This window comes from Coregonus lavaretus (assembly GCF_964263955.1).
Source record: "Coregonus lavaretus genome assembly, chromosome: 30".
Lineage (NCBI taxonomy): Eukaryota > Metazoa > Chordata > Actinopteri > Salmoniformes > Salmonidae > Coregonus > Coregonus lavaretus.
This window is the reverse complement of record NC_140017.1, coordinates 15568176-15712354: the sequence shown is the minus strand read 5'-3', so window position 1 is coordinate 15712354 and position 144179 is coordinate 15568176. Positions and strand designations below refer to the sequence as shown.

The 144179-nt window shown below is 44.0% G+C and overlaps 6 protein-coding genes and 1 pseudogene across 12 annotated transcripts in view; 4 read left to right on the top strand and 3 right to left on the bottom strand.

Annotated features, from left to right (window-relative positions):
- Positions 1-4113, top strand: part of LOC311105821 (huntingtin-interacting protein 1-like) — a 14487-nt gene extending 10374 nt beyond the window's left edge. The window contains exons 5-10 of the mRNA XM_084148025.1: positions 376-452; positions 729-834; positions 1042-1165; positions 1391-1452; positions 1535-1652; positions 1799-4113. Coding sequence (XP_084004151.1) covers positions 376-452; positions 729-834; positions 1042-1165; positions 1391-1452; positions 1535-1652; positions 1799-1809 — 498 coding nt within the window. The 3' untranslated portion in view covers positions 1810-4113. The remainder of the gene's footprint in view (positions 1-375; positions 453-728; positions 835-1041; positions 1166-1390; positions 1453-1534; positions 1653-1798) is intronic.
- A 7988-nt stretch (positions 4114-12101) lies between these two features.
- LOC311105845 (protein yippee-like 2) lies at positions 12102-33396 on the bottom strand. The gene is made up of 5 exons (XM_084148058.1): positions 33227-33396; positions 23298-23535; positions 21810-21853; positions 21450-21558; positions 12102-14034 (listed from the first exon to the last, which is right to left on the bottom strand). Exons 2-5 carry the CDS (start codon positions 23412-23414, stop codon positions 13945-13947), a joined length of 360 nt encoding a protein of 119 aa, XP_084004184.1. The 5' UTR covers positions 23415-23535; positions 33227-33396; the 3' UTR covers positions 12102-13944.
- A 1253-nt stretch (positions 33397-34649) lies between these two features.
- Positions 34650-38149, top strand: LOC311105890 (uncharacterized protein). The gene is made up of 5 exons (XM_084148115.1): positions 34650-34896; positions 35368-35515; positions 35760-35830; positions 35920-35995; positions 36126-38149. The coding sequence occupies exons 1-5, from the start codon at positions 34732-34734 to the stop codon at positions 37655-37657; spliced, it is 1992 nt and encodes a 663-aa protein (XP_084004241.1). The 5' UTR covers positions 34650-34731; the 3' UTR covers positions 37658-38149.
- A 14838-nt stretch (positions 38150-52987) lies between these two features.
- LOC311105648 (uncharacterized protein) lies at positions 52988-59402 on the top strand. Of its 3 annotated transcripts, none has more exons than XM_084147860.1 (4): positions 52988-53049; positions 56782-57046; positions 57174-57256; positions 57573-59402. In XM_084147860.1, the coding sequence occupies exons 1-4, from the start codon at positions 53029-53031 to the stop codon at positions 58980-58982; spliced, it is 1779 nt and encodes a 592-aa protein (XP_084003986.1). In that variant the 5' UTR covers positions 52988-53028; the 3' UTR covers positions 58983-59402. The 3 variants fall into 3 exon arrangements, with proteins under 3 accessions (XP_084003986.1, XP_084003985.1, XP_084003987.1); XM_084147859.1 differs by having other exon boundaries at positions 53038-53319; XM_084147861.1 differs by lacking the exon at positions 52988-53049 and adding an exon at positions 54868-54947.
- A 10019-nt stretch (positions 59403-69421) lies between these two features.
- Positions 69422-71405, bottom strand: LOC311105758 (annotated as a pseudogene). The gene has a single exon. The product of its transcript is annotated as an uncharacterized misc_RNA (transcript).
- Positions 71406-86391: 14986 nt separating this feature from the next.
- LOC311106036 (MAP/microtubule affinity-regulating kinase 4-like) lies at positions 86392-133914 on the top strand. 4 transcript variants are annotated; one of them, XM_084148312.1, is made up of 17 exons: positions 86392-87341; positions 101256-101453; positions 102057-102110; positions 113621-113669; positions 114236-114301; positions 116900-116970; positions 117193-117249; positions 117462-117698; positions 118050-118169; positions 118303-118402; positions 118612-118721; positions 119258-119450; positions 120076-120302; positions 121166-121272; positions 123728-123997; positions 127750-127794; positions 131015-133914. In XM_084148312.1, exons 1-17 carry the CDS (start codon positions 87294-87296, stop codon positions 131346-131348), a joined length of 2286 nt encoding a protein of 761 aa, XP_084004438.1. In that variant the 5' UTR covers positions 86392-87293; the 3' UTR covers positions 131349-133914. The 4 variants fall into 4 exon arrangements, with proteins under 4 accessions (XP_084004438.1, XP_084004441.1, XP_084004440.1 ...); XM_084148315.1 differs by having other exon boundaries at positions 86393-87341; positions 127758-127794; positions 131015-131031; XM_084148314.1 differs by lacking the exon at positions 131015-133914 and having other exon boundaries at positions 86393-87341; positions 127758-127849.
- A 2412-nt stretch (positions 133915-136326) lies between these two features.
- LOC311105631 (creatine kinase M-type-like) lies at positions 136327-139672 on the bottom strand (the record flags this gene model as incomplete). Its single annotated transcript, XM_084147833.1, has 8 exons — positions 139635-139672; positions 138338-138547; positions 137975-138129; positions 137673-137805; positions 137385-137556; positions 137121-137244; positions 136735-136924; positions 136327-136505 (listed from the first exon to the last, which is right to left on the bottom strand). Exons 2-8 carry the CDS (start codon positions 138525-138527, stop codon positions 136327-136329), a joined length of 1143 nt encoding a protein of 380 aa, XP_084003959.1. The 5' UTR covers positions 138528-138547; positions 139635-139672.
- Between the last annotated feature and the right edge of the window lie 4507 nt (positions 139673-144179).

Below are 144179 nucleotides of genomic sequence, written 5' to 3'. Positions count from 1 at the left end.
TTTGGGTGGTGAACCATTCTTGATACAAACGGGAAACTGTTGAGCGTGAAAAACCCAGCAGCGTTGTAGTTCTTGACAGATTCAAACCAGTGCACCTGGCACCTACTACCATACCCCGTTCAAAGGCACTTAAATATTTTGTCTTGCCCATTCACCCTCTGAATGGCACACATAAACAATCCATGTCTCAAGGCTTGACAATCCTTCTTTAACCTGTCTCTTCCCCTTCATTTACACTGATTGAAGTGGGTTTAACAGGTGACATCAATAAGGGATAATAACTTTCACCTGGTCAGTCTGTCATGGAAAGAGCAGGAGTTCCTAATGTTTTGCGCACTCAGTGTATATTCCAATATAATATATTGTTTCCACCAGGGGGCAGCATCCATGAAGGAGTTCTATGTCAAGAACTCTCGCTGGACTGAAGGCCTGATCTCAGCTTCCAAAGCAGTGTAAGTCATGGTGTAAGTAGTATCACCCTTTCTCTTCTAAAATATTCTCTTCTAACTTAACCTTGTATTACTACACCGGAGCACTGTTACAGCAGTGTTGTTACTACTCCACAACACCATGGTATTCTGGAATACACTCATTTAGGCCAGAAGTTTTTCCTGACTACATGACCTGACCAGGAAAAACTCCAGCCCCTACTGTATAGCCTATAACCATTGTAATAGTAGCATGATGTACTACAGTACCCAGAATACTCTGCGTAATGTATCCCATAGAGATGCAGCAGACCTGGTGGTGCAGGGCAAGGGCAAGTACGAGGAGCTGATGGTGTGTTCGCATGAGATCGCAGCCAGCACTGCACAACTGGTGGCCGCATCCAAGGTGAGACGGTACTTATTTTGTAGTGATATGTGGTAACTGAAACTGTGTGCATGCGTACATGAGACACTCACTCACAACCGGATCTACATACGCCAACCTACGTCTCTCTCATCACTTGGTGTGTCAACCATATCTCTACACGTGTTTAAGACACACCCATGACCCATTCCCGTTGGGAACCCAGCCACTCTCTGGTCTGTTGTGCAGGTGAAGGCAGACAAAGACAACGCCAACCTGGGCCGCCTGAAGCTGGCATCCAAAGGGGTCACACAGGCCACCGCTGGGGTTGTAGCCTCCACCAAGTCCGGGAAGTCCCAGATCCAGGAGAAAGGTGAGTGGATTAACAGTAGTGTGCCCATGGATTTACACAGTGAGAGATCAACATGACATGTATTGTGACTGAATGTATTGTGACTGAATGCTGAATTTCTTTCTTTCTCTCTCCCTCCTTTGTCTTCATCTCTCCCTCCTTTCTCTTCATCTGTCTCTCCCTTTTTTCTCTCCTTTCTCTCTCTCCTTTCACCCGCTCTCTTTCTCCTATGACTGTGTGCTTCAGACACCATGGATTTCTCCAGTATGAGCCTCACTCAGATCAAGAGGCAGGAGATGGACTCACAGGTAAGAGCAATGTGGGGTAGCTGAGTGTGTGTGTGTGTGTGTTACAGGTCTAAGTAAACCGTGTTTTTGTGTGTGTTGTCAGGTTTCGGTTCTAGAGCTGGAGACAAAGCTGCAAAAGGAGCGAGAGCGTCTTGGAGAGCTAAGGAAGAAGCACTACGAGCTGGCCGGGGTGGCCGAGGGCTGGGGGGAGGAGGACGAAGGTGCGTATGTGTGTCTCAACATGATTACTCAGAGGCACTATGGCAGAAATAGCGATTGTGTGTGATTGCTTTATGGCCTTTTTTGTACCATGTGTGTAATTGGGTGTGTTGAAGTCCAGTCTAATATCCCTCTACTCTCCTCACAGGTACAGGTTGAGGTCTGTTCCCCACTACTCCTCCAACCACAAGACTGACTTCTCTCTCGCTCTGCCTCTTGCCCCATTTATACACTCTCTTCAGTCTTTCTTATTTTTTTATTTTTATGAAAGCCAAATAAAAAGGTGCTTTTTTAAAATTCTCCTCTTGCTCCCGGCGGCTTCTAATTGGACCGTGATGAGGAGGGAAAGTGAAGGGGGATGGATTGACTACCTGCCTGGCCCCTCCCCCTCAACTGTTGAGGAATAGCACACCTGCTGATGGATCCTCTGTCTTCTAGCAAGTATTTATTTCAGTTCTCCAACTGTTCCCTTTGTCGCAGTCGGAGCACTGTGGAGCGACCCACCACGAGCACAAGTTCTTCACAAACAGACATCCTAGGATACATTTCACAAGGGCCAATCCCTCATCAGAGGGAGACTTGACTGATTGCCACTTAGACCCCACCCCTTGCCCTCCCCCTGGCTACCCATGTCTCATCAGTGCAACGAAAACAGGCACGTGTGTTTTTCTCCCACTAAACGGTTGTGTTGCGTTGTTATTCTAAATCGTAGGGTTGTTGCCCTCCCCAGTTTTATTTTCTCCTGGATCCTTTTTTTCCTCTCACTGCGAGCTTTTACCTCTCTAACCCAAACCCCATCTGAGCTATACGTCCAACGGGATACGGACTTATGCCTTTTCGCCTCCTGTTTTAAAGACCATGATGACTGTTATTATTATTATTATTATTATTATTAGAGTTGACTGTTTAGACACCCAGCTACCCTGGGGATACACTAGAAAAAGATCCGGCCCTGCAGTGAGCTCTGTCTGTTGAAATGAATGGGGTTTAGGTTTGTTAAAGACACTAGTGTGGTGTGTCTGAGCAGCCAGAGAAGACTGTTGCTGGAGTTGAAGTGGTGTGTGTGTGTGTGATGCTCTGGGGCTGCTTTGAACACCTGGTTGTGTTCATTAGGCACAACACGGAAGAAAACGGAGTGAATCGAAAAGGTACTACCTGAACGTGTCCAATAACAAACGCTTGTTTTCGTTTTCCTTTGCAAAACGGTATGCTACGCCGTGTCCTATTGAACACAACCCTGATCATGCTGGACCGTTGATTGGCTGTGTGGCTCTGAGCTTCCTGGTCTCTGTAACGTAGCAGGAACATGGACTTCCATAAGCTGCCGTCTGATCATTTACCCTTTTTTCCCAGGCGCTCCCCCTCATTGATTTGAAAGGAATTGACTTGTGTAGTGGAGTGAGCAAGTAATAAGCAGAAAGGTAGGGAATTGGAATGCAGCCCTACACACCCACACTGCTGGGATCTTATCAGCTTCCCCAGACGATGGAGCTGTAAAGCCTAGACAGAGGAACCGACAACTTCCATCATCACCATCTGTCTACAGTAGCAATAACACCTGGGCCCTGTTCATTAGGCACAAAACGGACTGAAACAGGGAGGGTATACCTGGACCTGTCCAATAAGTTACATTATCACAAGAGGGCAGTGTTCCACAGCAGAGCTATTACATTACAGAGACTCATGAATTCTCCTCCACCTCTCTCTTGCCAGTGGTCACTAGTGCTCTTCAATCTGGCTAAATGAAAAGAAATGGGAACATAGTATGTTGTAGAGTACACCATGAGTTAGATTAGTAGGGTTTCATCCAGTATTTGTTTTCCTTTCAAATACTTTAGCTGCGCTTGATTGAGCTTGCCTGGCGCAATGGAACCAATGAAATAGTCCCAAATGTGCTTCAAAACACACCCATCTGGCACTCCAGTCAGGCTCAATGAAAGCAATGCAATTCAAAAATGTATTCATCCTATTTGGACCCAGATCTGGTTTAATCACAGTATACTTTCTCCGTGTGTGATGCTCTTTGAGTTTGTCTTCCTGCGTGTCTTAATAATAATAATAATAATAATATGCCATTTAGCAGACGCTTTTATCCAAAGCGACTTACAGTCATGCGTGCATACATTTTTGTTTATGGGGATCGAACCCACTACCCTGGCGGCCCCTTTGAGTTTTATTATTCTGCTCTGCTTTTTGCTGTTTTATATAAAAAGTTGTGACACTGGGTATTTAACAATGATTTAGCGGTGTACTTCTGTCACTACTTCCTGGTTATTAACCTCTCACCTTTTGGTTTGTGTCTGTAGTCCAACCAGCTCAGACAGCCTTTCAAACTGCCGCTCACTGTAGTCAATGAGAAACAAACACTCAAAATAACATTGAATTAATGTATTTGTATGATATACTAAAAACTATGTGGGTTTGTTTTCTTTTTTCAGTTTTTAAAATAAATATTTAAACTCATTAATATGACCAAAGCTTGTTTGTTTAGTTATTTTGCTCACTTCAATGAGGACTGGTCAAGGTAAGCTGCTGCCATTTTCTCAAAGTCCTTGAAATGTCCATGAATATTTAATTATTTAATGTTTAATTCATGAACCCTTAAGTGATTAGGAAAATTTATCATTCAAATGATTAAGTGAGCAACTCGTGGGCTATTTCCAGATAGCCCATCCCATTCTTCTTTTAGGACGTTATCTCATCATGTACTACTCTTTCTAAGGATTCTATGGCGCTGGGGGAGATGGAGATAATTATTATGAAACATTTAATCATGTGAGGGATGTCTGGCTCTGTACTGTTAGGAACTGTCTAGAGTGGATTCATGTCTAACATTTTAATAATTGTTTAATGTAGCAATATTAACTAAGTTCCTTCTGTGTGAGTTGTACAGTAATACTGTTATATAAGCGTGATTAGTTGTGGACGGAATGCTTTTGTTCATTGTGAAGACAATGGGACTAAAGGTAGAAGGGGGGGGGGGGGGAGAGTTGCCATATTAACCCACTATTTACTAGTGATGTGGAGAAATGTCTCCCTCTTATACAATAATAAGGTTTATACTATGTGAGGGAGCCCACAATACCACAAAACAATTACTTTGTCAAACCATATCTTTCATATCACTCAATCTATTCAGCACAGTATTGAATAGTAGGCCCATAGTATTAACACAGTATTAACATCCTTTCATTGCTACCATTGTTATTGCTATACTATAGTATACACTATGAACCATAAGATTACGTTATGCCTGGACTGAAGAAAGAACATATCCTCTTTCAATGTTCAGCTAGAGCTTTTTTGGAGTGTATTGATTTGATTTATTGCATGGAAAAACAAAGTTGTGGTCCTTTTAACTGTCTCCCATTGATCTGAGAGTGGACTAATGCTACAATATCCGCTGTCTTTTCCACTCATTAAAGAAAGACCTGTTAACAAATACCAAGAACTGTACCTAATTCAAGTCAATTCCTTGACGTCTGTATTTAATAGGACATTGCTGTCAACATCAATGCCCAAGAAAGTACACTGTTGGTTAAAGTTATGTACAGCCGTTTAGCATTTGCCTTTTGCATTCTTTGAACACAGCTCCTTATTGTAACACAAGGCTTCTGTGAGGTTGCCTGTCATGTAGAACAGGGAATCGTGTCTGTCTGCTCTATTCATTATATTTCTGTCTGCAACATTCTGAACGTTTCACATCATGAAATAGACCCCAGTATCCAGCGTAATAATCAGTCAATCCTAATCTGATCGCCCTTCATTATATTTGCCAGCTAGACTGCATGGCAAGGAAGTCCTACAGTATCTCAATCTGGGTATAACTGCAATTCCATAGAACCCTCAGTCCTGGAGGGAAGACCTGGTTTTACATGTGTATATGAGTCCCTTTCACACACGCTCACATGCATGTACAATCTAAAAATATACATTTCAAAGTGGAAATTGAGCGTGAATCAATCTGTATTATCTGAGACAAATGTGGAAGTTACAGCAATCTCTAATCTAGAGGGAAAGTATGACCCTGCATTAATTCCTGGATCTGTTTTCAATCTCCCTCACACACTTCTATACTGCATACACAGAGAGCAGTACAGTACCAGTGAATCCCACCATGTATTGCTAATCGAACACAACAGGGTTGTGTTCATTAGGGTACGCAATGGAAAGCGTTTTGCAACAGAATGTGAAGGCAAATGTTTCTTATTGAACGCGTTCATTTAGTCCCTCCCTGTTTCTGTCCATTTTATCCCATTTGGTGCCAGGAAAGCATGCTGGTTTATTTATTTCAGTCTTCATTGTGAACAGGTGTCAGGCCCTACATGTCTCTGTGGGTGTTTCTGAGCAACTAGAGGTAAACATTCCTTCCCCCCCTATGCTGTGCAGTGTACTGTACTGCAGGCCTCAGCTACGGGTGATCTGTGTTGGGATCTCTTCCTACCTGAGACCAGACCCAAGCACTCGGAGAAGATATCTGACCACACACACACACACACCACATGGTCTGTATTCCTTTTTTACATTAACCAGAGTTTACCCAATGTATTAATTTATTTCCAATTGTTCATTATCAATGTCCTATACAACAATGTGGAGGATGCTGTTTGCTTGGCTGTTGTTTGGCTAATTTGTGTTGTAGGCTTATGCAGTGTTGTGTCCTCTCTAATCCATTACAAGCAGGGAGGGGAGGAGGAAGGGGAGGAGTGATTCCATGGCTCCAAGAGAGGCTGAGCTATTTTTAGTTCCCTGCGGTTGGTTGAGAGCTGAGCAGGCGCTAGGCTCCATCAGGTCCCCTGGCACAGAGAGAGAGTGAGAGCAGCCTCTCTCCCCCTATACTCCGATGACTGAGGTTCTCTTAGACGGACCCCACCCCCACATCCCAAACAAACAACACATCCATTCAGACACACTACAGCCCCCTGGTTGCTGTCATCACAGATGTTGATAATGACAGGGTTGTTTTTTTATTCATCTGAAGTAAACAAGGTCTGGGTCCTTTATCATGTCATGTTATTTATCTGATAGTGACTGTGGTTCTGATGAATAGTGCTCTGATAGTGACTGTGGTTCTGGTGCATAGTGCTCTGATAGTGACTGTGGTTCTGATTCATAGTGCTCTGATAGTGACTGTGGTTCTGATGCATAGTGCTCTGATAGTCACTGTGGTTCTGATGCATAGTGCTCGGATAGTGACTGTGGTTCTGATGCATAGCGCTCTGATAGTGACTGTGGTTCTGATGCATAGCGCTCTGGATAGTGACTGTGGTTCTGATGCACTGTGCTCGGATAGTGACTGTGGTTCTGATGCATAGCGCTCTGATAGTGACTGTGGTTCTGATGCATAGCGCTCTGATAATGACTGGTTCTGATACATGGCACTCTGATTGTGACTGGGGTTCTGATGAATAGGGCTCTGATAGTGACTGTGGTTCTGATAAATAGCGGTCTGATAGTGACTGTGGTTCTGATGCATAGCACTCTGATAGTGACTGTGGTTCTTATCCATAGTGCTCGGATCGTAACTGTAGTTCTGATTCATAGTGCTCTGATAGTGACTGTGGTTCTGATGCATAGTGCTCGGATAGTGACTGTGGTTCTGATGCATAGTGCTCGGATAGTGACTGTGGTTCTGATGCATAGGGCTCTGATAGTGACCGTTATTCTGATGCATAGTGCTCGGATAGTGACTGTGGTTCTGATGCATAGTGCTCTGGATACTGACTGTGGTTCTGATGCATAGTGCTCTGATAGTGACCGTGGTTCTAATGTATAGTGCTCTGATAGTGACTGTAGTTCTCATGCATAGTGCTCGGATAGTGACTGTGGTTCTGATGCATAGTGCTCGGTTAGTGACTGTGGTTCTGATGCATAGTGCTCGGATAGTGACTGTGGTTCTGATGCATAGTGCTCTGATAGTGGCTGTGGTTCTGATGCATAGTGCTTGGATAGTGACTGTGGTTCTGATGCATAATGCTCTGATAGAGACTGTGGTTCAGATGCATAATGCTCTGATAGTCACTGTGGTTCTGATGCATAGTTATCTGATAGTGGCTGTGGTACTGATGCATAAGGCTCAGATAGTGACCGTGGTTCTGATGCATAGTGCTCGGATAGTGACTGTGGTTCTAATGCATAGTGCTTCGATAGTGATTGTGGTTCAGATGCATAGTGTTCGGATAGTGACTATGGTTCTGATAAATAGGGCTCGGAAAGTGACTGTGGTTCTGATGCATAGTGCTCGGAAAGTGACTGTGGTTCTGATGCATAGTGCTCTGATAGTGACTGTGGTTCTGATGCATAATGCTCAGATAGTGACTTTGGTTTTGATGCATAGTGCTCTGATAGTGACTTTGGTTCTGATGCATAGTGCTCAGATACTGACTGTGGTTCTGATGCATAGTGCTCGGATAGTGACTGTGGTTCTGATGCATAGTGCTCGGATAGTGACTGTGGTTCTGATGCATAGTGATCTGATTGTGACTGTGGTTCTGATGCATACTGCTCTGGATAGTGACTGTGGATCTGATGCATAGTGCTCTGGATATATGAGGGAAAACGATATATTCCACTTAGGAAAACTGGACAATAACAGTAGATCAATGCCCATAACAGCACATGCAGAATCACAATATAAGAAGGATTCTAACTAACCATCACATGCTAGGTCATTTATAGGATGTGTGTGATCTGTTATCAGTCAGGTCTTTTTTCTTAACCACATGACCTGACCAGGAAAATGTCTAGGTCTACCCACATCACAATACTTTATTGTGGAGTTGACATTTTCATCTACTTGGAGCCAGGAGGAGCTATAGTCTTTGTGTGCCTTTACAGGGTTAAAGCCCTAAAAAGGAGCCCTTATTGCGAAGGACTGTTAATGTGAAGTTAGGCCATGTGAATGTAATCACTGTTCAATGTTTGTGTGAATAAGGGTGTCAGCCATAGGAACAATAAACTATGATCAAACCCAGCCTGCCTCACTGGAGGCCTTTGATTACATTGTTTTCGCTTGCCTTGCACATTGAACACCAGTCATTGTGCTAACGATAGCTAGCATTGGCTTGCGAAACTGCCTCTCTTCCTTCATACTGGACACAGAGACATAGACATAGAAATGGTATCTACAAGTTCATCTGACTCTGGGGATGTAGATAAAGGGCATCATTGCCAAAATCCCGAAGTATCTCTTCAAGAGACTGATACAGACATGAGGTCACTGGACAATAAAATAAAGAGCTTTCCCTCTCTCGGTCTCTCCTCTAAGGGCTGTGGTTCTTGAATGCAAACAAACAAAACGGCAAATGCTTACTCAGGGGTGATGATGTTTCACCAACACAGACTGAGACAGAGTGCCTCCTGTTCATTGGACAGCTTTTAGAGGTTAGCTGAGTCCCCGGTGAGCTCCTTATGGTGAGATATCACACCAATATACCCTTTAACAGCTAGGAAAGCAGTGTTGCTGTTCTTTTTTATAAACTCTCAATAAAAAAACATATCTTTAAGAACAGAGGGAAGGTTCCCAGCTACAGTTATAGTCATAGTTCACAGGCATAGGAACGTTTGAGATGATCTGACGCATGTGGGTTTGTCATGAAACCTTGTACGGCTAAAAGAAGACGCAAACAAGCAAGTGTAAACTACATTCATTGTATTTCCTTCTTTCCCTGCTATAGACAGCCAGTCTGTGTGGGTTGGTCTCTGTACTCAAGCCGGGGCAGGGAAACAGTAGGAGCAGGGAAATGTCAGGAAGCGAGTCCTAACTCGCCCTCTGGGTCGGCTGAGGTCTGTACGGAGAAGACTGACGGGAGGATCGGGGGCGGTGATGATCACACAATGATATGAATGAACAAGTCCAATCATTCATTCAACCTGTTCAGATGTGTGCATCCTCTTTCTGTAATCACGTGGTACAGTATGTTCAGTAGGCAACACAGTACCTTCACGAAGGCTGTGTGAGTGAGACTGTATGACTCACATACTTTCTTAATAGTACTGGGCCAATAGCTGATAGGCGCAATCGCAGCCACAGGTAAACAAAAGCACTTGGGAGAGGCAAATGCCTTGCGCTTTCTTTCTTACTATATTCATAGTACAGAGTAACTCTATTTGTTTGTTTCACAATGCCATAGTTATGGTCAATTGGTCTGAGGCTGGGCGTAAAGACCTGGCATGACACCAGCTCCTACCAACGTGCCACAGCTCCACAAAATAGAGCCTGTGCGGTTGCTAAGAGAACTGGCAAAATGCAAACACAGCAACATCTGCTGCAATGATCTAACAGGGAGGCGGACTGGCCGGGCAGCGGAGCCCCCTCTCAGCCTGGCACCAAGCCTCCACTGGAAACCCCTCCACCAGGGAGATGAGTTGGAAGGGGAAGGAGAGAAAGAGCGAATGATAGGAGAGCGAGGGAGAAGATAGGGAAAGAAGAAGAGGGGCAGCGAGGCAGATGGGAGGAAAAGCATAGGAAAGGGAGATGGAGAGGTAGATAAAGGAGAGGAGGGGATAGGTAAGAAAGATAGAGAAACAGACAAATTGCTGGTGTGACATCAGCCCACACACTCTCCCCTGAAATCTGTTCCCCTCCCAACGAAAACAGCATGGGTTTCGAGCTAAAATAATGATCACATTTGTTTTTGATGAGGCTAGAAGTGGTTATGTATAATCAGTCCTCAAGAGCTGCTATAGATAAGGTGAAGCTGCCATTTTGTTTTTCCACTATTTGGAAAGTATTTAGACCCCTTGACTTTTTCCACATTTTGTTACGTTACAGCCTTATTCTAAAATGGATTCAATTAATTTTTTACTCATCAATCTACACACAATACCCCATAATGACAAAGTGAAAACATGTTTTTAGAAATTTTTGCAAATGTATTTAAAATTAAAAACAGAAATACCTTATTTACAAAAGTATTCAGAACCTTTGCTATGACTCAAAATTGAGCTCAGGTGCATCGTGTTTCCATTGATCATCCTTGAGATGTTTCTACAATTTGACTGAAATCCATCTGTGGTAAATTCAATTGATTGGACATGATTTGGAAAGGCACACACCTGTCTATATAAGGTCCCACAGTTGACAGTGCATGTCAGAGCAAAAACCAAGCCATGAGGTCGAAGGAATTGTCCGTAGAGCTCCGAGACAGGATTGTGTTGAGGCACAGATCTGCGAAAGGTTACCAAAACATTTCTGCAGCATTGAAGGTCCCCAAGAACACAGTGGCCTCCATCATTCTTAAATGGAAGAAGTTTGGAACCACCAAGACTATTCCTAGAGCTGGCCGCCCGGCCAAACTGAGCAATCGGGGGAGAAGGGCCTTGGTCAGGGAGGTGACCAAGAACCCGATGGTCACTCTGACAGAGCTCCAGAGTCCCTCTGGAGATAGGAGAACCTTCCGGAAGGACAACCATCTCTGCAGCATTCCACCAATCAGGCCTTTATGGTAGTGGCCTGACGGAAGCCACTCCTCAGTAAAAGGCACATGACAGCCCGCTTGGAGTTTGCCAAAAGGCACCTAAAGGACTCTCAGACAATGAGAAACAAGATTGAACTCTTTGGCCTGAATGCCAAGTGTCACGTCTGGAGGAAACCTGGCACCATCCCTACGGTGAAGCATGGTGGTGGCAGCATCATTCTGTTGGGATGTTTTTCAGCGGCAGGGACTGGGAGACTAGTCAGGATCGAGGGAAAGATGAACGGAGCAATGTACAGAGAGATCCTTGATGAAAACCTGCTCCAGAGCACTCAGGACCTCAGACTGGGGTGACGGTTCACCTTCCAACAGGACAACGCCCCTAAGCACACAGCCAAGACAATGCAGGAGTGGCTTCGGGACAAGTCTCTGAATGTCCTTGAGTAGTACCAGCCAGAGCCCGGACTTGAACCCGGTCGAACATCTCTGGAGAGACCTGAAAATAGCTGTGCAACCATCCAACCTGACAGAGTTTGAGAGGATCTGCAGAGAAGAATGGGAGAAACTCCCCGAATACAGGTGTGTCAAGCTTGTAGCGTCATACCCAAGAAGACTCGATGCTGTAATCACTGCCAAAGGTGCTCAACAAAGTACTGAGTAAAGTGTCTGAATACTTATGTAAATGTCATATTTCTGTTTTTCATTATTAACAAACCTGTTTTTGAATTTAATCCATTTTAGAATAAGGCTGTAACATAACAAAATGTGGAAAAAGTCAAGGGGTCTGAATACTTTCGAATGCACTGTATATGTACAGTGTATTAGCATATGTATACGAGATGTAGGCTATTGTATATGGCTGTATATATATAGCTCTGGTCTGTCCTTAGCCAATGTCAGTATCGTAATCTATGTCACTATCATATTCTATGTCACTATAATATTCTATTCTATACAAAAGAACATGGACCCTGATACTTGATACATTATGGTGATGTATATCCAAGACCAACATAGCACGCAGAACACATCCAATACAGGTATCAAGGTGATGCTTTAATTGACCAAGTTCCAATGATATTGTCACTCCTATCTCCTCCTTTACAAAAGACACTAAAATTGAAACATTTTCAAAGAGTAAAAAAGTAGTAAATATCCTTCAACCGACGAGGGATATACCAGAGAGAAAGCATGGCAAGAATCCAAATCATAATCATGACGATCACAGATAAAAGAGACATTACATATTACTATTTACATTTAGTAACACAGTCAGAGATTGACATAAATTATAATATGTATATATTAAGATCTGTAATTTACAAAAATCATAATGCATTATATCACAGAGAAAGGTTATCCATAACCTTGGCATTCAACAACAATTCTCAACCCCACGTTTTGCAACACTTTGACCTAAGCAAAAAAAAAATGTATCTTGTGTTTGGTCAATTTATTGTAGATGGGTGTGTTCTTTGGTTGTGCTAGGGACTTCTACAGACTCTGATTGGAAGTCTCGACTGTCAGTCAGTTGTCGTAGATACCAGGAAGATTAGTTTGATTAGTTGTGCTGCTTAGTTGGCTTCTGTTTAGAAAAATCCACAGGTCTACTGTACGGCTTCGCTGTTCAGTGTTTTAAGTGAGGGCCAGGTAGTAAGTTAGTGTGTGTAACAATCTATGAACTGCTATGGTCATCCCAGACTGAAAGAAAGCTTCAGAACGTCAACTTTTCAGAACTTCATATGAGCATCTCCTAAAGGCCTTCACATCCCAACCGCTTTCAGTTACCACACCAGGCCAAAACACTAGAACCAATCTCCAAGCATGTTCAAGTCAGAGCTTCAAAAGTCAAAGATGTTCAATTCCATAGTTCAAATTTAATCCAAAGTGGTGATGGTAGATTTATCATAATTTACATCAGACACAACACATGAAGGATCCAAACATCCCAAGACATGATTTCAGGCATCTACGGATGATGGAGAATGCCAAAGCACTGACTGATCAGATTCTTCTCAGAGTTTAGACATATCCTTGAATCCTTTCACACTCCCTATCATCCTGACTCTCACAACAAAAACTGCTGCCGGTAAGACCTGGAGTGGGTCACACGGCTGTGCAACCAGCTTTTACTACAACCCCACAACCAGGGTGGATTAGAATCCATAATCAGGACCTGCCCTCTCCCTGACCCTCCTCCCCTCAACCCTTTCCCCGCCCAGCCCCCACAGGCCTCAGTGCCAAACCTTAACACCAGGCCTCATCATTGTTTCAGCTGGCACAGCCTTGGGTGGATCAGATCAGCTGGATTTGGGGATAATCATCTTAGGCCATCTCATTCACATACAGACGAGAGCTCCCATCAGCTCTTTAACCCAAGGCTACTGACCATGCCAGGGCCTGGTCCCTCCTCACACTTCAGGCCAGCCAGCCCTAACATAGATAGTAACACAACAACACTGGCCTTGGCCAGGCTCTCTATCTGAAGAGCTACCCATCAGGCTGGGATGTTGGTCTGGGACATGCATGGCTGTTTGTGTTTGTGTGTGTGTATGCACGTGTGTGTGGGTGTGTGTTTGCTTGCCATTGCGTGTGTGTCTGGTGGTGTCCATCCATCCCAAATGACATCCTCCTCCAGTCCAGACACACACAGAGCCCAGAGGGGCAGGTCAGGCTGCTACTACAGCCTCACCCACACTCCCCTACTACCTCCACCCTGGAGGCTGCTGGTGTGTGTCATCAGGAGGGGAGGGTGAACGGAGAGGAGGACAGAGGTCCATGGTAAATCAAAGTCGCACACTCACCCACACACTCACCTCCTTCCCTCCCATCCACCCCCATTCAACCCCCAACCGAGTCATGGACGACGCTTCGTCTTTCAGTCCCAGCCGTTGTCCTTGATCATGTGGGCCAGCTCAATGATGAACTTGCCCTCCTTGTACTTCTGACTGCTCTCAAAGGCATGCTCCTGTGGGGGAGTGTCAGGGTGGGGGAAGAGATGGAGGGAGGAAGGGGTGGAAAAGAGGGAGGGGGAGAGAGAAGGAGGAAGGGGAGAAAGAAGATGAGGCTTTTCCGGGATGAAAGACTTCACACTCATTGCCATTGAAAACACTGTCCTCTGATTTCGCCTCCAACCTTACTGAACCATGTTATATAATGGAGCATTGCAGAGAGTGCTGTGGGCCACTGCAGATTACAAATGTAGTCAAATGTGTTTTTACTGTACATCTCAATCATATGTAGTCTTTCCTTTTCAAGCAGAGAGAGGCGTTATCAGGTTTCATGGTCTGGAAGTCCACTGGGTCAAGCGTCTGTTGAACTCGGATGGCGTTGTAGAAACAACCGTTTCAGGGATATTAATGGCCTCGCCCCACGTTTCGTTATATCTGGGCAGACGTGTGAGGTACGTGTGAGTCATAACACCCCCCCCCCCACCACACACACACACACACACACACACACACACACACACACACACACACACACACACACACAGGGGTCTGAGGGGGGAAGTGGTAGTGACCAGGCTGATAAACTGGACAGCTGGTATGTGGACCGGCTGTGTGTTCCACATTGACCTGCTGCTAGAAATACCACCTTTACTAAGTACTGAACATGGTGGCACAATTATACTTCAGTGCAAATATAAAGCTGTCCACATCTATATCATACACTGCTCAAAAAAATTAAGGGAACACGTAAACAACACAATGTAACTCCAAGTCAATCACACTTCTGTGAAATCAAACTGTCCACTTAGGAAGCAACACTGATTGATAATACATTTCACATGCTGTTGTGCAAATGGAATAGACAACAGGTGGAAATTATAGGCAATTAGCAAGACACCCCCAATAAAGGACTGGTTTTGCAGGTGGTGACCACAGACCACTTCTCAGTTCCTATGCTTCCTGGCTGATGTTTTGGTCACTTTTGAATGCTGGCGGTGCTTTCACTCTAGTGGTAGCATGAGACGGAGTCTACAACCCACACAAGTGGCTCAGGTAGTGCAGCTCATCCAGGATGGCACATCAATGCGAGCTGTGGCAAGAAGGTTTGCTGTGTCTGTCAGCGTAGTGTCCAGAGCATGGAGGCGCTACCAGGAGACAGGCCAGTACATCAGGAGACGTGGAGGAGGCCGTAGGAGGGAAACAACCCAGCAGCAGGACTGCAACCTCCGCCTTTGTGCAAGGAGGAGCAGGAGGAGCACTGCCAGAGCCCTGCAAAATGACCTCCAGCAGGCCACAAATGTGCATGTGTCTGCTCAAACGGTCAGAAACAGACTCCATGAGGGTGGTATGAGGGCCCGATGTCCACAGGTGGGGGTTGTGCTTACAGCCCAACACCGTGCAGGACGTTTGGCATTTGCCAGAGAACACCAAGATTGGCAAATTCGCCACTGGCGCCCTGTGCTCTTCATAGATGAAAGCAGGTTCACACTGAGCACATGTGACAGAAGTGACAGAGTCTGGAGACGCCGTGGAGAACGTTCTGCTGCCTGCAACATCCTCCAGCATGACCGGTTTGGCGGTGGGTCAGTCATGGTGTGGGGTGGCATTTCTTTGGGGGGCCGCACAGCCCTCCATGTGCTCGCCAGAGGTAGCCTGACTGCCATTAGGTACCGAGATGAGATCCTCAGACCCCTTGTGAGACCATATGCTGGTGCGGTTGGCCCTGGGTTCCTCCTAATGCAAGACAATGCTAGACCTCATGTGGCTGGAGTGTGTCAGCAGTTCCTGCAAGAGGAAGGCATTGATGCTATGGACTGGCCCGCCCGTTCCCCAGACCTGAATCCAATTGAGCACATCTGGGACATCATGTCTCGCTCCATCCACCAACGCCACGTTGCACCACAGACTGTCCAGGAGTTGGCGGATGCTTTAGTCCAGGTCTGGGAGGAGATCCCTCAGGAGACCATCCGCCACCTCATCAGGAGCATGCCCAGGCGTTGTAGGGAGGTCATACAGGCACGTGGAGGCCACACACACTACTGAGCCTCATTTTGACTTGTTTTAAGGACATTACATCAAAGTTGGATCAGCCTGTAGTGTGGTTTTCCACTTTAATTTTGAGGGTGACTCCAAATCCAGACCTACATGGGTTGATAAATTTGATTTCCATTGATAATTTTTGTGTGATTTTGTTGTCAGCACATTCAACTATGTATTTAATAAGATTATTTCATTCATTCAGATCTAGGATGTGTTATTTTAGTGATTTTTTTGAGCAGTGTATATACAGTTGAAGTCGGAAGTTTACATACACTTAGGTTGGAGTCATTAAAACAAGTTTTTCAACCACTCAAAAAAATTATTGTTAACAAATTATAGTTTTGGCAAGTTGGTTAGGACATCTACTTTGTGCATGACACAAGTAATTTTTCCAACAATTGTTTACAGACAGATTATTTCACTTATAATTCACTGTATCACAATTCCAGTGGTTCAGAAGTTTACATACACTAAGTTGACTGTAACTTTAAACAGCTTGGAAAATTCCAGAAAATGATGTCATGGCTTTAGACGCTTCTGATAGCCTAATTGACATCATTTGAGTCAATTGGAGGTGTAACTGTGGATGTATTTCAAGGCCTACCTTCAAACTCCATGCCTCTTTGCTTGACATCATGGGAAAATCTAAAGAAATCAGCCCAAAAAAATTGTAGACCTCCACAAGTCTGGTTCATCCTTAGGAGCAATTTCCAAACGCCTGAAGGTACCACGTTCATCTGTACAAACAATAGTAAGCAAGTATAAACACCATGGGACCACGCAGCCGTCATACCACTCAGGAAGGAGACGCGTTATGTCTCCTAGAGATTAACGTACTTTGGTGCGAAAAGTGCAAATCAATCACAGAACAACAGCAAAGGACCTTGTGAAGAAGCTGGAGGAAACAAGTACAAAAGTATCTATATCCACAGTTAAACGAGTCCTATATTGACATAACCTGAAAGACCGCTCAACAAGGAAGAAGCCACTGCTCCAAAACCGGCACAAACTGCACATGGGGACGAAGATCGTACTTTTTGGAGAAATGTCCTCTGGTCTGATGAAACAAAAATAGAACTGTTTGGCCATAATGACCATCGTTATGTTTGGAGGAAAAAGGGGGATGCTTGCAAGACGAAGAACACCATCCCAACTGTGAAGCACGGGGGTGGCAGCATCATGCTGTGGGGGTGCTTTGCTGCAGGAGGGACTGGTGCACTTCACAAAATAGATTGCATCATGAGGAAGGAAAATTATGTGGATATATTGAAGTTGTGGCAAAATGGTTTAAGGACAACAAAGTCAAGGTATCGGAGTGGCCATCACAAAGCCCTGACCTCAATCCTATAGAACATTTGTGGCCAGAACTGAAAAAGCATGTGCGAGCAAGGAGGCCTACAAACCTGACTCAGTTACACCAGCTCTGTCAGGAGGAATGGGCCAAAATTCACCCAACTTATTGTGGGAAGCTTCTGGAAGGCTACCCAAAACGTTTGACCCAAGTTAAACAGTTTAAAGGTAATGCTACCAAATACTAATTGAGTGTATGTAAACTTCTGACCCACTGGGAATGTGATGAAAGAAATAAAAGCTTAAATAAATCCTTCTCTCTACTATTATTCTGACATTTCACATTCTTAAAATAAAGTGGTGATCCTAACTGACATAAGACAGGGAATCTTTACTAGGATTAAATGTCAGGAATTGTGAAAAACTGAGTTTAAATGTATTTGGCTAAGGTGTATGTGAACTTCCGACTTCAACTGTATACAGCAAATTGACAACTAGAATGCCAAAGGTCTGCAAGGCTGTAATAGCTGCAAATGTAGGATTCTTTGATGAAAGAAAAGTTTGAAGGACACAATTATTATTTATATTAAAAATCATTATTTCTAATCTTGTTAATGACTACATTTCCTATGCATGTTGCTATATTTCCTATTCAAACTCATTTCATGTATGTTTTCATGGAAAACAAGGATGTTTCTAAGTGACCCCAAACTTTTGAATGGTAGTGTATATAATGTATACATTTGTGTTCCACAAGGAACAGTAACTGTATGTCTTTTTCAGTACAACTCAGATTGATGTCCACATCTATCTCCTCATATATATAGGCCACATTATATATAGGCTACATTATATATAGGCTACATTATATATACACACTACATTATACAGTGCCTTCGGAAAGTATTCAGACTCCTTGACTTTTTCCACATTTTGTTAGGTTACAGCCTTATTCTAAAATTGATAAAATAGTTTTTTCCCCTCATCAATCTACACACAATACCCCATAATGACAAAGCAAAAACTGATTTTTACAATTCTTTGCAAATGTATAAAAAATAACAAACGGAAATATCACATTTATATAAGTATTCAGACCCTTTACTCAGTACTGGGAGCCTGAGGGGGCCGGCTGAAGCATGGGAGCCTGAGTGGGCCGGCTGAGGCATGCGAGCCTGACGAGCCGGCTGAGGCATGGAAGCCTGACGGGGCCAGCTGAGGCATGGGAGCCTGACTGGGCCAGCTGAGGCATGGGAGCCTGACGAGCCGGCTGAGGCATGGGAGCCTGACGAGCCGGCTGAGGCATGGGAGCCTGACAAACTGGCTGAGAGTCAGCATTCTGTAAAAGCTTCCAGCATCTGGTATTCCCAAGCAGTCTCCCAACCAAGTACTAATCAGGCCCGACCCTGCTTAGCTACGACACCAGAAAAATTCCTGTTGCTTCCAATTGTTGAATCAGCATTCTGTAACACAGACGCTGGGAGACGAGAAGCAAGTACAGGGTGAGGGTTTAATAATAAATAAACATAGAACAAACCAAGAACAGCGTCTGGACATGAGAAACATAACATCAATGCTGACTGGGCAATGAACCTGAGGGAGTGACAGATATAGGGGAGGTAATCAATGACGTGATGGAGTCCAGGTGAGTCCCATAATGAAGCGCAGGTGTGCGTAATGATGAGTGAACTGGTGACCTCGAGCACCGGAGAGGGGGAGCGGGTGTAGACGTGACAGCGGAACTCTAGAGCTCTGTCAGAGTGACCATCGGGTTCTTGGTCACCTCCCTGACCAAGGCCCTTCTCCCCTGATTGCTCAGTTTGGCCGGGTGACCAGCTCTAGGAAGAGGCTTGGTGGTTCCAAACTTCTTCCATTTAAGAATGATGGAGGCCACTGTGTTCTTGGGGACCTTCAATGCTGCAGAACTGTTTTGGTACCCTTCCCCAGATCTGTGCCTCGACACAATCCCAGCTCTACGGATAATTCCTTCAACCTCATGGCTTGGTTTTGCTCTGACATGCACTGTCAACTGTGGGACCTTATATAGACAGGTGTGTGCCCTTCCAAATCATGTCCAATCAATTGAATTTACCACAGGTGGACTCCAATCAAGTTGTAGAAACATCTCAAGGATGATCAATGGAAACAGGATGCACCTGAGCTCAATTTCGAGTCTCATAGCAAAGGGTCTGAATACTTATGTAAATAAGGTATTTCTGTTTTTTTTTGCTAAAATGTCTAAAAACCTGTTTTCACTTTGTCATTATGGGGTATTGTGTGTAGCTTGCCGAGGATTTGTATTTATTTAATCAATTTTAGAATAAGGCTGTAACGTAGCAAAATGTGGAAAATGTCAAGGGGTCTGAATACTTTCCGAAGGCACATTAGATATAGGGTACATTAACCTGTATATAGGCTACATTATATATATATTGGCTACATTATTTGTAGGCTACATTATTTATAGGGCCTTCTTATTTTGTATACATTAAAACAGATATATTTTTTTGAATGGATTCTAACCCTTTGTCTAATTTGTGATTGGATAAGCAGTTGTTCTTGTTGCTGGTCAAACTGGTCTTGAATCACTACAGTTATCTCAGTGTGGACAGCCCAGCATGAATGGCTACTATTCTGAAACCAATTGAATCACTCTACAAACAAACACTTAAGGTTTTTGATAACAAACCAAACAGTTACCACCATTGTCACATCATTCACAAACATAATTTATTCAGTCTGGATAGCTTTAAGCAGTATGTAGATGCAAGCCTTGTCTTTAAGATCCTGCATGGTCTTGCCCCTCCACCTCTATGCCGGCATATCATGCTCAAGGAAAACACCTCCAGGATAACAAGAGCAGTAACTAGAGGGGATTGCGTTGTCCCTTTTCGACACAGCATATTCGGTCAATCGGCCTTCTCTGTTAGAGCTACAATATGTCACGATCGCCGGTAAGAGAGGACCAATGCGCAGCGTCGAATGCAAACATATTTATTAACACTGAAGGAAACACGAACAAAACAACAAACGATACGTGACAGTACACGGTCAAACATAAACAGACTTGAAACAAAATCCCACAAACACGAAAGAAAAGCCGACTGTTTAAATATGGCTCCCAATCAGAGACAACCAGCTGACAGCTGACACTCGTTGCCTCTGATTGGGAGTCACTCAGGCCAACATAGAAATAATCAAACTAGACCCACAACCTACAACACAAAACATAGAAACTAACACCCTGGCTCAACATAAGAGAGTCCCCCGAGCCAGGGCGTGACACAATATACTGGATTGCAATGCTCATGGACTTGAAAAGCTGCACTGATTATTGCACTTTTACATTTAAATTGAAAACATGGCTCAAATCTATCCAAACCTGTGCACATGAGTTATCTGTGGTTCCTCATATGTAAGATTACAGTGTTTTTATTACGAATAAGTTGTTGTTGTTGTTAGAATTATATATTATTGGATGTCAAGTATTTGTATTTTGTATTGTTTTAGTGTGTATTTGTATTGTGGCAGTATAATTGCCTTTACCTGCCCTGGGACTACGGGTGCAAATTAGCTTTTGGCTAACCCTGGCACATTTACATGGATGTTGCATTATTGTAATATTGATGTTGATTAATGTGCATTTTCCCCTATATATTTAAATTTTTTAAAATAATAATAATAAACATATTTGAACTAGGAGAAGGAGGTCAACTTCGGTTGATTGAGTACTTGGAAAATTTATAGGCCTACATCATGAGAAATATGCCCCTTAGATCAAGATTGGGACTGCAAGGAGTCCCTTTACTGAGTCAGCCTTTGTACTGTAATGTTACACTGATATTAGGAATGATGGGCCCAAAATAGTCTCAGGATTCAAAATTAAGACCAGAACTCAGCCATGTAAATACGATAACATGAACAGTGAAGTAGGGCCTGCACACTCAATTGTTCCAAAACCTTTATTAGTTCACAGCATTTCAATTCTACAACGATCTAATAAGGTATTACTAATGAAGGTAATAATGTGCCAGTGCCTATCCTCTCTAACTCTAGATACAGTATCTGCCCCCCCCAGACACGTGCACACTCTTACACTCACATATTTCCAACCCAGAGTTGTCTTGCAGTTCTCACAGTAGATATCTGCCACAGCATGCAGCCCCGTGAGCAACACTCTCTCTTCCGCCGGCCCACACCCCACGTTCACCCTGAGAGAGAGAGAGCGAGAGAGAGCAAGAGAAAGCAAGCTCATAAGCTGTTGCCTGTCTATACTGAGTCATAACGCCCACTCACACACTAGATAATATTGCCCAAAGGCACTTCATACTGAGCTAGATAGGGACCGTGTTCATACAGTAGGAATGAGCATCTTCATTTCATACTCATTGTGATTGTGCTCGTGGGCTGAGAACTGGATCATGGCTGTACTGTATCTACATGCAAACACACTGATACTCACACTGAGTTGAACAGATAAGCTCTGCCTTGGCTCCCCTGGAAAGACTGCATGAGAAGAAGATAAGTAGGTTAAAAAGGATCCACAGCCCCGCCACTTCATTGGCGTGATCATTGAACAGCAGGAAATATCCCAGATTTTGCCTTTAAAGTAAGACTGACTGACTGACTGACAGACACATGTGCCTTCTGTACAGGTGAGGGTTTACTTTACATAGTGTAGCACATGGAAATAGTAATATTCTAACATACAAACACACACACCCACACAAGCTGTGGAAGTATGATGGCGGTGAAATGAGCAGGTGCAGTAGGCTCGTTTCCAGTCTGAAAGTGCAGCATCAGCTGTAATACTAGGTCCAAGTGTGAAGGAGTCTGCCAGCAGAGCTTTAAGACAGCTGCAGCAAGCACTCAATACCTTTCCAGTTATTACAGTGCGATGCATTGAAAGTTCTAATTAATCTGTAAAAACTACAGTATTTATACAGTATATCCTTTATTTAACCAGGGAAGTCACGTTAAGATGGACATCTCTTCCAAGTAAGTCCTGGAGCCAAACAGTAGCATGTTCTCTCATGCTCTCTCTTGGGAATGACTTGCAGGGCAGTGTTTCCCTTAAATACATGATTCAACTTATTACCAAACCCTTGATTAGTAGAATCAGGGTCAAGTTCATTCGGCACAAAACAGAAGAAAACGGACTGAAACACGGAGTGTCTATCTGGACTTGTCAAACAAGAAATACTCTAATTTTCTGTTGCAAAACGTTTGAAAACGTTTTCCGCTGCATGCCCTAATGAACACCACCCAGGTGTGGTAGGGCTGGGCTTTAAAGATTGACTGCCTTTAAAAAGCAATGAATCCCTTTGAAAACGGCCTATGTGGCATCGATATGAGTCAGAAACAGTTATTCTAGTGTAAAGATGTAGTACAGTGTGTAATTAGGATAAGTCTCGTCTAAAATTTTGTTTGGAACATCCGTGCGTCACAACGGGTAAATGACGATGTCCATTTGCCCAATAACATGGGGTGAACAGCTGCGGTGATTGCTCTCAATCCAATAGCATAGACAGTGAGACAGACCTGCCCAGCAGCTCCGACTGTTTACATAAGACAACACGTCAGGCATTTTTTTACTTGAGAAATACTGCACCAAACAACTTAGTTAGATCTAAAATTGCGTGACTAAAACATCCTCTGCAAGTTCTTAGATTCATTCAGGGGACTTTGAGGAAAGTGAAATAGGCTTCCACATCTACAGTGTCTCACGGGGGACAAACATCATTAACCAAATGCGGAATCGGTTAGGAAACACACATCCAAGACTGAAATCTAGTTTTTCTAATGAGCAACAGAAAAACATACGTGCCAATCGGCATGTTCAGCGGCTCTTTAAAGGAAATGTGGAATAGATTGAGGGAAACACAATTAGAGAAAGCAGTGTTATTAGGGAATGGACAGTTGTGGTCGGTATGTTAAAGTCAGTATTCACCTTGGAGATGAGCTCGTCGTGGTTGGCCAGGTGCGCTCTGCAGTGGATGCAGCTGTAGGTTCGGTGGCAGCTGGGCAGGTAGGCCTGGAAGGTCTTGGAGCGCGTCATCCTGACCATCGGGTGTGGCGGGGTGGGGGGACGGTGCAGGAAGGGGCTGCCGGCCCAGCTAGGCTCGCAGGGGAAGCACCGCAACACACAGGTGAGGGCCGTTGTGGGGGGCGGGGCGGGAGGCACACACCTGTTGAAGCGGAGCACAGGAGATACACAATCTGATGAAGGTGGTCTATAGTCGAAACCTCGTTGTTGTTTTTGACCTAATCCCTGTGTAGGTTGTTGGCAACACAGCACAAACAGATCTGAGTCCAGGATAATCCGTGTGTGGATATAAAGAGATTTTAACTGGAGTGCCTTGGAGAAAAAAAAATTATGAGCTCCCACAGGGATACCTTTACATGGCTGCATAATGCATATCATTGTCTATCTTTTGACACTGTAAAATACAAAAATCTGTTAGCCTCCATATGTTCTCTGCATATGAAGTACAGTAGTGAAATTACTTTGCAGTGGAGCATGACAGAGCATGAATGTGTATGTAGCCTATGATAGATGACAAATGCCAACATGGTCGCTGAGGTATTCTATACTGAGTCAAGCATAGACTGTGATCTCATGATCATTGTACTATACTGAGAGACAGTAGCCTTAAAATAATTTCACTTTAGACTGTTAACTCAAAGAGGCTTGTAAGGGAAAGGCTGTGTGCTATAAGCCTTTAAGACATGCCCTTGTTTTCTCTGTAGGCTTCTGCCTCTGAGCCAACAGTGTGGGACCGGGGCATAAAGAGACCACTCAGAGGTCTTGCGCACACAAACGCACGCACGCACGCACGCACGCACACACGCACGCAGACACACGCTAACCTCGAAGCCTTTCTTTCTCTCTGTCATTTTAGGACAAAAATGTGAGGATAAGGCTAAAGCACAGTTTAGTACAGATCCAAGTAATCTCAACAATCTCCATAGACTCCAATTAGGAACAGGTTGTTACTCTAAACCAGGGTTGTGGTCAATTCCATTTAAATTCAGTCAATTCAGGAAGTAAACTTGAAATTCCAATTCCACATTTACCTCATTGAAACGCATTAAGGAATATTGGAATGGGAACTTCCTGAATTGACCCCAACCCTGCAGTAAACCCTGGGTGCAATGAGGTTCATCTAGTCAAACAGCCTTGGTTAGATACATATACAGTGGGGAGAACAAGTATTTGATACACTGCTGATTTTGCAGGTTTTCCTACTTACAAAGCATGTAGAGGTCTGTTTTTATCATAGGTACACTTCAACTGTGAGAGACGGAATCTAAAACAAAAATCCAGAAAATCACATTGTAATTAATTTGCATTTTATTGCATGACATAAGTATTTGATACATCAGAAAAGCAGAACTTAATATTTGGTACAGAAACCTTTGTTTGCAATTACAGAGATCATACGTTTCCTGTAGGTCTTGACCAGGTTTGCACACACTGCAGCAGGGATTTTGGCCCACTCCTCCATACAGACCTTCTCCAGATCCTTCAGGTTTCGGGGCTGTCGCTGGGCAATACGGACTTTCAGCTCCCTCCAAAGATTTTCTATTGGGTTCAGGTCTGGAGACTGGCTAGGCCACTCCAGGACCTTGAGATGCTTCTTACGGAGCCACTCCTTAGTTTCCCTGGCTGTGTGTTTCGGGTCGTTGTCATGCTGGAAGACCCAGCCACGACCCATCTTCAATGCTCTTACTGAGGGAAGGAGGTTGTTGGCCAAGATCTCGCGATACATGGCCCCATCCATCCTCCCCTCAATACGGTGCAGTCGTCCTGTCCCCTTTGCAGAAAAGCATCCCCAAAGAATGATGTTTCCACCTCCATGCTTCACAGTTGGGATGGTGTTCTTGGGGTTGTACTCATCCTTCTTCTTCCTCCAAACACGGCGAGTGGAGTTTAGACCAAAAAGCTCTATTTTTGTCTCATCAGACCACATGACCTTCTCCCATTCCTCCTCTGGATCATCCAGATGGTCATTGGCAAACTTCAGACGGGCCTGGACATGCGCTGGCTTGAGCAGGGGGACCTTGCGTGCGCTGCAGGATTTTAATCCATGACGGCGTAGTGTGTTCCTAATGGTTTTCTTTGAGACTGTGGTCCCAGCTCTCTTCAGGTCATTGACCAGGTCCTGCCGTGTAGTTCTGGGCTGATCCCTCACCTTCCTCATGATCATTGATGCCCCACGAGGTGAGATCTTGCATGGAGCCCCAGACCAAGGGTGATTGACCGTCATCTTGAACTTCTTCCATTTTCTAATAATTGCGCCAACAGTTGTTGCCTTCTCACCAAGCTGCTTGCCTATTGTTCTGTAGCCCATCCCAGCCTTGTGCAGGTCTACAATTTTATCCCTGATGTCCTTACACAGCTCTCTGGTCTTGGCCATTGTGGAGAGGTTGGAGTCTGTTTGATTGAGTGTGTGGACAGGTGTCTTTTATACAGGTAACGAGTTCAAACAGGTGCAGTTAATACAGGTAATGAGTGGAGAACAGGAGGGCTTCTTAAAGAAAAACTAACAGGTCTGTGAGAGCCGGAATTCTTACTGGTTGGTAGGTGATCAAATACTTATGTCATGCAATAAAATGGAAATTAATTAGTTAAAAATCATACAATGTGATTTTCTGGATTTTTGTTTTAGATTCCGTCTCTCACAGTTGAAGTGTACCTATGATAAAAAATTACAGACCTCTACATGCTTTGTAAGTAGGAAAACCTGCAAAATCGGCAGTGTATCAAATACTTGTTCTCCCCACTGTATATCTGTCAACTAGCAGGTTCAAGGCCTGCCCTGTCATTATCTTGAAATATGGAGCTAAATACAGCTTCAATATATTTAGTTACAGTTTACTGTCAAAGCAATGATGTACTCTATGAATCCAATATGTTCCGTCGCTAATGGATGACGAGTCAACCACACTCTGCAATGGGTGGTATGATTACCTAGGTCTATTTCTGGTTTGATTACCTAGGTCTATTTTTGGTTTGATTACCTAGGTCTATTTCTGGTTTGATTACCTAGGTCTATTTCTGGTTTGATTACCTAGGTCTATTTTTGGTTTGATTACCTAGGTCTATTTTTGGTTTGATTACCTAGGTCTATTTTTGGTTTGATTACCTAGGTCTATTTCTGGTTTGATTACCTAGGTCTATTTCTGGTTTGATTACCTAGGTCTATTTTTGGTTTGATTACCTAGGTCTATTTTTGGTTTGATTACCTAGGTCTATTTTTGGTTTGATTACCTAGGTCTATTTCTGGTTTGATTACCTAGGTCTATTTCTGTCTCATGGGGATATCACACAGGCACGCCTCGCACACACACACATATAAACACACACTTACACACCAGTGTTGATATAGTATGGTGAAATCAAGTATTGTGAAAGAGAAACATTATGTCACGGCCTTCCAAAGGATCCATTCCCAAGCTTTTCCCATGTCAGTCAGTGACTTGAGAGATAAAATGAGAGGTGAGTCTCATGTGCATTACAAACGGAGAGACCGGCTTGTCTGCACCAAATCACATTAGCCTTCCAAATCACCTCGATTAGTAATGATGTTCCACCCTCGACTCAGATATAGAAAATCATTTGTCCAGGTCTCTCAGTTATAATATATATTATGTCTCCATGTAACATATGTATAGAATGAGAGTAACAGATGGTGAATACAGTGTATTCGGAAAGTATCCAGACCCCTTGACTTTTTTCACATTATGTTACTGTGATGAGTGTGATGAAAGGAGTCAGGCGCAGGAGGGTAATCACCGAATACAGAGTTTATTCCTTCGTTGACACATAACTGCGCTCAAATAGCGATCAACGAAACAGGCACAGGGGAAACTCTCATCCCTGGCAAATACACGGTAAAGGTAGAATCCAATAATACAATGGCACAGGGGGAAAATCTACCCTGGCAACAAAATGTATGAGTAGCTCCACCGAGCTATACTACTCTCACAAATAACAATCACCCACAAGGACAAGGGGGCAGAGGGAACACTTATACACAGACTAATGAGGGGATTAGAACCAGGTGTGTGTGATTGACAAGACAAATGTGATGATGATTGGGGCGGCAGTGGTTAGTAAGCAGGTGACGACGAACGCCGAAGCCTGCCCGAACAAGGAGGGGAGGCAGCCTCGGCCAAAGTCGTGACAGTTACTTTACAGCCTTATTCTAAAATTGATTAAATTATTTTTTTCTTCAATCTACACACAATACCCCATAATGACAAAGCAAAAAAATACAAAAATACCTTGCTTATATAAGTATTCAGACCCTTTGCTATGAGACTCTAAATTGAGCTCAGGTGCATCCTGTTTCCATTGATCATCCTTGAGATGTTTCTACAACTTGATTGGAGTCCACCTGTGGTAAATTCAATTGATTGGACATGATTTGGAAAGGCACACACCTGTCTATATAAGGTCTGACAGTTGACAGTGCATGTCAGAGCAAAAACCAAGCCATGAGGTCGAAGGAATTGTCCGTAGAGCTCTGAGACAGGATTGTGTTGAGGCACAGATCTTGAGGCACAAAAAATGTCTGCAGCATTTAAGGTCCCCAAGAACACAGTGGCCCCCTTCATTCTTAAATGGAAGAAGTTTGGAACCACCAAGACTATTCCTAGAGCTGGCTGCCCGGCCAAACTGAGCAATCGGGGGAGAAGGGCCTTGATCAGGGAGGTGACCAAGAACCCAATGGTCACTCTGACAGAGCTCCAGAGTTCCGCTGTGGAGATGGGAGAACATTCCAGAAGGACAACCATCTCTGCAGCACTCCACCAATCAGGCCTTTAGGGTAGAGTGGCCAGACGGAAGCCACTCCTCAGTAAAAGGCACATGACAGCCCGCTTGGAGTTTGCCAAAAAGCACCTAAAGGACTCTCAGACCATGAGAAAGAAGATTCTCTGGTCTGATGAAACCAAGATTGAATTATTTGGCCTAAATGCCAAGCGTCACGTCTGGAGGAAACCTGGCACCATCCCTACGGTGAAACATGGTGGTGGCAGCATCATGCTGTAGGGATGTTTTTCAGTGGGAGGGACTGGGAGACTAGTCAGGATCGAGGGGAAAGATGAACGGAGCAAAGTACAGAGAGATCCTTGATGAAAACCTGCTCCAGAGCGCTCAGGACCTCAGACTGGGGTGAAGGTTCACCTTCTAACAGGACAATGACTCTAAGCATACAGCCAAGACAACGCAGGAGTGGCTTCGGGACAAGTCTCTGCACGTCCTTGAGTGACCCAGCCAGAGCCCGGACTTGAACCCAATCTAATATCTCTGGAGAGACCTGAAAATAGCTGTGCAGCGACGCTCCCCATCAAACCTGACAGAGCTTGAGACGATCTGCAGAGAAGAATGGGAGAAACTCCCCAAATACAAGTGTGCCAAGCTTGTAGCGTAATACCCAAGAAGACTTGAGGCTGTAATCACTGCCAAAGGTGCTTCAAAGTACTGAGTAAAGGGTCTGAATACTTATGCAAATGTGATATTTTGTTTTTTCATTTTATATAAATTAGCAAAAAAGTCTAAAAACCTGTTTTTGCTTTGTCGTTATGGTGTATTGTGTGTAGATTGATGATGGGGGAAAAAACCATTGAATCAATTTTAGAATAAGGCTGTAACGTAACAAAATGTGGAAAAAGTCAAGGGGTCTGAATTCTTTCCGAATGCCCTGTATATTCACTTGTTTCGAACATTTTATAACTCAACCTATGTTGCACCTGTTGTTTCTTAGGTGAGAGGCTGACCGACACATTGACGAATCCTCCACTCATTTTCAAACACCAGATCATCTTTTGATGCGCTCATCTAAAAAAGGATCTCTTTCAAGACCCAGCATTTGTTTGTAGACTAAATGCAGCCACTACAACAACACAGCACAGCATGGAGAAGCTCTACCCTGCTTTGCACCAAAGCCTCTTTGTTTCATATCACAGAAGAATATCTAAGAACGCTAAGAATAAGTCCAAAGACTAAAACCAAGACACAAATTCTCTCTCTGTCAAATAATTCTCTAAAAGATAACAGGGATGGGATCCGCCAATGCTCTGAGCTTGCAAAAACTGCCAGCATGTTTTTTTGACACATCATCATCATCATCATCATCTTCTCCTGTTTCTGTCTGCCTTGCCCCTGAAGGCTGATGTGCTGAGCTGTCTGGTATTGGTATAGTCTGGGTGCCACACTACATGCCACATCACTTACTAGCCAAAGGTCCTCTCTGGTATCACAACAACAACCTTGCTTATGTAACCGGAGAGAAGCTGCTGCTGCTGCTGTGGTCGCTCGAACAGTCAGAGGGAAGATGATAGCGATAGCAGCCAGGGGACTGAGAGAGAGACGGACTGGGGAGCGTGCGTCCTTGTGTTTGGGGTCCTAGTTGTCCTTCATAGCACACAGCCCCACAGTTCCAATGGGAGGCTTTATGTAGTTCCTCTCTCTCTTTCTCTCTCTCTCTCTCTCTCATTTTGTTTCAGGGGCAACAGACAGCATAGTGATGCGTTACATCACTGACAGCTACAGACCGAATCTCAAATCCCCTTATCTGATCTTGAGGGTGGACAATGTAATCCTTTATTGGGGTTTTCCCTTATTTGATTTGTATGAGCCTTCGAGGGGAGGACATAAATGTTATGGTGTGTGTGCGTGCGCCTCTGCATATTACTGTAATAATTGACTTGAAGAAACTGTATGTCAGTGAGGCTATGTTTATTTGTGTTTCTGTGATTCAGTCAGAAATCAATGAGTAGCCTACTAGCTATACAGTTAGCCTACCTACCCATTCATACATAGAGAGTGGTGGCGGACTGGTGTGTGTGTGTGTGTGTGTTGTTGGCTGTGTGTCTGGTTGGGTGCTTGTGTATTTGCATACATGAACCGGGTCAGAGACAGTGGCTGCCTGGATCACTGTATGTAGGGCAGACCTTTAGCCACCACAGATGGTGGGGTTGCCTCAGTTTAGCAATGCAAGGACGTTGATTCAACATACACAAACTCACACACACGCGCAGGCACACACGCACATATACACCTACACACACCTTGTTCATGAGTGTGCTCATTGATCCAAAATGTTGTCTTGTGTTGTGTGTACAGTAACATGTCATTATTTGAAAAAACATCTATCTTTACATTATGATGCTGGAAAAGTATTTACTCAGCATTGCCTTTTAGCATCACACTCGGAAAAGTCCTATACAGGAGTTGCAAGTGCTACAGTGCATTCGGAAAGTATTCAGACCCTTGACTTTTTCCACATTTAATTACGTTACAGCCTTATTCTAAAATTGATGAAATAAAACATTTTCCTTCATCAATCTACACATAATGTTTTTGCACATTTACATAATTATTCAGAACCTTTGCTATGAGACTCAAAATTGAGCTCAGGTGTATCCTGTTTCCATTGTTCATCCTTGAGATGTTTCTACAACTTGATTGGAATCCACCTGTGGGAAATTCAATTGATTGGAGATGATTTGGAAAGGCACACACCTGTCTATATAAGGTCCCACAGTTGACAGTGCATGTCAGAGCAAAAACCAAGCCATGAGGTCGAAGGAATTGTCCGTCAAGCTCCGAGACAGGATTGTATCGAGGCACAGATTTGGGGAAGGGTAATAACAAATGTCTGCATTGTTGAAGGTCCCCAAGAACACATTGGCCTCCATCATTCTTAAATGGAAGAAGTTTGGAAAAACACCAAGACTCTTCCTAGAGCTGGCCGCCCGGCCAAACTGAGCAATCGGGGGAAAAGGGCCTTGGTCAGGGAGATGACCAAAAACCTGATGGTCACTCTGACAGAGCTCCAGAGGTCCTCTGTGGAGATGGGAGAACCTTCCAGAAGGACAACCATCTCTGCAGCACTCCACCAATCAGGCCTTTATGGTAGAGTGGCCAGATGGAAGCCACTCCTCAGTAAAAGGCACATGACAGCCCGCTTGGATTTGCCAAAAGGCACCTAAAGACTCTCAGACCATGAGAAACAAGATTCTCTGGTCTGATGAAACCAAGATTCAACTCTTTGGCCTGAATGCCAAGCGTCACGTCTGGAGGAAACCTGGCACCATCCCTACGGTGAAGCATGGTGATGGCAGCATCATGCTGTGGGGAAGTATTTCAGCGGCAGGGACTGGGAGACTAGTCAGGATCGAGGGAAAGATGAATGGAGCAAAGTACAGAGAGATCCTTAAAGAAAACCTGCTCCAGATTGCTCAGGACCTCAGACGGGGGCAAAGGTTGATGATCCTAAGCACACAGCCAAGACAACGCAGGAGTGGCTACGGGCAAGTCTCTGAATGTCCTTGAGTGGCCCAGCCAGAGCCCGGACATGAACCCGATCGAACATCTCTGGAGAGACCTGAAAATAGCTGTGCAGCGACGCTCCCCATCCAACCTGACAGAGCTTGAGAAGATCTGCAGAGAAGAATGGGAGAAACTCCCCAAATGTCAAGCTTGTAGCGTCATACCCAATAATCGAGGCTGTAATCGCTGCCAAAGGTGCTTCAACAAAGTACTGAGTAAAGGATCTGAATACTTATGTAAATGTGATATCTGTTTTCGCTTTGTCATTATGGGGTATTGTGTGTAGATTGATGAGGAAAAAAACGATTTAATCCATTTTAGAATAAGGCTGTAACGTAACAACATGTGGAAGAAGTCAAGGGGTCTGAATACTTTACGAATGTAAAGGCAACAAATCAATCAAATGTATTTATAAAGCCCTTTTACATCAGCAGATGTCACAAAGTGCTATACAGAAACCCAGCCTAAAACCCCAAACATCAAGCAATGCAGATGTAGAAGCATGGTGGCTAGGAAAAACTCCCTAGAAAGGCAGAAACCTAGGAAGAAACCTAGAGAGGAACCAGGCTCTGAGGGGTCCCCTTCTGGCTGTGCCGGGTGGAGATTATAACAGTACATGGCCATTAAGGCCAGATTTTTCTCCAAGATGTTCAAACGTTTATAGATGATCAGCAGGGTCAAATAATAATCACAGTGGTTGTAGAGGTTGCAACAGGTCAGTACCTCAGGAGTAAATGTAATTTGTCTATTAGCGCCAGTTGTCTATAGGATACATGCAAATAAATAATTTGACAATGGTCAACTGGGGGAATAGGCTACACATGATTAAACACCCAACACAGAAGCCATAATAAACATGAAGCAGACAGTGACAATGTACCGATTGGCCACAGCAACCGGCAGCCCAAACTTTAGCAAAAAAAATGCACCCTAGGGCAGACAACCTTAGATTCCTGTTACACCCGACCATTTAACTCCCAGGAACTCTCCCTTATATTGCCTTATGCTCACTGGCATGGCATCAGCCTCATGGCAAAATGTGTAGAATAGCAGGAAATTAGCTCTAAAACAGCACAATTTTCTCAGCCTCATGCCAAAATGTGTAAAGTAGCATGAAAACGGCACATTCTGCTCTCTGGCCCATGGCAAAAACGGGTGGGGGGCTTGCTCGGACCTTGCGCTACTCCACTGCATATCATGATATTGATATTGTAAGCAGTTATGTTCCATTACTGCCTGCGGCTGCTGGTGGTGCAGGATCAGGCCACGCGTAACGTGTAATAATAATAATAACAACCAGCTCCACTGCAGACCTCGCCATCCCATCCCATCCATGCCCGCAACATAAACAACCAGCTTGCAACATTCTGAACTGCATTGGGCAATTCATTTATAATAGCCTATTCAACCATAATGGTCAAACATTTCATTATGCAACTGAAATTGAATTTAAGGATTATTATGACAGCAAAATATTCCCCATTATAACACAAATATATATATATATATAATGGCAAGGATTTACATAGATTTACCTTTGAATAGAAGAAAAATATGTTGATCACTTAAAAAGTCGCACCTCCTCGTTTTCCTCGTAGCAATGCCAAACCTAAATCCTTCTTCGCATTCCTTTCGAGGTAAATTTCCTCTCCAGCACTGGCAAGTCGTGCAGACGCAATGTTTTTAAGCGCGCGGTGCCCAGACTGAGTTTGATGTAATTGCACAGAACCACACTGTACTTCGTCTGAAGACAAATTGACAGCCGTGTCCGCCAACCAATACAGCGATAAGGCATAGCAACACTGCGCTTATTGGTTATGAATAGACAGGAGCAACCAATACTCTTGCTCGTAATGTTAGGCTGGCTACCTGCAGTGCTATTCAGTTTTAGGACAGAGACAGATACAGACCTGTATTAAAGAATTTGCTGAGGAAAGCTATATCATTCAGAGATTGTGTTGACATGATGTAAATAGGCAGAATAGGCACAGCAATGGACTATGGACTTCAACAACTGAACTTTTGATCCAAGATTAACTCTTCGTATGACTTGTTTTGACGTTCGGTGGACTCTCCTTGGACCCTACTTCAGGGTTCCCCAAACTCGGTCCTGGGGTCCCCCATGGATGCACGTTTTGGTTTTTGTCCTAGCACTACACAGCTGATTCATATAATCAAAGCTTGATGATGAGTTGGTAATTTGAATAAACTGTGTAGTGCTAGGGTAAAAACCAAAACGTGCAAAACGGATAGTTTGTTTCAAATCTTTATGTAACTGATTGCTACCTCCTAGTGGTGGTTTTAAACCACACTCAAGATAAGAGGTGAAAGTAAAAGTTGTGTGTGAAAGCAGATCAGCGCCATCTGATGTTTATACTTGGGGACGTGCTGTTTGATAGAAACAATCTAATTTCTTTCCAAATGGCTTCAACATCTATAAACATGACCTGAGTTTAATGGTAATTTAGCCGGAATCCTGAGAGACACGAGACATAGATGCGTTGCTTTTTCTGTTGAATATGCTCGATTGGTGTATATTTTATTCTTTAGATCATGTTTTAAATCTATACTGACTGATGTCTGGCGATTGTTATATTGTTGTTATAACATACCATATCTCCGGATGTTAGTGAGATATCAAGCCTAGCGGTTAAGAGCGTTGGGCCAGTAACCGAAACGTCACTGGTTCGAATCCCCGAGCCGACTAGGTGAAAAATCTGTCTATGTGCCCTTGAGCAAGGCACTTAACCCTAATTGCTCCTGTAAGTCGCTCTGGATCAGAGCGTCTGCTAAATGAAAAAAAATGTACAGTTCCAACTATCTCACGTGTTGGACTTTTATTTTGAAACTCGAAAATGGCTCAAGAAGTCGATATATGACGTACTAGAGACATTCTAGAAGCACTAAGGCTGCCATTTTTGTCTGGTGAGATGTGCAAGAGTGCCATCAAACAACTTTTGATTCAGCTAGCTATCATACTGGAACTAAAGAAGTCGAACAAAATTGTTAATTTTAGTATTAGATTGAGGACACAATTTCAATGGATTACGAGTCATTTCAATCACAAACAACGTCAATTTTGGCTATTGTTGTTGAAGCGGCCATAGCGGAAATGTGCAGAGTTGAGCATGAAGGGTCAATCATGGCATCATGTAGTGAAATATCTTGCACTGGAGATGATGGTGATCAAAATGCCAACACAGGGGTGGGTGTCTTTCTACCTAGCCAGGTAACTGGGTTGGACCCATTTTGAAACGAGGTTTGCGTAACAGTACCTAATGTAGCCTATTACTTCCAAGATAGCTAGCTGTTCATTAGCCTAACATCTTGACGGTCCGATGCTCAGTTAGTAAAATGTACTGACCCAGTCCTAACTTCAGGGGTCAGGAGGACTCTAGTCTCACTGGTATGATGGCCAACAGCCCAAACAGATTTTGGAACCACTGCTTTACTAGATGACCCTAGTTGATGTCATCCCTCAGATAACACACTAAAGATCAAACTGTGGGATATGGGGTGTTGTTTATTAGGATCGAACGGTGGGAGATGGGGTTTAGTTTTTTAGGATCAAACTGGGAGATGGGGTCATAATATGCCATTTAATATGTCATGATGTGGTTGTGATATTAGGTAGCCTAATATTACCTAGCCATGTTTTTCTTTCCATTTCCATCAGGCACAGCTTGTCTCCATCATGCACCTGTTGATGAAGGAAGCCGTTAGAAAGTTATGTAGGTTATTCAGAGAGTGTACTACAATTCTACAAAATGAAAATGAGACCCTGAAGAATAAGCTGGAATTTATGGTGACACCATTGGAAAAAGGTGAGATCCGAGAAAGAGTCATTCTGAGTTGACCAACAGTAATCAGTTCGGTTAGTTGGGAGAGTGGCTGCAATCCACAGGAAATCTCACAGATTGTAAAAATCCCAAATACAACATTAAAATCTAAATAGCAAGAATACCATGCAGAGCATTAGATTAACTGTACTGCGTAAACATTAATCTGATTTCATATGAAAGAGAAACAGGGTTGAAATAGTTCCACTTATTTCCATTTCTCTTTTAGGTTATGTCATGTCTCCTACCAGTGCAATGACAGATGGGGAGACCTCCGCATCATCAGAGGAAGACTGTGAGGTGGGTAGATTGTATTTCATCAAATCATGCCAAATGAGAAATCATTGTAATAGGAAGTCTGTTTTTACTGTGTTTGTGTCTGTCGGCAGGAGGATGGCTCAATCGACTGTTCAATCAAGGAGTGTGATATCTCAGGAATCAATGCAACATCAACCAGTGGAGAGGGTAAAACTTTGATTGCAGTGATTCTGCTCAGTAGACGTCTCAACTGTATTTAGATACGTGTATTGCGATTAACCAGAGGTTCATGTGGCTTTCTTTATGTTTGCACTCTATTTGTCCTGAGGTCCTGCAGATGTTGACAATGCATGCAGAGAGAGTTCAGCCGCAGACAGTGACCCCCCTGCAGGAGACAGAGAGGAAGTAAAAACAGAGCCCACATCAAGAAACACTGAAAGTGACGTTGAACACATCAATGATGCTCTCACTGATGGCACACTGGTCAAAACAGACGGCAATGGAACAAATAAAGAAGTTTCATTTGCTGATGTAACAGAAACTACAGAGCACAGCAGCCTCAGAACAAAGCAGATCTTTCCCAAAAGGAAGAAATCCTTAAACTGTGACCAGTGTGGGAGGCGTTTTCATCTGAGCAGCTTGCTGAAACAGCACAAGCGAGTTCACACGGGAGAGAAGCCTTTCTGTTGTGGCCAGTGTGGAAAGAAGTTTATATACTTAACTTCTCTCAACAAGCATGTCTTGGGTCACTCAGAAGGGAGGACTTTCGGTTGCACCGTTTGCGGAAAGACATTCCGTGAGGAGAGAGCATTAAATTCACACAAGTTTGTTCATTCGGAGGCAAAACCATTCAACTGTCTGACTTGTGGACAGGGTTTCACAACAAGAAACAGTCTTATTGTGCACCAGAGAATTCACACGGGTGAAAAACCATATAGCTGCACTATGTGTGGAAAGAGTTTTGCACAATCCAGTTACCTCACGACACATAAGAGAACACACTCCCAGGACAAGCCATTTAGATGTGCTCAGTGTCAAAAGGGTTTCATGACTGAGCGGGCATTGAAATCTCACCAGGTAGTGCACACAGGGCTGAAGGCATTTAAATGTGAGATATGCGGGAGCAGTTTTGGTCACGAGGTCAACCTTAAAAGACACAGTCTGATTCACACAGGGACTAAACCGTTCAGCTGTAAGGTGTGCGGAAAGCAGTTCAACCAATCCAGCACCCTCAAAGGACACATGCAGGTACACGAAGGATTGAAGCCCTTTATGTGTGACATTTGTGGAAGAACGTTTGTATACAATTACGCTCTGAGAAACCACCAGCAGACACACATGGATGACGAAAAGAAGGACAAACACAGGAAACCACAAAGTTGTGAGATATGTGGGAAGCGCTACAGCTCCATTGGGACACTTAAAATACACCAGCTTCTTCACACAGGTGAGAAGCCATTTGTTTGCTCTACATGTGGGAAAACCTTCACCCAGCGAGCTGCTTGTGTCATACATCAGAAGGTTCACACTGGAGAGAAGTCTCACATGTGCGGCGTGTGTGGGAAGAGCTTCAGTTTGCCAAACAGTCTTAGACTACATGAACGAATTCACACTGGCGAGAAACCTTACACATGTGAAACTTGTGGGATGACCTTTCGTATCAGCGGTAACCTTAAAAGGCATATGCGCGTTCATACGGGAGAGAGGCCCTTTAGCTGTGAAGTATGTGGGAAAATGTTTAGCCAAGCTAATAATGTCAAAGCTCACATGCAGGTCCACAAAGGAGAAAAGCCATACTCATGTGACAATTGTGGAAAAAGCTTTGCCTATGTAAGAAATTTCAAGGAACACAAGTGTGTCAATAGATAACCATTTGCAGCACTGTGAGGATTGTATCACAACATTTCTAGCTAGGGGAACCTACATGGTTGACATGTAATTATCAACTTTTATTAGAGAGTGGGCATTGAAAAGTAAGTATGTTAGTTTTAGGGTTGATGATGCTGTAAATCGATATCTGGGCATTTGTTGAGCAGGAAGATGACTTAGTCTTAGTATTATAATTTATTTGAAGAAAAAACGTTTTTGTTCTTTTGCATTTTTTATCAAATCGCATAAGCTTATTTTTTCTTTAAAGGACAGATTAAAATTTACTGGGGGAGGGGTGGTCCAAAATAGCGGAGGGTTGTCAATTATTTATATATTTTTGCTTTGGGGAGGGTTGTGTATTTTTTTTTATTGGGCAAAGGGGAGAGTAGTGTGTTTTTTTTCCCTGGTTAACATTTTCTCTTCTGCTCGTATTTTCCCTATAAACAGTGGCTTGACTTAGTTTTGATATTACCCTAATAAACTTAAGAAACGTTTGTGAAGGTTTGGTATAATGTGGCTATTATTACACTTTAGGCCTATAATATGAGGGCAGTGCGCCCCGGCACTCCAACTGACTTAGACAGTTCAACTTGAGGTGAGGAGGTATGTTTCAGGCCTACTTTTACCCCTTTTTCCCCCCAATTTCGTGATATCCAATTGGTAGTTACAGTCTTGTCCCATTGCTGCAACTCCCGTACGGACTTGGGAGAGGTGAAGGTCGAGAGCCATACGTCCTCCGAAATATGACCCTGCCAAGTCGCACTGCTTCTTGACAAACTGCTCGCTTTACCCGGAAGCCAGCCGCACCAATGTGTCGGAGGAAACACTGTACAACTGCGGCCAAAGTCAGCTTGCAGGCGCCCGGCCCGCCACAAGGAGTCGCTAGAGCGCGATGGGACAAGGAAATCCCGGCCTTGATGACGGCTTTTGCACACTCTTGGAATTCTCTCAACCAGCTTCACCTGGAATGCTTTTCCAATAGTCTTGAAGGAGTTCCCACATATGCTGAGCACTTGTTGGCTGCTTTTCCTTCACTCTGCGGTCCGACTCATCCCAAACCATCTCAATTGGGTTGAGGTCGGGGGATTGTGGAGGCCAGGTCATCTGATGCTTAGCTTATTTTTTTCTTTAAGCAATGGCTTTTTTCTGGCCACTCTTCCGTAAAGCCCAGCTCTGTGGAGTGTACGGCTTAAAGTGGTCCTATGGACAGATACTTCAATCTCCGCTGTGGAGCTTTGCAGCTCCTTCAGGGTTATCTTTGGTCTCTTTGTTGCCTCTCTGATTAATGACCTCTTTGCCTGGTCCGTGAGTTTTGGTGGGTGGCCCTCTCTTGGCAGGTTTGTTGTGGTGCCATATTCTTTCCATTTTATAATAATGGATTTAATTGTGCTCCGTGGGATGTTCAAAGTTTCAGATATTTTTTTATAACCCAACCCTGATCTGTACTTCTCCACAACTTTGTCTCTGACCTGTTTGGAGAGCTCCTTGGTCTTCATGGTGCGGCTTGCTTGGTGGTGCCCCTTGCTTTGTGGTGTTGCAGACTCTGGGGCCTTTCAGAACAGGTGTGTATATATATACATTTTACATTTTAAGTCATTTAGCAGACGCTCTTATCCAGTAAAAGGATTACTGTTATACTATTCCAGGTATTCCTTAAAGAGGTAGGGTTTCAAGTGTCTCCGGAAGGTGGTCAGTGACTCCGCTGTCCTGGCGTCGTGGGGGAGCTTGTTCCACCATTGTGGTGCCAGAGCAGCGAATAGCTTTGACTGGGCTGAGCGGGAACTGTGCTTCCGTAGAGGTAGGGGGGCTAGCAGGCCAGAGGTGGATGAACGTAGTGCCCTCATTTGGGTGTAGGGTCTGATCAGAGCCTGAAGGTAAGGAGGTGCCGTTCCCCACATAGCTCAGTAGGCAAGCACCATGGTTTTGTAGTAGATGCAAGCTTCAACTGGAAGCCAGTGGAGTGTGCGGAGGAGTGGGGTGACATGAGAGAACTTGGGAAGGTTGAACACCAGACGGGCTGCAGCATTCTGGATAAGTTGTAAGGGTTGAATGGCACAGGCAGGGAGCCCAGCCAACAGCGAGTTGCAGTAATCCAGACGGGAAATGACAAGTGCCTGGATTAGGACCTGTGACGCTTTCTGTGTAAGGTAGGGTCGCACTCTGCAAATGTTGTAGAGCATGAACCTGCAGGATCGGGTCACCGCTTTGATGTTAGCTGAGAACGACAGGGTGTTGTCCAGGGTCACGCCAAGGTTCTTTGCACTCTGGGAAGAAGACACAATGGAGTTGTCAACCGTGATGGCGAGATCATGGAGCGGGCAGTCCTTCCCCGGGAGGAAGAGCAGCTCCGTCTTGCCGAGGTTCAGCTTGAGGTGGTGATCCGACATCCACACTGATATGTCTGCCAGACATGCAGAGATGCGATTCGCCACCTGGTTATCAGAAGGGGGAAAGGAGAAAGTTAATTGTGTGTCATCTGTGTAGCAATGATAGGATAGACCATGTGCGGATATGACAGAGCCAAGTGACTTGGTGTATAGAGAGAATAGGAGAGGGCCTAGAACTGAGCCCTGGGGGACACCAGTGGTGAGAGCACGTGGTGCGGAGACAGATTCTCGCCACGCCACCTGGTAGGAGCGACCTGTCAGGTAGGACGCAATCCAAGAGTGAGCAGTGCCGGAGATGCCCAACTCGGAGAGGGTGGAGAGGAGGACCTGATGGTTCACAGTATCAAAGGCAGCAGATAGGTCTAGAAGGATAAGAGCAGAGGAGAGAGAGTTAGCTTTAGCAGTGCGGAGAGCCTCCGTGACACAGAGAAGAACAGTCTCAGTTCAATGACCAGTCTTGAAACCTGACTGGTCATTCTGAGAGAGATAACAGGAGAGTTGGCTAGAGACGGCATGCTCAAGAGTTTTGGAGAGAAAGAAGGGATACTGGTCTGTAGTTGTTGACATCGGAGGGATCGAGTGTAGGTTTTTTGAGGAGGGGTGCAACTCTCGCTCTCTTGAAGACGGAAGGGACATAGCCAGCGGTCAAGGATGAGTTGATGAACGAGGTGAGGTAAGGGAGAAGGTCTCCGGAAATGGTCTGGAGAAGAGCGGAGGGGATAGGGTCAAGCGGGCAGGTTGTTGGGCGGCCGGCCGTCACAAGTCGCAAGATTTCATCTGGAGAGAAAGGGGAGAAAGAAGTCAAAGCATATGGTAGGACAGTGTAAGCAGGACCAGCGGTGTCATTTGACTTAGTAAATGAGGATTGGATGTCGTCAACCTTCTTTTCAAAATGGTTGACGAAGTCATCCACAGAGAGGGAGGAGGAGGAGGAGGATACAACAGGGAGGAGAAGGTGGCAAAGAGATTCCTAGGGTTAGAGGCAGAGGCTTGAAATTTAGAGTGGTAGAAAGTGGCTTTAGCAGCAGAAACAGATGAAGAAAATGTAGAGAGGAGGGAGTGAAAAGATGACAGGTCCGCAGGGAGTCTAGTTTTCCTCCATTTCCGCTCGGCTGCCCGGAGCCCTGTTCTGTGAGCTCGCAATGAGTCGTCAAGCCACGGAGCAGGAGGGGAGGACCGAGCCGGCCGGGAGGATAGGGGACATAGAGAGTCAAAGGATGCAGAAAGGGAGGAGGAGGGTTGAGGAGGCAGAATCAGGAGATCGGAGGGAGAAGGATTTAGCAGAGGGAAGAGATGATAGGATGGAAGAGGAGAGAGAGTGCAAAGGTTGCGATGGCACATTACCATCTGAGTAATTAATTCCATGAGGGGGGAGGGTGTTCCATTTAATTTACAGTACAAGGGGAGGCTCATGTGAAAATATTTGTAATGTTGGGGAGGAGGGTGCATTATTTTTTGATGACACCTTGAGTTGGACCATCCCATCCCCCCAGTAAATTTCGATCTGTCCCTAACCATATATTAACATTCCCTACACACCTGCAAAGCAATCTCTTGTTTCTTTGGATGTGCAAGTGCATTTCACTTATGTCAAAATTAAAAGTTCCTTTGACGGGAGACTCGGTGATGACTAATTTACTTTTTGATGCATTTGTTTGTAATGATTTCTGCGGTTTTTATAATGTACGCAATATTTTTCTTTAACACAATAATCACAATCTACCAGTACATTTGCCACCAACATCACTCTTTCCCATATAGCTAATGTATAACTGAAAACAACATCGCTTTTAGTTTGAAATACTAAAAACAGTTGTCACTAGTTACCACAGCCACAAAGTAATAAACCCCGCCTATTTCTACAATTTATCTTCTTAAAATATGATCTTAAACGTAACCTTAACCACACTGATAACGTAATGCCTAACCCTAACCTTAAATTAAGACCAAAAAGCAAATGTTTGTTTGAATGAATTTTTACGATATAACCACATTGACTTTGTGGCTACGGTAACTAGTGGAAACCACTAAAAACCCATGCCTCGACCCGGAAGAACATGTGGGTGGGAATCACGACGTGACTTATCCTAGAGCGGAGCTGCTTGTTGACGAACAGACAGGGATTTTTGAAATCGTTGAAAAATAAACAAACTTTACTCAGTGTGGCGGAGGTTCTGCACGGCCGTGCTGTGAATGGGTCAGAGATGGTAGGAGATAGTGATGGAGAGGAAAGTGAAGCAAGTATGTAACATAGTGGTACAAATAAAGGAGGGAGTAAGAAAGAGAAAAAGAAAGTGGGAGAGAAAGGGAGTAGGTGAATGAAGGGGAGCGAGAGGTCTACGGAGGTAGAGAGGAGGCAGAAAATGAAGTTTGAGGAGAGCAACCTAGCTTCCAACGCTAGCGGAAGTTCGGAGGTATAAAGTACAGAGGAAGGGCAAGATAAGACATGAGAGGAACATGGAGGTGAGGAGGAGCATAAAGTGATTATGAAGTTTAGGGAGGAAGGAGGAGTTGGGGCGATGAGTCCGATAAGGTTGACGGCTGTGATAAAAGAGTTGATTGGGGAAGTTGTTAATGCTAAAGTGTTAAGAGATGGGAGATTGTTGGAGTGCTGTAAGGACATGGCGCAGAGGGAAAAAGCTATCGGAGTGAAGCAAATAGGGAAGTGTAAGGTGGAGTCGAGCAGCTGGACTGATCAAGCAGTGGAGTAAAGGGGTGATAACAGGATGGCCTGTGCAGTGTTGCCAACTCCTCAGTAAGGAAATTGGCTGTTCTAAAAGTCGCTAGAAGTCGCTAAATGACGTCATCACCTAATTTGCATAATTGGCCATGTGCATGTAATTGTGATGGACGCTGTAGGAGAGAGGAATAATGTCGTGGGAGAGACAAAAAGTGGGTAAAAAACACCCTAAATATGTTTAGAACTACAAATGAACTTTCTTCTGTCAATTCTTGTTTTAACATTTTTTTGTCAAAGTTGCGCCAATTCAAATCTGGTATTAGGAACAAAAGAGGTCAACACGACTTCTAAGATATACTAGTATTTTAATTAATATAAAACCTTCAATGGTAAATATGATGTTTCGTATATACGGGCTCCTTGAAATACAGTGGGGAAAAAAAGTATTTAGTCAGCCTCCAATTGTGCAAGTTCTCCCACTTAAAAAGATGAGAGAGGCCTGTAATTTTCATCATAGGTACACGTCAACTATGACAGACAAAATGAGGGGAAAAAAAATCCAGAAAATCACATTGTAGGATTTTTAATGAATTTATTTGCTAATTATGGTGGAAAATAAGTATTTGGTCAATAACAAAAGTTTCTCAATACTTTGTTATATACCCTTTGTTGGCAATGACACAGGTCAAACGTTTTCTGTAAGTCTTCACAAGGTTTTCACACACTGTTGCTGGTATTTTGGCCCATTCCTCCATGCAGATCTCCTCTAGAGCAGTGATGTTTTGGGGCTGTCGCTGGGCAACACGGACTTTCAACTCCCTCCAAAGATTTTCTATGGGGTTGAGATCTGGAGACTCCAGGACCTTGAAATGCTTCTTACGAAGCCACTCCTTCGTTGCCCGGGCGGTGTGTTTGGGATCATTGTCATGCTGAAAGACCCAGCCACGTTTCATCTTCAATGCCCTTGCTGATGGAAGGAGGTTTTCACTCAAAATCTCACGATACATGGCCCCATTCATTCTTTCCTTTACACGGATCAGTCGTCCTGGTCCCTTTGCAGAAAAACAGCCCCAAAGTATGATGTTTTCACTCCCATGCTTCACAGTAGGTATGGTGTTCTTTGGATGCAACTCAGCATTCTTTGTCCTCCAAACACGACGAGTTGAGTTTTTACCAAAAAGTTATATTTTGGTTTCATCTGACCATATGACATTCTCCCAATCCTCTTCTGGATGCACTCTAGCAAACTTCAGACGGGCCTGGACATGTACTGGCTTAAGCAGGGGGACACGTCTAGCACTGCAGGATTTGAGTCCCTGGCGGCGTAGTGTGTTACTGATGGTAGGCTTTGTTACTTTGGTCCCAGCTCTCTGCAGGTCATTCACTAGGTCCCCCCGTGTGGTTCTGGGATTTTTGCTCACCGTTCTTGTGATCATTTTGACCCCACGGGGTGAGATCTTGCGTGGAGCCCCAGATCGAGGGAGATTATCAGTGGTATTGTATGTCTTCCATTTCCTAATAATTGCTCCCACAGTTGATTTCTTCAAACCAAGCTGCTTACCTATTGCAGATTCAGTCTTCCCAGCCTGGTGCAGGTCTACAATTTTGTTTCTGGTGTCCTTTGACAGCTCTTTGGTCTTGGCCATAGTGGAGTTTGGAGTGTGACTGTTTGAGGTTGTGGACAGGTGTCTTTTATACTGATAACAAGTTCAAACAGGTGCCATTAATACAGGTAACGAGTGGAGGACAGAGGAGCCTCTTAAAGAAGAAGTTACAGGTCTGTGAGAGCCAGAAATCTTGCTTGTTTGTAGGTGACCAAATACTTATTTTCCACCATAATTTGCAAATAAATTCATTAAAAATCCTACAATGTGATTTTCTGGATTTTCTTTTCTCAATTTGTCTGTCATAGTTGACGTGTACCTATGATGAAAATTACAGGCCTCTCTCATCTTTTTAAGTGGGAGAACTTGCACAATTGGTGGCTGACTAAATACTTTTTTCCCCCACTGTACCTCGCAGGGCACTTCAGAGAACTAAAATCCATTGTTTTAGATTCTTCCTCAAATACTCTTACAGAGAGAGAGTTTCCCACCTCTCTGCTGGCCAATCAGAGTAGACGCTTGAGCGTGGTTTAGACTTACTCAGCCTATCCGTTGACACACCCCTGTTGCCAGGCATAAGTTTATCATAACAACCTGTCATGGTGAGAAGAGCCAGCTCCCCTAGACACCATTCCTACGTCCAAGGAAGGTTCACAGATCACAAAGAACCAGTATAGTCTAGTATTTGGAGACACAAATTATTATCTTATCTTAACCCCTAAAACAGCTCTTCACATCAATCACAGCTTGCCAGGTGACACAACCTACATCAGCCCAGTCTAGAATGCATTCTTTCTAAGTTAGTCATCCCATCAATTAGGAGAATAATAAATCCCCCATAATGTTTTACATTTACATCCCGCCCTGAATGTAAGCCAGGGTGGGATCAGCCAGCGGCGGCTTCCTGCATGCGCGATTCATTTGCAGTCTGGACTCGGAGGGGTGAACATCTCCTGTTCTGACTGCAGCTGGGAGGGACTGTTGCGCGAGGACTGGGCCGCCTGTGAGTGCTTTGGGACAGGGGTAACAAAGCACCCGCTGCTCGTTGAGAAGAGAAAGAACGATACGTGCTTTCACGTCAGAGTCTCCAAAAGTCTCCAATAACACCAGAAAAAGTTGATTTGTCGCTAGTTGCTTTTTTGAAAACATGTCGCTAGAGGGGTCTGAATACTCGCTAAATATAGCGACAAAGTCGCTAAGTTGGCAACATTGGGCCTGTGAGTGTTAGCACTAAAGAGGTATGGGAAAATTTGAGATGAGGCGTTCTAGTGAATGTACACAGATTGCAAGCAACAAGGGGCTGAGATAGGGTAGATAGTACGTCTATTCTGTTACATTTTAAGGACCGGGTACTGCCAAATAAGGTAACAATAGGATATATGAGTTATTATGTGAGGGCTTATGTACCGAAGCCTTTAAGATGTTATAAATGCCAGAGGTTTGGGCATGTGGCAACAGTCTGTAAAGAGAAAAAGAGGTGTGCCAGGTGTGGAGGAGAGCATGAGTATGGGAAGTGTGGAGATGGTGATAATAATAATAATATGCCATTTAGCAGACGCTTTTATCCAAAGCGACTTACAGTCATGCGTGCATACATTTTTTTGTGTATGGGTGGTCCCGGGGATCGAACCCACTACCTTGGCGTTACAAGCGCCGTGCTCTACCAGCTGAGCTACAGAGGACCACTTTGTACAACCAAAGTGCTGCAACTGTGGGGGTGCTCATAGTGTGGCATATAGTTGGTGTGAGGCTATGAAGAAGGCAGTGGAGGTGCAACAAGTGAGAGCGGAGAGAAGGGTGTCATATGCTGAGGCAGTGAGGGTGGTCCAGGAGAGAAGGGTGTCATATGCAGAGGCAGCGAGGGTGGTCCAGGTCCAGGGAGATACAGGTTCAAGGGAGAGATAGGTAGAAGCATCTCGACCTGGGATTACGGGGCAGGTGGGCAGCGATATGGTATACATAGTGTTAGAAATTGCGTATTGTTAGAAATTGCGTAATTCAAATCTGGTATTGGAATAAGAGAAAATCAAGAGATATTCAATCCAAGCTAAATGTATTATATGCAAAATGTATGTATGATAAGTATGATGGTTCGTATACGGGCTCACTGAAATACCACGCAGGGCAGACAGAGTTCTTCTTAAAATACTCTGACAGAGATAGTTCCCGCTCCCTGCTGGCCAATCAGAGTAGAGTCTGAGCGTGGCTTAGACTTACTCAGCCAATCCATTGGCGCACAGGCTGGTCCCAGCCCCTTGGCGCTCCACTGTTGCACACTGTTGCCAGGCATCTAGTTGTTTTGCAACTTATCCAGAAAGTCAGCACTTTTGCAGTACACGTCCTTGGACGGTTCACAGATCACAAAGAGGCAGTGTAGTCTAGTATTTTGAGACACAAATTCTTATCTCATCCTACCCCCTAACGTTCCTCACATGAATCACAGCTTGTTATGTGAAACAATTTAGTACAGTACAAACCTTTTATGTTTAATCACCAATGCATTCCTTCTAAGCTATTCATCACATACAGATCAAATTATGAGAAAATAGATCCCCATAATAGAAAAGAGAAAGCTGGTGACGTTCATAGCAGGAGCTATCAATAGCACTGATAAAGTAGAGTCTAAAACGGAGAGGATTAAACTAATAGTGAAAGCTGCTGAGAGACATTTGAGTATTACATTTACATTACATTTAAGTCATTTAGCAGACGCTCTTATCCAGAGCGACTTGCAGTTAGTGAGTGCATACATAATTTTTTTATTTTTCATACTGGCCCCCCGTGGGAATCGAACCCACAACCCTGGTGTTGCAAACGCCATGCTCTACCAACTGAGCTACATCCCTGCCGGCCATTCCCTCCCCTACCCTGGACGACGCTGGACCAATTGTGCGCCGCCCCATGGGTCTCCCGGTCGCGGCCGGCTACGACAGAGCCTGGCAGGGTTGACATGGGAAGAGGTTTGAGATGACCTCAAGCAGCCGATGGTGGAGTCATGTATTACTGGATCTTAGTTATGGTGGTAGTACTACAATGGAATGCTCGAAGCCTGTTGGCTAATGGGCAGGAATTCAAGCAGTTCATTGTTGATATGATAGCTAAGCCTGATGTGATTTGTGTGCAGGAAACATGGCTCAAACCGAATGTGGAGTTTATCATACAGGGATATGTGGTGGTTCGTAGGGACCGAGATATAGGGGGAAGGGGGGGGGGGGGGGGGGGGGGGGGGTGTGCCACCTTCATAAAGCAAGGAATTCCCTACAAGATGATAGGCAAAGGTATTGAACAGGAGTATGTGGTGGTGGAGGTGTGGATGAGAGGAAGGTGCTAGTGGTAGTGAATTATTATAATATGTGTCAGATATTGGAAATGGAAGTGCTGGAGAGGGTGGAGGGCCAGGAAAGAAGTAAGGTAATGTGGTGTGGGGATTTTAACACCCACAATACGCTTTGGGGGGGGGGGGGGGGTGGATGGAAATGGCCAAGTGATGGAACATTTGATAGAAAAGAAAGATCTGGTGTGCCTGAATGATGGCCGAGGGACCAGGTTTGATGTAGCCATAGGGAAAGAGTCTGCCTTGGACCTCACTCTGGTATGTAGTGCGATGGCAGGAATATGTGAGTGGGAGGTATGGGAGGAGTCGACAGTAGGGAGTGATCATTACCCCATTGTATGTACAGTAGGCTGGAGGGAGGAGGAGGTGCTAGTGGATGGAGTAGGCAGGTGGGTGTTTGGAAGGGCAAAGTGGGATCAGTTTCAGGAGCTGAGTGAGCAGGTGATGGCTCGGGTGGATATGAGAGTGGATGTAGATAGTATGAATAACTGGGTGAGAACAGCGTTAGTGGGGGCAGCTACTGAGGCTATACCTAAGAGTTCAGGGAGGAGGAGGAGGAGAGCAGTCCCATGGTGGACGGAGGAGTGTGGGGTAATGGTGAGGATTAAGAACAGGGCAATTAGAATACTGAAAAGGACGCATAACTTCCAACATCTGATTCAGTATAAGCAGGCCCAGGCCATGGTGAGGAGAACTATCCGTCAGGCAAAGAGGTCATGTTGGCATCGGTTCTGTGACACCATTGGAAGGGCGACACCTGTGGGAGAAGTGTGGGGGATGATTAAGAGGATGAGTGGGGTCAGAAGGGAGTGGGATTATCCAGTGTTGACGAGTGGGGAGGATGTGGCAGTAACGGATGAGGAGAGAGCAGAGATGATGACCAAAGCATTTGTCCAAGTGCATAGCTCCGCAAATCTGTCAGAGGAGAGGCAGAGGGGGGAGAGAGGAGCATCCTGGAGTGCTGGAAAGGAGGGAGAATGTACAGTGAGGGGAAAAAAGTATTTGATACCCTGCTGATTTTGTACGTTTGCCCACTGACAAAGAAATTATCAGTCTATAATTTTAATGGTAGGTTTATTTGAACAGTGAGAGACAGAATAACAACAAAAAAATGCAGAAAAACACATGTCAAAAATGTTATAAATTGATTTGCATTTTAATGAGGGAAATAAGTATTTGACCCCCTCTCAATCAGAAAGATTTCTGGCTCCCAGGTGTCTTTTATACAGGTAACGAGTTGAGATTAGGAGCACATTCTTAAAGGGAGTGCTCCTAATCTCAGTTTGTTACCTGTATAAAAGACACCTGTCCACAGAAGCAGTCAATCAATCAGATTCCAAACTCTCCACCATGGCCAAGACCAAAGAGCTCTCCAAGGATGTCAAGGACAAGATTGTAGACCTACACAAGGCTGGAATGGGCTACAAGACCATCGCCAAGCAGCTTGGTGAGAAGGTGAGAACAGTTGGTGTGATTATTCGCAAATGGAAGAAACACAAAAGAACTGTCAATCTCCCTCAGCCTGGGGCTCCATGCAAGATCTCACCTCGTGGAGTTGCAATGATCATGAGAACGGTGAGGAATCAGCCCAGAACTACACGGGAGGATCTTGTCAATGATCTCAAGGCAGCTGGGACCATAGTCACCAAGAAAACAATTGGTAACACACTACGCCGTGAAGGACTGAAATCCTGCAGCGCACGCAAGGTACCCCTGCTCAAGAAAGCACATATACAGGGCCGTCTGAAGTTTGCCAATGAAAATCTGAATGATTCAGAGGAGAACTGGGTGAAAGTGTTGTGGTCAGATGAGACCAAAATCGAGGTCTTTGGCATCAACTCAACTCGCCGTGTTTGGAGGTGGAGGAATGCTGCCTATGAACCCAAGAACACCATCCCCACCGTCAAACATGGAGGTGGAAACATTATGCTTTGGGGGGGTTTTTCTGCTAAGGGGACAGGACAACTTCACCGCATCAAAGGGACGATGGACGGGGCCATGTACCGTCAAATCTTGGGTGAGAACCTCCTTCCCTCAGCCAGGGCATTGAAAATGGGTCGTGGATGGATATTCCAACATGACAATGACCCAAAACACACGGCCAAGGCAACAAAGGAGTGGCTCAAGAAGAAGCACATTAAGATCCTGGAGTGGCCTAGCCAGTGTCCAGACCTTAATCCCATAGAAAATCTGTGGAGGGAGCTGAAGGTTCGAGTTGCCAAACGTCAGCCTCGAAACCTTAATGACTTGGAGAAGATCTGCAAAGAGGAGTGGGACAAAATCCCTCCTGAGATGTGTGCAAACCTGGTGGCCAACTACAAGAAACGTCTGACCTCTGTGATTGCCAACAAGGGTTTTGCCACCAAGTACTAAGTCATGTTTTGCAGAGGGGTCAAATACTTATTTCCCTCATTAAAATGCAAATCAATTTATAACATTTTTGACATGCGTTTTTCTGGATTTTTTTGTTGTTATTCTGTCTCTCACTGTTCAAATAAACCTACCATTAAAATTATAGACTGATTATGTCTTTGTCAGTGGGCAAACGTACAAAATCAGCAGGGGATCAAATACTTTTTTCCCTCACTGTAAATGATGCGTTGAGTGCACCATTTACCAGGGCAGAGGTGAAAAGGGCAATAGGTAAGGCTGGGTTAACTTCACCTGGGAAAGATGAGGTGTGCTATGTTATGTTGGCCCATTTTAGTGATGTGGCACTGGGTAAGGTATTGGTGTTGTACAACAGTGTGTGAGGAGAGGAAACTACCAGGCAGTTGGAAGGAGGCAGTAGTGGTACCAATCTGGAAGCCCGGGAAGGATCCAACAAAGCCAACAAGCTATCGGCCAATAGCTTTAACATCACATGTATGTAAGATTATGGAACATATGATTACGGAGAGGCTAACTTACTTCCTGGAGAGCAGAGGGCTAGTAATGCCATATCAGAGTGGGTTCAGGAAGGGTAGGAGAACTATGGATCCAGTGCTCTGCTTAGAAGCAGAGGTCAGGAAGGCTCAGGTGAACAAGGAAACTGCTGTAGCTGTCTTTTCTGATGTGGAGAAGGTGTATGGGGGATATGCCGTTGCAGATTAGGAGACAGCAGCTGGCAATGAATTATTGGGTCAACCTACAAGGACATGGGGTGTCTCACCCTGCGAAAGGGATTTTACAGGCATGCTGGGAACATGAGCGAAGACTGAACACAAGCTTTGGGTGGGTGGGTAATACCCAGGCGAAGGTGATGGGACTGTATGGAAGGGAGTTTAGTCCAACGGTAGTTATTCCTGTAAATCCACCATGGCTACTCCCGCCTCCAGTAGTTGATCTAGAAGTGTTGGAAAGACTACAGAAAGATAGGGAGGGGGTTGATCCAGCTGATTTCTTTGAGACGTCTGGAAACTGTGTATCAGGATTTTGTGGACATTTACACAGATGGTTCAAAAGATCCAAGGACAGGACGTACTGGGTCAGCATTTGTAGTGCAGGAGTGTGGGGTGGAAGTCAGGAAACGTATTACAGATCATCTGGCTGTATATACGGCGGAGCTGATGGCCATACTGTTGGCCTTGCAGTGGGTGGAGGAAGTTAAGCATGACAGAATAGTTATTTGCTCGGACTCAAGTGCAGTGTTAATGAGTCTCCAGTCCTTTAGCTCACGTAGCAGACAAGACCTGCTTTATGAGGTGCTACAAACCCATGGCAGGATTAAACAGATGGGTATTCAGATAAGATTTACTTGGGTTCCAGCCCATGTGGGGGTGGAGGGGAACGAGGCAGTAGATGAACAGGCTAAACAAGCACTTAGTAGTGGGGATGTTGATGTTGAAGTGTCAATGAGCAAGGCAGCGGCAAAAAGACTGATATATACAGTGATGGTGCAGAGATGGCAGGAGCACTGGAATATAACTATTAAGGGAAGGCATTTATTTCAGATACAGAGGAAGGGGAGTATGGCAGGAAGGGACAGAAGAGAGCAGGCTATTTTTACAAGATTAAGGGTGGGACACAGCCAGTTGAATAAGACATTAAACATGGTAGGAAAGCATCCATGAGGAAAGTGTGATTGTCAGGAAATAGAGACTGGAGCATGTATTGCTAAAGTGTGGGCAGTATCAGAGGGAAAGCGAGAGGATGAGATTTAGTATGAGGGAGAAGGGGATACAGGTAATTAGTTTAAAGAGTATATTGAGCAGAACGTCATTACATATAGTCTCATATATTTGTTATCTTTTTTAAGAGAAACGGGGTTGGCAGGTAGGACTCTCCTTCCAGACTCACATTAAGAATCTCCAATCCAAAGTTAAATCTAGAATCGGTTTCCTATTTCGCAACAAAGCCTCCTTCACTCATGCTGCCAAACATGCCCTCGTAAAACTGACTATCCTACCGATCCTTGACTTCGGCGATGTCATTTACAAAATAGCCTCCAACACTCTACTCAGCAAATTGGATGTAGTCTATCACAGTGCCATCCGTTTTGTCTCCAAAGCCCCATATAATACCCACCACTGTGACCTGTACGCTCTTGTTGGCTGGTCCTCACTACATATTCGTCGCCAAACCCACTGGCTCCAGGCCATCTATAAATCACTGCTAGGCAAATCCCCGCCTTATCTTAGCTCATTGGTCACCATAGCAACACCCACCCGTAGTCTGCGCTCCAGCGGGTATATCTCACTGGTCATCCCCAAAGCCAACACCTCCTTTGGCCGCAATTCCTTCCAGTTCTCTGCTGCCAATGACTGGAACAAATTGCAAAAATCTCTGAAGCTGGAGACACTTACCTCCCTCACTAACTTTAAGCATCAGTTGTCAGAGCACCTTACCGATCACTGCACCTGTACACAGCCCATCTGAAATTAGCCCGCCCAACTACCTCATCCCTATATTGTTATTTATTTTGCTCATTTGTACCCCAGTATCTCTATTTGCACATCATCTCTTGCACATCTATCATTCCAGTGTTAATACTAATTGTAATTATTTTGCACTATAGCCTATTTTATTGCCTTACCTCCATAACTTGCTAAATTTGCACACACTGTATATATATGTATTTCTGTTGTATTTTTTTTGACTTTGTTTTGTTTTACCCCATATGTAACTCTGTGTTGTTGTTTTTATCGCACTGCTTTGCTTTATCTTGGCCAGGTCGCAGTTGTAAATGAGAACTTGTTCTCAACTGGTTTACCTGGTTAAATAAAGGTGAGAAAAAAAAAAAAATAATAATAATAATTTAGTTTCTCCCTGTCTCTGGCCCACATTCCAGTACGGTAGGTGGCGGTAATGCACCATAATGTTGGATGCCAACCGCTCATAAACCCCACTGAAGAAGAGGAAGAAGAATAAGGAAGAACATGTGACGTATGCCGTTCGAGATGTTTCAGGTCAGTCGGACAACAACGCCGCTAACAGCACAAGCGACACTTATTTTGTAGCTAACGCTAGGTCAATTTGGCCAATAGCGCATATTTAGGAAGATTTGTAACTGCGTTATGATTTCGACAAAAATGTCAGTTTTTCAAGGACAGATTGGCTCCATTTTGGAGATAATGGTCAGCGCGACTGTTACAGAAATTAGCAAAGTTATCGAGGGTTCTGTATCGTCTGAAGTGCCATCAACGGGAGAGAACGCGAGTGAAACCCCAAACGAACAGGTATATCTGCTGATTGTGTAAAGTAAGGCATTTTGTTAACTAGCCCGCTAGTTAATTGCACCGACGTTGCAGCCTCCACTCCACCCAGGGGCGTAATCATTACGTCGAAGACGTTTACTCCAAACGGAAAACGCAAACGAGAGTTTGTATTTGACAAATTCAAGAAGAGTCATCCTCATTTCGTTATGTTTGGTTCTTAAAGATGCACTATGCAGAAATCTCTCCGCCATTTCCTGGTTGTTAAAATTCTGATAGTTCGCCTAATTTATAGTTTGTGACTAGACAAGCAAGTATAGTGTAGAGAATCATTGTTCCATCTAAACCGCTGTGAAATATTTTCCATAACCAAAAATATTGTATTTGCAGCGGTTTGTTGCTGGTGTATAAAAGTAAAAGAGTCAAAAACGAAACTTAAGCACGGGAAACATAGAAATAGCTCACATAAAACATCTACGGCTTCTTAGGCTTGCTTTCAATGAGAATGACCGATCAATGAGAATGGTAGATCAGTAGCCCATGCCTTTACAGCTGAATGAAGACTGTTTTAGGTATGACCCGGTCCACGGGGAGACCAGTGTATTGCCGGCTGCATACAATGCTTTTGGATGGTAAGACGAAACCATCAGTATCGCCATCTGACGGCCTTTGGGCTACATTCTAAACTGAAGACCATGATTAGTTGATTATTGGAGTCAGGTTTGTTAGTAGGGGCTGGGATCAAGTTTCGTAATGATTAGGTTGATATAAGTAGGACACGTGACATCCCGGCAACTTTGAGCTGTGCCTGGTGATCACTAGTTGCCACAGTCATAATCCCTGCCTATTTCTACAATTTATCTTCTTGTGATTTTAAAAGTCCTAACCTTAACTACACGGTGAACCTTATGCCTAACCTTAAATTAAAAGCACCATTTTGTTTTCATACATTTTTATGATTTTGCCAATTTAGACTTTGTGGCTGGGGTAACTAGTGGAAACCGTTATGCCTGTGAACAAGAGGCACGTCTTCCCTTTCATTGGCTAGAATGGTCCCACCTGATTTTGCCTCCTCCAGAATGCCTTCCATTTTTTATGATATTTATTTTCGTTGTTACAGCGGCCACTAGAGTATCTGGTCAATATAATAGATAATCTGTGCCATCCCTTAGCCCAGGCCCAGCATTATGTGCAGGCCTTAGGGGGCCTGGCCCACCCTACCGTACCTCCTTGCCCATCCAAATAAAATATTTAAATATTGATAATTTATTTGACCAAGACGTGCCTAGAGAAAGACTCATCAACCTCAGATAAATCATCTGAGCGTGTGAAACGGCGCCCCTCTGTCTCAGTATGTGTAGCCCATGTATCTGATGCTGTCTGGACAAGAAGTATGGCATGTCATACTCTTTTTGACCAGACAACATCAGATACATGGGCTACATAGTAAGACGGTGCTTTTTCAATCGCTCTGATGCTTTCTCGGGTGAAATGGTAGTTTCAGCCACTTGCGAATTGAAGGGAAGTTGACGGGTGCACTGTTCGGATGCTGGAATTATTTTTGGACGAACGTGCAAAGGTAACCTACTTGAAGTGTATTGTTTGACAATCAGATGAAAGCAAGACTGGATGTGTTCATGCTACATTAAAAGGTAATACATTTTTACAGTTTAAATTACTTGTCTTTACTATAAAATCCACACTAGAACCGCTAAAGCAGTCATTTGGACTGCTCATGAATTTAAAAAATGTATTACTCTGCCATTTTTAAAGTCATGCCGCTCTCCGTCATTGACTATTCTTTGTTGTTAGAATCATATCACAAACAGAACTGGTATTATAACCAATTTTAGGAGGGCATGTCATTTAAAATGGTTTTCCCCTGTTGCCCCTCCTCCTGACAGTAGGGCCTGCGCCCCTCCCAATAGTTGAAGGTGCCGTGCCCAGTTGATAATCACCCTGATAATTGCCTCAACTGAACCTAAACCATACCAAAATCGAATTTTTCACTTATCACAACAGATGAAATAAATGAAGTAAAGTATGATGGGGGAGAATGGGGGAGTTGAGGAACGAGGGGAAGTGGACGATGCATAATTATGTAATCACCAATTGTGAATGAAGAACAGGTCGGGCCATTCTATTGTATTGATCTATTCTAATTATAATCAGTCCACCGAATCCAAGCAGTCCTATCAGTCTACTCTGGCCTACTTGGAGTACACAGTCAGCGAGGGCGTGCATCATTTACAATGGCATGAAGGCCAAGACAAATGGATGGACATGTTGCGTTAGCTTTGCTACCAAATCTGAATGAAAACATCTGATGGTGGGCGATAAATTAATCCTGATGACATCTGATGATTATTCTTCTGAGCCTCAGTCTGAATTTACACCTCCGAGGCCTAAGTGTCAAAAAGCCAGAACGGTGCGCACTGAGAGAGGAAGGGACGGCACCGTTTGCATAGAACAAGCCGGTGACAATGCTGTGGGCAGATTATCAGCACAAAATGTTATCTCTGAGAGAGCAGTCCCTAAAAAACATTAGCAAAGAACTCATCAGCTTTCATTGTTTATGTGGCATTCTTTAATTGATGCCATTGCGTGAAGACGTACACCATGTAAGCACGAGCTGACAATAATTGACTATTTTTGACTGCTGACATATCGACACTTTTATATTCATTAAAAAGCCATTATTGCTTTTGTGCTGATCACAATTTATCAAGCACACCTGACGCTTATAATGATGTTTAGGCTACTGATGTTTTCATCATTTGACCGCGCATGTTGCTGACTGTGCGTCTTGGTTGTTGGGGTATTTTTTTATTTTGTTATAAAAAATTATGTTACTGTGTTCCAACACATGCTTTCTTTTTCATAGTTATAACAAAGAGCCTCCACGAATACAATTGATTGAACACTTGAATTTGTGCATTTTGTGTTTTTTTTTTTTGTGTTTAAAAAAACATGCCCCCCTATGGAAATCAAATGCCCGTCCAACCGATTTGTTCTGGTGCTGCGGCCCTGCCTTAGCCTGGAGACATGACATTGAATTTCATTGGATTCCGCATCGGGCATAAATGAGCGTATGGATCAGGAAAGTTTCCTCTCACGACCTCTACAAGCCAGAATGTTAAATAAAATTATATTTTAACTTACTTTACCGGTTCTCTGTCCGGTAAAGTTAAAATGTTATTCAAAATTCTGGCTTGTAGAGGTCGTGAGAGGAAACCTTCCTGATTTCTAGGCTACCCATCCCTTATCTAGTGCTAAGTCTGGTTGATTTAGCTAATACATTACACTAGTACTTGCCACAGGGTTGGCTCAACTGGAAACATGTTTGTATAATTTAGAGCTACAAGCATTTATCATAATCACCAGAAAGACTTGTCAGCAACGTTTATAATGGTAGCTAGCTAGTTAAGTTTGTTCTGTGAATAATGAAATCTGTATGCCCTCAACTTGCTTTTGCTCTTTACTCAGTTGACCCAGTTGACCTCTTTCATGGAGATACTGGCAAAGGAGGCTGTGGACAAAATCTGCAAGCTATTCAACGAGTGCTCCTCCGTTCTGCATCTGGAAGTGTCTCAGAGTCAAACTGAGAATGAGGACTTGAAGAAGAGGCTGGACGCAGTTGAGACCGAACTGAGGACTGTCTTAGAAGGGAGTGGAGGACAAGAGAACACATCAGCCAATGGCTGCTGCAGTGAAGTCAAGATCACCCACCAGTTAAAAGGCACACAACCAGGTGAGCGTTGGCATTATTTCAGATAAGCCATCCATGGGATTTTAGAGTGCTTTGGTAGACTGTTACTAAAACCAGTGCTTTTGAATTAAATGCAAACCTTTTTGATTTTGACTGCAATCTTTTTCAGGCTTCTGCTCTGGTGATGCAGAAGTGAAACGATCCCCCATCCTCCACCTGTGGAAAGGGAGAATTCCCTCAACTGTAAACGAGGTAGGCTTATTTGCCTAACTGACAATATTCTGTGAGAGGTTTAGTTCTTGGAAAGCTGTCTGGAATTACTAGGGGGTACAGAAAGTAATAACCTATTTACTTGTCTGTATCTGTATCACTCAAGTATCATTATACACCATTTGGTACCAGGTAGTTACCAATTGTATTTAATTATTTGAAGTGAGTACAAGAAGAAGCATTTTATCCCTTTGTCATTATTTCTGTTGTTGTATGATATCATTATATTTAGATAAATAGATAGATAGATCAGACAATAAACCTGCGTTCCATTAAATCACTTTCCCTCTCATCTCAGCACTCGAACATGGAGGACACGATCCAGTCAGTTATTATCAAAGAAGAAAGGTTCGAAGATTACCTGTACAACAGCACCTCAGACCCAAGTCCTTTTATAGAGAGCCAATCCCAGGAGTTGAGTGACCCAGAGAACCCCTCAGAGGAGCCAAAGGACAAAGACTGCGCCGCGGGGCCAAAGCATTTGAGAAAGCCAAAGATCATTGGGGCTCGTCAGGCAAGGCCCAAAAAGGAGAACCACCTTAGCTGCAAACACTGCAGGAAGACATTCAGCAAACTGATCCAGCTGAAAGCTCACCAGGCGATCCATGCAGCAGCGGAGAAACCTTTTATCTGCAAGCAGTGTGGTAGAGGTTTTTCCTTTAAACGCAGTTTGGATGCACACCAGCTGCTTCACACAGGAGAGCGACCACACACCTGTGGCGATTGTGGTAAAGCTTTCACCCTAAAGCAGCTGCTCAAGAATCACCAGAGACTCCATGCAGGGTTGAGACCGTTCCGCTGTGACGAATGTGGCAAGAGCTTTAACCGGGCCCACGGTCTCAAGATGCACCAGATTGTCCACACGGGAGAGAGGAAATACAACTGTGAGATCTGCAAGAAGAGTTTCAGTATACCAGGAAATCTCCAGAGGCACCAGCGTATACACACTGGTGAGAAACCGTTCCGTTGCGATACGTGCGGCAAAAGCTTCAACCAAGCAGACACTCTGAAAGGACACCAGCGGATCCACACAGGAGAGAGGCCATTTACCTGTGAGACGTGCGGGAAGTGTTTCATTCAAAGAAGTGCACTGAAAATGCACCAAAGGACACATGCAGGAGAGAGCGCCTTCCTCTGTGTGGTGTGTGGGACAGTCCTGGCTTGCGTCAACTCTCTCAAGACACACCTTCAGACTCACACAGCAGAGATGCCTTGTAGGTGCTCAGTGTGCGGTAGTAGTCTCAGTTCACTCACTCATCTCAAATCGCACCAGCAACTCCACACTATTGAGAAGCCGCACAGCTGTGGCCTATGCAACAAGAGCTTCAAGACGGTCAGCTACCTGAACATACACATGAAAACTCACACTGGGGAGAGACCGTTCACCTGTGACGTGTGTGGAAGGATGTTCACTCAACACAGCAGCCTGAAAACCCACCAGGTGGTCCATACTGGGGAGAAACCTTTCAGCTGTGAAACGTGTGGGAAATGTTTCAGCAACACTGGGAACCTCAACAGGCACCAGCGGATACACACTGGAGAGAAGCCTTTTAGCTGTGACCTCTGTGGGAGGAGCTTCAACCAGGGCAACAGCCTCAAAGCCCACAAACAAATCCACACAGGGGAGAAATTGTACATTTGTGACAAATGCGGGAAGAGTTTTTCCTACCTGAGGAATCTGAAAGATCACAAGTGTTACTATATGTAAAACCGATAGGCATAGCCTCTTATTGCGATGGACCACACTTGGTTTGAACAATTGTCTCGGCATTAAAAATGCATTTATAGGTCATTGAGTGGCATACTAACATATGAAGTGTACTCATTCGATTGATTGCCAAGGAAACCTTTTTTGAAGTATTTAATTTTAAACTTGACTTGTTTTTTTGAAATCAACTATGATTTTGGAAAATGAATAAACAGTTGCCTTTGTGGGGTAGAAAGACTTTGAGTGCATTGGCTGGTGGTCCAGTAACTGTTCAATGGAGCAGAATCGAATTTATTTGAGAAGGGTATACAGTGAGGGAAAAAAGTTTGATCCCCTGCTGATTTTGTACGTTTGCCCACTGACAAAGAAATGATCAGTCTATAATTTTAAAGGTAGGTTTATTTGAACAGTGAGAGACAGAAATAATAACAAAAAAAAATCCAGAAAAACGCATGTCAAAAATGTTATAAATTGATTTGCATTTTAATGAGGGAAATAAGTATTTGACCCCCTCTCAATCAGAAAGATTTCTGGCTCCCAGGTGTCTTTTATACAGGTAATGAGCTGAGATTAGGAGCACACTCTCAGTTTGTTACCTGTATAAAAGACACCTGTCCACAGAAGCAATCAATCAAACTCTCCACCATGGCCAAGCATATGAGCTCTCCAAGGATGTCAGGGACAAGATTGTAGACCTACACAAGGCTGCAATGGGCTACAAGACCATCGCCAAGCAGCTTGGTGAGAAGGTGACAACAGTTGGTGCGATTATTCGCAAATGGAAGAAACACAAAATAACTGTCAATCTCCCTCTGCCTGGGGCTCCATGCAAGATCTCACCTCGTGGAGTTGCAATGATCATGAGAACGGTGAGGAATCAGCCTAGAACTACACGGGAGGATCTTGTCAATGATCTCAAGGCAGCTGGGACCATAGTCACCAAGAAAACAATTGGTAACACACTACGCCGTGAAGGACTGACATCCTGCAGCGCTCACAAGGTCCCCCTGCTCAAGAAAGCACATATACAGGGCCATCTGAAGTTTGCCAATGAACATCTGAATGATTCAGAGGAGAACTGGGTGAAAGTGTTGTGGTCAGATGAGACCAAAATCTCTTTGGCATCAACTCAACTCGCCGTGTTTGGAGGAGGAGGAATGCTGCCTATGACCCCAAGAACACCATCCCCACCGTCAAACATGGAGGTGAAAACATTATGCTTTGGGGGTGTTTTTCTGCTAAGGGGACAGGACAACTTCACCGCATCAAAGGGAGGATGGACGGTGCCATGTACCGTCAAATCTTGGGTGAGAACCTCCTTCCCTCAGCCAGGGCATTGAAAATGGGTCGTGGATGGGTATTCCAGCATGACATTGACCCAAAACACACGGCCAAGGCAACAAAGGAGTGGCTCAAAAAGAAGCACATTAAGATCCTGGAGTGGCCTAGCCAGTCTCCAGACCTTAATCCCATAGAAAATCTGTGGAGGGAGCTGAAGGTTCGAGTTGCCAAACGTCAGGCTCGAAACCTTAATGACTTGGAGAAGATCTGCAAAGAGGAGTGGGACAAAATCCCACCTGAGATGTGTGTAAACCTGGTGGCCAACTACAAGAAACCTCTGTGATTGCCAACAAGGGTTTTGCAGAGGGGTCAAATACTATTTTATTTTATTTATTTATTTTTTAAAATTTTCGGGGGGAATGGATCAGCTTAATATTGCAGATAGATTGATAGAAGATACAATGTAATTGTCTGCATCACTTCCAATCCCCCATTTTTTATATTTTATATATATACTCCCCTTTATTACTTTTCAACCCCACTATCCTTTCCCTACTTGGAGTAAATTAGTGAACAACAATGCCCAGGCCTCTACTTCCGGTCTATAATTACCATCTACACCTTATGGACAGAGTTAATTTTACAATAATTGTATTATATATATATTTTTTTGCTCCTGAACTTCTTCTACTCAACCTCTCCGATCATTTTCATGATGTCCATCCGGTTTGCTTCTATATGCCATATCTTTCTAACTGTGCTCTTTCCCAAAAGCTCCCAACATACAACCTATATACTTATTATGGACACAGTATGCTTACATGATTAGATATCTTTGTTATTATTTGTTGTTATTAGTCCCATCCTTCAACTCTATTCAATACCTCCCATCTATCTCTTAACACCATCCATATAGGATTTCTATTTGCCATATATATTTCAACTGTACTGTGATGTTTTACAAAAGTTCTGAACCTTTCTATTCTCATTGCTTCTACAGATTGTGAATTAAAAATAAACATTTTTGCTAAAAGTATTATTATATTATTGATTGATTGACTATGACTTTTCAGATCACCCAGTAATGCTATCTGCAAGGTTAGTTCCAGGTAAATATTGTAATCCTTTAGCCATTCCTGGACCTGTGTCCAAAAACAAGCTACAAATGGACAGAACCAAAACAAATGATCTAATGATTCTGTCTCTTCACAGCAAAATCTGCAGAGCTGGGAAGATTGTATCTCCCATATAAATAACATTCTATTGGTAGCAAGAATTTTATATAATAATTTAAATTGAAAGATTCTAATTTTTGAATCCGGTGTCGTTTTGCGTGTCAGTTCATAAACACTATGCCATGGGATCGGTACGTCAAAGATCTCTTCCCAACTATTTTGCAATCTATATGGGACGGCTGTCAATCCTTTGGTCCTTAAGTGAAACTGATATACTTTTTTATTTATCACAGTTTTTCTTAACCAATTATGTTCTTTAATGCAAGGCCGACAGACAAGTTCCTTACTTTCTCCCCTTCCACTTTCCTCTTCCACTTTTGCGGTAAGGCTGCAATTATTTGGTTGTAATTTTGGGTAGAGCAGACATTTCCATATGTTTTTGTTAGCTGCATGTGCGACATAACTCCACCAGTCCTACCGATGATATCATTTACGAAGATTATACCTTTTTTAAACATTCTGTCAAAAAATAAAGGTTTTTTGTCAATTAGTATATTTGAATTTAACCACAATATTTGTTGCATTATTTGTTCTGTCGTTTCTGGAGGATTAAATTGAAATTGCAACCAACTTTCTATGGCTTTGTTTTAGAAATAGTGACATTTGGGAGATTATTTCCTTTTCAAATAACTGAAAGTGAGAGGTTGTAATCTGAATAAAGGGAAAAAGGCCTTTCTTGAACATTGGGTGAAACAATCTTACTAATTTGCTTGAGAACCAGTTCGGATTTAAGTATAACTTTTGTATGACTGAAGCTTTTAGTGATAGGTCTAATGCTTTAATAATTTCTGTCCTCCAAATTCATATTCATTATATAAATATGCTCTTTTAATTTTGTCTGGTTTGCCGTTCCAAATAAAATTGAATATTTTTTTCTCATATAATTTAAAAAACTGTTCGCTAGGCGTCGGCAAGACCATAAGCAAATAGGTAAACTGGGATAATACTAAAGAGTTAATCAGGGTGATTTTTCTATTAAAATTTATTGAAGTGAGATCATTTATTTCCTTTGGGATATGTATTCCGAGTATATCCACATCACCATCAGACCATTTTATTGGTAAACTACATGGTAATGTAAAAATTGTATTTTTTAGTGATCCAATACGTAATATAGTACATTTGTCATAATTTGGTTGTAATCCAGAGAGGTTAGAAAATGTATCTAGATCCTCTATGAGGCTGTGGAGAGATTCAAGTTGTGGATTTAAAAGAAAACATGAATCATCAGCGTACAATGACACCTTTGTTTTTAAGCCCTGTATTTCTAAACCTCTGATATTATTATTGGATCTGATTTTAATAGCTAACATCTCGATGGCCACAATAAATAGATATGCCGATAGTGGACAACCTTGTTTCACTCCTCTTGACAGTTTAAAACTTTCTGAGAAATAGCCATTATTTACTATTTTACACCTAGGGTGACTATACATGATTTTGACCCATTTTATAAGAGATTCTCCAAAATTGAAATGCTCCAGGCATTTATATATAAACCCCAGTCTAACTTTATCAAATGCCTTTTTGAAGTCTGCTATGAATAGCAAGCCTGGTTTCCGTATTTTCCATAGTGTTCTATTGTTTCCAGTACTTGCCTTATATTATCTCCAATGTATCTTCCATGTAAAAAACCTGTCTGATTAGAATTAATAATATCCGACAATACCTTTTTAATTCTATGCGCTATACATTTTGCTAGGATTTTTGTATCACAACACTGAAGTGTAAGGGGCCTCCAATTTTGTAAATGGACTGGATCTTTATATTTTCCACTTGTATCCTGTTTCAGTAATAATGAGATCAGACCTTCTTGAGTGTCAGATAATCTACCATTTACATAGGAGTGGTTAAAACATGCTAATAACGGTCCTCTTAGTATATCAAAAAAGGTTTGGTATACCTCGACTGGTATGCCATCCAACCCTGGAGTTTTCCCGGACTTAAAGTCTTTAATTGCATCCAGAAGTTCCTCCTCTGTAATTTCACCTTCACATGAGTCTTTCTGTGTGGCTGTTAATTTGACATTATCAATAGAAAAAAATCTCTACAATTAGCTTCAGTTAGAGGAGATGGAGGCGACTGAAAAGAAAACATATGCTTAAAGTACTTTGTTTCTTCCTTCAAAATATCATTTGGTGAATTATGGGTGACTCCGTCAATTGTAACCAGTTTCATTAAGTTCTTTTTGGTAGCATTCCTATGTTGAAGATTAAAAAAGAATTTTGTGCATTTTTCCCCATATTCCATCCAGTTTGCTTTATTTTTATAATATATTACACTTGATCTTTCTTGAATAAGTTTCTCCATTTCTTTTTGTTTTTCCTCTAATTTATTCTGAGCCTCTATGTTACAGTTTTTATTGCCATCTATCTGTTCTGTTAGACTTTCTATTTCCTTTCTTAGTATAAACTCTTTTGACCTAAATTGCTTTTGTTTTCGAGATGAGTACTGAAATGCATGGCCTCTAAAGGCACATTTAAAGGTGTCCCATACAATAAGGGGATTCGCTGTACCTATGTTATGTTGGAAAAAGTCAGTTATAAATTCCTTTGTTCTAATTATAAATAAATTATCATCCAATAGGCTTTGATTAAATTTCCAATATCCTCGCCCACGTGGAAATTCAGTAAGAGTAATGTATATGCCTATTATATGATGGTCCGACCGCATTCTGTCCCCTATCAACACTTTTTTTACTTTTGGTGCCAACGAGAATGAGGTAAGAAAGAAGTCAAGACGACTAGCTTGATTCAGTCTCCGCCATGTATATCTCACTAGATCAGTATATTTAAGCCTCCATATATCTACTAGTTCTAATGTATCCATGACATTCACAATTTCCTTAAGAGCATGTGGGTGATTGTTTGTGGTGTGATTTCCTTTACGGTCCATTGAGCTATTTAAAACAGTATTATAATCCCCCACCATAATAATATTGTCTTGAGTTGCTTGCAGGCTTGATCATTTATTATATATATTGTCAAAGAATTGTGGATCATCATTATTTGGTCCGTAAAGGTTAATGAGCCATATCTGTTTATGGTCCAATAACATATTTAAAATAATCCATCTACCTTGCGTATCTATTTGGACAATTTGCACATTCGGATCGAAATAACTATTAATTAATATCATCACCCCTTTTGAATTTCTTTGCCCATGGGAGAAGTATATTTCCCCCCCCCCATTCTTTTTTCCACGCTACTTCATCTCGAATTGTTGAATGAGTTTCCTGTATACAATAGATATTATATTCCTTCTCTTTGAGCCATGTAAATATTGTTCTTCTTTTGTTATTATCAGCTAAGCCATTACAATTATAACTGGCTATACTTATTTCACCATACACCATAATGAGATACAAGTTTCAAGTCTATTTATCATTATATATGTTTGTAAATTTACCAATAAAAAATTGCGTAATGATTGAGTGTCCATATAGCTGTACCGTGATATTTGCATTGCTACGGAGTAACCCTTCAATTGTTCTCCACTAATTCCCCCGCTAAAGCCCCTCCCCATCCCAAGTTGAGCCGTCATCCCAGTGATCAGCATCCCACCCACTTCCCTCTGTATCCCTAAGGCCCCGAGAGGCCAGGACCCATCCATCGAAAACAGCACACAGTGCCACCCACAAAACAGAAGCAGATTAACTGCCAAAAGCATTTCCAATGCTTTCACCTCTCTCTCTCTATATATATATATATATATAACTATTTTTTTTAAATTATGCATATCCTATTTTCCATCATTATCAATTAATATGCGTAATAATGTCGGCAGTTCACGCGTAGGATTCTAACATATAACCCGGATTGCCATTGTATTACATTTAATTCATTGACAAGCAATTATTATCCTAGCAAATAATTCCCGTGGTCCATCCCATACCCTCCCCCCCAACATCCCCACCCCCCCACAACAGATGCCAGACAAGCACACACTCACATACTCCAACACACTCAACCCTCCTCCTCCACAATCCACCATAAAATCAGATACTCAACGGCTGTTATATCCCAGAGCCCAACTCGAGAAATAACTTGATTTACGAGTGCACATACAGTTAAAGCTGATTGAGAAAGCATGCAGATTGAGCAGAAATTGATAACAATGTGAGATTTGATTAATCTACTTAATCTATGTCAAGTCCTAGGTGATGGAGATCAGATCCACCCTCTTCACCTGAGACACAAACACTCTGATCCCCTGTTGTAACCATTTTCCCAAGCATCTCCATGCGGTCAGACCTTTGATTATTTTGTGCCACCTGGGCCACAATGATAGACCCCCTCCGAGTGTGACCCCCTCCCCATGGGGTTTTGCAGAGGGGTCAAATACTTATTTCCCTCATTAAAATGCAAATCAATTTATAACATTTTTGACATGCGTTTTTCAGGATTTTTTTGTTATTCTGTCTCTCACTGTTCAAAGAAACCTACCATTAAAATTATAGACTGATCATGTCTTTGTCAGTGGGCAAACGTACAAAATCAGCAGGGGGATCAAATAATTTTTCCCTCACTGTACATCTGTAACCCTTCTTGGCTTGTGTACCTTTTTATTAGTGTTGTTATCTCATATTTGTGAGTCAGTGGTAAATAAAACTCCTGAAATTAGTCATTTTGTGTGTATATATTTTGAAGCATTACTTGTTGATCTCCGTGCATATATAGTCCCTCTAACAGCTGCAACATAACATTGAGCAAATTAAAGGGTTATTGAGGGAGAAAGAAAATTGTATATAAGGGAGTGCAACATGCCTGAAACCCTGATCAAGACAGCTTGTAGTCGAAACGTTGGTTATTAAATTATCGGAGCTGCTAGTGTGCTGCTTTTCTTTTAATGCAAATTATTTGGGTGCCTGCAGGTTAGTGTCCCTCTATGGTGCCTTGTATGAAGTGCCTCAGATGTGACTGATATTTTTACACAACTCCACAATAACAAAGACTAATATGGATATTACGTAACAAGGAGAAACAACAGGAAAATAAACCTATATTTCAGTCCATTTTTGGCACTGATATAGAGATCATCCAGTTCACATGAAATTAATTAGAATTGTGTCAATGCATGAATTCCTCCACAAACAGATTATTGACTGTGGACTTGTGGTGTGCCTCCCATCTAGAGGTCTGCATTACCAGCAACTTTTCCCAAGCCAGTTTCCTGAATCGAGCCAAAGTATTAAAAAAAGTTAAATGAATAAGCCAAGGCAACGCTGTGGGTGATGTGAAAGGAAGTGTACATGTGACCAGAAGATTATTATCTTCAGCACTAATAGAAGTTGACGTGCTGTGGAAGAGCGAAATGGTTGAGCAATATGTATGATGCCTGCATACTCATAATTCATGTTAGGTTACCTTGGACACTTCAAATATGCAAATCCTCAAAGGGTAATCAATTAAAGATGTTCCTAATATTGTTGCACACTTTGTTGATTAATTCATTTAATATGTGGTTATGGTGGTCTGCCTCACACCCATCTATGATCATCCTTCCCGCCAATCCTCATTCCTGAAAATCACAAGTCTACAGATGCTGTCTGTCAGTCACATTGATGGGCATGGCAGAACTTCTATGTTTAGAACAAACGCACCAAGACTAAAGACCTTTGGTTATTTTCCCCAAGGTTCTCTGATGTACTCCATGCACATAATAGCAGAGAACTTGTCATAGATTAAGGGCGCCTGACTTGAACCCGTGTTCCACAATTTCCTTAATATCTTTCCATTTAGGGTTAATCACGTTCAACCTCATAAAAGGTTGACTCAAGGCTCACTCATGAATGCTCAGCAGTAATGTAAAGGCTAATGTATCATTGACTCTGTACAGTGGGTACGCAGTGATGTCTAGTGGCATTTAGAAGAACGAGCAGTTGTATCTGTTTGAGTGTGCGACAGCATGTCTTGAGTTGGAGAGAGTATGTATGTTTTATATCCATGGATGGGCAATTAGTCATACATTAGAGTAAATGCCTAAAGTTTATTAACTCTGAACAACACTCATTTTAGTCTAATTCACATCAAGATCACACATTATGGCAGATATTGAAACATATCAAGAAATTAAATGGAATAATTCGTTTTATTGAAAAGAAAAGCATGAATTTTCAATAAAATATTGAACCTCATTCCATGGTATTTTATTTTTGTATTTTTATTGTTTTTTTTTTATTGTATTTTTTTTTTTTTTGGGGGGGGGAATGGATCAGCTTAATATTGCAGATAGATTGTATCTTCTATCAATGTAATTGTCTGCATCACTTCCAATCCCCCATGTTTTTATATATATATATATATATATATATATATATATATATTTTCCCCTTTATTACTTTTCAACCCCACCATCCTTTCCCTACTTGGAGTAAATTAGTGAACAACAATGCCCAGGCCTCTACTTCCGGTCTATACTTACTATCTACACCTTATGGACAGAGTTAATTTTACAATAATTATATTATATATATATATATATATATATATATATATATGTATATTTTATTTATTTTTTGCTCCTGAACTTCTTCTACTCTCAACCTCTCTGATCATTTTCATGATGTCCATCCGGTTTGCTTCTATATGCCATATCTTTCTAACTGTGCTCTTTCCCAAAAGCTCCCAACATACAACCTATATACTTATTATGGACACAGTATGCTTACATTATTAGATATCTTTGTTATTATTTGTTGTTATTTGTTAATAGTCCCATCCTTCAACTTTCAATACCTCCCATCTATCTCTTAACACCATCCATATAGGATTTCTATTTGCCATATATATTTCAACCGTACTGTGATGTTTTACAAAAGTTCTGAACCTTTCTATTCTCATTGCTTCTACAGATTGTGAATTAAAAATAAACATTTTTGCTAAAAGTATTATTATATTATTGATTGATTGACTATGACTTTTCAGATCACCCAGTAATGCTATCTGCAAGGTTAGTTCCAGGTAAATATTGCAATCCTTTAGCCATTCCTGGACCTGTGTCCAAAAACAAGCTACAAATGGACAGAACCAAAACAAATGATCTAATGATTCTGTCTCTTCACAGCAAAATCTGCAGAGCTGGGAAGATTGTATCCCCCATATAAATAACATTCTATTGGTAGCAATAATTTTATATAATAATTTAAATTGAAAGATTCTAATTTTTGAATCCGGTGTCGTTTTGCATGTCAGTTCATAAACACTATGCCATGGGATTGGTACGTCAAAGACCTCTTCCCAACTATTTTGCAATCTATATGGGACGGCTGTCAATCCTTTGGTCCTTAAGTGAAACTGATATACTTTTTTATTTATCACAGTTTTCCTTAACCAATTATGTTCTTTAATGCAAGGCCAACAGACAAGTTCCTTACTTTCTCCCCCTTCCACTTTCCTCTTCCACTTTTGCGGTAAGGCTGCAATTATTTGGTTGTAATTTTGGGTAGAGCAGACATTTCCATATGTTTTTGTTAGCTGCATGTGCGACATAACTCCACCAGTCCTACCGATGATATCATTTACGAAGATTATACCTTTTTTAAACATTCTGTCAAAAAATAAAGGTTTTTTGTCAATTAGTATATTTGAATTTAACCACAATATTTGTTGCATTATTTGTTCTGTCGTTTCTGGAGGATTAAATTGAAATTGCAACCAACTTTCTATGGCTTATTTTAGAAATAGTGACATTTGGGAGATTATTTCCTTTTCAAATAACTGAAAGTGAGAGGTTGTAATCTGAATAAAGGGAAAAAGGCCTTTCTTGAACATTGGGTGAAACAATCTTACTAATTTGCTTGAGAACCAGTTCGGATTTAAGTATAACTTTTGTATGACTGAAGCTTTTAGTGATAGGTCTAATGCTTTAGTATTTAATCATTTCTGTCCTCCGAATTCATATTCATTATATAAATATGCTCTTTTAATTTTGTCTGGCTTGCCGTTCCAAATAAAATTGAATATTTTTTCCAAATGGAAAGCTCACACAGGGCTTTAAAAAGTGTGCAGGCTGTGAAATGGATCGGTTGAGTGTGGAACACATGGGTTTGTCCTGTAGCTTCTGGGTATTGTTGATGACCCAGTTATTGATGTATAGGATGGGTGATCTGCATGTCCCAGGGGTTCCCCTCCAGGTGGAGGACCTTCAGGCTCTCCAGAGGCTCCAGTGTCCCATTCAAAAGAGTACTGAAGTGGTTTGATTTCAGGTGCAGTTTCTGGAGGTGGTGAGGGCCTTGAAACATGTCAGGGTGTAGCGGTTCAATCTGGTTGTTGTCCAAGTCAATCTCCTGTAAGTCAGCCAGGGGGGCGAAGACTTGAGGGTGCAAGGCCACCAAGTGGTTGTTCTGGAGGAGGTGGTGGCATATGGGAGATCACAGAGCTGATTGAAGCTGAGATTAAGCTCCCTTAGGGCACCTAACCCATCGAAGCCTGCAGGAGTCAGTGCTGTGAGGTGGTTGTTGTCCAAAACCAGCATCTTGAAGCTGCGAAGTTCAGAAAATAAGCCTGTGGGAAGATCTTCGATCAAGTTTTCATTCAGCAGGAGGTCTCTCAGGTCTCCAAGGGTAGAAAACTGCTCAGGGTGAAGAGCTGTGAAACGGTTGTTGAAAAGCTTCAGGGAGTGGAGTTTAGCCAGACCATGGAAGATGGACTTAGGGAGAGACCTGAGGTGGTTATTGTTCAACTGTAGCTCCCTGAGGCTCTTGGTCTTGTGGAATAGGCCTCTGGGAATCCTCCTTATTGCGTTGTTGTCCAGGTAGAGTGTCCGTAACCTCCTCAAGCTGGAGAACAAGGCATTGTGGAGATCAGCTATCTGATTGTTGTCCAGCTGGAGTTCCCTTAGCTTAGACACCATGTGAAAGAGCCCTGGTGGAATGTATGAGATCTTGTTGCTGTCAAGCTGCAGCTCTCTCAGCGTAGTTAGGTTGTGAAAGAGATCCTCTGGAAGGTATGTCAGGCTGTTGTGGTAGAGATCCAGGAGCTCCAGTCTGCCTAGATATTGAAACACTTCAGATGGGATGGATTGGAGGTTATTGTAGCTCATATCCAATTGACCGAGATGGGATAGACCGCTCAATGAGTCCTCAGCCATTATGCTTAGGTGGTTATTATTCAAAACCAGAATCCTTAGATGGCTGAGCTCAGAGAAAGCATCTTCTGGTAAAAAGGTGATGCTGTTCTTCTGGAGGTACAAGCTGTGCAGCTGTGACACATCCTTCAGGGCAGCAACGGGCACCGAATCTAACCTGTTTCCACTTAGTTCCAGATGACTCAGGTTAACTGCTCCCCTGAATGTGCCATTCCCAATGCTAACCAAGTTGTTCCTAGACAAAATCAGCTTTACCAATTCGGAGGAGTTCTCAAACACCCCTTCCTCAAACTCCACAATACTGTTGCTGCTCAGGTGAAGGTCAGTGAGTGCAGGGGCTCCACCCAGTGCCCCATACTGCAGGCTGTTGATCTGGTTCAGTGTTAGAATGAGTGTCTTCAATTGACCAAGGCCTTGGAGGGATCCTGGGTGCAGGGCCTCCATGTGGTTCTCACTGAGGTCCAGGAAGGTAAGCGCTGAGAGTCCTTGGAGCTGCCCAGGGCCCAGTGAACCCAGGTTCACCCCTGAGAAACAGCTTGACCAGGCTGCTCATGTTGGGCCAGATTAAGTTGGAAGTCAAGGAGACATTGAGGCAGTTCTTGGTGAGATCCAGGAACTGCAGCTGCTCCAGTCCACTGGTTGGGAATGCCTGGATCAGGTTGTGGGCCACATAAAGCGCCTCAGTACCATCTGGGAGGTTAGGGAACTTTTTCAGCCTCTTGTCCGGGCAGCTGACTGTGACGACGTCCAGACGTTCACAGGGTGAGGCAGGGCAGGTAGCAGCTACTGAGATGACGGCCGTGCTTAAAATTCCCAACATCCCCAGGAACTAATGTTGATATGACAGGAAAGGAAATTAGGTCAGTGTGAGATCTGAAACAAATACAGTGGGGGAAAAAAGTATTTAGTCAGCCACCAATTGTGCAAGTTCTCCCACTTAAAAAGATGAGAGAGGCCTGTAATTTTCATCATAGGTACACTGCAACTATGACAGACAAAATGAGAAAAAAATATCCCGAAAATCACATTGTAGGATTTTTAATGAATTTATTTGCAAATTATGGTGGAAAATAAGTATTTGGTCAATAACAAAAGTTTCTCAATACTTTGTTATATACCCTTTGTTGGCAATGACACAGGTCAAACGTTTTTCTGTAAGTCTTCACAAGGTTTTCACACACTGTTGCTGGTATTTTGGCCCATTCCTCCATGCAGATCTCCTCTAGAGCAGTGATGTTTTGGGGCTGTCGCTGGGCAACACGGACTTTCAACTCCCTCCAAAGATTTTCTATGGGGTTGAGATCTGGAGACTGGCTAGGCCACTCCAGGACCTTGAAATGCTTCTTACGTAGCCACTCCTTCATTGCCCGGGCGGTGTGTTTGGGATCATTGTCATGCTGAAAGACCCAGCCACGTTTCATCTTCAATGCCCTTGCTGATGGAAGGAGGTTTTCACTCAAAATCTCACGATACATGGCCCCATTCATTCTTTCCTTTACACGGATCAGTCGTCCTGGTCCCTTTGCAGAAAAACAGCCCCAAAGCATGATGTTTCCACCCCCATGCTTCACAGTAGGTATCGTGTTCTTTGGATGCAACTCAGCATTCTTTGTCCTCCAAACACGACAAGTTGAGTTTTTACCAAAAAGTTCTATTTTGGTTTCATCTGACCGTATGACATTCTCCCAATCCTCTTCTGGATCATCCAAATGCACTCTAGCAAACTTCAGACGGGCCTGGACATGTACTGGCTTAAGCAGGGGGACACGTCTGGCACTGCAGGATTTGAGTCCCTGGCGGCATAGTGTGTTACTGATGGTAGGCTTTGTTACTTTGGTCCCAGCTCTCTGCAGGTCATTCACTAGGTCCCCCCGTGTGGTTCTGTTTTTTTTTCTCACCGTTCTTGTGATCATTTTGACCCCACGGGGTGAGATCTTGCGTGGAGCCCCAGATCGAGGGAGATTATCAGTGGTCTTGTATGTCTTCCATTTCCTAATAATTGCTCCCACAGTTGATTTCTTCAAACCAAGCTGCTTACCTATTGCAGATTCAGTCTTCCCAGCAGGTCTACAATTTTGTTTCTGGTGTCCTTTGACAGCTCTTTGGTCTTGGCCATAGTGGAGTTTGGAGTGTGACTGTTTGAGGTTGTGGACAGGTGTCTTTTATACTGATAACAAGTTCAAACAGGTGCCATTAATACAGGTAACGAGTGGAGGACAGAGGAGCCTCTTAAAGAAGAAGTTACAGGTCTGTGAGAGCCAGAAATCTTGCTTGTTTGTAAGTGACCAAATACTTATTTTCCACCATAATTTGCAAATAAATTCATTAAAAATCCTACAATGTGATTTTCTGGATTTTTTTCTCTCTCAATTTGTCTGTCATAGATTAAGTGTACCTATGATGAAAATTACAGGCCTCTCTCATCTTTTTAAGTGGGAGAACTTGCACAATTGGTGGCTGACTAAATACTTTTTTTCCCCACTGTATATGAAACTTCTGTTGAGCCATAATTCCTACATTCCAGTACACATCCTGCTCAGCAGTTTCAATGTAATCTATGCCATTTCATTGTTCCTTTCTTTGGATATCCAGTACCCTTTCTTTGGAAATCCAGTACCCTATCTTTGGATATCCAGTACAATGTCTTGTTATGTGAAAATCCTGCGACACTACAAACTTGTTGGATGCATTTGCAGTTTGTTTTGGTTGTGTTTCGGATTATGTTGTGCCCAATAGAAATGAATGGTAAATAATGTGTTGTGTCATTTTGGAGTCACTTTTATTGTACAGTGGCTTGTGAAAGTATTCACCCCCGTTGCCATTTTTCCTATTTTGTTGCCTTACAACCTGGAATTAAAATTGATTTTTGGTTTTGTATCATTTGATTTACACAACATGCCTACCACTTTGAAGATGCTAAAAAAACATTTGGTGAAACCAACAAGAAATAAGACAAAAAAACTGAACTTGAGCATGCATAACTATTCACCCACCCAAAGTCAATACTTTGTAGAGCCACCTTTTGCAGCAATTACAGCTGCAAGTCTCTTGGGGTATGTCTCTATAAGCTTGGCACATCTAGTCACTGGGATTATTTCCCATTCTTCAAGGCAAAACTGCTCCAGCTCCTTCAAGTTGGATGGGTTCTGCTGGTGTACAGCAATCTTTAAGTCATACCACAGATTCTCAATTGGATTGAGGTCTGGGCTTTGACTAGGCCATTCCAAGACATTTAAATGGTTCCCCTTAAACCACTCGAGTGTTGCTTTAGCAGTATGCTTAGGCTCATTGTCCTGCTGGAAGGTGAACCTCCGTCCCAGTCTCAAATCTCTGGAAGACTGAAAAAACTATACAAAACAAATAACGGAAAAGTGGTGCGTGCATATGTATTCACCCCCTTTGCTATGAAGCCCCTAAATAAGATCTGGTGCAACCAATTACCTTCAGAAGTCACATAATTAGTTAAATAAAGTCCACCTGTGCACAATCTAAGTGTCACATGATCTCAGTATATATACACCTGTTCTGAAAGGCCCCAGAGTCTGCAACACCACTAAGCAAGGGGCACAACCAAGCAAGCGGCACCATGAAGACCAAGGAGCTCTCCAAACAGGTTAGGGACAAAGTTGTGGAGAAGTACAGATCAGGGTTGGGTTATAAAAAAATATCAGAAACTTTGAACATCCCACGGAGCACCATTAAATTCCTTACTAAAAAATGGAAAGAATATGGCACCACAACAAACCTGCCAAGAGAGGGCCGTCCACCAAAACTCACGGACCAGGCAAGGAGGGCATTAATCAGAGAGGCAACAAAGAGACCAAAGATAACCCTGAAGGAGCTGCAACGCTCCACAGCGGAGATTGGAGTATCTGTCCATAGGACCACTTTAAGCAGTACACTCCACAGAGCTGGGCTTTACGGAAGAGTGGCCAGAAAAAAGCCATTGCTTAAAGAAAAAAATAAGCAAACACGTTTGGTGTTCTCCACAACTTTGTCCCTGACCTGTTTGGAGAGCTCCTTGGTCTTCATGGTGCCGCTTGCTTGGTGGTGCCCCTTGCTTAGTGGTGTTGCATACTCTGGGGCCTTTCAGAACAGGTGTATATATATATATACTGAGATCATGTGACAGATCATGTGGCACTTAGATTGCACACAGGTGGACTTTATTTAACTAATTATGTGACTTCTGAGGGTAATTGGTTGCACCAGATCTTATTTAGGGGCTTCATAGCAAAGGGGGTGAATACATATGCACGCACCACTTTTCCGTTATTTATTTCTTATAATTTTTTGAAACAAGTTATTTTTTGCATTTCACTTCACTAATTTGGACTATTTTGTGTATGTCCAATACATGAAATCCAAATAAAAATCCATTTAAATTACAGGTTGTAATACAACAAAATAGGATAAACGCCAAGGGGGATGAATACTTTTGCAAGGCACTGTAAAGAAGAATACAATATGTTTCAGAATTATCATGAATGAATCATGAATCATGATGAATGAGAAAGTTACAGATGCAAAAATATCATGCCCCCAAAACATGCTAACCTCTCACCATTACTAATAACAGGGGAGGTTAGCATTTTGGGGGGGAGTATGATATTTATGGTAGAAACATTAATGTTCAGAAACGTATTTTATTCTCATTTACAATAAAAGTGAGTCCAAGATACATAAAGTGCTTTAATTTCTAAACGGTAAAACAGATGAAAATAACCTCAAATAAAATGTGACATTCTGTACGGTATATAAATACCGTACGGTATATAAATACTGTACAGAATGAAAACATTTGATCACAAATCCGAAATGCTGGAGTGTAGAGCCAAATTAAAAGTTTTAGCTTCACTGTCCAAACAAATACGTAGTGGAGTTTGTCTATAAACATGTCAGCACTGTGTAGCAATGAGTACATTATAATTACACTGTGCTTGCCAACTTAATAAATATATAGTTTCCCTGTCACTTACTATAAAATGGGACCCAACAGATTGCTTGGGAGTGACACAATCTGTCTTTCCAGTAGATTCCCTTATGTAAAATTCCATAATTAAAAAGTTTATTGAGATTTAAGGGTCAACCTGCAGTTCAAATAATAACAAAGCAACACCCCGCCACTGTTTTGCTAAAAAGCTGAGGGATGGGGCTGCAGAAATGTAACACTCAAATTCATGGACAGAGCTATTGTCACGCCCTGGCTCTGGGGACTCTTAAATGTTGAGCCAGGGTGTGGATTTGCTATGTTTAGTTTTTCTATGTTTTTGTTCTAGATCGTTTGATCTATCTTGGCCAGGGTGGTTCCCAATCAGAGGCAGCTGTAGCTCGTTGTCTCTGATTGGGGCCCATACTTAGGCAGCCTGTTTTGCACTAGTCTTTGTGGGATCTTGATCCGTAAAGGTTTGTTGTGTTATAACCTCAGGACTTCACGTATCGTTTGTTTGTTGTTTTTGTTGTTAAGTACGTTAAATAAAAGTATGTACGCTTATCACGCTGCGCCTTGGTCCGTGTCTTCAGTCAACGATCGTGACAGCTATGGATACAAGGAAAATTATAGTGTAAACCATGTTTTGAGGCTATACATTGTTTGTTTACAATTACAATGTTTACTAACAAAGGAGTAAAACAAGCTTATATTTTTGGTTCTGATGGGGTACGACAGTTGAACTAAGCTAATGAGGCATCAGTTACATTCTTCAAGAATCAAGGGGTATAATATCATTAATTTTAAAGTCTAAAAATTGATGTAGCAAGGCAGATTGCCCCTTTTAAGGACTTGCATGTTTATCATGTTTTAGCAATGACAAAAGTGTCAAATGTGTGCATGTCACACCCTGGCTCTGGGACTTATTATGTTGAGCCAGGGTGTGTTCATTCTATGTGTGTATTTCTATGTTGGTAATTCTGTTGTGTTGATTACTATGTTTTGCCTGAGTGACTCCCAATCAGAGGCAACGAGTGTCAGCTGTTGGCTGGTTGTCTCTGATTGGGAGCCATATTTAAACTGTATGTTTTCCCTTTGTGGTTGTGGGTTTTTGTTCCGTGTTCGGTCATTGATACCGTGGACGTCACGAGTCGTTTCTTGTTTTGTATTCATGTTTAAACTTTAACTAATTAAAGTATGTTTGTTCATCACGCTGCGCCTTGGTCTACTCCTTACCTCGATCGTGACAGAAAAACCCACCATGCAACGACCAAGCAGAGTGTCCAGGGGCAGCTCTTGGGCTGGACATGGGAGGAAGCGCCGGGAGAAGAGACGGTGGAGGCGCGCCGTAGAGAGGAGCAACGGCGTGATCAGGGTCGTCGTCGGGCGGTCGAGAGGCAACCCCAGAAAAATTTTAGGGGGGGGCACACGGCATGGACGACGGGGCTGAAGGAGGCAAAAGAGGGGCGGATTCTGGAGGCCACCAGGTTACGGATACACCACCCTGTACGTCCTGTGCGGATGCCTCACATAGAGTGTGTGAGAGTAGGCATTCAGCCAGGACGGGTTGTGGCCGCTCTTCACTCCAGGGCTCCTATCCGTCTCCACAGCCCGGTTCGGCCTGTCCCTGCTCCACGCACCAAGCCTACGGTGTGCGTCGACAGCCCAGCCCGGCCTGTCCCTGCTCCACGCACCAAGCCTACGGTGTGCGTCGCCAGCCCGGTCCGGCCTGTCCCTGCTCCACGCACCAAGCCTACGGTGTGCGTCGACAGCCCAGCCCGGCCTGTCCCTGCTCCACGCACCAAGCCTACGGTGTCCGTCGACAGCCCAGCCCGGCCTGTCCCTGCTCCACGCACCAAGCCTACGGTGTGCGTCGCCAGCCCGGCCCGGCCTGTTCCTGCCACTCGCACCAAGTCTACGGTGCGCGTCGCCAGCCCGGCCCGGCCTGTTCCTGCCACTCGCACCAAGTATACGGTGCGCGTCGCCAGCCCGGCCCGGCCTGTTCCTGCCACTCGCACCAAGTCTACGGTGCGCGTCGCCAGCCCGGCCCGGCCTGTTCCTGCCACTCGCACCAAGTCTACGGTGCGCGTCGCCAGCCCGGCCCGGCCTGTTCCTGCCACTCGCACCAAGTATACGGTGCGCGTCGCCAGCCCGGCCCGGCCTGTTCCTGCCACTCGCACCAAGTATACGGTGCGCGTCGCCAGCCCGGCCCGGCCTGTTCCTGCCACTCGCACCAAGTCTACGGTGCGCGTCGCCAGCCCGGCCCGGCCTGTTCCTGCCACTCGCACCAAGTATACGGTGCGCGTCGCCAGCCCGGCCCGGCCTGTTCCTGCCACTCGCACCAAGCCAGGGGTGCGAGTCGTCAGCCTGGTAAGGCCCGTCCCTCCTCCACGCACCAAGCCAGGGGTGCGCGTCGTCAGCCTGGTAAGGCCCGTTCCTCCTCCACGCACCAAGCCAGGGGTGCGCGTCGTCAGCCTGGTAAGGCCCGTTCCTCCTCCACGCACCAAGCCAGGAGTGCGCGTCGTCAGTCCAGCACAACCCGTGCCTGGGTCACCGGTGCCTGGTAAGGTACCGGTCAACTGCTCCACTATGGAGCTGAAGCTAACCGCTCCTGCTAAGTCCAGTTCGGCTCCTGCCGGCGGGGCCAGACTGGACCAGGGGCGCTATGGGGGGTGTATTGGAGGGTGGTGGTCAAGGCCGGAGCCAGAACCGCCGCCGAGGAGGTATGCCCGCCCAGCCCTCCCCTGTTTTGTTTAGTTGAGGCGCGGTCGTAGTCCGCGCCTTTAGGGGGGGGTACTGTCACACCCTGGCTCTGGGACTCATTATGTTGAGCCAGGGTGTGTTCATTCTATGTGTGTATTTCTATGTTGGTAATTCTGTTGTGTTGATTACTATGTTTTGCCTGAGTGACTCCCAATCAGAGGCAACGAGTGTCAGCTGTTGGCTGGTTGTCTCTGATTGGGAGCCATATTTAAACTGTATGTTTTCCCTTTGTGGTTGTGGGTTTTTGTTCCGTGTTCGGTCATTGATACCGTGGACGTCACGAGTCGTTTCTTGTTTTGTATTCATGTTTAAACTTTAACTAATTAAAGTATGTTTGTTCATCACGCTGCGCCTTGGTCTACTCCTTACCTCGATCGTGACAGTGCATGCATTTAATTCTCACTTTGAAAGTAAGAGTAAACGCACAGTTGCATACAAATATTTAACGAAAAATGCTATTCACTAATCATAAATCAACTTACCTTTGAGGAGGAGAGATTTGTGCTGCATGTGATAGTAGTGAGTCAAAAGTTGTGAAAGTGTCACGATCGTCGTCTACAGAGGAGGACCAAGGCGCAGCGTTGCAGGCAAACATACTCTTTATTTAGAGACACAATCAAAACGATAACGTGACAGTTCACGGTCTAACACAAACAGACTAGAAACAAGAACTCACAAACACAAAGGGAAAACAGACAGTATAAATATGGCTCCCAATCAGAGACAACCAGCCACAGCTGACACTCGTTGCCTCTGATTGGGAGTCACTCAGGCCAACATAGAAATAAACAAACTAGAACTCCCAACATAGAAATACAACACCTAGAATGAACACACCCTGGCTCAACATATATAGTCCCCGAGCCAGGGTGTGACAGAAAGGTACTGAGATTGATTCTTGCTTTTAAAGGTGAGGGTTTTAGGAAGTGTCAAACTCTTTTTCAGAATATTACAATAACAACAGAAAATCATTCCTAATATATCAGCACAAATGTTGTGGTTTAGAGCCCCTATCTGTGACATCAGATCAGTCTCATATTTGATTACCACAGAAAGATAAGCAGGTGTCTAGATGTCAGTACCAAGAAAGTGAAAGAAACCACTTCAAAGCTTCATCTGTGACTGCACTGCACTCAGTCTAGTCTGTGTCTAGGGTAAAGTATACTGATACTATCTTGCTGTGTTTGATCATGTAGAAAATGCGAAAGGCACACACATTCTGATGGAAAATATAGTTTTTGTAAACAATTATCTGATACCTTATTATCACATATTAATGTACTGTGCTCATAGAGAGGAAGGGAGAGGGAGAGAATGCAGCAATAGTCTGTTTAGCTGGTTCACTTTCTATTTCCATCAGTTTTCTTATTTCCTTCTATAATGTATTAGTTTCAATCACCAAGCGTACACTACCGTTCAAAAGTTTGGGGTCATGTATAAATGTCCTTGTTTTTGAAAGAAAAGCAATTTTTTTGTCCATTGAAATAACATCAAATTGATCAGAAATACAGTGTAGACATTGTTAATGTTGTAGCTGGAAACGGCAGATTTTTTATGGAATATCTACATAGGCATACAGAGGCCCATTATCAGCAACCATCAGTCCTGTGTTCCAATGGCACATTGTGTTTGCTAATCCAAGTTTATCATTTTAAAAGGCTAATTTATCATTAGAAAACCATTTTGCAATTATGTTAGCACAGCTGAAAACTGTTGTGCTGATTAAAGAAGCAATAAAACTGGCCTTCTTGAGACTAGTTGAGTATCTGGAGCATCAGCAATTGTGGGTTCGATTACAGAATCAAAATGGCCAGAAACAAATGACTTTCTTCTGAAACTCGTCAGTCTATTCTTGTTCTGAGAAATGAAGGTTATTCCATGCAAGAAATTGCCAAGAAACTGAAGATCTCGTACAACGCTGTGTACTACTCGCTTCACAGAACAGCGCAAACTGGCTCTAACCAGAATATAAAGAGGAGTGGGAGGCCCCAGTGCACAACTGAGCAAGAGGACAAATACATTAGAGTGTCTAGTTTGAGAAACTGGCAGCTTCATTAAATAGTACCCGCAAAACATCAGTTTCAACGTCAAGAGTGAAGAGGCGACTCCGGGATGCTGACCTTCTAAGCAGAGTTGCATAGAAAAAGCCTATATCTCAGACTGGCCAATAAAAATAAAAGATTAAGATGGGCAAAAGAACACAGCCACTGGACAGAGGAAGATTGGAAAAAAGTGTTATGGACAGATTAATCGAAGTTTGAGGTTTTCGGATCACAAGGAAGAACATTTGTGAGACGCAGACCAAATGAAAAGATGCTGGAGGAGTGCCTGATGCCATCTGTCAAGCATGGTGGAGGCAATGTGATGGTTTGGGGTGCTTTGGTGGTGGTAAAGTGGGAGATTTGTACAGGGTAAAAGGGATCTTGAAGAAGGAAGGCTATCACTCTATTTTGCAACGCCATGCCATACCCTGTGGGCGGTGCTTGATTGGAGCCAATTTCCTCCTACAACAGGACAATGACCCAAAGCACAGCTCCAAACTATGCAATAAGTATTTAGGGAAGAAGCAGTCAGCTGGTATACTGTCTATAATGGAGTGGGCAGCACAGTCACCGGATCTCAACCCTATTGAGCTGTTGTGGGAGCAGCTTGACCCTATGGTACGTAAGAAGTGCCCATCAAGCCAATCCAACTTGTGGGAGGTGCTTCAGGAAGCATGGGCTGAAATCTCTTCAGATTGCCTCAACAAATTGACACCCGGAATGCCAAAGGTCTGCAAGGCTGTAATTGCTGCAAATGGAGGATTCTTTGACGAAAGCAAAGTTTGAAGGACACAATTATTATTTAAATTAAAAATCATTATTTCAATGACTACATTTCCTATGCATTTTGCTATATTTCCTATTCAAACTAATTTCATGTATGTTTTCATGGAAAACAAGGACATTTCTAAGTGACCCCAAACTTTTGAACAGTAGTGTATACAGTTGAAGTCGGAAGTTTACATACACTTAGGTTGGAGTCATTAAAACTTGTTTTTCAACCACTACACACATTTCTTGTTAACAAACTATAGTTTTGGCAAGTCGGTTAGGACATCTACTTTGTGCATGCCACAAGTAATTTTTCCAACAATTGTTTACAGACAGATTATTTCACTTAGAATTCACTGTATCACAATTCCAGTGGGTTTACATACACTAAGTTGCCTGTGCCTTTAAACAGCTTGGAAAATTCCAGAAAATGATGTCATGGCTTTAGAAGCTTCTGATAGGCTAATTGACATAATTTGAGTCAATTGGAGGTGTACCTGTGGATGTATTTCAAGGCCTACCTTCAAACTCAGTGCCTCTTTGCTTGACCTCATGGGAAAATCTAAAGAAATCAGGCAAGACCTCATAAAAAAAATTGTAGACCTCCACAAGTCTGGTTCATCCTTGGGAGCAATTTCCAAACGCCTGAAGGTACCACATTCATCTGTACAAACAATAGTACGCAAGTATAAACACCATGGGACCACGCAGCTGTCATACCACTCAGGAAGGAGACGTGTTCTGTCTCATAGAGATGAATGTACTTTCGTGCGAAAAGTGCAAATCAATCCCAGAACAACAACAAAGGACCTTGTGAAGATGCTGGAGGAAACAGGTACAAAAGAATCTATATTCACAGTAAAACGTGTCCTATATTGACATAACCTGAAAGGCCGCTCAGCAAGGAAGAAGCCACTGCTCCAAAACCGCAATAAAAATAATAAAAAATAGCGTTTGCAACTGCACATGGGGACAAAGATCGTACTTTTTGGAGAAATGTCCTCTGGTCTGATTAAACTAAAATAGTACTGTTTGGCCATAATGACCATTGTTATGTTTGGAGGAAAAAGGGGAAGGCTTGCAAGCCAAAGAACACCATCCCAACCGTGAAGCACAAGGTGGCAGCATCATGCTGTGGGTGTGCTTTGCTGCAGGAGGGCCTGGTGCACTTCACTAGATGGCATCATGAGGAAGGAAAATTATGTGGATATATTGAAGCAACATCTCAAGACATTAGTCAGGAAGTTAAAGCTTGGTCGCAAATGGGTCTTCCAAATGGACAATGACCCCAAGCATACTTCCAAAGTTGTGGCAAAATGGCTTAAGGACAACAAAGTCTAGGTATTGGAGTGGCCATCACAAAGCCATGACCTCAATCCTATAGAAAATGTGTGGGCAGAACTGAAAAAGTGTGTGCGAGCAAGGAGGCCTACAACCTGACTCAGTTACACCAGCTCTGTCAGGAGGAATGGACCAAAATTCACCCAATTTATTGTGGGAAGCTTGTGGAAGGCTACCTGAAACGTTTGACAAGTTCAACAATTTAAAGGCAATGCTACCAAATACTAATTGAGTGTATGTAAACTTCTGACCCACTGGGAATGTGATGGAAGACATAAAAGCTTAAATAAATAATTCTCTCTACTATTATTCTGACATTTCACATTCTTAAAATAAAGTGGTGATCCTAACTGACCTAAGACAGGGAATTTTTACTAGGATTAAATCTCAGGAATTGTGAAAAACGTAGTTTAAATGTATTTGGCTAAGGTGTATGTAAACTTCCGACTTCAACTGTATCTGAGTGCCTAGAAGCATGGCAAGTAAGGCTATGCTAGATGAAAGTGAGACCAGTGGTGTAAAGTACTTAAATAAAATTACTTTAAAGTACTACATAAGTATTTTTTTTAGGGTATCTGTACTTTACTATTTATATTTTTGACAACTTTTAATTTTACTTCACTACATTCCTAAAGAAAATTATGTACTTTTTACTCCATACATTTTCCCTGACAATCAAAAGTACTCGTTACATTTTGAATGCTTAGCAGGACAGGAAAGTGGTCCAATTCAAGCACTTATCAAGAGAACAACCCAGGTCATCCTACTGGCTCTGATATGGCGGACTCACTAAACACACATACTTCGTTTGTAAATTAGGTCTGAGTGTTGGAGTGTGTCACAGGGCTATCCATACAAGAAAACAGTGCAGTCTGGTTTGCTTAATATAAGGAATTTGAAATTTTTACTTTTGATACTTTAGTATATTTTAGCAATTAGATTTACTTTTTATACTTAAGTATATTTAAAACAAAATACTTTTAGACTTTTACTCAAATAGTGTTTTACTGGGTGACATTCACTTTTACTTGAGTCATTTTATATTCAGGTATCTTTACTTTTACTCAAGTATGACAACTGTGTAATTTTTCCACCAGTGAGACCATCCTTAACAGGCATGACTAGCACATGACTAGCTCTTTCTATATGATGTCTTTCCAGGCTCTGTTTCGAGTGGCTCTTTTATCTTTCACCCTTTTAAGCATTTTGTGATCAAGTTGATCTCATAATAGATGCAGATACAAAGGATAATGGTAGAGAGTGGGACTATTCAATGTGTGACCCAAAATGTATCAAGAGGTTCATCTAAGTGCTGAAATAGTTGCAACTTGAAACAAGGATGAATATATTAAAGTACTGTAGGCCTATATTCTTCCCCTGCTGTTTGAAATAGACCTCCCTTTGGTTCCAATTCAAACTCACACCAGTTTGGAGACTGGAAGTATTTTGAATTCCTGATGCTGCACTCTACCCTCTCTCTTATATAGACTACACAAATGGAAGAGGGTTTTCGGGCTCAAAGCAGCAGGCAATCACCATATCACAATTCTAATGTTAAAAAGGGGTTTTGCTTACGATGCAACAAAATGCGGCCACCACATAACAGGTAAAAGAAAACAGAATCATTGATAACCACAAGATGACGCCATCACAACAGTTATACGGATGCCTCCTGCCATGATGAGGCTACTACTCCACTAGGTGGCCCTCTATAACGTCCAAATTGCAACACAGCACAGAGAGCAAACAGGATGACATTGCAACTTCTCACCAACATGATGTTATTTAAAAATGTAAATCAACAAACAAGGTCAACATAACAAGCAAAAGTATTATAACTATACATGAGATATTTAGAAAATAATTCCTAAAAATGCTAATCTTGCCTATTTCTATGGTAACCTAACCAATGCATTATTTTGTTACCCATGTACTCTTGAAAACCATAATGTATAAAATCAATGGTCTATAATTCTATCTATTTGGTTCCTTTAACAATTTGCATTCAAATAAACAGTTGGACAACATCTTCAAGCATATTTTAATTTCAGTCAAGTCTCATCAAATATAATAATGATTATATTGCCTGATTTTGTTCACAAAAAAAGGTATATGTAAACTTTGAACAACAACATCCTGGGGTTCAGGGACAGGCAGAATTGGACAGACACTTGATTAAGGGCAGAGCATGGCCTCCAGTGTGCCTCCAGACCTCATAATCTCTGCCAGATTAGAGATTAATGCAGTGGGAGACATTGGGGTTTGGCCGTGGCATTGCCTACCAACAGCTGTAATTATAACATTGAGATGACTAGGTCTGAAATGCAGTAGGTCAACTGGAATAGAGAGAAGTTGCAGTAATTTGTAACTCTCCTCCATTTCTGTCAGTGCAGAAACAACCAGCCTCCGAGGATATGTGAAGCATTTTGGATAACAGCTGATACTGTCCATGTTACCATGTGATGTATAGGCCTACACTGAGTGTGCATGTTTTTTAATGATAATGTAGAAGCCAAATAGATCACATGGTTCAATACTCTCTCAGCTGAAGTTGTAAGGTAACATGTTTGGAATGAATGGGCTACTAATTGGTTATTAATACAGTACTAATATTATTAATTCATGAAGCTATATCAAATCAGATCTGCTAAGAATCTTGAGTCAGACAGTGGAGGCTCTGTTGGACAGTGGACCTGACTGGAGGCAGTTTGTGTTCAGTTCCTCATGGTCAACCAGGGTTGCAGTGGTGGGGCTGTGCCCTGGTCGATTACCCTGACCCGCTCCGTGTGCACTCATCACTTACAATCATGTCCAGGCTCTCTCCATGGTACACACTGTGGAAAGAGCAGCACCAACTGACGCCCACACTTTACCTGCCTTCGCACATACCCCATTAGGAGTATTGAAAATTCCACATAAAGCGGTTCCCAAATGATTTGGTCCCAAATGACTGCCTAATGATGCTTAGGGACTAGATGCTGATTAGAGAGAATCTGACATGTGGAACTTCTCAGGTTCACACTGTTTCTCAATAGTGACTCACTTTCACACACTGCTCTTTCACCCATGCAAAACCCAAGAAAAGCGCTAAACCAACATTCACTATATACCTATCTCAATAACAAAATACCAACGGCCCGGGGACCACAGTCGAATGAGGTGTTCATGGGCCCGACCCTCTCGTGTCCTATTTGTACAGGTGAGATTATAGTATTTGGTGCTGTGCTTCTGCTCTCATCACCCACTTGGTATAATCTATAAATGATATGAATAATATAGCTAGATTAAAACATAGAAATGCTATACACCGGAGAACAGATGTTATTTTTTTTCTTCTCACCTTTATTTAACCAGGTAAGCCAAGATAAAGCAAAGCAGTGCGATAAAAACAACAACACAGAGTTACATATGGGGTAAAACAAAACATAAAGTCAAAAATACAACAGAAAATATATATACAGTGTGTGCAAATGTAGCAAGTTATGGAGGTAAGGCAATAAATAGGCCATAGTGCAAAATAATTACAATTAGTATTAACACTGGAATGATAGATGTGCAAGAGATGATGTGCAAATAGAGATACTGGGGTACAAATGAGCAAAATAAATAATATGGGGATGAGGTAGTTAGGTGGGCTAATTTCAGATGGGCTGTGTACAGGTGCAGTGTTCTCACAACAATATAAATTACAAGTGGAGGAGAAATCAAATACAAGTGCAGTAGTTGTTTGTTGCTTTGTTTAAGGGTGTCTTCTTCAAACAGGGCCCTGTCGCCCCTGTTGTCAAATGCCCAAGAGATGCTGTCTGCAGTGTCAAGCGATGACAATACAGTACAGAATGTTGCTTGCCAACGTGGTTGACGTGTGGCTCGTGCTGGTAACTGCAGTTCTAACGATGACTGAATGGGGGGATTGTCTCTTTAAGAACATGGGGGAAGGGTGTGTTACTGAGCCTCGGACGCAGTATTTTTCTTGACGTTCTTCCGTCTTGCTCTTGTCATACAGTTTGGGGATGCTGTTGTATGTAGGCAAATGTTACAACTGATAGTAATGTAGGATATCTGCGAGAGTCAAATATAAATATTTTTTCGGACGTAGAGTATTATTCGACGGCTACTTTTTCGGAAGTAGTCCATCGCGAGCAGAAAGAGAAAGGGCGTAACTGTTCATTTGCCCATGCTCTATCCGCAATTGTCATGTCGTTGTATTGTTTCTTTTGACGGGTAATTCTTAATTAATCAACTATGAAATGTGGGCTGACAATTAGGCTTAAGTCGTTCAGTGTTTTGCCTTGGGAGTGGTTGGTTTTGCGAGCATCATTTGGCACCCCCCCAAAAATACATTTTCCAACGACAGACATCCACCCATGGTCGTGGTACGTGCAGACTACCTGACCTATGTTTTTTGTTTTGCCAATTATTTTTTATCGGATCTATCAAACTGCTCTGTTCCGGACATACACCCACAGTCATCACTGGACAAGTGAGAAGAAACCTATTTTGGGTTAATTTTATTTCCAAAATGAGGCACATCATTGATGCCTTTCTTCACAGGAAGAATCAGCCAAACATTAAGTGGATAGCCTAGTAGTCTATTCAGACAGTTTTCTAGACAATTGTCTGTATACTGTCGTGTTCGGTGCTGCCTTTTTACAATGAAAATTAGTATTGTTTGAGGATACAATTCTGTCACTGCTCTCGAACCTGGGGTTGCCGGTAGGATAGGCGTCTATTGCCTTGGAACACTGGCTAGGCGGTGGAGCGGCCAATGTCGACTGTTATCTTCGGTAGAATATAATCCTGTATATACCTACATACAAACCAAGTAGGCCTTTAGCCTAGTAGAAAGGATACTTCAGGGACAATGTCTTCTCGTGCAGCACTACCTGGGAACGAGCGGAAATCGGACCTCGTAAGTATTTAATACGTTTTACTGTCTTATATAATATTTTGTTGAGGTCTGACTGTCATGTGCATTACACCCTGTAAATGGAACAGTGGCATGTAATCAAGCTAGGTGACATGTCAACGTATTAAAAAACGACAGGAGGATGTATAAAGCCCATACAATCATTATTGATTGCTGGGGGTTGGCTGGCTGTAGCCTATTTGCACTGCTGTTAAAACCATAATTCTTTCACTCTGTACATTTTGTTCAAGTGAACAGAATAACCCATAATATATCCTTTTGAGAGAGCACATGCTGTCCCTAGAAAATCTGGAAATCAATAATGATACATCTATAACACTGACATACCATTATGTAATAATATGTCAATTCAATGTGAAACAGATGTGGTCTAGCTAATGCAGTGGCAGGTTTTATATACGATCTCTCAGGCACATATATGTCACTTTGGTTTCATTGTTTGTTTCACACACTTTTGTATTTATTTTTAGGAATGGTGAAAAGAGCACATTCCGTTAGTCTAGTTTGCTTAGTACAGTATAATTGGTGTAGAATAACAGAGCTTAAAGGGACAAGTAGCTCACCAGTTTCGCACAGACCTTCTGGACGGATGACTGGCATTTAAAGCTAGACATTGATAGTGATCCTCAGCCAGACACTTTTAGAAGTGTGAAAATGTATTTTGATCACAACATTGGACAGGCCCCAGTTTATTTCTTTATTTACATAGACGAACAATAGATAGATAGACAATTATATTAGGCCACGCCCACATAACATTATGTTCTACTGTCTGCAGATTGTTGTTGCTTTTATTTGTTGAACATCCTCTGCTACAATAAATATCCATTCAAATCCTATATCCAAGCAGGCCTCACATTATCATGGCAATGACTTGGTCCTTCCTGGAAGGAGTGGCATGCAAGAGTGATACCCTCAAATGCAGATAGATTCACTACAAATGCATTTGTGTTGAATTGACAAAGCATTATTGACAGGTGGCTACAGTGCATTTGGAAAGTATTCAGACCTCTTGACGTTTTCCACATTTTGTTACATTACAGCCTTATTCTAAAATTGATTAAATTGTATTTTTTATATTGCATTTACATAATTATTCAGACCCTTTACTCAGTACTTTGTTGAAGCACCTTTGGCAGTGATTACAGCCTTGAGACTTCTTGGGTATGATGCTACAAGCTTGGCACACCTGTATTTGGGGAGCTTCTCCCATTCTTCTCTGCAGATCCTCTCAAGCTCTGTCAGGTTGGAGGGGGAGTGTCGCTGCACAGCTATTTTCAGGTCTCTTCAGAGATGTTCGATAGGGTTCAAGTCCGGGCTCTGGCTGGGCCACTCAAGGACATGCAGTGACTTGTCCCGAAGCCACTCCTGCGTTGTCTTGGCTGTGTGCTTAGGGTTGTTGTCCTGTTGGCAGGTGAACCTTTGCCCCAGTCTGAGGTCCTGAGCACTCTGGGACAGGTTTTCATCAAGGATCTCTCTGTACTTTGCTCCGTTCATCTTTCCCTCGATCCTGACTAGTCTACCAGTCCCTGTCAGAGTGACCATCGCGTTCTTGGTCACCTCCCTAACCAAGGCCCTTCTCCCCCAATTGCTCAGTTTGGCCGGGCGGCCAGCTCTAGGAAGAGTCTTGGTGGTTCCAAATTTCTTCCATTTAAGAATGATGTATGCCACTGTGTTTTTGGGGACCTTCAATGCTGCAGAGATTTTTTGGTACCCTTCCCCAGATCTGTGCCTCGACACAATCCTGTCTCGGAGCTGTACAGACTATTTCTTTGACCTCATGGCTTGGTTTTTGCACTGTCAACTGTGGGACCTTATATAGACAGGTGTGTGCCTTTCCAAATCATGTCCAATCAATTGAATTCCAATCAAGTGACAAGACGAGAGTAAATATTTGATAACATGATTCTCTTAATTACAACCACTTTATGCTCGCTTCGAGGAATACAACACAAGTCTTGTGTTAAAGCCCCTGTTGTTCCGAATGACTGTGTGATCTGCGTGGCTGATGTCAGTCAAACTTTTAAACAGGTTAACACTTGCAAGGCTGCTTGGCCAGACGGAATAACAGGCCATATTCTACAAGCATGCGCAGACCATTTGGCAAGTGTCTTCACGGACATTTTCAATCTGTCCTTGTCCCAGTCTGTAATCCCAACCTGTTTCAAGCTGACCTCCATTGTCTCTGTTCACAAGAGCTCCAAGGTAACCTGCCTATATGACTATGGCCCTGTAGCACTCACATCTGTAACTATGAAGTGCTTTGAAAGGCAGGTCATTAAGACACCCTGGACCCACTCCCAATTCGCATAGCGCCCCAACAGATCCACAGTTGACGCAATCTCAATTGTACTTCACACTGTCCTCTCCCACCTGGACAAGAGGGGAAATAACTATGTGATAATGTTGTTCATAGACTATAGCTCAGTGTCCAACACCATAGTCCCCTCCAAGCTCATCACCAAGCTGGGGACCTGTGGACTGAACACCTCCCTCTTTAACTGGATCCTGGACTTCCTGACGGGAAGGCCCCAGGTGGTGAGGTTAGGTAACAACACCTCCGCCATGCTGACCCTCAAGACAGGGACCCCTCAAGGGTGCTTAGTCCCCTCCTGTACTCCCTATTCACCCACGACTGCGTGGCCATGCACGATTCCAACACCATCATCGAGTTTGCTGACGACACAACGGTGGTAGGCCTGATCACAGACAGCGATGGGACAGCCTACAGAGAGCACGCCCCCATCTGCATCGGCGGGGCTGTAGTGGAGCGGGTCGAAAGCTTCTAGTTTCTTGGCATCCACATCACTAAGGACTTAACAGGGTACACACACAGTCGTGAAGAGGGCACCACAGCGCCTCTTCCCCCTCAGGAGGCTGAAAAGATTTGCATGGGCTCTCGGATCCTCCAAAGCACTACAGAAGGTGGTGCGGACAGTCCAGTACATCACTGGGGCCAAGCTCCCTGCCATCCAGGACCTCTATATTAGGCGCTGTCCCAAAAAATTCCCAAAGACTCCAGCCACCCAAGCCATAGACTGTTCACTCTGCTACCATCCAGCAAACGGTACCGGAGCATCGGCTCTCGCACCAACAGGCTCCGAGACAGCTTCTACCCCCAAGCCATAAGACTGCTAAGTAGCCATAAGACTGCTAAACACACACACACGCGCGCTGACCGACACAACACACACATACATGCACGCACAAACACAACACACACACACACTTTTACACTCATCATACGTTGCTCTGTTCTTTATTTTACTTTTATTATTATCTATCCTGATGCCTACTCACTTTACCCTGCCTTCATGTACATATCCACCTCGTACCTCTGCACATTGATCTGGTACTTGTACTCCCTGTATATAGCTACATTCTTGTGTGTTTTATTCCTCTTGTGTTACAATTTTTATATTTTTGAACTCTGCATTGTTGGGAAGGGCTCGGTAGCAAGCATTTCACGGTTAAGTCTACACCCGTTGTATTCGGGCGCATGTGACTAATAACATTTTATTTTATTTGACTTAAATACTGTCATTGTGGGCATCCCGAGTGGCGCAGCGGTCTAAGGCACAGCATCGCAGTGCTTGAGGCGTCACTACAGACCCGGGTTCGATCCCAGGCTGTGTCACAACCGGCCGTGACCGGGAGTCCCATAGGGCTGTGCACAATTGTCCCAGCGTCATCCGGGTTAGGGGAGTGTTTAGGCCAGGGGGGGCTTTACTTGGCTCATCGCGCTCTAGCTACTCCTAATGGCGGGTCGGGTGCCTGCAGGCTGACTTCGGTCGTCAGTTGAATGGTGTTTCCTCCGACACATTGGTGCAGCTGGCTTCCGGGTTAAGCGGGCGGGTGTTAAGAAGCGTGGTTTGGCGGGTCATGTTTCGGAGACGCATGACTCTGCCTTCAACTCTCCCGAGCCCGTTGGGGAGTTGCAGCAATGAGACAAGATCATAATTGGATCGCAATTGGATATCACGAAATTGGGGAGAAAATTAAATAAATACTGTCATTGTGACACTGTTAAACTTGATTATATTTACAGCATAGATAATCAAATGAACACCTAATGTTTTTGATATGGTCACTGAAAGTAGTCAATGTTTCTACTAAAACAATGTTTCTACTCAGACAATACTATACTATTCTATCCCCAAATTATAATCTTAAAATTCCAATGCAGATGTTTTTAATCTCAATATCAAATCATTTCTGGGTAACAATTAAGTACCTTACTGTGATTGTTTTCAATTAAAATGTTCAAAAAGAAACACGAATAGCTTCTTAGCAAAGAGCAATTTCTCAAGCAAGAATTTTGCTTGAACTGTCTGTGAGTGGTCTGAGTGGGGAGAGGAGAACTGAAAATGAGCTCTTATTGGCAGAGAGTTTTGGAACTCTCTCTCTTATTGGTCTATTAACTAATTTACCAGGCAGGCCAAAACTCCATCCCACCAAAACAGGCTGACATTTTAGATGGCCTTTTCGAACAGCTCTTACACGAAAAGGGCATTATCATCATTTTCACAATATTATTCCAACCGCATAGTGTGGATATATATATATATATATATAAACACAGGAAAATCATTTTTTTTGCTGCACTGGCCCTTTAACCAAAAACCCATGTTGGTGGTCCTTTATGTGACAGAAATGTTGCAGGCAAGGGATCGAAATGATTGACCTGCTCTTGGAGTCAACTGGGTCACACGCTCCTCTTGTTTGAAATCTCTCCATGGAAACCCAGGGGTCTTTCGCTTCCCAGTCCATTTTCCGCCCAGTTTGAGATCTATAAGAGCGTCTGCTAAATGACTAAAATGTCAAATGTATGCTGAGTGAAAATGTGGTGGTGTAACACGGGAAAGCCCACACTGGTCTCCTCCTATCACGTTGGTCGCGCCGTACCTCCCAGAAGGCCCCGTCTGTAATTACAATGATTTTAGATTGTATCGTCTTCCTCAGTCTCGTTCCCTCGGACAGCCTAGGGGTGTGTGGGAGAGGGAAAACATTTAGCATGGAGGTTAACGTAGTGTATCAGGATGTGTGCACAGTAGGGTAGGACAGGGCTTCGAGATGTTTAAGATTTTGGTAAATCATTGGTAACAACAAACCAGACCTGTTTAAATAAGGAATTTCTTGAACAGGGCTGAGGGTAGCATATTTGGCTCAGTAAACAGTTGATACAACCACTATTTTCAATATTCACATTCGTTTTGCTGCTAGAATTGATAATAGATCTACACAGTGAAATAGATTACTGACCAGAAGATTACATGATGTTCAAACTCCAGGTGGGGTTTCACTTGTGTTGTGCCCTTGTGTAAGACATCTGCCTATATCCTTGTACATCAATCTGTGTAAGCCTAATCAATGTAATTCCATGTCTGTACAACAAAGGAATTTGGTATGTAGGGCAGGCTAATGATGCTTATTCAATGGAATATTATCTCCCGATCATCATAATTTAAGTAATAAACCTAACAACACACATGGTGGTACACATTAGTCATCCAGATTTGAGATTTGCACAATCGCACTTGCTTCGCACCTCCCGCTCCAGCACGTCCCAGGGATCCAAGTCGTTATGAGTCAGGCCACTAATGCGGTCTGCGCTGGTACAGTTTCGCACCCCTTTGCATTATGACATCCTCTGTATGCCCCTCTTCTCTCGCTTCTATCAGCACCATCTGGTAGAGGGACCATTACGTTCACTCTCCAGTTGCCCAGCCAGTCCTATGAATTGAGCCCATATAGGCCTAGTTTCCAAATCCCCGTTTCTGTTATTTTGATCAGTACCTTTTACTTCCCTCTATACATTTCTTATCCAGCTCAGCTTGCAAGTTCAGCCCATATACAAAGAACCCTCCATATTGTGAACAAACTCTTAGTCATTCATTTTGCATATAAACTTTTTGTTTTATTTACCTGTCAATAGTTTATGTCCCCTTTGCAAATAATTCACAAGCCTGTATAATGCAACCACTTTAAACATTATTAAAGTGGCTAGTGTTCCATTTCTTAAAGTGGCCAGTGATTTATAGTCTATGTCTATAGGCAGCAGCCTCTAATGTGCTAGTGATGGCTGTTTAACAGTCTGATGGCCTTGAGATAGAAGCTATTTTTCAGTCTCTCGATCCCAGCTTTGAGGCACCTGTACTGACATCGCCTTCTGGATGATAACAGTTGGATATAAAAGATTGTAAAAACACCAGGAAATCAGCTCCAAGTGATTTTAATTTTGTGAATCTGTTCCCAAGTATTCCTACGCATAATAGAGAAACATACAGTGCATTCGGAAAAGTATTCAGACCCCTTCACTTTTTCCACGTTACGTTAGTCTTATTCTAAAATGGATAAAATGTTTACAAATCCTCATCAATCTACACACAAAGCAAAAAGCTATTTATAAAAAAACTAAACTTAAATATGACATTTACATAAGTATTCAGACCCTTTGCGCAGTACTTTGTTGAAGCACTTTTGGCAGCGATTACAGCCTCGAGTCTTCTTGGGTATGACGCTACAAGCTTGGCACACCTGTATTTGGGGAGTTTCTCCCATTCTTCTCTGCAGATCCTCTCAAGCTCTGTCAGGTTGGATTGGGAGCGTCGCTGCACAGCTATTTTCAAGTCTCTCTAGCGATGTTAGACCGGGTTCAAGTCCGTGCTCTGGCTGGGCCACTCAAGGACATTCAGAGACTTGTCCCGAAGCAGCTCCTGCGTTGTCTTGGCTGTGTGCTTAGAGTCGTTGTCCTGTTGGAAGGTGAACCTTTGCCCCAGTCTGAGGTCCTGAGCGCTCTGTACTGTCCGTTCATTTTTCCCTCGATCCTGACTAGTCTCCCAGTCCCTGCCGCTGAAAAACCTCCCCACAGCGTGATGCTGCCACCACCATGCTTCCCCGTAGGGATGGTGCCAGGTTTCCTCCAGACGTGACGCTTGGCATTCAGAACAAAAAGTTCAATCTTGGTTTCATCAGACCAGAGAATCTTGTTTCTCATGGTCTGAGAGTCCTTTAGGTGCCTTTTGGCAAACTCCAAGCGGGCTGTCATGTGCCTTTTACTGAGGAGTGGCTTCCGTTCTACGGAGATGGTTGTCCTTCTGGAAGTTTCTCCCATCTCCTAGAGGAACTCTAGAGTTCTGTCAGAGTGACCGTCGGGTTCTTGGCCACCTCCTTGACCAAGAACCTTCTCCCCCGATTGCTCAGTTTGGCCGGGCGGCCAGCTCTAGGAAGAGTCTTTGTGGTTCCAAACTTCTTCCATTTAAGAATGATGGAGGCCACTGTTCTTGGGGACCTTCAACACTGCAGAAATGTTTTGGTACCCTTCCCCAGATCTGTGCCTTGACACAATCCTGTCTCGGAGCACTACGGACAATTCCTTCGACCTCATGGCTCGGATTTTGCTCTGACATGCACTGTCAATTGTGGGACCTTATAGAGACAGGTGTGTGCCTTTCCATATCATCTCCAATCAATTGAATTGACCACAGGTGGTCTCCAATCAAGTTGTAGAAACATCTCACGGATGATCAATGGAAACAAGATGCACCTGAGCTCAATTTCGAGTCTCATAGCAAAGGGTCTGAATACTTATGTAAATAAGGTATTTCTGTTTTTTATTTGTAATTAATGTGCAAAAATGTCTAAACCTGTTTTCGCTTTGTCATTATGGGGTATTATGTGTGGATTGATGAGAAAAACATTTATTTAATACATTTTAGAATAAGGCTGTAACGTAACAAAGTGGAAAAAGTCAAGGGGTCTGAATACTTTCCGAATGTGCTGTATATGATCGTATACAAATAATAATAATAAATCATACTTTTTTGGATTTATATATCACTTTTCTACCAACTGAGGTACTCAAAGTGCTTTACATAGTAGGGGGAAATGTGTAGCACCAGTGATGCACGCCAACCATTTTTGTGCCAGAACGCTCACCACACATCAGCTATCAGGTGAGGAGTGAGGTATGCCAATTAGGAATGAGGGGGATGATTAGGTGGCCATGAATTTAGTCATGACACCGGGGTGACAACCCCTAATATTACAATAAGCGCAATTGGATTTTGAATGACCACAGAGAGTCAGGACACCTGTTTTAACGTCCCATCCGAAAGACGGCACCCTACGGAGGACAATGTTCCCAAATGTAATCAAGGTTTGAAATGATTATGTTTTAATCAAATAGTCTATCTGTTTAGGCTTCTTGTGATCAATTTGCAGTCAAAAAAGATTAGTTTTATTATGTTCCGGCCCCCTGACCATCCGCTCCCTGCAGTAGATGGTAGAGTCATGAGTCCTAGTTTCATTTCATGCCTAGTTTCATAAAACAAATTAAAGTGGACTCATAGAATGTGGTACATTAGCCTAGCCAGTTTCACTGCACTGTACTGCTCATCCTCCCCTGGCCTCGACGTGGCAGTTAATGACACTATATCTCTGCCCTTAGTCCTGCTTCTTAGCCCCAGCAGACCCTTTGGAGCCATTCACTACTTTTTAATCTTTGCTTGAGTTGCCCATGGGCCATCTGCCTTGTTCATGGATGAAACTAAGCGAGGTCCTGTACACAAGTTTGGGTGTTCAGCAGAAGGTCAGATAGGCATGTGTTCCATGTGCCTCCTGTGTGGGGTTATGACCAGAGCAACCATGTGCCTCCTGTGTGGGGTTATGACCAGAGCACATTGCAAAAGCTGAGCGATATGGTAGGCTTACAGTGATAGGCCTGTCTAGTGAAAGCATTTTGTTTTGTTCTGGTTTCACACTTTGCACACTGTAGTAAAATGAACTTGCCTATTGAAGGCTAATGGCCCTGTCTCTCTGTGCCAGTGCTCCTGTGTTCTTACTGGTGTTTAGGCTGTTTCATATGGCAGTGCTGTATAGATGAACTGTGTAGGCTGTGCAGTGCACTGTAAGTGGCTTTGGATAAGAGCATCAGTTAAATTCATTTCAGGCTTCTAAGAGGCATCGATTAGAGAACCTGACTGAGAACTTGTGTGTCGTATGTGTGTGAAACCAGAGAGCCATGGCGCCCTTTTTCTGTGTCCACTAGCGGATGAGAGAAAGAAAGGGGGATACCCGACACAGGGAGAAATAAAGCAACCAAAATAAGCAGTAGTGCTTGCTGGTGGAGTTCAGTTCTCTGTTTTCATCTGCCTCTGTTGATGTGTGTTTGTGTGCACTAGCACGTGCCTATGAGTGTGGGGGATTATTAGACCTGTTGCAATGAAAAATTTACTTAAAAGGAAGGAGGGAGTCTGTCCCGTCATTCTTAATTAATGGGTTAAATGACAGTGAGTGCAACTCCCCAAACCTGTTATTAATACAACATGACCAGATTTGTATCTGTTATTCGCTTAGTTTGTATAGAGGCTTATCCTATGAGAGATGGAACATTTCCTGCTTTGAAAGCGAGATACTGTCTGTGTCTGTCTGTTTGTGTGTAAGGCCATTTTGTTTTGAAATTATTTGTTGAAGAAGTACTGAACGTGAAAGCTTCAGGCACTCCTCAGAGGTAGATTGTTAAGTTACTCAAGTTTGACCATCATTCTCTTCTGCTCTTCATACAAATACTTTTAGGAAAGACTTCTCACCTCTTCGGGTACTGAGATATACTTAGGATTGAATGATCCTGATGATAGCTTTAGGGGTTCTTCTTCTAGCATTGTATTTGTTAGGGTCCAAGCCCTGAGGGGATGGACCTTTCCTGCTGTAGTGTTCTCTCCATTAGCATATGGTCTTTACATTTCAAGGTTTTGTTTGACGCCAAGGTGAGACTTGTGCTGTGTCTCTAGTGTTCAGAAGCCATTATCCCCAGTGGCTTCTCAGCTGTGTTGCTCATGGTTCTGGTAAAAACCCAGTGGTAGTTTACCGACTGGACTGACTGAGGAGAGTTCATTCAGTCATGCTGTAGAATTCACTGGCAGGCAGCTGAGCAGACTGTCTGGGACTCCCAAAGAATAGAGGATGTTAGGTCATTGCTGCAAACTAATCTGCCCTCAACCAACACAACGGGATTTGCCAAAAGATCAGTCAACGCTCTGGATTAACAGAAAAACAAGTTTTATGTGAAAATGTACTGAAATGTAACTGCTGTAGAACTAGAAGTTATTGAAGGGGATTGATACTGGCAGAAGAAACTACAGTTTACCAGCTCAGAGTCTGATCTCTGCACGACATAGCAAAATATCTGTCTGAATGTAGCTAGTAGCTTGGTGCCAATGAATAAAGTAGCCTAATGTTGGTTCTATTGGGATAATATGTTTTGGATGCTGTCATATTCACACTCTGTTTTTTACCAAGCTGGATTTCCTTGTCAGCCAGTCCAGGAAACACTGCACAGTTGTGAGACGTGACAGCGTGGCATGTCACCGTGCTCTTCAGGACAGTAAGTGACGCTGGCTAGGGTCACAACTTCCTTGACAAAATCTGTATATCAGGCATTTATGAACAAAGACATTACAACTATCCACATTTGTAAGAGGGACATAGATTTTGTCATTGGTAACACATCATATACCATCATATTTTTATTGAGGCTACAGTGAAATTATACTTTATGGACATATCCAGCCTGAAACACTGTCATCACAGGCAGAGAGAGGAAGTCTGAGAGGGGGTTATGGGGCAGAGGGCATTGTGCAAAGACGGGATGTGTGGTGGCGGGATGGTGTAACCCTGACCCATCCTCAACCCTCCCCAGCCCCATCACACAAACCGCACAGCACAGCTTAGCAGGATGCCTCCTATTGTTTTGTCATGCCGCACACTAGTCATGTGATCAGAGGCAAACGTAGACACGAACCGCTCCCACGCACTGTCCAGCCTTAATCAAAGACAGAAGTGGTTCACATTTGTCTACAGTGGAACGCCCACAGATGGTACAGATGTTAGGATTCATGCTTACCTATGCTACAGGATTTATTGGCCTGTCTACATGACTTGTAGGTTGCCATACAGACCTAATATTTCAAGGCTGGCTTCACCTTGCCCTGTGATGCACAGGAAACTGGTTTGACCCTGCAGGACCTTCCATTTATTTCAGCTGGTTGAATGTTATTTTGTGAAACATTTTAGATTCTATGCATTCCCTATTGTTTACACTCAAACTGATCTAATCTCTTACACTTGATTAGGTCTGGCCTTCACCCTCCAGGGTTGTCATGGCCCACACAGAACATTATTGTAGCAACAAACAAGTAAAGATCACAGGCATATAGTCGCTTGTTTTTTGTTGTTGAAGGTTTTTATTGACGTGCTGTTCAGTTTCACCTCCAAGACCTGTCTGTGACCCTGCTCTGTTGGACTGCTACATTGCTACAACACGCCTTCTGTATTGTTTCATTAGAAGAGGTGTGGTTTGAAACAACAGAGAGTTTGGTTTTAAGAAAGCAGAGCAGAAGCACTCTGAAGGGTGACCTGTCTTGGAGAATTATCATTGTATCCCCCGCGGCCCTACCCCGGTATGTCTCTCTAGTCTGTCTATGTATGTATCAGCGACTCCATCTCGTACCCCTCCCTCTGCCCTCAGCCTTCATCCCTCTATCTGAATACGTCGTCGTGGCAATCGGACAGAGAGAGAGAATCGATGGGCTCTCCTTGAAAGGGTCAAATGGAAAGGGGTTGGGGAGAAGAGAAACCCAGATTGTGAGGTTGGCTGAAAATGAGAGAAAGATACCAACACTAGACACAAGGGGGTCGGGGTCAGGTGTGGAGAGGAGAGTAGAGGGAGATGAAGGGGAGGGGGCTAGCTGAGGGCTTGTCACACCCAGTGGGATGGGGATGCAGGCAGGGACATAGGGGCTCGGTCGGAGGCGATGCCCAATAGGAGGTCTCCTCCTTCCTGTGGGAGCGAACGAGCGAGGGACACGACATGGGAACAGGTGGATGAGAGGAGTGATAAACCAGACTGCGGCAGGGCGTGGGAGGGAGGGAGGGAGGGGGATGGGGAGGGGTTGAAAGGACTCTGCCAAGAGTAGTCTGATGCAGCACCAAATGCTCTTTCGCCTGATGTGCTGATCCGGGGTTAAGGCTTGTGCGCTTGCGTGTGCATTGCACATTTATGATAGTGTAGTGTGTGTGTGTGCGCGTGTGTGTGAGTTGGTGTCTCTGCGTGTGTGTGTGTTTTAAAGAAAGACAGTCCGTCTCAGTCAGGCAGCGGGATCTCTCCTGGGAGTTAGTGTGCACTATTCTGTCTGAAGGTTATACACTATGCTTTATTATACACTATGCATACACATGGCTGTGGTCTGAAGCTGGGAACTGGGTGTGCTTACGGTTGGTTACTGATGAGATCGTGAGCCTCACCCCGCCTGCATCTGTCTTTTCAATCTCACTGTCTATCTCTCTGGGTGCATTCGAATAGTCATTTGAGGCAAATTAAAGTTCCTAATGCCTTAAGTGACCTGGAAAACCGCTTTCAAATGTATTGAATGAACAACAGAAGGATGCTCTATCAGTCCTTACCTACCTTTCTTTTGCCAAGGATGTAGAGGAGTATTCTTTGCGGAAGCGTTGTTGATTAATGTTCACATAACTCCGCCTAAAGATAATGACGTGGTTTGACAGGTTAAACTAATTTGTGGATGTTCTCTCAAGCATTGGCTTAACACAATTTAAATACCACAAAATCATCATTATCTTAATTATTGTGAGTTCCTAAATAAATATGGGTAAATAAATCCTTAATGTTTCTTCATTCATGCTTTATATTTCAGTTCAGTGACATCGGAGTGAGCATGGCGTAAATGAGGATGGTTAGATTCATTGAAACGCTATCCTCTTCTCACTTTTCCTCAGTGACTTTTCTTCCCCTCTTTACCTTGAACACTGTGATCTTTTCAAAGGAGGTCAAGGTAAAGTCACTAGGAAAGGAAACCATCCGAATGCACCCTCTCTCCTGCCCTATTCCATTAGGGGCCCCACATTTCCCTTCCATCACCACACCTCGCCTAAATTATTCAGTTGATTAAAAATATTGTAACCCTGTCCCTCCACTTCTCCCTTCCCTCCTCCCTCTATTTGTCTTAATGCTCCTGTGTTGGCACTGTATCATGAGGTCATTAGTGACACTACATTGTGAAGTGTAACTTCTCTGAAATGACACTGTTGCTTCAGGGACACCGTGCTATGACTCTTATCCAAACTATTCTCAAAACATCAATAGGGATTTGAAATTATTCAACCAAATGCTGTCATAGATTGTGTTATCCAAACTCTCCGTTTATGCTTTGTTGACTTGGAACATGCTGCGATGGGTAACCCAACGAGCCAGGGCACCGTGTAGGAGGAATGTTGAGCCGTCATGTCGCGTTGGCGTGCGAACGCAGCTCCGCGTACGCTACAGTGTGGTGTCGGGCATTCCAGAGCAGATCGATTAGGAGATGCCGAGTTGCACAACACCACCCGTCTCTATTTCATGACCTCAGAGGAGCATGCATGTGAAGAATGCCAGCAATGTGGGGTGGAATGAGATTAGCTGCCTTCCTTGGCTTCCATAGGCCTCATGAGCCACTGCTAACCCATATGTGTTAATGTGTTAGCCTGTTAGCTAGCTTGGCGCTGCTCAGTATTTACTATCAGCCCAATAGCTTTCTCTAATAGCATTAACAGGTTTTTCACAACAGACCCTGATGAATTACTCATGGCCACTCGACACTCAACATTAACAATTCCATTACACAAAGCCCTCTATAAATGTTGCCTTTGGTAGTTTCAGACCTGTAGACATTTGCGGGTTCTAGATCACCAGAGTTTCTTAGCTGATGTCTGCTTAAATCACTTTGTATGTGTTCTAGAATCATCTATTGGCCGAGAATGTGATTTCACGCCATTGATGTCAAGATGTGATGCAGCTAGATGGTTTTGCATTTTGTTTATGACCCCTTTCTCTTTTCCCAGCATACCTCTCTCTCGACGAGCCGCTCGGAGAAGAGCACCGGTTGGTCAAGCAGATCATTCGGAGCACGATGCCGGAACTCTATCGCCTCGTGTTCGGACGAGCAGCCGCACATCGGCAACTACCGTCTGCTCAAGACCATCGGCAAGGGCAACTTCGCCAAGGTCAAGCTGGCCAGGCACATCTTGACGGGCAAAGAGGTGAGACTGGACTGGGCAGGAGGTGTGGATGGGCTAGACTGAGGGGTGAGACTGGGGTAGAGAAGTGGGGACTTGACTGAAGAATAGGGTTAGGCTGGTAGGAATAGTGCACATGGCCAATGAGGTTTGTAATAGGCCATTTGACAGGTTGGTTGAGGTGAGAGCATGGAACATATGGGAGGGATGGATGGTAGTTGTAGTTTTAGAGATGATCCTTACATTTTGGACAGAACAAGACTGGGTTTGTTCTTCTAGTCTGTCATGACTTTTAAGGCCTGTATAGTTGTAAACATAATGTAATGTTAGCCCATAAAGTCATGACCCACATTTTTAGGTGCATAATTCCACAGGATTGTTATCAAGTTAACCTAATGACATGGAATGGGATCATGTGGAGTGCAGTGTGTAGTGAACCATATACATTTACAGTCCTAGTCTCACTCACGCTTTGACCGAGACAAACCACGCTGTTAAGTCACTTATCGGGCCTTATGGCTTGTTGGTTTGTTTTGGGGTTTGAGCTTTGGGATCTATTAAAATGCCCTTTCATATGTCACTGTTTTGATATCACTGATCGTAATGATTTGTCTCTCGCCGTTTCAGGTTGCAATAAAGATCATTGACAAAAACCAGCTCAACCCGACCAGCCTACAGAAGGTGAGTGCAGTTGTGTGCGTGTCATGAGAAACAGTTTGGAGATGCAACGATTAAAAGTCTTGTCGGGCAACGAGGCCGAACAAAGCATGCGACGGTCACACAGTTTTACAAGACACAAACAGCATCAAGAGAACCATTCTCTTCATGTCATTTGAGATAATGATGGTTAGGAGCAGAATTTATCAGCTTGAATGTAACTTTCCAAACGTCATGGTTTTTGTTTTGATATTGACTATGTTATGCTGACCTGCACTCTGTCTACGCTCTCTCCCTACACAGCTGATAACTTGCTCAACACCTAGGCTAGTATCTAGGCTAAACAACTAGGCTAATATCAATATACCGTGACAGGAAGTGGACTCCTGTGTCCTTGTTTTGGTGGACATTTGGCCAGTGAGATTACGTGATGATGCAATGGCCTAACCTTTGACCTTGTTCTACTGGTCTCAGAGGCTTATAGTGTCTGGGATGTTTTGATGGTTTTGCTGCGGTCCTTGTTATCCAGAATCCTTGGGGCGTTCCTACCCCATTTGAAGTTGAAATTTAAAATGGTTAAAATTATGGATAGAGTAAGGCAGGGTTTCCCAAACTCGGTCCTCTGGACCACAAGGGGTGCACGTTTTGGTTTTTGCCCTCGCACTACACAGCTGATTAAAATAATCAACTAATCATCAAGCTTTGATAATTTGAATCAGCTGCGTAGTGTTAGGGCAAAAACTAAAATGTGCACCCCTTATGGTCCCGAGGACCGAGTTTGGTAAACACTGGGGTAGGGGTTAAGGTTAGGGTCAGGGTTTAGGGTAGGGACGTCCCAAGGATCCCGGATAGCAGTAACAATTTTGCTGCACACATACCAGTGATTTCAGGGCCATTTAAAGGGGAAGTTCAGGATTTTACAACTTCATTTTAGATGGTCCTCACCCTGAAAGTAGTCTATTTCTCAGATACAGGAGAAACTGTAATCCATTAGGGATGTAGCGATTCACACACGGCACCTTCAGTATTCAAATGCTAAAATGGCTTGCGTGATATTAGGCTTATCTATGCACTGTTTCAAGTGGTGTTTAACCGGAATAAAAGTAATATACCGGAGATACAACTCTCCTCTGGTTATACCTGCTGAACGGGGCGTACAATAGATTTTATTTTGATTCTTCAGGTTCACAATCAGCAATAGTTTTGGTAGTTTTGCTTTAAACGATCAGTGTATATGGTAATCTTTTTGATATACACACTAAAGTTGATAATTTCATAACGAGGAAAGCAATCACATGTGCGAGGCGTACTGCATGGCCGAAGCGAGAGGAGAAGAGAATATCACTCCATAAAAACTTCCAAAAGGTTAAAAAACCATTCAATTTTGAGTTGGGGGTGAAATCCAAAGTTGTGCTATATATTCAATGGCTAATTCATAGCTAATTTGTAAACAATGAATATTGATACATTTTTAGCTCAAACACTTAATCTGCAAAAATGACAAGTTAATTAGTGGGTGATGGTGATTTCAGAACCACAAAAAACAGACTACATTGCCCCCCAATAATCTGATAGTGGTAGTGGGGTGGTAGATGCCTAGTTTCCCTTATGGCTCTGCTCAGGAGTCTACATAGTACACTACCTGTCAAAAGTTTTAGAACACCTGCTCATTCAAGGGTTTATCTTTATTTTTACTATTTTCTACATTGTAGAATAATAGTGAAGACATCAAAACTATGAAATAAAACATATGGAATCATGTAGTAACCAAAAAAGTGTTAAACAAATCAAAATATATTTATATTTGAGATTCTTCAAATAGTCACCCTTTGCCTTGATGACAGCTTTGCACACTCTTGGCATTCTCTCAACCAGCTTCATGAGGTAGTCACCTGGAATGCATTTCAATTAACAGGTGTGCCTTCTTAAAAGTTAATTTGTGGAATTTCTTTCCTTCTTAATGCGTTTGAGCTAATCAGTTGTGTTGTGACAATGTGGGGGGGTATACAGAAGCCCTATTTGGTAAAAGACCAAGTCCATATTATGGCAAGAACAGCTCAAATAAGCAAAGAGAAACGACAGTCCATCATTACTTTAAGACATGAAGGTCAGTCAATACGGAACATTTCAAGAACTTTGAACGTTTCTTCAAGTGCAGTCGCAAAAACCATCAAGCGCTATGATGAAACTGGCTCTCATGAGGACCGCCACAGGAATGGAAGACCCAGAGGTACCTCTGCTGCAGAGGAAAAGTTCATTAGAGTTACCAGCCTCAGAAATTGCAGCCCAAAGAAATGATTCACAGAGTAACACACATTTCAACATCAACTTTTCAGAGGAAACTGTGTGAATCAGGCCTTTATGGTCGAATTACTGCAAAAAAAACACTACTGAAGGACACAAATAATAAGAAGAGACCTGCTTGGGCCAAGAAACACGAGCAATGGACATTAGACCAGTGGAAATTTGTGCTTTGGTCTGGAGTCCAAATGTAAGATTTTTGGTTCCAACCGCCGTGTCTTTGTTTGATGCGGTGTGGGTGAACGGATGATCTCCGCATGTGTATTTCCCACCGTAAAGCATGGAGGAGGAGGTGTTATTGTGTGAAGGAACTTTGCTGGTGACACTGTCTGTGATTTATTTAGAATTCAAGGCACACTTAACCAGCATGGCTACTACAGCATTCTGCAGTGATATGCCATCCCATCTGGTTTGGGCTTAGTGGGACTATCATTTGTTTTTCAACAGGACAATGACCCAACACACCTCCAGGCTGTGTAAAGGCTATTTTACCAAGAAGGAGAGTGATGGAGTGCTGCATCAGATGACCTGGCCTCCACAATCCCCCGACATCAACCCAATTGAGATGGTTTGGGATGAGTTGGACCGCAGAGTGAAGGAAAAGCAGTCAACAAGTGCTCAGCATATGTGGGAACTCCTTCAAGACTGTTGGAAAAGCATTCCAGGTGAAGCTGGTTGAGAGAATGCCAAGAGTGTGCAAAGCTGTCATCAAGGCAAAGGGTGGCTATTTGAAGAATCTCAAATTTAAAATATATTTTTATTTGTTTAACACTTTTTTGGTTACTACATGATTCCATATGTGTTATTTCATAGTTTTGATGTCTTCACCAGTATTCTACAATGTAGAATATAGAAAAATCATTGAATGAGTAGGTGTTCTAAAACTTTTGACCGGTAGTGTACATACACCATAGACTTACATTATTTACACACACACACACACACACACACACCAAACACACACCAAACACACACATACGTTCTCTAATCACACCGAATCACACCAAATAGTTTCAAACTAAAACAAATTGTTCCTGTATTGTATCGGAGTCCATGTATCTAGATACGTATCGAATCGTCTTGAAAGGGAAATATGCACATCCCTATAATCCATAGTTCTGTTTTCTCTAAACAGCCATTACTAACTTCAGCTAACTTTAGCCACCACCAGCTAAAAATCAATGGGAGTGATGGGGGTAATGATTTTGGAACATTGACAACTATGCAATGATAATGTTGCTGTCCATAGGCCTACATGAGAGACAAATGTAGAACTGTGCTGCTGCTGTATCATGTGTTGCCCCTCAGTGGAACTAAGTGGATTTCTATTTAAGCATGGAGCGATGCGCATGACTGTCCAGTGTGGTCAGAGTTCATGGGCAGACGGAGCCTATGTATGTATAGATACATTGCATAGCTGTAATCAGATTAGTATGCTGGCCCGACTTCGTATGACTGTAGTAGGCTTTCTTCAGACAAAACCAATGGAGGACAGAGACATTGTGTATGTATGCCCCTCCTCATTTTGAGGCAATTGATCAGCAGGCTTGAGCTTGGTTTGACCACACATACACAGGCTTATTCCCATTGTGCGTCCCTTTCGTACCCTATTCACTATTTGGTGCACTATATAGGGAATAGGTTGCCATTTGAGACGGAACCCTAGTCACCCATCATAATCTGTCCACTTGCTACTGAGAGGTTCCATACGTGCTGATGATGGCTCCTCTAGAGACCGCTGTAGGCTTTGTATGAGCATGGTGACGCATTCACACCTCCCATGTGAGAATTGATGCAGATGACATCACACTCATTCTTCCCTGTTGCTAGGCGAACATGTTTTGATCAACCATCTTCTCACAGGCATCTGATGAGGTGATCTTTGTCCGGTGCACATATTCGGACCAAACCGTCATCTGCTGAACAAACTTTAGCCTCGTTGTGCTGCCACCCTGTCAGCACAACAGGAGAAGGCTCTTACTTAGGACAATCAAATCAATATAAAACACACAGCTATTGATTGTGGCTCTGTTTAAGGTATTATTTGTCTGTCGCGGATACAGATATGGCTGGCACCAGCCACTGCAAATTATACTATTCACAATTAGTTAGCTAGTATCGCTTTGCAGACATCCTGTTAAGTAAACATATTCGTAGACCTTTTGTTATTGCTTGCAAGAAACTCCCATCTCAAGTTTTCAGTGATGAAGTGGCCACCATAGAGTTAAAGGGGCGATCTCGATTGGTACGTCCATTTTGGACTTTTAAAGTAATGATATAGCCATTGATTCTTGAAGAATATAACTTATATAACTGGTCCAGACTGCGTCCCAAATGGCTCCCTATTCCCTATATAGTGCACAACTTTTGGCCAGAGCCCTATGAGCCTACTTAGAGAGTAGACTGCCATTAACGATACACCCACAGTGTTGAGTGGTTGTCTGGTAGGGACTGGGGATGGATGTAGGGAGGGAGGGGAACGGGGGTTGTTTGTGATCTCTGCATGCAGAGGTGCGCTGGTGGATGGATACTGCTGCAGTAGCGCAACGGGCAGACCTTTGTCCTGTCAGCACTATCCTCCTCCCATTCAGGACACACTAGACCAGAGTACCAGGTGACTCTCTCTCTCTCTCTCTCTCTCTCTCTCTCTCTCCACACTGTGTCCCTCCCCTCTCTATCCCGCTCTCTTTTGTTTTGCAACATTCCCCTGTCCCACCCTGTCTTTATCTCGCCCTCCCTCTCTCACCCCATTCTCTGACCTCCTCTCCCTGTCTATATGTCACCTGCCCCACTTTATTCCAACTTTATTTCCAGTTTCGATCTATCCCTCTCTGCCTCCCTCCCTTCTCTCATCACCTCTCATCAGGCACTGCAGAGTAACCACAGATGTACTCTCTGGGTCTCTCTGGAGGCTGGGCCCCCCACAGTAGCTAGTGTCCCACGCCCAAGCGGCGGCAGGTGATTTAAGGGTCCAGGCTCCGCCCCCTCCCAGCCAGCTGCACTGCTGCAGTACGCTTAGGGTAATCTGGCTGCAGTCTGCAGGCTTTAATCTGACAGTGACAGCAGGGCTGCAGCAGCAATACTCCATGTTGGCCCACCGCCCCCCAAACTCACTCAATCTCCCTCTAATCCCATTAGGGGCTGCATAGGGGATTCCCGGCAGCTGACACACACACACACACACACACACACACACACACACACACACACACACAGTGTGTTTTCCCAGCAGCTTCAGCATGGTCCACAGAGTCATGAGCAGGACAGACACTTGCACCCATCCTAAAACAACCGCCTCATGTATCTGAAACACCCCCAACTACTTACCAACCCCATGCCTATCTATCTCATACCCCAAAATACCCCCCCATGTCTCTTCTACTTCTCCCATTTCAACCTCCCTCCCCCTATGTCTCCTTCCTACCCCACCCCTCATCTCTACCTCTCACTCATTCCCAGTCCCGACCTCTGACCTATTCCACACTAGGCCCTTTAACTTTAAACCCCGATTTGCATCTCTCAGTCATCCTTCACGTCACTTCTGTCCCTCATACCTCACCCACCCTTCAGACTCTGTACCCCCTATTCGCCTCATCTTCCACCTCTCTCTCTGGTCTGGATGTTGTCAAGATTTTCTCAAGCTTTGTCATTGTCAAGAGTGTGCATACGTCTGTGTGTGAGAGCGTGTGTGTGGGGGGAGGGTAACCCTTCAAAAGAGTCTGGTGCTACTTTCAGAACCAAAAGGGTTTTGGGAGGCAGCCATCCGGTGCTGGGAGAGGGATGCAGGCGGGGGGGTTGTCCCTCTATCAGGCCCCTTCAGCCAGGAGCAGCATTCCAGACAGACCAACAATGGGGACAGCCAAACACAGAAGGGGTGGGGGCCTCCAGGAGGCCAGGGCACTGGAGCTGGGATCCTGAGAAAGCAAGCGACCATGAGATGAGGCAGAACCAAAGAGCACAGACCGTGTGTGTGCGTGCACGCGTTGGTGTGTGTGTGTTCTAGAGAAAGGGATAAGGACGCTGCCTGACAGTATGTTTGTGTATCAGTGGGTAGTGTGTATCATTAAGATATTAAAGGAATTAATACAGAGGGGGCAGGATATTTTCCCACACTGTTGAAGGATGATGGGAAGAGTAGTTTTCATTCTGTTCATCCAGGGGTCAGAATATGTGGAGTAATCCAGTTTGAGTTGCTGCCTATGGGGTGCGTCTCAAATGGCACCCTATTCCCTATATAGTACACTACTTTTGAGCCGTATGGGAATAGGGTGCCATTTTGGGATGCAGACATGGACTGTGGTGTCTTCTCTGTTTGGGATCTAATGACTGTTGTTGCTACCCTTTACAGGAAACAATTGAAACCAATTGCTGTAGTTCTGGACAGGAATGTGACCTGGATGTGCTTTATTGTTTGCCAAACAGTAAAGGTTGTACTACCTCATGCTCTGTGTAGATTTGACTCTGTCAGCTTCTCAGTGTTACAGTTACATTATAGGGCATCCAATCCTAAACTATGGTCAAACAAACATGAGGTGCAGTCCTGGAATGAACTATTGCTTATTATTACCGGCCATGAATCATTTAAACACTGAAGGTATATTGTAGCTGAGGCTGGCTGGAATTATGCCATACTAATTTGGCCACAAACAGTCACCAATGTGTGTTTGAACTTTGAACCCAATCTACCCTCATGCATATGGGTGCTACACTGGGCAAACTCAATCTGGGTGGAAGCACCTGAGCCCTGGCCCCTGGGGCTGCCCCTGCTGGGGCCATCTGTCTGGTCCCCCCCCCCCCCCGTGGTAGAACCCCACCACCCCATGATGCTTTTATCACCCTGTCTTCACAGTACACATCTCTGGGCCATCTTCCTGTCAGATGGTTCTCTCCCCACAAGACACATTGGAAACCACACAGCCCCAACCAGGCCCAGTGTATTCTCAGGCCCTTCCTTCCACAGTGACTGTGTGGTTTTAGATGGGCTTGTAACGAGCAAGCTCCAGGTCTGCCCCCCATCACCAAGGTCTCTGTTGAGGGGCCATGTTGACAACAGCCGGTGCCTTGAAACGCCCCTCTCCACTGTGTCCAATATGAAAGGCCTCTCCTCTGCATAATCACACCCCCTTTCCCGGAGGAGCAGCCTGGGTCCCACAGGGATGTGAAGGGGGGAGGGGGCTGGGGTGTATGGGGAGAGAGGGTTAGGGCAGGGAGGTAGGGGTGGAGGGGTATTCTATTGGTTAGTTGGGGGGGGTTAGGGACTGTGTAGGCAGTGGCACTTGCATCAGATGTTATTGTTTATGCAGGGAGGGAAGGAGCAGTCATTCATGGGCGACGGCTGGGTTGGCCGTTGGCGTGGATAGACGTCTCTTTCAGAGACACAGCAGGTTAATCAGTGGCTCTGCTGAGTCGTTTGAGAGGGGAGCCTGTGTGTTCCGTTTACCTCTCTCTCGCTCGCTCTCTCGCTCACTGTCTCTCTCTCTGGTCGCATGACAGTGTGGTCAGGCGAAGGAGGGGTGTGCTTGTGTGTGTCTGTGCGTGACTGTGCGTGCGTAATGTGGTTGTGTAAAATATTTGTTGTAGCAATTTACAGAAATGTCTGTGTGTGGGTATAGCGAGTGTATATGTGTTTGTCCTGTGCAGACATACTTTGCCTGTGTGTGTATGCGACTATGCGTGTGATTGTTCAGGCGAGAGCTCGGACACAAGGCCTGGATTAACTGGTCCGAGTGAGACCCGCGGGCATGCAGCTCAGACAAAAACATTGCCTTGTGTTCAACAACCGCCTGTGTCCACCGCTGACTAACCCAACGGTAACCTCGGCTCTCAATGACACACAGAGAGAACGAGAGAGAGAGGCAACTTAGTAAGCTGCTTTGTGCAAATCCCCATGCAAAACAACAGAGGAGAAAAACCAGAGGGAGCTCAGAGGTTGATTCATTCTGCCCTGTTGTGCTCTCTCTGTGCTTTCTGCTTCAGAGCGAGAGTGGCTTCCGGTGTGACGGACAGGGTGAGAGGGATGTGCAGGGATGAGATGGGGAGAGAGGAAGGAGGGAGGACTGCATTAGACAGATGCATACTGTGGATGGGCTGTCCGTTCCCTTGGCCTGTCATGTGCTGAGGGTGGCAGGTAATGCAGGGCATGGTTGGGCAGGGGTGGGGTGGAGAAGCTCCCCTGGGAAGAGATTGGCCTGGGTATGGGACTAAGACTACAGTCTGGGTTTAGGACCTGGATTGGCATGGCAACAGTGACGTAGGGCCATTGCCAAGGGAATGGACCAGGAAGTCATTTATGGGCGTGTGAGAGAGGGAGAAACTGGTAGGTAGAAGGGAGAGGGATATGACGGACGAGAAAAGAAGTAAAGAGGCGCGCGGGGGAGGGGAGGGGAGGAGAGGAGAGGAGAGACGGGCTTATCTGATTATTATCTTTAGAGCTCAGGTGAACAGCTGATGCGCTCTGCTCTCCTTCTCAATTCAATTACAGACAGTCTCAAGGGATGTGTGTTTGATTTGGATTGTATGTTCACGCATGGAGATGCATCATGTCATATACATTATAATATGCCATCCCCTCTGTGTGGTGTGTTTGTGGACACTGAATGTATACTTGTGTACTCTGTGTGGCACTCACACTAGCTCTGGTCCACATTAGCCGCATTATTATGTAACGTCTGCTTCACACAGGCTGATTCTCTCAGACAAGTGTCTGTACGGGACAGGACACATGCACACCAGCAGATTTATGGTTGCGTCCAGCTGCCCTGCACTTTGGCATTGGAAAAATGTATAACAAGGGAAGCAGTGAGTCAGATTTGCTGCCTTTAAATTCTTTCAATGACATGGATTCTCTGTACAGTGTTTCATCTCACTAGCCTATATCCTACAGTCAAGTATCACTGGCCTATAGTCCACTGTATATTTGTTGGTTCTTGATAACTATTTACATTCCGTGCAGGTTCATGGATACAAATGCACAAGATATTAGTACAACAACACTAAACTATCCCTCTACTTGAAGTTGCACTTGGTAAACGAAAGTAGGAATGTGGACACCACCTGCTTCAAAATCATGTGGCACAGCGACAAACCGATCAATATCTTGTGTTGCATCACATACTGTGTTTTTGTTTAAACATGTCTCCATACTGGTTTAGGTAGGTCATTTTGTGTGCAACAGCACAAAAGGGAGAGCGTGGCTATTTTTCAGACGATCGGAGCTATATTGAGTTTGTCCTTGGGACAATGCGGTGCCATAGATTTGTAATGTTTTAATTTGTTTAATTGTACCTTTATTTAACTAGGCAAGTCAGTTAAGAACAAATCCTTATTTACAATGACGGCCTACACCGACCAAACCCGGACGACGCTGGGCCAATTGTGCGAATACCAGGAATCTGTTTGGTAATGTACATGCTGCAGGTTGGCTCATGCATCGCCTCAGGCAACACGCATTATTATGACATCCTCCATGTATCGTTACATGACTACCAGGAAGTAGACAGTCATGCTTACATCATGCAATGGTGGAACTTTCCCCTTGTAAGTAACACCACAAACAAGCAAAAGCCAAACATCATCATCTATGTTCATATTTTTTACTTCACCTCCCCCTGGCCATATCCCTAGATATTTGTCATAGTATTGTTTATATAATTATTGTGGTCTGAAAACTGAGAAACATTGGCTGTTTTGAAAGCGCTTCACCTCAGTAAGTATGCTTACGCGCTCCGACGGAACGATGCCTCTGTCTGGCTACATGGGAATCGCTCCCGGCTGTTTTTGAACACCTCTTGGATGCTATCCAAGTCGTGTGTGTGCGCGCGTGTGTGTGTGTGTGTGTGTGTGTGTGTGTGCGTGCGTGTGCGCAGTTGAAATCATTGAACCCCACTTACAAGGACACTGTACACCAACCAGCTCCGTTCTGTTTGTGCATGTTTATTTGAGAAATTAGTCATTTGCTTGCACAGTCCCTGAGGCATACACATTTGAATCATTCCCAGTTTCCTTCTCTCTGTTTCCCTCTGTCCTCAAGGCAACCCAAAATATATAGATCATCCTAACAACTTTCCACTTGTTTGAAAGCTGCTGCAGAAGGCCGGAATGACGGGTTAGAGCATAGGGGGCTGAGAAAGAGGGGAGGAGAGAGAGGGAGAGTGAGAGAGAGGGACAGAAGGGGTGAGACGCAGCTCCCTGGGTGACACTCTGCGTTTTGGAAGAATGGGCTGGAACTTCTAAGGAAGCTGGCCGCCTTCTCACACAACCATCAGCACATTCCATCCGTTGTGCGTGTTTTTTCTTTCTTTCTCCTTTACTCTCCTTCCTTCTCTTGCTTTTGCTCACTCATACATTGTGAAATCTAACTGTGTGTTTCTCTATTTCTGTCTTTATTGAAGTCTTCCCCTTTCCACAAACCCTATGACACAGTCTCTCACTGATTCCCCTTTCCATGGTCAGAGCAGGCCGATGCCTCGTCACCCAGTCTCACCATATACAGTTAAAAGAGAGGACTCTGTGGGCTGGTGCACACATACACTATAATTATCCCCAAGATGCTTGTATGTATGCCGTCAGTGCTCCCAGTTTCCCAACTTACAGCAGATGCCACAACCAGGAAAGGAGGCTTGTGATTGTGTTCGAGGGAGGGCCGTCTATGTGTGTGTGTGTGTGTGTGTGTGTGTGTGTGTGTGAAATTGTGGGTGTGCGACAGTGTGTATATACGATTGTGTGTCACCTCATAACCGCAGGGCGTTGAATCACACACTGTAGCGGCAGACGGTGCCCGTGCCACACCACCGCTGCAGCGACTGTGATGTGGTGTCCCCACCATTTCTAGAACGAGAAGATGCTAAAAGCAGCAGCACCTCCATGATGGATGAGGGGTCCTGTGGGGAGAGAGGCTCTGCCCAGGGGGAGAGGCACTCTGTCTAGTCAGGCTGTCCCTGGAGTGGTCCTCTCTCTAATTAGCAGGAAGCTAGCTAGTGTTGGAGGGGGAGCAGCTGAGCTTCATTATGAATGAATAAATGAGTGACAGTGGTGGATGCGGGCTAACCTCCTCCTATCCGCCTGTGTCTGGTGTACAGTTCTTATATTATGACCAACCCACACTTTCTTGCCTATCTTTACATGCGCTATATATATCGGTGTGACTGTGAAGAGTTCCAATTCTGGGGAAAGAAAGACTTGAATAATGAAATGACATTCTTTTAACTCGCTTCTGCTCTCTCTCTGTCCTCTAGCTCTTCAGAGAGGTACGGATCATGAAAGGCCTCAACCACCCAAATATCGGTAAGCATCTCTGCTATACTAATCTCCCCAGCTTTCAGAGTGTAGTGCCGCAGGGCATACCCGACCCCAGAACATCATCAGCCTAACACCCATCCTCACGCAATGTTCCCCTTTACTGTCAAAACAGCTGCTGAGCAGGAGTCAGGATGATATGGACAATAGTCCCCCAATGAGCTCAAAATAATCCTCCTTTCCAGGGGGATGCAGTCTCACTTAGGGACACCCAGACCCCCTCGCGATGCACCTGTAATGGCCAGAGGGTGTGTCCCAAATAGCACCATATTCCCTATGGGCTCTGATAAAATATTGTGCACTTTAAAAGCAATAGGGTGCAGTTGCTCATGTAAAGCCAGGACAAGTAGACTACCTCCATTTTTTAATAATGCACACATTTAATACTGCATGCAGCTGAACCATAAACTGTGCTGTACCATACTGTTGTGCATTTACAGCACATCTCCCTGCTCTAAGGAACACACAGTAAATCACATTGTGCATTATGAACTGTGTGTATGGTTTGTCTGTGCCACTGTACTGAGGTGTCTGTGTGTGTTTGTGTGTTACAGTGCAGCTGTTTGAGGTGATCGAGACGGAGAATACGCTCTATCTGATAATGGAGTACGCCAGTGGGGGTGAGCAGAGTACCTCACCTTTAATCAGTATCCCCACTCGCTCCTCCATTTCTCTCTCTCTCATCTCTTTTCTCTCCACCCTTCCCTCACGCTTTCCCTCTCCCCAGTACCTCTGACCCATCGATTTTCTTCTGACCGCCGTCCTCCCTGTCATTTTCTCTCCCCTTCCTTCATGTTCACTTTCTCTCCATTCTTCACTTTGCTTGTGCCCCCCCCCCCCCCCCCCCTTCTCTAATCCCCACTCCGCTCGTTTGTCCAATTTTTCCTCCCATTCTGTTTCTTGCCAAATAAGGAACTACTAGCCAAGCATGTGCCCCCTCCTGATCTCAACCTCACTGCTTTTTTCCCCAGTGGATGTGCCCTCTAATATGAAGCACATACTGTACATAAACACAACACACACTCATGCATTCATTCATTCAGTCACTCTCTCTCTTTCAACTCTCTCTCACACCACCACCACCACATATTCCCAGACACATGCGTGGGTCACAGACATGTAGACATGCCCATGCATCCGTCACATCAATAAGACATCCAGATGTGACTGTGGCTCACTGTACTTCATAACTTCACTCTCTCTCCTCTGACCCTCTCTTTCGTTCTATCACCCTTTTTTCCTCTTTCTTTCTCTCCTTTCTCTTTCTCTTAACCCCCTCTCTTCGTTTTTGTCTCTGCCTCTCTCTCTCACTTTTTCTCTTGCTCTTTCTCGTTGCCCCTGTCTTTCTCTTTATTTCTCTCTCTCCCTCCTTCTCTCTCTCTTTGTCATCATCGTCCTCTCACTCCTCATCTTTTCATTAGCCGGTCAATGATCACTCAGTAAATGACCCAAAGTCAACCATAAGGCCAGGGATCACTGAGGTGAATGAGGCCCTATAGGCTCCATAATGAAGATACTGAGCCCAGATCAGTCTCAATGTAATAGTCCATCTCACTTATGATGCTACTGCTGCGTATGCTCTCCTTTGGCATAGGGGGCGCCGTACTACTATGGCTGATATGGTATGTGACAATAAAACATTTAGAACATATTTTTTTATATTTTTTTGGTCTTCATATTCTTACATTACAATTTCTCCTCACTCGCTCACTTAATGTGTGCATCATAGAAATACAATATAATGATATTGTATGACTCTTATAAATACACTATATATACATCATTGGTGTGCGGGTCAGCTGTTTCTTCACCCGCACCCGCCCGCAATTGCTAATAACCCATCTGCAACCGGCCGACTATATGTGGTAAAGTGAAAATCTGAGGCCCGCACCCAACCATAAACCGCAAATATAGAAAATGTGCTGTACAGTCAGAGATGGCGGAGCGAAACATTTTTTTGACAGGCCTTTTTAGATAGCTCCATGTTTCTGCTTATAATTACTGACATTTTGGCAGGCTATTTGTTAGTCAACTTCTAACTACTTCTATAATTAGATAAATGCAGCTTCTCTTCTGTCATTACTTGTTGCGCTGGAAGACTAAATAAACCCTGCTCACCAGAATAATGTCATAAATCGATAGAATGGATGCTTCAATCTAGTTGACATCGGTAAAGTTTTTTTCTTTCATCTCTGCTTCTATTGGCCACTCGCCGGGGAGAAAATGCAATAAATAATTTTTTTTTAAAAGGGAAATATTTTCTGTGTCAAATTTCCAAATGACATCAATTTAACCGGTTTGAAGAAAATGTAAAGCTGTGAAAACTACCCAACATGTTTCTGATAAGATTTCAGTTCGGCTTGGATGCATATTTTATGAGGTTGAAATAGGCTACTATCAGCTTTTATGATGCTGATAAAGATGGCACCTTTACAGACGGTCCCTAACCGCACATTCATTCTCTCAAGATGCTGAAATAAATAAATCACATTCCCGAGTCAAAATGTACATTTGGTGTATAATTTTACCTCAAGAAATCCTTAATTTTGCAAGAGTTCATGTTATATTGGGCTATGTGAGAGGTTATAGACCTACAGTCAGTGTCCAGATTTCTGGCTACTATTCCATTTAACCCATCTGAACAGTAGTTCCCTTGATGTGCCATTTGGAAGTCCCCGTCTTGTGACTGTTGAATTTATATAGCGCCTAACAATCATCACACATAACATAGCCGGCACTGCTATCATCCTCTTTACCAAATCTTTCCCCAACATTAGACTACTGTTCTGGCCCTCCCTTCTATTTATTGTCAACTCTCCATTTCGCAGCTTTTCTCTTATTGAAATAAACTCCGACATTGTCCTTTTTGCCTCAGTGGATCGAAGTTAACTTTTTCTGCCGGCGAGCATACAGTTAGACCCTAAAGCTAAGTCTGCACACTAACTCCAGATAAAAGTAACAACATTTAAACCTTAATGTAGCCTACAGATATGAATTGCACAAGAAGGATAAATGTATTGATTTTATATGCATTTTCTCTTTCATGACCATTAACCCGCCCGCCCCGCGTATATAACCGTGGGGACTGCGGGTTATGAGTCAACCCGTGCATCACTAATATACGGTATAGGTGCCTCAATTACACACACTATTCAACCAGACGGTGTTGTAAGCCTGATTCTCTGTTTGTTGATGCGGTTTGTCTCGCTCTCCCTCAGGTGAAGTGTTTGACTACCTCGTGTCCCATGGCAGAATGAAAGAGAAAGAGGCGCGGGCCAAATTCCGTCAGGTGAGATGTGACCAAAAATGTATAATCACAACAAAACCCAGTGAATGGTGTTGATTTGGCCTGTATTACATTGCAAGCGTTATTATAAGCTTGTATGTGTCAGTGTCTGTGTGTGGGTTTTTTACTGTGACTTGTCTCACTCCCCTTCCTTCTCTCTCTCGCTCTCTCTCTCTGTCTCTCTCCCCCCTCTCCCTCTCTCTCTCTATATATCTATCTATCTAGATTGTGTCTGCTGTCCACTACTGTCACCTGAAGAACATTGTTCACAGGGACCTTAAAGTATGTGACTTGTTCAGATCTGATGACATGGGCCCTTTTTCACTGTCCAAAATGACAACCACTCATTGATATTAAGCATATCAATATCAATACATTAACGAATGTGGAACACTGATAATCTCTTTCCTGAAATGAGCATACAAACTCAGCCTGAATTGAACAAACTCTTGATCCTTAAAGCTGCACTCTGCTATCTTCACCTGTCTCTGCAGGCTGAGAACCTCTTGCTGGATGCCGACTCCAACATCAAGATCGCAGACTTTGGCTTCAGTAACGAGTTCACCATGGGCAACAAGCTGGACACGTTCTGTGGCTCCCCTCCCTATGCAGCACCGGAGCTGTTCCAGGGGAAGAAGTACGACGGGCCTGAGGTGGACATCTGGAGCCTGGGGGTCATCCTCTACACGCTGGTCAGCGGATCACTGCCCTTCGACGGGCAGAACCTCAAGGCAAGCCCCCCCGCAGCGCAGCCAAATGTCTTTTACTTTGGCTGAGTCCCAAATGGCACTCTATTCCCTATATAGGGCACTACTTTTGGTCCGGTCCCATATGGTGTGGTCAAAAGTTGTGCACTATATAGGGAATAGGGTGCCAAATGTGACGTTTTTGGTTACTAATGCTGCCTGTTGTACTGAAGGGTTTTGTGCTGATTAGTTCATGTTCACATTTTATTTTCATGTTCAGTTGATCAAGAGAAGGGTCCCGTTGTCTTTTAGTCCATTTGCCATTATTATGTATCATGTTTTTGTGCAATGTTATATAACGTTTTGTGCATGTTATCTGTATGTGTTGTTCTCCAGGAGCTGCGGGAGCGTGTTCTGCGTGGGAAGTACCGCGTGCCCTTCTACATGTCCACCGACTGCGAGGGCATCCTGCGCAGGTTCCTGGTGCTCAACCCCACCAAACGCTGCACCCTGGAGGTGAGGAGGGCAACTGCAGGCGGCACTCAGCCATACAGTACACACACACAAGCCATACAGTACACACACACACACACACACACACACCCTGTTTGTGCCATCTTTAACACATCGTTTTATCCCTCCTCATTAGCAAATCATGAACGACAAGTGGATTAACTCTGGCTACGACGGAGAAGAACTGAAGCCTCATATAGAGCCTGTGGAGGACCATAATGATGCCAGCCGCATCGGTGAAATACCTCTAACTCCCCTCTACTCCCTACCTACATATCGTATGCGTCCCAAATGGCACCATATTCCATATTTAGTGCACTGGCCCCTAGTAGTAGTAGTGGTAGTAGTATTATTTGTATTATTATTATTTGGGACACACCCATCCTCTTCTTTCTTTTAGCCTGTATCTCTGTGTAACGTCCCTCATCTCTCCACTCGCCTTCAGAGGTGATGGTGGGGATGGGTTACACCCGTGACGACATCAAAGACGCTCTGACCACTCGGAAGTACAACGAGGTCACCGCCACCTACCTCTTACTGGGACGCATGAATGAGGTGAGGCACAACGAGACGGTGTGGGTGGGTGGGTGAGAGAGAAAATCCTTCATCATTAAGGCTTTATGTGTTGCCTGTCTACCTTCCCAGTGTTCCCCCTGAAATGTTGAGTTTTTTTTAGATATATTTCTGCAGAGACACTCTTTTAAAGGGATAGTGTGAGATTTGGGGAATTCATTGCCAAAGTCTCGCGCTATCCCTTTAAGATCAGTATATTTGTAGCAAACAGAGCAAGCAGTGGTGGGAATGATAGCCATGAGCGCAGAGCCACCGCTAGCTCCTCATCATCTCCCTGCAGTGCAGTGGCGCGCACCAGTTATATTTCAGATGGTGTCAAAATAATTTCATTTTCATGCATTTTCATGCATTCATGCCTCCGCTGCCTTTGCCACCGCTGCTAACACAAATCCTAGGGGAACACCTGGCGTGCCGGTCTGCTACAATACGTGTGTGTGCATGCCTGTGTGTCCACACTGTCCACAGTCACCTGAGTCCTGATCCTAACGTGTGTTTCTCTCTCTGTGTGTGTGTGTCAGGTGGAGGGCATCGAGACTCGGTCAATCAGCAGTCTGAGCCTGGCGCGGGTACGGCCCAGCACCGTCACCAACGGCACCAGTAAACACTCCACCTCCTCCACCACCTCCGCCTCGGCCTCCTCCTCCTCCCACAGCAAGACCACCCAGCGCAGCGCCTCCACCTACCACCCCCGCAGGAGGCACAGCGACTTCTGTGAGTGGGCTGTCTCTAAGGCTGCATCCCAAAATGCACCCTATTCCCTAAATGGTGCACTACATTTGACTAGAGCCCAGAGCTCTGTTCAAAAGTAATGCAGTAGTCAGTAGTAGTGCACTATAAAGGGAATAGGTAGTAGTTACTGTTGATATACATTACTGTCTGTCCATCTGGGAGTATTAGTCTGTGTCATAGGAGCTTGTCTAACCGTGACATTACATTAATTAGTGTCTAACCTAACTACTGGGGCGTTTGTGGTCCAACTAGCTGTCCGTCACTACCTCCTCACTTGTGTTTAAAATGGTTGTGAAGTAGGATTTCCTTCCGTTCTGCCAAGTTTGAGAATGTTTGCTTTGTGGGTATCAGTGTGAGGTCACCAGTCAGTGTGTGAGATCTTCATAATTTGTGCATTTCCCACTCGTGTCAGTCTATAATATCATAAGATGCTGTTTAACCCAAACCATTTACAGTAGTCCATGCAGAATTGTACGTATGGGTGGCCCCAGCTGAATTCCAACCCACAATCTTGGTTTTACAAGTGCCTTGCTCCACCAACTGAGCCAAACAGGACCAGACTTTGATTCTCATGTTGTATCCTCTGCCCTGTCTGTCTGTTGTGCAGGCGGTCCAGCAGCGCCCCCATCCCACCCCAAGCGTAGCCCCAGCAGCGTGGCGGGGGCAGACAGGGAGCTGAAGGAGGAGGGGGGGCGCATGGCATCCCGGAAGGTCAGCAGCAGCGTGGTAGGCAGCCGCTCCATCCAGCCCCCCTCCAGCCCCATGGTGAGCAGCGCCAACAATCCCAACAAGTCAGAGATCCCCGACCGCCGCAAGGAGATTAACACCGCCACGGTGAGCACACACACATGCACATAGGCCATGTTCTAGGCTGACTACATTGCAGCGTTCCAGGCTCACTACATGTCAGCAAACCACATCATATAATAGAGTTATCTGATGCCAGACTGCACCGTTGATGAAGTGGCACGCAACCATTGATCGGCCTACAACATGACCTTACACATAATTATACAATATAAACACGCACACACACAGGGAAAAGAGGGGTTCACACCATCAAGAGGCAATGTTACAAGCGATTAATGAAACTAAGATCAGTGTGCGGGAGAATGAATCAATAATACTTTGAATAGAGAATCTACAGATGAATGCTAAACTAAGATGTGGACAGAGAGAATAGAGATTTAACGCTAGCATATAGGTCCAGAAACAGTATAGGGATGAACAGCAATAGCAACGGTGTGAATGGAGAATATGGAGATGAACCTAAGATGAACCCTTTGAAGGGCTCAGAGGCACTCTGACAGGGTGGGCTGAGAGGGACAACAAGAGTTCAACACTGATACTGTGGTTACGTTCCAAATGGCACCCTATTCCCTAAAGTGCACTCCTTTTGACCAGGACCCATAAGTAGCGCACTATATAGGGAATAGGGTGCAATTTTATTCAACGTAATGCACTATAAAGGGAATAGGGTGCCATTTGGGATGCGTTCGCTGACAATTTTGATGTGGGGGGTGGACATTATCAGAGTCAGGGCTTTGAATAGACATAAACATCCCTAGCATTATGTAACCATTAGACAATAACATTATATGGAGGAGAGGAGGGATATATGATGGATGCCTTTCTGAATTTCACCAAATCACAGTCAACGTGTTATCTATCCAACTGTCATTCTCTCTGCCTTTCAGAACAACGTCCCAGCAAGTGCCATGATTCGACGGAACACGTACGTGTGCACCACGGACCGGAACAGCACAGAAAGGCCCTCCCTACTACAGAACGGAAAGGAGAACAGGTGAGCAGAGCGTTTGGGTTTCGTGTTTGTGTTTGAGTGTTGCACATGTGCTTCTACATTTGTTGACTCCTTGAGTATAATAGCAGGGATAGTGTACATTCACTTTCTCAACATTGTGTTCATACATAACCTGTGTGTTTTGACTGTACTGTACTGTAGTGGTGTGTTTGTGTGTATAACATTCATTACATCTCTTGACTTAGGAGATAAAGAGCTTACGTGGTGTGTGTCAGAATGTGGTGGTTATCATGTGACCTGAAGTCCTAGCACTGGGGGAGGGGAAGGGTGGGGGTGGAGGGGGAAGGGTGGGGGTGGAGGGGGAAAGCAGGGGCTGGCAGTGTCCCAACTTGACCACCAACCGCCTCCTAGGCCGTGTCAATGCAATGCCACTCTAGATGGGCTGACGGGACGCACGTGCTGGAGCACATAGTTACACCACTGCATACACACAATGACAAAATACACAAACCAACAAACTTGTAAACATACACAAATAATCATGCTCATACAGACATGCATGCTGTCATACAATCACATGATACACACAGAAATACATGGTCATAGTAATCATGCATTACATTCTACACATTTTCAGTTCCTGCCCCTGGTCTCTTTTGCTTTGGGGCTCAGGTTGAGGGTAAGTGATTATGCTCTGAAACGGCTGCAAATCAACAAAAGGACTCTGATGTGTCTGCCCTACTCGGCCCCTCTCACTGTGTGTCTGTCTATCAGAACTCTGGTTATTTAGAGCGTTAAGTAAAGCAGCCCCAGGCCAACAGGGGCTCAGCCAGCCTAGCTAACCCAGCCAGTCAGGGAGAACTGTAGGGAGCGGGACAAGGGGACAATGGGAGGGGGAGCTCTGCCAAGTGGATGAAAGGATGCAGGGTTAAGGGGACATGGGGAAGGAGAGGTGGCTGCTGCTGGACGTCCACACGCCTCCAAGCAGATGTCTGAAAGCTTCATTTTCAGTCTGTCGCTCTCCATCTCTCCCTCAAGCCCTCTCTCTCTATCTCACCCTCTCTCTCTATTTCACCCTCTCTCTCTATCTCTCTATCTCACCCTCTCTCTATATCTCACCCTCTCTCTATATCTCACCCTCTCTCTCTCTCTCTCCATCTCTCACCCTCTCTCTCTATCTCTCACCCTCTCTATCTCTCACCATCTCTCACCCTCTATCTCTCAATCTCTCACCCTCTCTCTCTATCTCACCCTCTCTATCTCTATCTCACCCTCACCCTCTCTCTCTATCTCACCCTCTCTCTATCTCTCACCCTCTCTCTATCTCTCACCCTCTCTCTCTATCTCTCACCCTCTCTCTCTATCTCTCACCCTCTCTCTCTATCTCTCACCCTCTCTCTCTATCTCTCACCCTCTCTTTCTCTCTTTCCCTTTCTATTTCTATGCTCACTTTTCTTTTCTCACTTTTTACCAGCCTACCAGTCACACCCCTCCCACATCCCCCTTTCCAGTCTGTCCTTCCCTCCTCCCTGATCCCCCTCAGTCTGTTTCCACCAAAGGCCCAGGTCTGATTTGGCCTCACCAGCCTTCTCTCTCTGTATGATGAAAGCCAATACAAGTGGAAGCTCCTACATTTACATTTTCATTTACATTTTTGTCATTTAGCAGACGTTCTTATCCAGAGCGACTTACAAATTGGTGCATTCACCTTATGATAGCCAGTGGGACAACCACTTTACAATATATCAACAAAAACATTTTTTGGTAGGGGGAGGGTAGAAGGATTACTTTTATCCTATCCCAGGTATTCCTTAAAGAGGTGGGGTTTCAAGTGTCTCCGGAAGGTGGTGAGTGACTCCGCTGTCCTGGCGTCAAGAGGGAGCTTGTTCCACCATTGGGGTGCAAGAGCAGTGAACAGTTTTGACTGGGCTGAGCGGGAACTGTGCTTCCGCAGAGGTAGGGGGGCCAGCAGGCCAGAGGTGGATGAACGCAATGCCCTCGTTTGGGTGTAGGGACTGATCAGAGCCTGAAGGTAAGGAGGTGCCATTCCCCTCACAGCTCCGTAGGCAAGCACCATGGTCTTGTAGCAGATGCAAGCTTCAACTGGAAGCCAGTGTAGTGTGCGGAGGAGCGGGGTGACGTGAGAGAACTTGGGAAGGTTGAACACCAGACGGGCTGCAGCGTTCTGGATTAGTTGTAGGGGTTTAATGGCACAGGCAGGGAGCCCAGCCAACAGCGAGTTGCAGTAATCCACTCCTACCCTGTGACTCAGCTCTGTAAAGGTTCACCATCCCTCTGCCTTAACGCTCAACTAACTCCAGCTAAAGCCTTTCTGGCTCAGATCGTTTGTCTCAAACGATACATTAGAACGGTGATATACCCTATTTTATTTTGTCATACATTATGGACTGATCACCTCACTGTTAATGGTTGAGTGATGGATGAACGTGATGATGATCTGATTGATTGTTTTGTCCTTTCTCCTCTCCTCTCTCAGCTCCATGTCCCACCGGCTGCCCCCGGCCTCACCCTCCACCCACAGCATCGCTGGGGCCTCGGGGACCTCCTCCTCTTCGGGCTCCCGCCTCACCCGGGGCTCCAGCATCCGCAGCACCTTCCACGGGGGCCAGCTGAGGGACCGGCGGCCTCCCTCCCACGCTCCCCCCACCTCCCCCACTCTGTCCCACGACGCCAGCCCCCTGCCCCACGCACGTACCCGCGCCACCTCCAACCTGTTCAGCAAGCTCACCTCCAAGCTCACACGCAGGTAAGAGGAGAGTGAAGGGAGTGTGAGGAAGCCCTGAGCTTTAGCCCCCCAGTATAGTGACGCCAACACTTCTAGGCTAGTCCATAGTGAGGGTAGAATTCTTAGCTTGAACCCCATTGACTGGATATTTAAGTGAAGGAATTTCAGTAGAAACATCAGAAGTGTAAACAATCCTAGTCTAAACAGCTGAAAGGGACAGGCAGCATGAAATTGGGAGGATTCTAATAGACGTTAGTTCTAATTATATGATGCTGTGCGCAACATCTTTGTTAGCGAAGCCCAGTAAACTACTCATCTGTGTGCATTGATGAAGACAATCAACTTTAGTCTAGATAGCAGGCCTGAACCAAAAGTGAAAATAAATGTTAATTCAGGCATATGACCATGAAATAGCACCCTAAATTAGACTAGCGTGTAGTAGAGGCCTTTACAACAAGTTGGACCCGTTCTGAAATGGACTTGGGGCTTTCCAATCCAGACCCGATATGCATAAATAAATTTTTCAAATAGAGACCCGTTCCGAACAGACCCGAGGACAACTAGACCCGTTCCGTATAGACCTGGTCGGATCCAGACCCGGTCCGATCCGAGTGAGAGAAGCAGCAGAAAAGTCCATTTTTTATCTACTTTATTAACCGGAACTGATAAAGCGTGAGGGAGAGGAGGTAGAGAGAGGTGACGCTCTAGCAGGGGCCGTGCTGTGTGTTTAGGCTACTGTGAGTGTGAGCGAGTGACACAGGAACGGAGGAGGGAGGGAGAGGAGAGAGAAGGCAACCAACCGAGCCAACTCGCGCTGTAGTAGACTAATAGCTGCCGTAGCTAGGTTATTTATCATCCAAAATGTTTACGTAGTACCTGTCTTGACTGCATCAAACCGGGAGAAGCTAGTTAAGCTAGCTAGCTAGCAGCTAGCTAGGCTAATTGATGCTGCATGCTCTTTCTCGTCCTACAGTTACAAAGAACAACAACTGACTTCATTCAGAATATAAAGTAGCAGCCTACCTGTTGTCTCTTGGTCGTTGTAGCCTGTCCTTCTCCTTTAACTTTTAATTCCATCATTTTAATTCCATCTTCCATTGATTAGATATTTGTTAACCTTCGTACTACACAGAGGCTCTATGACTATAGCCTATTGCCACTTTGATGACTTATGATTGACCAACAACAAGCTTACACGTGCCCCTCTCGTGAAAAGCAAAGAGTAGCAGTATAAATTATGCAATTACTGCAGCAGTCGCGTTTGGATCTGTATGGGTCCTTCTGGACAAGTCAGTTAAAATTACACATACCCGTGACAATCATATCAGATCCGACCCAGACCCGTGACATTATTTAGAATTCTGGATCCAGAACTGCTCGGGTCCTGGATCGGGTCTCGGGTATTCGGATCCGTGAAGAACTCTAGCGTGTAGGCTACAGTGTTAGATGGTGTGTTAAGGACAAGCCAGTTGGGCTTTGTGTGCCCTCCTCTACAGTAGCCTAAGACAGGTGACAGTGACTCTTGCAGTGATACTTGGAACCCTTTCTCAATTTGGAGGGCATTCGTCTTAGCCCTAGAGACAGTAAGGTGTGTGTGTGTGTGTTTCTGGCCATCGGTACTCAGACTTACACTGCTGGAGGGTCCGAAATGCTTCTTACGTCCCCCTCTCTCACTCTCTCCTTAATCTGCTTTGACTTTCCTCAGGCTTACTTCCTCCTCTATTAACCACAGGCTTCAAAACCCCCACTTACCCACTTCACATCTCCCTACTAAACTCTCTCTCTCTCTCTCTCGCTCTCTCTCTCTCTCTCTCTTGGTCTTGGCTGTTTTTTGGGGAGGTGCTTCATGTTTTGTTTGTTTCTTAACTACTTTACTCTTCCTTGTTAACTTTACGTTTCCTTGCCAATCAGCTGCAATCTTTTATCCTTCTTTTTTCCCCTTTATCCATATCTCTTTCTCTGTCTTTCTTTCTTTGTCTCTCTCGTTCTCTTTGTTTCTCTCTCTTCTTCCTCGTAGGGTCAATCTTGACCCCTCTAAGCGTCCGAACTCAAACAAGTCCGTCTCGGGCTGCACTCTTCCGCAGGGATCAAAAACAGTTAGTAAGTTCTTCTTCCCATGTTTCTGGCTCCTTCGCTCTGTCTGTCTGCCTGTCCGTCTGTCTGCCAGCACCTCCAACCCCAACCCCTCACCCACTCCCCTCTCATTCTGTGTGCGCCCTGTCTGTTGTCTGGGTTCAGTACAAGAGCGCGCCCTAGAGGCCACAGGTGACACAGCATACCCTTGACAACAACAGAACAACAGCCAGCAAGGACCCTACTTTCCAAAGGCTTTTAAAATGCGCACAGACGTGTAGTACTTGATGTAGGAGCAGTTTAGATCCACTATACATTCTTCTTGTATTTTCAGTTCAATTAAAGGCAGTTGGTTAATGGATTTATTATTGTATGGATATCTACCAACTGATTGTAGCATTTTGAAACAATAATACCTTTGAAAATCAAAGGGGTCTGATGTGACTTTGGACTCTCTGGGCTGTTCTTTACCTTCTCCTAAAGCTTCAGGGTGCACCTCACCCTAATGACCTCACCACTCATTGTGCAGTTGTGTGTCGTCCAGTTGTACTTTTGATGACGATTGTAAGATGGTGACTCATTTAATGAACCCCATATATTCCTCGCATTGTTAGAACGTCATCAGTCCCAGAGCAAGTACTGTGAAGCTGTTTCAATGTTTTTGGTTTAGTCTACCTACCTCTTTGCCACAAAACAACGCTATCACAAGGCCAAGGAGGTACAGATTGGAGGGGGTGGCGGTTTTGTTTGTAAGAAGCTGCTGCCATGCGTCCTTAGCATCGCTGACACTTTAAACCAGGATTAGTTGCGTAATAGAGCCTTTATCCCCGCTCTTAACGGGATCCCCTTCACAGTCCCAGCCAGAGGCACAGGCTTGTCAGTCCTTATCCCCCCTCTCCACTCCACTCCACTCCCCATGGGCTCCACTCACTCCCTCTCTCCCAGAGAGAGATTTGACCTAACATGGCAGCCCAGACGCTATCCCACTGGCAGGTTTGTTTTAAGACACTCAACAGCTCAGATCTCTCCCTTATGCTGTTAGATGGAGATTTTATAGAAGGAAAGCTCTAGTTCTTTCAAAACACGCCCAGTTCCTGGAATGGCATTTGGGTTGCCAGGTTTGTGGGGACGGCATTTGAAATGGGAAGGTTACGCACATGGGCGACACTCTTTGTGGTGCTTGAACACCAGCGCCCCCTTGTGTATGTTAGTTGGATGTGTAATGGGACATCTCAAAACCTGTCCATACTTTAGTGGTAGTAGTCATTGGGCGAACACCATGTGCTTTCATATGCTTTTTGTCCGAATTAATGGAATACATGTTCTACAAACCCACTTAAAATCCATCACAGCACACGTTAGAATTATCCAGTTATGTTACGCATTGCAAGCACTAGCAGCTTTCTAGTCTCTTGGCAGACACCCAAACCTGCCCCAAGCCCTTCCCTCTAAAATAACACTTCTAGTGTGGCTTCAAAGTGTATGTTTTTTTATTTTTATTTTATTTCATTTAATTTCCTTGCATTTCGGAATGTTGATGTCACTCTGGCTCTGATGAATTGATGGTGTTGTTGTTAAGTTGGTGTTGTGGTTGATGTTGCCTTGCTGAAGGAAGGATGGGAACAGGAAGAGGAGGGAACAAGGGATATTTCTCTATTGGCTGATTCATTCCTAACACGCACCTTTGTCTTCCTCTTGAGGGTCACAGACGAACCTGAGAGAGTCTGCAGATCTCCGGTCACAAGGTGAGTGTCTACAATACAGTATGTCCCACTGTGATGAGAACCTCTTTAATTACTGGCCCAAGATCAGTTTCCCCAAATCCAGTTGTAACCACATTCATTATGATCACACAATGCAAAACCGATCCCAGACCAGTTAGATAGTTGTGACGGATATCAATCAAAGACATTCTCTATCACTCCATGTCTGCCCACTATTGGGCAGTATGGCAGCTCCAGGACCAGTAGTTACTAAAGGCATTTCTATTCTCTCCCTCACACTGTAGCCTCGGCTGCACAGTCTCTGGTCAAACAGTCTCTGGTTAAAACCAGCAGGTAAAGCTCAGAGCGTGGGTCAATGCAGCATTAGCTCTAAATGCCCTTGGTGTGACTCGTAGATAGTAGATGTGGTACCCTGTGCTAGATGCCTGTGAGTGAGTGCCTCTAATTATATTCTGAAGTAGGAACCTTGTGTGTTTTATCAAGTAGGATCCTCAGTGTGTGATATTAACAATTTAAACTCCCCAACCTTTGACATTAACCTCATTCTCACATACTCAAATGATTTTAATAAATGAATACCTATAATTATGTAGACATGCAGAATACTTACAGAGCTTCCACTACAAAACTTCCAGTCTTAGTTGTGTTGTGTTGGTGGTGTGTGCGTATAGTTGGTAAGTCATGCTGTTGAACTATTACCTATGTTTCCAAGAGTAGTACGAGTACTAGTGTTTGGTATCTTGGCTATGTCCACCCCTAAACCTACACCTTCCTACACAGCAGATGTGTTTTTGCTAGCGTGTGACTTAGCAAAGTAAGATGCCACTGCAAGCTGATTCTGTGACCCACCAGGACAGCATTCCAAATAAACATGTCTGCTTTGAAATGTAAATCAATGCCAACTTCAATTAGCTGTGCAAACCACCAGGGTTGGGTTTAATTCCATTTCAATTCAGGAAGTACACTGAAATTCCAATTCTCTTCAATGCTTTTCAATTAGGAAAATGTTGAATTAGAATTGGAATTTGGTTTACTTTCTGAACTTTTGACTAGATTGAAAAGGAATTGATCACAACCCTGCAAACCACAGACACCTCCAGAAATAATAATGTAATGACCTGAATATACAGTGCATTCAGAAAGTATTCAAACCCCTTACCTTTTCCACATTTTGTTATGTTAAAATTGATTAATAAATGTTTTTCCTCATAAATCTACACACAATACCCCATAATGACAAAGTGAACAGAGGTTTTTAATTCTTGCAAATTTATTAAAACAGAAATACCTTATTTATGTAAGTATTCAGACCCTTTGCTATGAGACTCGAAATTGAGCTCAAGTGCATCCTGTTTCCATTGATCATCCTTGATATTTTTCTACAGCTTGATTTGAGTCCACCTGTGGTAAATTCAATTGATTGGACATGATTTGGAAAGGCACACACCTGTCTATATAAGGTCTGACAGTTGACAGTGCATGTCAGAGCAAAAACCAAGCCATGAGGTCAAAGGAATTGTCCGTAGAGCTCCGAGACAGGATTGTGTCAAGGCACAGATCTGGGGAAGGGTACCAAACAATTTCTGCAGCATTGAAGGTCCCCAAGAACACAGTGGCCTCCATCATTCTTAAATGGAAGAAGTTTGGAACCACCAAGACTATTCCTAGAGCTGGCCGCCCGGCCAAACTGAGCAATCTGGGGAGAAGGGCCTTGGTCAGGGAGGTGACCAAGAACCCGATGGTCACTCTGACAGAGCTCCAGAGTTTCTCTGTGGAGATGGGAGAACCTTCAGAAGGACAACCATCTCTGCAGCACTCCACCAATCAGGCCTTTATGGTAGAGTGGCCAGACGGAAGCCACTCCTCAGTAAAAGGCACATCACAGCCCGCTTGGTTTGCCAAAAGGCACCTAAAGGACTCTGACCATGAGCAACAAGATTCTCTGGTCTGATGAAACCAAGATTGAACTCTTTGGTCTGAATGCCAAGCGTCACGTCTAGAAGAAACCTGGCACCATCCCTACGGTGAAGTATGGTGGTTGCAGCATCATGCAGTGGGGTTGTTTTTCAGCGGCAGGGACTAGGAGACTAGTCAGGATTGAGGGAAAGATGAACGGAGCAGACTGGGGTGAAGGTTCACCTTCCAACAGGACAACGACCCTAAGCACACAGCCAAGACAACGCAGGGGTGGCTTCGGGACAAGTCTCTGAATGTCCTTGAGTGACCCAGCCAGATCCCGTACTTGAACCTGATGATCGATCATCTCTGGAGAGACCTGAATATAGCTGTGCAACGACGCTCCCCATCCAACCTGTCAGAGCTTGAGAGGATCTGGGGAGAAGAATGGGAGAAACTCCCCAAATACAGGTGTGCCAAGCTTGTAACGTCATACCCAAGAAGACTCAAGGCTGTAATCGCTGCCAAAGGTGCTTCAACAAAGTACTGAGTAAGGGTCTGAATACTTATGTAAATGTGTTATTTCAGTTTTTCATTTTTTATAAATTTGCAAACATTTCTAAAAACCTGTTTTAGCGCTGTTATAATGGGGTATTGTGTGTAGATTGATGACATATTTTTTTTAATCCATTTTTGAATAAGGCTGTAGCGTAACAAAATGTAGAAAAAGTAAAGGGGTCTTAATACTTTCCGATTGCACCATGCATACAGTTCAGATCATTGAGTGGGGCATGACTGTAGCCTGGTCTAATGAATGAGGTATGATGGTGCAGCATATATTGTTGGCAATATTGTTGCCTTGAAGAACACGCGTCCTCAAAAAGGTAAAATTGTGTTGTTGACTTGCCTAACTTTGTTGCTTCCTAATATTCTATTTTATTGCACTGCGGTATCCTCTGAATTGTGCACCACAGATAAATTTTTCTAGAATTGTCTAATTTATGGCAGCATTTTAAGATGGCAATGTATTGTGGATGCTACATCCACTCTTCAGTGAAGACTGTTAAAAACATTTTATATACTTTCATTTCTATTGGCCTTGTTATCTATTTTAATGGATTTTAATGGATTTCTATTGATACATTTTAAGAGTTGTGGCTGTTAAACCAAACCATATATGATACTAATCTATTTCTCCCCTGTCCCCCTCTTCCCTTCCACTCACCCACATGAATGCATCGTCTCACCCACACGCCACCTGCATCCTCTTCTGTCATTCAATCTTTCACCCCCAATCACTCCCCCACTCCCACCCACCCATGCCTCACTCACTTTGCCCCTGCAGTCGCCATCTACCTGGGCATCAAAAAGCGGCAGAGCCCCGGACCCCCCGATGCGGCTGGGATGTGAGGGTGCGGAGCCCGCGGGACCCGGCGGAGGTGGTGCTGGCGCTGCGCGAGGCGGCTCAGGGCTGCGGCTGCCAGGTCCACCTGGCTGGGCCCTTCCTGCTCTCCTGCACCCACGGGGCGGCTGGCTCACGCGTGGCCTTCGAGGCTGAGGTGTGCCAGCTGCCCGCCGGCCCCGCTGAGACCAGCGGCGTGCGCTTCAAACGCCTGTGGGGGGCGCCGCTCGCCTTCCGGGACATTGCCACAAAAGTGTCCAAGGAGCTGGAGCTCTGAGGGCGACAGGGGGTGGGGCAGAGGGCTTCTACACTGGACAGACTGACCAAGGGGGCGGGAGAAGGAGACGGGCAGAACCCGCTACCCCCCCTGCCAACCTCGCCTCACCCCCGCCAAAGACCCGCTTCTGGTGCCACACGGACACGCAGACGCACAGGCCCGGGCCCGCCACTCACAGACATATGACCTATGAACCCTGCTGAGGCACCTCAATATTATGTGAATCTACGGAGTCTAGCAGTTATTTTTTAATTCCATATTTGCAGATGAAGATATATTTCGTCAACGTCGTTATGATTATATTATATTTGTTGTCATTCCTTTTTAACAGCTGCTATTTTGTTTTTAATTTTATGTTTTTATTTTTTCCGCTTCCATGAGCGATTGACGCAGACTGAATGCATATTTAAGAAACAAGGGGCCAGCCCTTTCCTAGACAGAACTTCAGGCTATAGAGCAGGGGTGTCAAACTCATTTTTCCCTGGAGGCCGCATTCAGTCTTCAACAAGGTCCGGAGGGCCGAACTGAAAATGTGTTATATTTCCTTGCTGTCAAAATTTGCCAAAAATAGTCCTCTATCCATCATTGTTTGAAATTTTTATGCTCCCTGACTGTCTAGCTTTCATTTAGATGATTATTAACGAGCTGGACACAGTCAATAAACTGTAAGAATGTAGGTCCATTATCTTATCATTTCTACAGTTTTGATTTGGTTGTAGTCATTTTAAAGTATATTTAAAATAATAAATTGTTGTTTTTGTTTTGTTTTACTCCAACCCGCGGGTCAGATTGGACCCCCTCGCGCGCCTGATATGGCCCCGGGCCGTATGTTTGACACCCTTGCTATATAAGGAGACATGCAGAAATGCAGAGACGACAAAAAAACGATGCTGTAAAACAAATGCCATACCCTTCTGCCCATCCATCGTCTGCTCAATTCTGTAAGAATTACCTCTGCTACTCTCGTCAAGTTTCATTTTCTGTTTTGTATATACCGGTATGTTGGTTACCAATGAGCAAAGCTGTCTGACTTCAATGTCCAAAGTAGAATAGGCGATGACTGCTCTTCTGAGCAGGTAACCGTTTGATTTTCTGCGTTTCAGCAGGTAATGTACACAAGCATTCTACATGTTCTTCTGGTAGCACTTTTGGTTTAGCAATATCACCTCTTACAAATGTATTTCCTCTTAAATGGTACAGCACATACACAGGGCCAAGATTCCAAACACGATTTGATATAAGCTGTGTTTAGTATTATGTTGTGGAAAATTGATTGTCACATTTCCACAATCAAGATTTGGATCACTTTTTTTGTATAAGATGACCCAAGATCGCATAAAAAGATAATTGGATCAACTCCTAATTTTCTGTTCAAAAAATATATATCATTGATCACACAGACTATAACAACTACAGCAATGCTTGTTGATTTGCATTCAGTATTTGAGTCCAATGATTCTTGTGTCTGTGGTTCCCTGATGGATGAGTTCCGAACTGCTCCTCAACACCGCCCTCGGCAACACTGAGCAATTGGTCAACAAAACAGGCGTGATGTAGCCACTTCCCTTCTGGTAACCAATCAGACTTCTGTATTGCTGAGTGACATACGAGAGTGAGGAGGGGGGTAGTTTAGAATGTGACCCTGGGTGACCTCGTTGAAATCAACCCTGACACTCTTCTATAAATGAACCACGGCCCCAAGCTGCTCACAATAGATCCAAGTCAGGTAGATAGTCACTTGCTCAGGCCTTGACTGTTTGTCACTGGCTTTGGTTTGCACCAATATACAGTAATGATCCTTGTCGCCTCTCAGTGGGTCACAGCAGCAGACATGCCAGAACTTCATTCCCAGTTGCTGCAGTGGGCTCTTCTAGTTTAGATCTCTGAACCAGGTTTCTATTTTCTCAGCTCAGACTGTGTTGTTGGTGTCGCTGAATGTTCCTCAACCTTTCTTGTTTGCTGAAAAATGGCTCAAAGATTAATCAACAGTGGATGATGTTCTCATTACAGAATGTGCTTGTTTGTCACTGTTCCAGTACAATGTCATTTCTACAGTATGTAACATCCCAGTTATATTCCGTAACCTGTGACACCCCTGACCATCTTCGCCAGCCTGCCCACACTGGACTGCCTGCCCAACACACTCACACATTTTCAGTTGTTTTCAAACTCCACCATTTTCCACCTTATTCCTTTTGGCAATAATATTTATGTGTATGGCAGTAGTACATAGTCATCCATAACACTACTATGACTTCAGTTTGCCGGCTGCAAGGAATCATGGGAGATTTTAGTTGCAACAGGTGGCCACAAATGTCTTAAAATATGAAAGCTGTGATTTAGGGCAATTTTTTTGCAACTTTGCCCAAAATAGGACCTCTTGCCCAACAATTCACATCTGTATTGCTTAAAGCTTAGGACAATGCTTCATAAGTAGAAAGTAGTTGTGCGTTGGAAGCAGTCGCTGTTAAACGGGGTGGAACTATGGAAATGACTGACCTGCAGTCCTGCATGTCTCCAAGGAAAATTGTGTGAAGCAAAAATAAATTATCCTTTCAAACTCTGACATTTTGTATCACGTTTATTTTTGTTCTCACTGTGATTGGTCATGTTATACAGTGCATTCAGAAAGTATTCAGACCGCGTTACTTTTTCCACATTTTGTTACGTTACGGACTTATTCTAAAATTGATTAAATCGTTTTTTCCCCCTCATCAATCTACACACAATATCCCATAATGGGCGGCAGGTAGCTTAGTGGGTAAGAGCGTTGTGCCAGTAACCGAAAGTTCGCTGGTTCTAATCCCCGAGCCGACTAGGTGAAAAATCTGTCTGCCCTTAAGCAAGGCACTTAACCCTAATTGCTCCTGTAAGTCGCTCTGGATAAGAGCGTCTGCTAAATGACTAAAATGTAAAATAATGACAAAGCAAAAACAGGTTTTTAGAAATGTTTGCTAATAACAAAAAACTGAAATCTCACATTTACATAAGTATTCAGACCCTTTACTCAGTACTTTGTTGAAGCACCTTTGGCAGCGATTACAGTCTCGTGTCTTACATTTACATTTGAGTCATTTAGCAGACGCTCTTATCCAGAGTGACTTACAGTTAGTGAGTGCATACATCATTTTTGTATTTTTCATACTGGCCCCCCGTGGGAATCGAACCCACAACCCAGGTGTTGCAAACGCCATGCTCTTCCAACTGAGCTACATCCTTCTTGGGTATGACGCTACATGCTTGGCACACCTGTATTTGGGGAGTTTCTCCCATTCTTCTCTGCAGAACCTCTCAAGCTCTGTCAGGTTGGATGGGGAGCGTTCGTTGCACAGCTATTTACAGGTCTCTAGAGATGTTAGATCGGGTTCAGGTCTGGGCTCTGGCTGGGCCACTCAAGGACATTCAGAGACTTGTCCCGAAGCCACTCCTGCGTTGTCTTGGCTGTGTGCTTAGGATTGTTGTCCTGTTGGAAGGTGAACCTTCACCCCAGTCTGAGGTCCTGAGCGCTCTGGAGCAGGTTTTCATCAAGGATCTCTCTGTACTTTTCTCTGTTCATCTTTCCCTCGATCCTGACTAGTCTCCCAGTCCCTGCCACTGAAAAACATCCCTACAGCATGATGCTGCCACCACCATGCTTCACCGTAGGGATGGTGCCAGGTTTCCTCCAGACGTGACGCTTGGCGTTTCATCAAACCAGAGAATCTTGTTTCTCATGGTCTGAGAGTCCTTTAGGTGCCTTTTGGCAAACTCAAAGCGGGCTGTCATGTGCCTTTTACTGAGGAGTGGCTTCCATCTGGCCACTCTACCATAAAGGCCTGATTGGTGGAGTGCTGCAGAGATGGTTGTCCTTCTGGAAGGTTCTCCTATCTCCACAGAGGAACTCTGGAGCTCTGTCAGAGTGACCATCGGGTTCTTGGTCACCTCCCTAACCAAGGCCCTTCTCCCCTGATTGCTCAGTTTGGCCAGGAGGCCAGCTCTAGAAAGAGTCTTGGTGGTTCCAAATTTCTGCCATTTAAGAATGATGGAGGCCATTGTGTTCTTGGGGACCTTCAATGCTGCAGACATTTTTTGGTACCCTTCCCCAGTTCTGTGCTTCGACACAATCCTGTCTCTGAGCTCTACGGACAATTCCTTCGACCTCATGGCTTGGTTTTTTCAACTGTGGGGCCTTATATAGACAGGTGTGTGCCTTTCCAAATCATGTCCAATCAATTGAATTTACCATAGGTGGACTCCAATCAAGTTGTAGATGATCAATGGAAACAGGATGCACTTGAGCTAAATGTTGAGTCTCACAGCAAAAGGTCTGAAAACGTAGGTATTTCATTTTTTTATTTTATAAATCTGCAAAAAAATCTAAACCGGTTTTCGCTTTGTCATTATGGGGTATTGAGTGTAGATTTGAGATTTTTCATTTGTTTAAATGTATTTTAGAATAAGGCTGTAAGGTAACAATGTGGAAAAAGGGAAGGGGTCTGAATACTTTCCTAATGCACTGTATGTAAGAAGTTTGTTTATTGTACCATGGTTTTAGGGCATTTACGGGGCTGCTGTAGCGTGTGTGCGTGATGTGTGTGTGTGCGCCCACTGAGTGTGTGTGTGAGTGTATTTCGAGACCATACATCAGACAGTGGGGTTGATTGTTAACTGGGGTTTGCTTTATTTGCTCAATACATTTTACAACCAAAAAACTGATTTAAGATTAGGTGCATACACATAGCGATGGCCCTTGGCTGGCACCAGACTATGCGATGGTACTTTGATCCCAGGATGTTGCAGAAAGAACGGGACAGATGGTAAAAAGTCACCGTAGGAAGGAGAAAGAAAAATTATGAAGAGAAAGAATGAAGGAAGGAAAAAATAGTTTGATCAGAGTGGAGTGTCTTTAGGAAAAGTCCAGGGAGGCAGTCTCCTGCCCGTGTGATGACAAGGCTACTCATTTTTATAATACAAAAAACACCGAAGCACAAATGCCGCTTTACTTCTGGGCGGGGATCATGCCGTCGATGGCCTCTCCCTTCTCCAGCTTCTTCTCCATCTCCACCATGAGCTTGACGCCATCCACCACCATCTGCACCTGCTGCACCTCTGAGGAGCCCAGACGATCAGCGTTGGAGATGTCGAAGATTCCACCCACGGAGGCGGTGTCCACACCACCTGCAGGCAAAGAGGTCAAAGGTGAGTCTTCATAATCCTCAACACTGGTGTTCAATGATGTACATGTCAGATTAAATATGGCTTGGCTAGTCAGGTTCAATATGGCTTTGCTAGTCACCTCCAGAGATGCATATGTAATGGCAATGTAATTACATTATAATAACTATTGCGAGGTACAGTATGACTTTGTGCATTAAGACTGTAAAGAGAGTTTGAGAGTAGCTCGTACCTGTGCCGCGCTTCTGCAGACGCAGCCTGGTCAGGATCTCCTCGAACTTGGCGTGTGTGCTCAGCTTGGGCAGCTTGACGTGCACGCCACCGCGCAGGCCAGTTCCCAGGTTGGAGGGGCAGGTCAGCACGTAGCCGAGATGCTGGTTCCACATGAAGCCGTGGTTGTGCTTCGTGAAGACCGCCTCAATCTGCACAAGGTAGAGAAGGACAGGAGACGAGAATGTCCCAGTGAGTGCGTTTTCAGGGGAGAATAGCCAACCGAAAGTGATGTGTGTTCGACTATTGACTATAAGAAAAGCCAGCTGCCATCATTGTGAACAAGCGATAAAGAACAATCTAGTTATTGACAGTGTGTCAGTCCTGTAGGCTCTGTGGCTAGCGTACCTTCTGCAGACCAACGCAGAAGCGTCTGAAGACCTCCTTCATGTTGCCTCCCTTCTCCATGGAGATGACACGCAGGTGATCCTCCTCGTTCACCCACACCAAGAAGCTCTTGCTATCGTTGTGCCTTCAGAAAGGAGGGAGTACGTATTACATGACACACCACTATGATACACTGTGGGACATACTGTACATGCATTATCTTGTTTCACAAATGGTATTGTTTTTGTTTGGGTATTGGTATAAGCCTGTGTCCTGGGCACTCACCAGATTCCTCTTGCGTCGGGCCAGTCACGGGCCATACCAGCGGACAGCAGCAGGGGGGAGACGGGCTTGTCAAACAAGAAGTGGTCGGCGATCAGCTGATCTTGCTCGGCATCGGTCATGGCGTTCAGGGGGTAGTACTTTCCCTTGAACTCACCATCCAGTGTGGCCAGGGCTGAGGGGAGAAAGACATAAACATGAGATTGACATGGTCGTGCTTCAAGTCAGCACAGCTGACCCTGATTTATAGTGCTGATTTATAGTGCTGATTTTTATAGTGCAGACACTCACCTTCAATGGACAGTTTCTCAACCATTCTGCGCTCGCCACGGCTGTTGTGGGGGGGCAGGGTGTATCCCTTGATGCTGCGGCCGGTACGCACACGGCTAGACAGAACGTAGGCGGGGTCAAGATCATCACCTCCCTGCAAACGGGGAAATTAATGTTATGTCACTCTACACATATAACTCATTCAAATGCTATCTAGTCACCACGGTCCACTGCAGCCTTATATATTAGCTAAAAAATCAAGCATGCAAAAGGAGCAACTCAAAATTTGAAATGTGATTGTCATGATCACTCTCTTCACTCACCTTCAGGTTCTCGAAGTTCAGGTCGGTCTTGTGCTGGTCGGTGGGCTTGTAGCCTCCATGACGGTCGGAGATGATTGGGTCGAACATATCCTTGAAGACTTCGTAGCACTCTTCATCACCAGCAACGCATCCGACGGTCATGATGAAGGGGTGTCCTGCAGACAGATGGAGAATAGGTGAGAACTATTGCCACAGGAAAACTACATGTAAAAGGCTACCAACAAAATGCACTACCAACAGTCTCATTTTTCATGCTAATAGTGTATCAGTTAATATCACTAAGAATATTTTGTTTTCAGCCACCAATCAGAGACTTCATAGGGCCCTGACGGATCTTCCTGTGTGTGTGCTTCCGAGTCTTACCAGGGTTGTCCACACCGGTCTGGATGCAGTCGTCCAGGGTGAAACCGGAGGGGGTAGACTTGCTCCTCAACTTTTTGTACATGTCCTTGGTCAGCACCTTGGACATGTGGTTGTTGTGCAGGGAGAGGTCTGGGAACTCCTCATCGTCAGAGAATTTCAACTTGTAGTCATTGTGGCAGTTCTTCGTCATGATTGCGGCTCTCTTTTGTCCTGCAAAAAGGAGGGGGGGGGGGGGGGTAGAAGTGTGAATCTATGTAGGATGATCTGGCACACAGTAACAAAGCCCTCCCAACTAAACATTCAAGAATGGTGAGAGAACAATATCTGGGTCCCTAGCAACAGAATTGTGCCACAATTTGTAAAAGAGAGCATGATGGGTTTTCAGAAAAAAAAATCACAAGGAACTGTCCTAGCAATGGCCTAACAATACAACAAATACCACTAAATGTACCATATTTTGTGGTTTGTAGTACTGAGTCTCCTAGTGTCTTATCTATCAGTCTCCTGGCCCCCTCCAGCCACCGCCTCATGTCTCCACAGAGAGTGACAGGGGTGTGATCTACGTGCTTTTATGCACTTGGCAGCAGAAGGTATTTTTAGACCAGGCCATCTTGCTGTGGCTGTACTCTGACACTGGCATGCAAGCCACTTTTCCATTCCTTCAAGGGAAACACCACCACTGGAGCCTAGTCTGGCTACCCCCCAGTAGGACGTACCAGAGAGTTTCAGAGACTGACTTGATTCATTCTCCGGTCATTAGCACAACTGACCTTCATATCAGAATGAATAGGATCACAGATTAAAAACTACAAACATGCTGAGGAACAATTGCAGACATTATAGAAATTCAATACTTCAAATTGCATGTTTTTTTCTGCAAAATATCTAAAATGACTCTGTGTCATCTATAGATTACCACTGTCCTGTGACTATCCTTCCTCTACAACAGCCGTTAGTGATCATGGCTGTTTTTAAACTAGTGCTCTCTTTTACCGACAAAACTTTTAACAAAGTTACAGTTTGCACTCAAGAGGATGATGAGTAAAAACGCATAAGAAGTAGTTTAAAGAAGAAAAAAACGGTATATCTTCCATTTTAGGAAACGCTGCAAGAAACTGAAGAGGTGTCCAATGCAAAAAACAAGAAGAACCGATTTCAGGATTCCAAATAGTGCAGCAACAGAGAGGTTTTATTTATGTAACGTGTTTGTTTAAAATTCCTAATTTCTTTTGGTGCTGTTTTTCAGGAGTTCTCCTCATTTCTACTGTTCCAGAAGCTTGCTGCCTAGTAGGTTTACCTGCACAGAAGAAAAGGAGGTAATGGTCCCGGGATCCACCAAAGCCAATATAGGGGTTGCCCAACTTTGACAGATGTTAGACCCTAGTTTATATACCCAGACCTTTGCACCCATTGGCTGGTTTGTCTCTGAATTCTCTCACTCGATTGGACAGCCACAACCCCTGATGCCCAGTTTAGTTTCTAAAAGGCAAGAACTTACATCACAACACCCGAGACTGTACAACAGCTGTGCCTACCCCCTGAACGGCAACGTCCCCCTCCTCCTCTGATTAGCTACTTGAGGTTGGGGGTTGAAAGAGGGGCTGCAAGCGACAGTTGAAGTAAAGCGACAGTTGTAAAAAAAAAATACACTTTCTCCGCAGACACCTTTGTAAGTGTTCACACTGAGAGATTTAGGGGTCCTGGGGGAACAAATAACTACTATGTCTAAAAGCGTCTGCTAAATGGCATATATTATATTACTAGTTGTGGGATTTCATGGAAGTTCTCCCCTACAGTCATTGGAGCTCCCTCTCATTCATCTGTAGTGTGTTTGGTGTGTATTCCCACCCCCTTGGTCCTAATTTGAATCAGTCAAAGTGATACAATTTTGCATAGGAATATGGTCATGGTCCCTTGAGAGAGATGGCGAACCGGAAGGGGAGAAAGGAGAAAGCCACTTCATAGAGCATTTCATAAACGATACCTGACAATATGAACCACAAACTGGAACTGTCACACACTCCACTTGGATTCAGAGCAATTGGACTTCGCAGAGGTTTTTGTTGAAGCTCATAGTCAATCAAGGCTTAATGTGATTTCACACAAGGTTTAACCATTTTAATGAGGAGATTGTTTAAAACAAGTCTTCCGCACAGTGCCGCTGTGTCTCCCAGCTCAATGACTAGATGGAATGAACAAGTGGCACAATGTCAGGCAGACGTAAACAGGCCTATTTTGGGTAAAATTTAACAAGCTAGTGCTTTTCTTATTATCAAGAATTCTCAAGGTCCAAATGTTGGTGAAGATGATGTGATTCTGTCAGAAATGATATCTTATATTTGCTCTCCATCTCTTCATTTATCCTTCTCTCCCTCTTCACTGTATCCTCCATATTCCCATCCAGTTGAATCAGGGATGCCAGTACAGAACACTCCACTGACTTTATACCTTGACACAACTTACTTGGCCAACGTACCACTTTTATGGTTATCGTTGGTTATCGTTATGTACAGACTGGCTTGGGAGGGGGGCATCTTCTTTTGTCTTTATTATCAGATGAGGATAGTGAGAATAGCGTAGGTATAAATCTGTCGCTTGACATTTACTGAGAAGAACTACAAATGCAGTATTGAGCTTTGGCATGAATACACTAGAAGACAATGCCAAAATGTCCAACACACACTAGCAGAGCTGTTGCCGTGGATTGCGCACACAAAAGGATGAAAGCCCCTCACTTCAGTGTGCCTTACTTACAAATCCATGCTGAGCTTTTGTGCCAACCATTCTGTCAGGACAAATCTCCCAACTGTGATAGATAATTTATGCCTTCATGTCTATTTCTAGCAGCATGCCAGGGCCCTGCCAAAGAAATATACTGTGTCCCCATAGAGTGATAGTCATAACAAACATGCAAACACAGATCGAAGAAGAAGAAGGGTCTTTGGTTGGAAGTACAGCATAAGATTGAATTTAAAGCATCTACTGTATACAACCAAAGTTTGCTGAATTTTATTTTTATTTTTTATTTCACCTTTATTTAACCAGGTAAGCCAGTTGAGAACAGGTTCTCATTTACAACTGCGACCTGGCCAAGATAAAGCAAAGTAGTGCAATAAAAACAACACAGAGTTACATATGGGGTAAAAAAAAACATAAAGTCAGAAATACAACAGAAAATATATATACAGTGTGTGCAAATGTAGCAAGTTATGGAGGTAAGGCAATAAAATAGGCTATAGTGCAGAATAATTACAATAGTATTAACACTGGAATGCTAGATGTGCAAGAGATTATGTGCAAATAGAGATACTGGGGTGCAAAAGAGCAAAATAAATAACAATATAGGGATGAGGTAGTTGGGTGGGCTAATTTCAGATGGGCTGTGTACAGGTGCAGTGATCGGTAAGGTGCTCTGACAACTGATGCTTAAAGTTATTGAGGGAGATAAGAGTCTCCAGCTTCAGAGATTTTTGCAATTCGTTCCAGTCATTGGCAGCAGAGAACTGGAAGGAATGGCGGCCAAAGGAGGTGTTGGCTTTGGGAATGACCAGTGAGATATACCTGCTGGAGCGCAGACTACGGGTGGGTGCTGCTATGGTGACCAATGAGCTAAGATAAGGCGGGGATTTGCCTAGCAGTGATTTATAGATGGCCTGGAGCCAGTGGGTTTGACGACGAACATGTAGTGAGGACCAGCCAACAAGAGCGTACAGGTCACAGTGGTGGGTAGTGTATGGGGCTTTGGAGACAAAACGGATGGCACTGTGATAGACTACATCCAATTTGCTGAGTAGAGTGTTGGAGGCTATTTTGTAAATGACATCGCCGAAGTCAAGGATCGGTAGGATAGTCAGTTTTACGAGGGCATGTTTGGCAGCATGAGTGAAGGAGGCTTTGTTGCGAAATAGGAAGCCGATTCTAGATTTAACTTTGGATTGGAGATTCTTTATGTGAGTCTGGAAGTTGAGTTTACAGTCTAACCAGACACCTAGATATTTGTAGTTGTCCACATACTCTAGGTCAGACCCGTCGAGAGTGGTGATTCTAGTCGGGTGGGCGGGTGCTAGCAGCGTTCGATTGAAAAGCATGCATTTAGTTTTACTGAAGCAGATTTAGAGAGGGTAAGAGTGATAGAGGTTGATTGTCCAGGCCTTGTGCACAAGCCTCCTTCAGTATGTATTATCAAAAGTATTATTAAGTTGATCATTACAAAATTCGGTCAAAATTCGGTCTTATATGGGAAATTAACCTTACATAATACAAAATGAAAATTGGGTGCCAGCCAGTGGTTTTATATAAAATTATTTTTAGATATTGCAGATGCCTTGTGTCAATTACTGACAGATATTAAATCAAAGAGAGCCCATGTGACAACAAAATTGTTGATGGGTGTGAGGCAAACACTACTAATCCCTCCCATTATGCAAAGTAGGGGGCAGCCAAGAGAAGCTAAATTCAGTACTTATTGATTTTCTATTGCAACACTACTGAGGGGTCCTGGTCATAGCAATGTAATAACCAAATGTGTGAAGAATGACCAGGTTCATATTTCAATTACCAAGTTCATATTTTTTAATGAGGGAAGTGGAATGTGTCTCCGCAATATATTTCAAGCTTGCTATTCTCTGTGGTACAAGGCATTCTCTAAAACAGGTGTTCCCATCTTAGGGGAAGCTACCCCGATAGGCGGACGCCAAGATTTCGTGGGGGGGCGTGGGACCTTCCTTGATTTGAGGGGTAAAAAAACTGTACTGATCTAAAACGAAGCATAAATCTGCAATGCTTTGGGCTAGAAACAAGTGGTAAAATGCCAGAGGAAGATGCGACTGATGCACATGGGAATATCATTATGACAATATGTCATTATGACATTCAGAAGCTAAACTATGACTTTCCAAAGGCGAGGAGTCGAAGAAATTAGACTTTGCTTGGGAAGTAATCTTGTGTGACTCTGTCGCTATCAATTGATCTATTCACTTTCTGTAAAATAAAATACACTACATTGTGATGAGTTGATGTCGAAGGAGTCAGGCGCAGGAGGGTAAATCACAGAATAACAGGCTTTATTCCGCAAATACAGAGTTACGCATAAATGCGCCAAACACTCTAGTGCGCAAAACAGGCGCATTGGAAAATACAAGGCACACAGGGAAATATCCCACGAGCTTAGCTATCCTCCACAATAAACAATCACACACAAAGACAAGGGGGCAGAGGGAACACTTATACAGGTACTGATGAGGGGATATGAACCAGGTGTGTGTAATGAAAAAGACAAAACAAATGGAATGATGAGATGAGGAGCGGCAGTGGCTAGAAGGCCGGTGACGAAGAATGCCGAAGCCTGCCCGAACAAGGAGAGGTGGCAGCTTCGGAGGAAGTCATGACATACATGACTAAAACATCTCATTCCAAAAGTATGGGCATTAATATGGAGTTGGTCCCCCACTTTGCTGCTACAACAGCCTCCACTCTTCTGGGAAGGCTTTCCACTAGATATTGGAACATTGATGCGGGGACTTGCTTCCATTCAGCCACAAGCATTAGTGAGGTCGGGCACTGATGTTGGGCGATTAGGCCTGGCTCGCAGAAGGCGTTCCAATTCATCCCAAAGGTGTTCGATGGGGTTGAGGTCAGGGCTCTGTGCAGGCCAGTCAAGTTCTTCCACACCAATCTCGACAAACCATTTCTGTATGGACATCACTTTGTGGACGGGGGCATTGTCATGCTGAAACAGGAAAAGGCCTTCCCCAAACTGTTACCACAAAGTTGGAAGCACAGAATCATCTGGCTTCCGGGTTAAGCGAGCAGTGTGTCAAGAAGCAGTGCGGCTTGGCGGGGT

Bases quoted from the DNA above. Each gene is read 5' to 3' on its own strand.
- LOC311105845 (XM_084148058.1), bottom strand. From the start codon at position 23,414: ATGGTCAGGATGACGCGCTCCAAGACCTTCCAGGCCTACCTGCCCAGC. The intron at 21,854-23,297 runs GTGAATACTGAC...CTTCTCATGCAG, and splicing joins ACGACGAGCTCATCTCCAAG to TCTTTCCAGGGGAGCCAAGG. The intron at 21,559-21,809 runs GTGAGTATCAGT...TCTCTCTCTCAG, and splicing joins GCTTATCTGTTCAACTCAGT to GGTGAACGTGGGGTGTGGGC.
- LOC311105890 (XM_084148115.1), top strand. From the start codon at position 34,732: ATGGATTACGAGTCATTTCAATCACAAACAACGTCAATTTTGGCTATT. The intron at 34,897-35,367 runs GTGGGTGTCTTT...CATTTCCATCAG, and splicing joins ATCAAAATGCCAACACAGGG to GCACAGCTTGTCTCCATCAT. The intron at 35,831-35,919 runs GTGGGTAGATTG...GTCTGTCGGCAG, and splicing joins CATCAGAGGAAGACTGTGAG to GAGGATGGCTCAATCGACTG.
- LOC311105648 (XM_084147859.1), top strand. From the start codon at position 53,158: ATGATTTCGACAAAAATGTCAGTTTTTCAAGGACAGATTGGCTCCATT. The intron at 53,320-56,781 runs GTATATCTGCTG...CTCTTTACTCAG, and splicing joins GTGAAACCCCAAACGAACAG to TTGACCCAGTTGACCTCTTT. The intron at 57,257-57,572 runs GTAGGCTTATTT...CTCTCATCTCAG, and splicing joins TTCCCTCAACTGTAAACGAG to CACTCGAACATGGAGGACAC.
- LOC311106036 (XM_084148312.1), top strand. From the start codon at position 87,294: ATGTCTTCTCGTGCAGCACTACCTGGGAACGAGCGGAAATCGGACCTC. The intron at 87,342-101,255 runs GTAAGTATTTAA...CTCTTTTCCCAG, and splicing joins ACGAGCGGAAATCGGACCTC to CATACCTCTCTCTCGACGAG. The intron at 101,454-102,056 runs GTGAGACTGGAC...TCGCCGTTTCAG, and splicing joins ACATCTTGACGGGCAAAGAG to GTTGCAATAAAGATCATTGA.